The 144,179-nt window shown below is 38.7% G+C and overlaps 3 protein-coding genes across 8 annotated transcripts; 1 reads left to right on the top strand and 2 right to left on the bottom strand.

Annotated features, from left to right (window-relative positions):
• LOC109242817 (transmembrane 9 superfamily member 3) lies at positions 44,393 to 49,054 on the top strand. Its single transcript, XM_019409682.1, has 7 exons — positions 44,393 to 44,614; positions 45,556 to 45,596; positions 45,681 to 46,266; positions 46,376 to 46,513; positions 46,739 to 46,895; positions 47,807 to 48,291; positions 48,498 to 49,054. Exons 1-7 carry the CDS (start codon positions 44,457 to 44,459, stop codon positions 48,715 to 48,717), a joined length of 1,785 nt encoding a protein of 594 aa, XP_019265227.1. The 5' UTR covers positions 44,393 to 44,456; the 3' UTR covers positions 48,718 to 49,054.
• On the bottom strand, positions 51,862 to 59,936 carry LOC109242784 (pre-mRNA-splicing factor 38B). 6 transcript variants are annotated; one of them, XM_019409651.1, is made up of 6 exons: positions 59,808 to 59,924; positions 56,438 to 56,580; positions 55,919 to 56,311; positions 54,798 to 54,878; positions 53,842 to 53,913; positions 51,862 to 53,085 (listed from the first exon to the last, which is right to left on the bottom strand). In XM_019409651.1, the coding sequence occupies exons 3-6, from the start codon at positions 56,207 to 56,209 to the stop codon at positions 52,210 to 52,212; spliced, it is 1,320 nt and encodes a 439-aa protein (XP_019265196.1). In that variant the 5' UTR covers positions 56,210 to 56,311; positions 56,438 to 56,580; positions 59,808 to 59,924; the 3' UTR covers positions 51,862 to 52,209. The 6 variants fall into 6 exon arrangements, with proteins under 6 accessions (XP_019265196.1, XP_019265191.1, XP_019265199.1 ...); XM_019409646.1 differs by lacking the exon at positions 56,438 to 56,580; XM_019409665.1 differs by lacking the exon at positions 56,438 to 56,580 and having other exon boundaries at positions 52,912 to 53,085; positions 53,837 to 53,913; positions 59,808 to 59,932.
• LOC109222500 (protein TPX2) lies at positions 92,820 to 96,509 on the bottom strand. The gene is made up of 7 exons (XM_019386853.1): positions 96,371 to 96,509; positions 96,169 to 96,264; positions 95,154 to 95,195; positions 94,976 to 95,074; positions 93,901 to 93,960; positions 93,699 to 93,793; positions 92,820 to 93,163 (listed from the first exon to the last, which is right to left on the bottom strand). Exons 1-7 carry the CDS (start codon positions 96,401 to 96,403, stop codon positions 93,055 to 93,057), a joined length of 534 nt encoding a protein of 177 aa, XP_019242398.1. The 5' UTR covers positions 96,404 to 96,509; the 3' UTR covers positions 92,820 to 93,054.

Below are 144,179 nucleotides of genomic sequence, written 5' to 3'. Positions count from 1 at the left end.
GGGTGGCAAAGCAAGCTCATAAGCCACCTCCCCAATCCTCCGAAGTACCTCAAAAGGCCCAAAGAACCGCGGACTCAATTTACCCTTCTATCAAAATCTCATAACACCCTTCATAGGTGAAACTTCAACAGAACCTTCTCACCAACCATGTAGGAAAAATCCCGAACCTTCCGGTCCGCATAGCTCTTTTGTCTCGACTGTGATGTACAAAGCCTCTCCTGAATCACCTTCACCTTGTCTAAAGCATCCTGAACCAACTCTGTACCCAATAGCCTAGCCTCGCCCGGCTCAAACCAACCAACTGGAGATCCACACTGCCTTCCATACAAAGCCTCATATGGAGCCATCTGAATACTCGACTGGTAACTATTGTTATAAGAAAACTCTACGAGCGGTAGAAACTGATCCCATGACCCTTCGAAATCAATGACACAAGCGCACAACATGTCCTCCAATATCTGGATAGTGCGCTCGGACTGCCCGTCCGTCTGAGGGTGAAAGGTTGTGCTCAAGTCAACTTGAGTACCCAACTCTCGCAGTACAGACCTCCAAAACTGTGAAGTAAACTGAGTGCCCCGATCTGAAATGATAGAAATTGGGACACCATGCAAACGAACAATCTCCCGGATATATATCTCTACCAACCGCTTTGAAGAGTAAGTAGTACAGATAGGAATGAAGTGCGCGGACTTGGTCAGCCGATCCACAATCACCCAAATAGCATCGAACTTCTTCAAAGTCCGTGGGAGCCCAACTACAAAGTCCATAGTGATCCGCTCCCACTTCCACTCTGGAATATCCATCCGCTGAAGCAAGCCACTCTGATGCTTATATTTCACATGCTGACAATTGAGACACCGAGCTACAAATCCCACAATGTCTTTCTTCATTCTTCTCCCCCAATAATGTCGTCTCAGATCCTGATACATCTTCGCGGCACCCGGATGAATGGAATACCGCAAGCTATGGGCCTCCTCCAGAATCAACTCCCGAAGCCTATCTACATTGGGCACACATATCCGGCCATGCATCCTCAGCACCCCATCATTAGCGATAGTCACATATCTAGCATCATCCTGTTGAACTCTGTCCTTAAGGACAAGAAAATGAGGTTCGTCATACTGGCGCTCTCTGATGCGCTCATATAAGGAAGACCGAGAAATCACACAAGCCAATACCCTACCGGGCTCCAAAATATCCAACCTTACGAACCGATTGGCCAAAGCCTGAACATCAACTGCAAGAGGTCTCTCCTCAACTGGAATATATGCCAAACTCCCCCATAATCACCGCCTTTCAGCTCAAAGCATCGGCTGCCACATTGGCCTTTCTCGGATGATACAAGATAGTAATGTCATAATCCTTAAGAAACTCCAACCACCTCCGCTGCCTCAGATTGAGATTCTTTTGCTTGAACAAGTGCCGAAGGCTACGATGATCAGTATACACCTCACAAGACACACCATACAAATAATGCCTCCAAATCTTCAACGCATGAACAATGGCAGCCAACTCCAAATCGTGAATAGGGTAGTTCTTCTCATGAGGCTTCAACTGACGAAAAACATAAGCAATAACTCCAACCTCCTGCATCAGAACACACCCAATACCAACTCTCGAAGCATCACAATACACGGTATAAGAACCTGAAGCTGATGGTAACACTAACACTGGAGCTGTGTTCAAGGCAGTCTTGAGCTTCTGAAAGCTCTCCTCGCACTCATCAGACCACTAAAATGGGACATCCTTCTGAGTCAAGTTGGTCAAGGGCGATGCAATAAATGAAAATCCCTGAACAAACCGGCAGCAATAACCCGCCAAACCAAGAAAACTGCGAATCTTTGTGGCTGAGGACGGTCTGGGCCAACTTGAACCGCCTCTATCTTCTTCGGGTCAACCTGAATACCCTCGCTGGACACCACGTGCCCCAAGAAAGACACTGAACTGAGCCAATACTCACATTTGGAGAACTTTGCATATAGTTTCTCCTCCCTCAATTTTTGCAACACCACTCTCAAATGCTCCGCGTGCTCCTCCTGACTACGCGAGTATAACCAGAATATCATCAATGAAGACTATGACAAATGAGTCGACATACGGCCGGAACATGCTGTTCATCAAATGCATGAACGTTGTTGGGGCATTAGTCAGCCCGAAAGATATCACCAAGAACTCATAATGACCATATCGGGTCCTGAAAGCTATCTTAAGAATATCTGAGTCCCTGATCATCAACTGATGATAACCTGAGCGGAGATCAATCTTGAAGAACACTCTCGCTCCCTGAAGCTGGTTGAACAAATCATCGATACGAGGAAAAGGATATTTGTTCTTAATTGTTACCTTGTTCAACTGCCTGTAATCAATGCACATTCTCATCGTGCCATCCTTCTTCTTCACAAAAAGAACCGGCGCACCCCAGGGTAACATACTAGGACGAATGAACCCCTTGTCAAGGAGCTCCTGAAGCTGCTCCTTCAACTCTGCTGGTGCCATACGATACGGAGGAACTGAAATGGGGTAAGTGCCCGGCACCAGATCATACCAAAATCAATATCCCTATCCGGTGGCATGCCTGGTAGGTCTGCAGGAAACACATCGGGGAAATCCCTCACAACTGGAACAGAATCAATACTAAGAGTCTCTGCACTGACATCCCTCACAAATGCTAGATATGAAAGACAACCTTTTACCAACCATACGTTGGGCCTTCAAGAAAGAAATTACCCTGCTGGGAACATAATCGGTCGAACCTCGCCACTCAATCTGTGGCACACCTGGCATAGCGAACGTTACTGTCTTGGCATGACAATCCAGAATATCCCGGCATGGAGATAACCAATCCATGCCCAAAATAACATCGAAGTCTACCATACATAACAACAATAGATAGACTCGGGTCTCCAGACCCCCAATAGACACAACGCACGACCGGTACACATGGTCTACCACAACTGTATTGCCCACCGGCGTAGAGACATGAACAGAAAAAATGAGGGACTCACAGGGCATATCCAAATAATGGGCAAAATAAGACGACACATAAGAGAAAGTAGAACCAGGGTCAAATAACATAGAAGCATCCCTGCGGCAGACTGAGATAATACCTGTAATTACCGCATCTGAAGCAATCGCATCAAGCCTAGCTGGCAGTGCATAGAAGCGGGCCTGAACACCACCGGATCGACCTCCCCCTCTGGGGTGACCCCTAGATGACTGTCCTCCACCCCTAGCTGGCTGGGTGGGTGGTAAAGTGGCTGGGGCTGAGGCTGATGGTTGACCCCTCTGCTGAGATGAACCCCCAAGACGACGAGAACACTGCCTCCATATGTGACCCATCTCTCCACACTCATAGCAACTCCCGGGTGCTGGAGACGGGGACTGATGGGAAGCCCTAGCACCGGAATGACTAGCAGACGCACTTGGCGTAGAAGAATCCTGAACTGATGGAGCACGGGACGAACCCTGTGCTGGAAATGCACTGAGTGAGGAATGACCCTGCTGAGAACCGCGAGAACCATGGCCTGATGATGCCTCATGATAACCTGGGCGAGCTGACTAGGCATGCCTGAACTGACGGCCTCTGCCGTGCTGATACTGGCCCCTCGAAGGAGTGCCCCCAAAACTACCATGACCTCGAGGCCTCTTAGCCTCCCTCTCCTCGCGCTCCTGGCGACGAAATGACTCAATCTCACGAGCAATATCCACAACCTCCTCAAACGTAGCACCTGACACTCTCTCCCTAGTCACGAGAACCTGAAGCTGGTAGGTGAGGCCATCAACAAACCTCTTGATCCTCTCTCTCTCCGTAGCAACCAGCCAAATAGCATGTCGAGCTAACTCTGAGAACCTCATCTCGTACTGAGTAACAGTCATATCCCCCTATCTTAACTGCTCGAACTGCCTACGCAGCTCCTCCCTACGGGACTGTGGAACATACTTCTCCAAAAATAGAGCGGAGAACTGCTGCCAAGTAAGAGGTGCCGAACCAACAGGCCTACGCCTCTCATATGCCTCCCACCAAGTGAAGGCAGCTCCGGTAAAATGAAAGTCATGAATGCAACCCCGCTGATCTCCAAAATACCCACGGTACGAAGAATCCTCTGACATCTGTCTAAGAAACTTTGGGCGTCCTCGCCCTCTGCACCACTGAAAGTAGGAGGCTGGAGTCTGCCAAACCTCCCCAATCCACGCTGCTCGTCCTCTGGCATAACTGGAGCTACGTAACCCTGAGCAGCTGTCATCGCCTGGGCTAGTGGTGCCTCCGGTGTCTGCAATCCCTGAACCACCTGATCGGGCGTGCGGGCGGCGGGAGTCTAAGAGCCTCCCCCTGCCTGAGAAGTGGCTGCGGCAGTAGAGACCGCGACCGCCTGAGCAAGACTTGTACATACTGTCAAAATCTAGGCCAAAGTCTCCTGAAGACCCGGAATCACAATGGCACAGCTGGTGCCTGAGCTGGTGCTGCTGGAGGGTCCACAACTGGGACCTGCTCCTAAACTGGGGCGGCCGGTGGATCTGCAGGTGCTGCCCCAGCTGCTGTGTGGGCTGCACCTCTGCCCCTACCACGGACTAGACCGCGTCCTCGGCCTCTAGTGGCTCCAGCTGGTGGTACTGGTGGTCGTCCATCCTAACCGGTCGCTCGTGTCCTCACAATCTGTGAGAGAATAGAATAACATAAGTTTAGTACTCGGTCAACAGATTCGCACAACAAGAATTTCAAGACTATGGAATTTTTCTAAAGGTTCTGCAGCCTCTCGAGGATAAATACAAACGTCTCCGTACCGATCCGCGAGACTCTACTAAACCTGCTCATGACCCATGACACCTATGTAACCTAGGTTTTGATACCAACTTGTCACAACCCTAAACCCAGACCCGGTCGTGATGGCGCCTCTCGTGAAGGCAAGGCCAGCCGACACACTTCCGATTCATTTAAAGCAATTAATATAATAAATAGTAAGTCTTTAACAAAATAAAATCCCCAAAATAAGGTAAACAATACAGTTTGCGGAATAAAAACACAGCCCGACATCGGGATGTCACCAGTCATGAGCATCTAAAATAATACTACAAGTCTGAAATTCTATGCCACTACTACATAACTAAAACAGAAAGAAATAAGATAGAGGGAAAATGCACTAGGCTGCGAATCGTCGGGCAGCTACCTAGTGAATCTCCGAAAATCTGCTGGATAGCTCTCAACCCTCGCTAGCAGGACCTGTAGCGCCCGAACCTACACATAGGGGTGCAGGGGGTAAAGTGAGTACTCCAACTCAGTGAGTAATAACAATAAATGAAGACTGAGCGATATAAAATCATGTTAAACACAACAATAAGCTATAAGAGGGAGGATAAAATCAGTAAAAACAATTAAACAGCGAAATCCCATAAGGCACCTTTTAAGCAATTTAACAAATAAAGGAAATGCAGCTAGAAAAGGTAAACACATAAGAATCGCCCCTCAGGCACAATAACAACAGAATCAGCCCCTCAGGCAATATCACAGAACAATACCAGCCCCTCGGGCTATATCTCATATCACAGTGGGTACCCGCGCTCACTGGGGGTGTATAGACTCCAAGAGGGGCCCCTTACGGCCCAAGCACAATATCAAGCCATCTCGTGGCATAATCAAACAGGCTCTCAGCCTCATATCAATCACAATCCACCTCGTGACGTACAATCTCAGGCCCTCGTCCTTATTATCATAATCAGTATATCACCGCTGCGGCGTGCAGCCCAACCCAAAAGTATCCTCACAACACAGGCCCTTAGCGTTACTCAGTCAGAATCTCATAAGCCCCTCGAGCAACAGTAAACATGATGCTCAGCTCAAATTATCTTTTAAAATATCGTTTAAAGGGTTTAAAACAGAGCAAGCATGGCTGAGTTATGAAAAGAGTAAAATATTGTATGACTGAGTGTAAGTATAAAGTCAAAACAGTCAGGAAAATAGCAGTAACTATTCCCCTAAGGGTCCAAACAATTGGCATGAAGCCCAAATATGGCATTTAGCCCAAATCATAATAATATCAGACAATTGCAATCAAATACGCAGTAAAACAGTCATTCGGGATGGACCAAGTCACAATCCCCAACGGTGCACGAATCCCACGCTCGTCATCTAGCGTGTGTGTCACCTAAGGGTGTTAAACGGGTGGGCCGGGCCGGGCTGGGTTGGGATTTTTTGGACCCGTACGGGTTATGGTCCTGGCCGGTTACGGGTTGGGACTTACCAGGTTAATGGGTTTGGGTTCATCCGGATAAAAATTGAACCATACCGGTTACGGGTTGAGGGGGCCGGGCCGGGCCGGGTTTAGTGTATTTTTAATTTTTTTTTGTATTATGTATAACTATTGTAAGTTATATTGATACAAAGTATTGGCACTTACAATTGCACTACTGCCGCACCGTCTGCCCTTTATTCGTGTTAGTTTGGTATGATAAAAATTATTTTTATAAAAAAAAATTATTTGATTGGTGAATGGAAAGTATGAGAAAAATATATATACTAAAAATGATAATAATATTAACGAAACAGGAGAGTATTTTAATGAATTTTTTTAGTACTACAGGTTAATAAATATATCTGAGTGATAATCTTAATGATTAATACATATAAAGTTAAAAAAATTAGGAGAGCCGTAAGGAAAATTACTTCAGTTCATAAGTGAGAAAAGCATTTTTGTTCTTGAAAATTTTTTGTGGTAACCAAATACTAGAAAAAAGAATAGCATATATAAATCTTTTGTTCCCTAAATCTATTAACTATCATGTTCCCACCAAATTTTGAGGAGGAGAAATGGCGTTAAAGGGCATCCAATTATCTACTTGAACATAAATATATTTGTTGTTTGCTTCAATCTCCTATATACGTCAAGCCGTCAGATCTGGCCCATATAAAAAAAAATTAAAAAGAAATTTTTTTTTACCGTTATACCGGTCCGGCCGGGTTGGTCCGCCCCCCGGGGAGTAGTACTAATGAGACCAGTAATTTTTATCTAGTGGTATTTGGTGAGGCTAGTAAATATGATTATACTGAGTTATATTATCTTTTTAGCTATGTTGTTGATTCAGGTTTTTAATTTTATGGGTTCGAGATGCTATTAAAATCATTAACCATTTGGGTTACTGGTCCGAAATTTAATAATTATATGTATTTAGTAAATTTCTTATCACATATATAGAATTTGAACCAAAGTTGTTGGGTTAATTCGGTTAAAATCATATCGCATAATGTAAATATCGGCCTTTGGTGTTCGGATCGTTCAAAAATGTTGTTGCACTCGTGTTAGGATCCTCTAAAAAATGAATAATATTTGAAGATTGCCATACACCGAATGGCATTTCTAAAGGATCCGAGCAACATAATCTTTTTGAAGTGTTACCAACTGATATATTTTGTGTCTTATTATGTTTTGATGATCTAACAAACTTAATGACACGAACCAGATCGGGAACCCGTTACACATCCTCAAAGTGCTCAAAAAATAACAAGTCTCAAACCGGGCACAAGTTCCAACAATTAAAGTCAAAGAGACGGCGGAGGGAACAGATGGACATCAGTTTCCTTGCTGACCGTACCAGTCAACTCCCCACAGCTGTAAAGTTGCTACAATTGTTCCTCTGCACACACGCAACAAGGCAAACAATGCAACAGTCACTTTATGGGGAATGCCCTTGTACCAAATATGCTTACATCATCCAAGTGACATCACTTGGGTAATATTAACATGAAGCAAAGGAAAAACACGCACTTGCACATTTCTAGAATTGATCAAGTTTTCTCTCAAGTGTGTGGCGATCTTGCATGTGACTTTCAGAGCTTCAAGAACAGAGAATAACATAACAAAGGACCAGTTCCTGCATTGAGTTATTATATGTCCTTAGTTGTGTTGCACCTTTGTTAAAGTGATTTACTTGTAATTCTTACTTAGCTTAGCTAGAAGCATTGCTTAAGAAACCTTTTGTAAAACCATAAACCTTGTGTTTATGTCTTGGCTAGAGTTAGTCGAGTTGTAAACTTTGTAATAGAGTTATTACATGTGAGTAAGGGATTAAGAGTTTAATTCCTAGGTTACAGTAGTTTGTAATCTGAAGTTTGCTCGGTAGTGAAGTTGAAATCCTACGAGTGTAGGTCGTGATTTTTAATCCCGTGAGCTGGGAGTTTTCCACGTAAAACTCCATTGTGTTATTTACTTACCGTTGTCTGTGTGATCTGTGGGAACTAGTAGAAAATCAAGTTCTTTATATAGTTTGGTGGACCCTTAGTTTCTATCACCAGCTCTTTAACTTGTGTTCCAGGAGCTCGGAGAAAGATTTGAAGACATGGACTCCCCCAATTTCATGGTTGAGAGTCGCCGGTTTATCTGTAAGTCGATTGGCTTCTCTATAACAGTGATTGATGTTGAATCCACGCTCTTCAACAAGCTCTTAAATTTTCCTTATATAAATTTTTGATTCTCTATGATGGCTTCCACTCCCTAATTTCACATTTTGTGAGCAGCAAGGAGTCTGTTGATGCTGTGTCGTGATTATCTATGAACAAGGCGGAGGTTGCAAGATCAAATGAAGAAGAGATGGAGACTCCATTGGCTCTTTGTTGTGTCTTTGTTTTGTTGTAGCTTTGGCTTCTTATCTATACTACTTTCTATTTTTCGGTACTCGAAAATTCACATGGTTCGAATTTGATGGATAATGAGCTAGTTCCTCTTTTTTACTTAATTCTCTGCAGGGTTTGAAATCATGATTTATGGATAACCTAGATAATGGACTAGTTTCTCTATTTTACTTCACTTAAATTTTTTGCGGGGTTCGAACTCGTGATTTGTGTCTAACCTATGCACTATTCGCTAATCACCTAGCTTTAGGAACTTTGTCTCACAACTTTCAATTATTCACGCAATCTTTTATCCATTTACACTAAGATATATGTCCTATTATAAATATATGGTGTTAAGTTGATCACCTAGCTTTAGGAGTCTACTATCTCTACGCTCTAAAAATCAAAACAGATAGCAATGAAATTATTAATATATTCATGACTAATGCATAATAACCATTACACGAATATTACTGATGCCCCCCCCCCTCCCCTCACAACCTTACAAAAAAACGGAAGAGGGAAAGAAGGAAAAAATTAGGGAAGAAGAAATAATATCATAGTGCTCGTACTCTTGTTCTTAAATGAAAACAATTGCAGCCAAAACGTTAGGTTAACAATATTATAGGTATGAATTTTGGGTATAAACACATTCAAGATATATTCCCTAACTAAAATTAATGGGCCGAATAAGTTGGATCAATCTATTAAGTCTCACNTAGTAATTTTAAAAGTAGGGAAAGGGTAGTATAGGAATTACAGTGGGTGTAGGACCTTCTAGAATAGACTTTAGTATAGTTTTCAATAAAATAGGTGTTGTTACTTGGATAACAAGTTTAAAAATGAGGGACTGAAAGTTAAAAGGAGAGGGACTAAAGGGAAAAACAAAATCTGAAGAAAGCTTTACATTTTTGCCTATAAAAGGCACACACATTGCCTTGTTTAGCAAGTTTGGAGACCCCTGAGAATTTTCCAAAACCTTCCAGCTCCAGTTTTCCCCGAATATACATTTTCTGCAAGTTTAAGATCTGAAATTCGAACTTCAGATTCAAATACAGCAAAGAAACTTAACAAAAAAAATATACTGTTTTATTGTTTGGGCCTGTTCGAGTTATGTCCAGTTGACTTATTGCTCCCTTTGGTTTTCGAACTACTTCCTGGTTTGATTTCAAGTAGATTTAGCTGCTCAATCAGATTTTGGTTCTGTTTAACTGGTTCCTCATTGCTGGATTTTTAAACTTACTCGCTGTGATACTGCTGACTTGAACTGCTGCTGACCCCTCTTCTCCTTGTTTCATTATAAACTCCAGGTATTTCCCCTAACTCAGGAGATCTGGAAATATAAGTGTATATTGCAAGCTGGAAATTGGGATGAAAATGAAGCATGTTGTATTGATTTTGCTACTACTGATGTTTTAGTGTAGTTCATTGTAATTAATTAAGACCGGACTGTTTGGACTTTTAATTCATAGCGGATTGTTGATATTCATTAATTTGGTATGATTGTATTTGGATGATTAGCTTAACTGTCGATGTTAGCAATGGTATACAGGTAGAAGTCGATTTAGATCTTCGCTTGTAGTTAGTAATTCGACATATGAATGGCTGTGAGCATTTAACTAATGACAGCAGTAGTATGAATTTGGACTTGTTAATTTACTGGTTGAAAACTGAATGTGACAAGATTGCATGCCCAGAAATGTAAAAATCAGATTGAAATTGCGATCAAATATGAGTTTCACGCGTCTAAATTTGAAATCAATTGCTTATTATCCACGCCTAACGTTTAGATGTATAGTCCGGTGTAAATATAGATCGGAATTAAAAGATGTCCATGGAATCGAGCTGTTTGCATATGCTAATCTGAACTCTAGTTTTTGGATAAAATTTGTCACTAAATCTTGCCCTTGTCGCATTGGGCTTCAACAAACAGTCCATGTGAATTTGTATTTCAAACCTGTTGGATTCAATTCAGTTTCGATTTGGGCCCCCGAGCAGGCCCATTTGATCGATCTTCATCCGAGCTCCATTAAGATTCTCTGTTTTGGGACTTGGTTTGAAGACCTTAGTTCATAGCTTAATGGAATATAAATTGGGCTTTCGAGTTAGGTTGCGGTTTTAAATTAAAAGGTTTTTACCCTTTTGTTTGAATCCGGACTTGAACTTGAAAACCCGAATCTCATATTGTAAAGCCCTTTTAGAGACAAAATGTAATAGAAAAATCATAGGTTCCTTAGGATGGCCTTTAAATAAACCTGAGACGAGCCTCGCTGCATAAAACACATAAATTGCGGGGCCCTCATTAAGTACTATGTTAAAATCTTTAGCATTCGGGGCGTGCCATTTACCGAATTTCATGGCCTCCCACAAAGTTAATAATGCGATAGTCGCTTTAGGCGCGAATTTTAATAATTGGACCTTCCTAAACTCGGGTGTGCATTGCATGCAACCCAAATCCGAATCCCAAAACGTTGAATAAGAGGTGTTGAGGATCCGGGTGCATTTCATGTGACGTGATCCAAAAGCACGCTTTTAAATGGCGTTCACTTTTCGTAAAAAATAAATTAAAAGCGGTAAATAATATTAAAATTGCACTATAGGTTTAAACATGTATAAAACCCAGATTTTTAGCCAATTATAATAATTTAAGCAACCGTGCTAGAACCACGGGATCCGGGGGTGCCTAACACCTTCCCTCGGGTCAACAGAATTCCTTACACAGAATTTCTGGTTCGCAGACTCCAATTGGGAAGTCGAAATTTTTCCTCGACTTGGGATTTAAATTAAACCGGTGACTCGGGACACCAAAAGCCCATCCTTTCCCGAGTGGCGACTCTGAAAATAAATAAATAATCCCATTTCGAATAATGTCACTTTAAATGGAAAAACTCCCTTATACATTCTCCTTCGGGGTGGGTGTGTAAAAAAGGAGGTGTGACAGGTGTTTGGCCTCCGATTTGGGAGATTTTTATATGGTTAGACTCGTGAGAGTACGAGGGTTCTGAAAATGTGAAAATTATTCGATTCCGAGATGTTGGCCTGAAGGGCATTTTGGTCATTTTACCTAATTTCACAATGTAGCTTTGAATTAAATAGCAAAGCCAGTTGTTTGCGATGTTATTTACAATGTGTAATTGAATTGAATAGATTTGGGCCATTTGGAGTGGGATACTGGTGGCAAAGCCGTGATTTCTAGTTGATTTTGAGCCGGTTCGAGGTAAGTGGCTTGTCTAACCTTGTGTGGGGGACCTTTCCCCTTAGGATTTGTTATTTGGTATTTGAGTGCCTTGTACGTGAGGTGACGAGCGCGTACTTGAGCCGATTGTTGAAAGTCCTGATTTTACTTAAGACATTGAGATCGAGTTTCTTTCATATTTGCTTTACTCTACCTGCAATTATAACCTGTGCTAGATTAGAGAAGCATGTTTAGTTGATTTAACCTGCCTAATTGCTTATGTTGCCTTGATTGTACTACGTGAAGCATGCTAGGCTAGTACTATCTGTTGCTTGTCTTTTGTACTTCATTCCTTGGTATCTTCTGGCTGTGACTGCGCATTTATATTGGGACTACGGATGGGGATTTCGGTAGCTCCCCCCCTTGTTTGTTTACTTTGGGACTACGGGTTCGATTCCCGGTAGATCCCCTTGCACTCTTACTTTGGGACTGTGGGTTAGATTCCCGATAGATTCCCCTGCACATTGATGGTTGGACTACGGGACGGTATCCCGGGAGATACTTCGATTTGGCACATAAGTTGGACTACAGGACGGTATCCCGGGAGATCCGCTGGACAATTGAGGAAAGGGCTACAGGACGGTATCCTGGGAGACCCTCATTGTTATCCTTGGTATTGAGCTGTAGTCATTTTGTGTTTATTTTGTTCATTGTGTAGTTGTTATTGCCTCGTTGACCTGTCTTATCTCATTGCTGTACTCATTATTTCTGTCAGATTTTCATACTGTTAATTATTATTATATTTTACCTCAGTAGGGCCCTGACCTTCCTCGTCACTACCCAACCGAGGTTAGGCTTGGCACTTACTGAGTACCGTTGTGGTGTACTCATGCCCTTCCTGCGCATGTTTTTCATGTGCAGATCCAGGTACCTCTACTCAGGCGCACTACCCTTGAGGCGAGGAGATACACGGAGACTTTGAGGTATATCTGCCGCGTCCGCAGACCAGGAGTCTATATTCTGTTCCAGCTTTAGTACTTAGTTTATTCCTTTTCTCTCAGATGTTTAGATATTCTGGAGTTAGAGCAGCGTACTATGTTTCCGTTAGCCTGTGGTTCCCATGAGTTTCCGGGTTTGGGGTTGGGATTTTAGACTTCCGCGATTTTTTTTTAAGTTATATATGCCAGGTGGCACTTATATACCGTTTTCTTCTAGTTTTGTTTAATTTAATTAAATGTTTCCGCAAGTTATATTAATTTCCGCATTGTTAGGCTTCCCTAGTCGTAGGAACTAGGTGCCATCACGACATGTTCATGGAGGGTGAACTGGGGTCGTGAGACTAGAGAATAGGGGGCATTTGCAATTAAAGCAGAATGCAAATACAGACATTAATTAATCACCTAAATGTTAGGATCGAAAAAATCAGGTGTTATGCGGAAGCTAGTAATGCAAATCTTGAACGACGATAAATAAGACAACAAAAGAGAAATCTACCAAAAGAGATACAAACATATAACGTGATTCGGCCAACTAACCTACATCCACGGCGGAGATGAGAAATCCACTATATAAAATAGAGTACAAAATATCGAGAGAACAACCTCACGAAGAGGCAAACACAAGTGACACACTAACACTTGTCCGTAAAGTTCTCCCCCTAAACACGAGTCTCAAACCCCATATGGCTACATTGTGGATGCTGCTGAATGAGAAGGAAGGGATCCTCAATTTAGAGAAGTCCAAACCTTTTCCTACAAAAAAAGGACTAGCCAAATATGGGAGATTTATAATTTCCTTCTAAAAGAAGAAAACCCCGATTATGGTAAATATGTTGACTTTCCCTTCAATAGATAGGAAAATCAAATATGGTAAGAAAATCAGGACAACACCTAACAATTCTCCCCCTTGGACTGAATTTTTCTGACAAAATAAACTTGATCCACCTTCTTCATAGCCTTCAACATGTCGCATCTCCGAATCTCCACCACAAAGTTTGTCTCAACGTGAGTAGTACTCCGGTCAAATTTCTCATACAAAAATTACGATTACCGTGAAATAGGTTGCGACTAGAACTAAACCCGCCAAGATGAACCTGTCTTGAACCTCACTCTGATACTACTTGTTAGGATCTAAAAAATCAAGTGTCATGCAGAAGCTAGTAACGCAAACCTTGAACGACGATAAATGAGACAACAATAGAGAAATCTACCAAAAGAGACACAAACATATAACGTGGTTCGGTCAACTGACCTACATCGACGGCGGAGATGAGAAATTCACTATATAAAAGAGATTCCAAAATATCGAGAGAACAACCTCATGAAGAGGCAAACACAAGTGACACACTAATACTTGTCCCGTAAAGTTCTCCCCCTAAAGACAACTCTCAAACCCCATATGGCTACATTGTGGATGCTGCTGAATGAGAAGGCGGGGATCCTCAATTTATAGAAGTCCAAACATTTTCCTACAAACACTAAACATGGTTGAATAAAATGAATTTTCACTATAAATTTTAACTGCTAAATATAATTTTCTTTATTTTAATATAAACACCCAGGTGGGTCAACTTTTACCTGCAAATAATAACCTTTTTTTGGTATTTTTTTAAATTCAGAAGAAATATTGCAGAAATAGCAATGCATTTACAATGGACCTGACCCATTTCTATTGTAATTCAATAGTGCCTTTAAGATTATTTTTAATAGTATGAAGACCGACAATCCCAGCATATAAACCAAAATGCTCTAAATTAGATAATCATCTTAACACCATAAATTTATAAATAGGACATATAGCTCCGTGCAAGCTGATATAAGATTGGGTGAATAACAGAAATTTGGGAGACAAAGTTCCTAAATCTTTCGGTGATTAGCCAATAGTGTGTAGGCTAGACACACCTTATGGGTTCGAACCCTGTAGAATATTTAAGTGATGTAAAGTAGAGGAACTATGCCATTATCTATCGAATTTCGAACCATATGAATTTCTGGATTATTAAAAAAGATACCAAGTAGTATACATAAGAAACAAAAGCTATGTTAACCGAAGCCCAATTCCACAAGATAGTCCAGGCCCAACCGGGCAGCCCACTTCATGACCCAACACAAAGTTTTATTACTTTACACTTTAACCCATGTATTACTTGATGAGTTTCTTGTATATAAATGAGAGGAACTCAATAGAATAATCAGATTGACATTTTTGTACATTGAAATGTTCTGAGAATAAGAAAAGGGTCCGATTCTTCTCTCCTAATTTCTAGGGTTTTTGTTTTCAGTTTCTTCTTGCATAGCTAGATTTCTCAATCCTAACATGGTATCAGAGCCATAGATCGATGAACCTCGATCTGCTCTTTCGATCCATGGTACCCTCATCAAGTTTCATTGAGAATTTCACATCGTCGATCTTCGTTTGTCTCGCGCATAAACCGTCGAGTCTTTGGGTTGTGGAGCTTCTTCAATGGTGTTTATCTTCTATTGAGAGTTGTACGGTGTTTCTCCTAGTATTTTTTATTGTTATCGCCAATGTTTACTCAAACCTGCTGCTTTTGGTTGCTACTTCTTTTGTTTCCAAGGCCTTACCTTCTTTAGGTTGCAAAGAGGGACAGTAATCTTCTTTTCACCAGTTCTCCGAGTTATTAATGTTGGTTGATTATATCAATATCTCTATTTTGGAATTTTGCATACCTAGTGTTATTTCATGGGTAGTCCAGAATCTAGTTCTTCTCCTGTGACAAGTGGTTATGATGATTTCACTATTCCTCCATCTCATCCATTCTATGTTCATCCATTTGACGGTCCTGGTACTCATTTGGTTCTCCCCCTTTCGATGAGTGTGGTTTTGTCATTTGGCGTAAAAATATGCTCACTGCCCTTTCTGCTAAGAATAAATTAGGGCTTATAACTGGTAGAGTTCCTAAACCTGAGTTTAATTCACCCTATTATTCATTTTGGAAAAGATGTAATGACATGGTTATTGCATGGATAAAAAATTCCCTATCCAAAGAGATAGCAAATAGTGTAATGTGTTTTGACATTGCCAAGGATATTTGGGCTGATATAAAATAATAAGAGGTTTGGGAGATCAAATGGTTCAAAGTATATTCAGTTACAAAGGGAAATCAGTGTTGCTTTCCAAGGGTCTTTAGACATTGCCACTTATTTTAAAAAACTCAAGGGACTCTGGGATGAACTTAACACTGCTTATGTAGGACCAGTGTGTACATGTCGGGCTTTACCACAATTTATAGAACGACAGAAAATATACCAATTCCTTTGTGGCCTAAATGAGTCATATTCTACCTGTAAGAGTAACATTCTCATGATGCCAACACTTCTATCATTGAGCAAAGCCTATTCCATGCTCCAACATGATGAAAAGCAGAAGGAATCTTCAGCTCCTATTCCCAGTTTCTCAAATGAGTATGCCTCTTTTAATGCTTATGCCAATGCTGTTCAAAACAACCCTGTGCATCCCCCTGCTAGGAACTTTACTCAAAGATTTCAGTTTGAACAAAAGAGAGGATCTGGTTCCCACTCTCAATTGTCCTGCAAATATTGCAATAAGGATGGCAACACAATTGAGAAATGCTATAAGCTCCATGGGTTTCCTTCTGATTTCAAGTTTTCCAGATCCAAAAGGTCTGCTGCTTGTGCTTAGTCTAAAGGTCACATCCAACACACATCTTATACCAATGGTCATAGCAATGGGCAGTTTTCTGATAATAATGGTCATGGGTTCAGCAAAGAGCAATATGAGCATCTCATGACTTTTTTCCAACAGCTGCATCCTCCTATTATGCAACCTGAATCAACAAATTCAGAGAACATTGGGTTTGCTCATTTTGCAGGTGTGTTTAACAACCCTCAAGTCCATTTTGTTGCATTTCATGCATGTGTAGTGTCACATCTAGGTTCAAACCCTTGGATTCTAGATTCAGGTGCAACCAACCACATGACACCTCACAAACACCTCTTAAACAGCTTAACACCACTTACCACACCTTTTCTAATAACTCTGCCTAATGGATACAAAGTAAAAGTCATATCTACCGGTTCTCTACAACTCAGGACAGATATGATTTTACATAATATTCTGTTAGTTCCTTCATTTCATTTCAATCTAATATCTATTCATAAACTTCTTGTTCAATTCAGATGCATTGCAACTCTTACCATTTCTGCCTGCATTTTACAGGGCCCTTATCTGAGGAGGCCAATGGAAATTGGTAAAGCTGCAAATGGATTATATTTCTTGAATCCAGCTATGACTTCTTCTACCTTGTCTGTTGGTTCAATTGCTAGTTCCATTTCTAGTTCTGTTCAATGTAATGATTCTAGTTCATCTTTTAGTGTTCTACCTGATTCTACTACTCATTATAACACTTGTAACTCCCCTGGTATTAATAAAACTGATTTGTTTTGGCATCAAAGATTGGTTCATATACCATTTATTAGAATGAAGTCAATTCCTTTCTTATCTGGCAAGATATCATCCAAACAAAATTTCTTTTGTGAAGTCTGTCCAATGGCAAGACAGCAAAGATTGTCTTTTCCTGACAGTTCTATTCATTCATCTACTCCTTTTCAACTTGTTCACATTGACATATGGGGTCCTTATAATACCCAGACCTATAATGGGTTCAGGTATTTTTTGACCTTAGTTGATGACTTCACCAGAGTCACTTGGACTCATCTTTTATCATGCAAAAGCAATGCATTTTCTGTACTCAAGGCTTTTATTATAATGGTTAAAGTTCATTTCAACTCTAATGTACAAAGTTTTAGGTCTGATAATGCTTATGAACTGGGCAGCAGTGCTGAAGCACAAATGTTCTTTTCTGCAAATGGTATTTTACACCAAACCACCATTCCTCACACTCCTCAACAAAATGGAGTTGTTGAAAGAAAATACAAACACCTTTTAGAAGTTTCTATGGCCCTCTTATATCAATCTAAACTTCCCCTAAATTATTGGGGGGACTGTGTCCTCACATCCACTTATCTGATTAATAGGCTGCCCTCTACTGTGCTTCAAATATTTCCCCCTTTGAAAAATTACATGGCTGTCCACCTTCTTATAATCACTTAAAGTCTTTTGGTTGCCTATGCTATGGTACCAGCCCTAAGCAAAGTAAAGATAAACTTCAACCTAGAGCCATTCCTTGTGTTTTTCTGGAGTACCCCTGTGGCAAGAAGGGTTACAAACTCCTCAATCTTTCTTCTCATTCTATTCTTTTTTCTAGAGATGTGTTCTTCCATGAACACATATTTCCTTATCATCTCCTATTTTCCTTTACTTTTCCTTCCCCTACATTTGATTACACTGATGCTCCTACTCCTACTTCATCTGTTCATTCTCCTGCACCTGTTTCTCTTTCCCTTACACCTGTTTCTTCACCTCCTGTTGTCTCCTCTTCCCCTCTTTCTACTTCTCCTTCTTCTTCCATTCTTGTTCCTCCTCCTCCTATTTTGAGGAGATCTGGAAGGACTGTCAACCCTCCAACCTACTTAAATGACTATGTTTGCTCTTTTGTTCTTCCTTCTTCATCTGTTTCTCTGAATCCCAAAGTTTCTACCTCTGAATTGCACATGCTTGAGCCTCAATTTTACCAGCAGGCTGCTTCTCATCCTGCTTGGCAAGAGGCCATGCTAAAGGAATTTGAGGAACTTGAGGCTAACCATACTTGGGACATTGTCCCCTTGCCTCCTCATAAGAAGGCTATCCCCCGCAAGTGGGTATACAAGATTAAGCAGACATCTGATGGCTCTATTGAGAGGTATAAGGCTAGACTTGTTATTAGGGGTGACACTCAAAGGGAAGGCATTGACTACACTGAGAACTTCTCACCTGTTGTCAAACTTAATACTGTCAAATGTCTTCTTTCTCTTGCTGTCAAGAGGCATTGGATTGTATTTCAACTTGATGTTAATAATGCCTTCCTTCATGGTGATTTACATGAGGAAGTGTATATGAGGATACCCCCTGGTCTTCAGATTTCTTCTTCTTCTGCCTCTCCTTTGGTTTGTAGACTCAGGAAGTCTTTGTATGGCCTTAAGCAAGCTTCCAGGCAGTGGTTTTCTAAACTGTTTGATGCCTTGCTCTCCAAAGGCTACATTGCTAGCAAAAATGACTACTCCTTGTTTACTAAGTCTTCTGGTGAATCTTTGGTTGTTTTGCTTGTCTATGTTGATGATATTCTCTTAGCTGGTGCTGATATTGCTGAAATGATAGCCTTGAAACAGTTTTTGGATGACCAATTCAAGATCAAAGACTTGGGTCTAGTCCACTACTTTCTGGGTCTTGAGGTCTCTTCTCATCCTGATGGTTATGTTATGCATCAAAACAAATATACTTCAGATTTATTGGATTAATTCAAGTGTTCTCATTTTTCTTCTGTTGCCACTCCTCTAGATCCCTCAATCAAATTTTCTGTTGACTAGGGTGATCTCCTCCCAGATCCTAGAATTTATAGAAGACTAGTTGGCAAATTAAATTTTTTGTAACACACCAGGCCTGGTATTGCCTATTTAGTTCAGCATTTAAGCCAGTTTTTACAGTCTCCCAGGGTCCCTCATATGATGGCTGGTTTACATGTTTTGAGATACTTAATATCTGCCCCAACTCAAGGAATTTTGTTGACTAATTCACCTGATTTGTCTCTCATTGATTTCTCTGATTCTGACTGGGCTACATGTGCTTTTTCTCGGAGGTCAGTTACAGGTTTCTTTATTACTCTTGGTAGTTGTCCAATATCTTGGAAAAGCAAGAAGCTTCCCACTATCTCTCTCTCCTCTGCAGAGGCTGAGTATAGAGCCTTGAGGAAGGTGGTTGTTGAGATATCTTGGTTGGTTCGACTCCTAAGTGATCTTGGTCTTTCCACTACAGCACCTGTCCCAGTATTTTGTGATAGCCAAGCTGCTTTACACATTGCCAAGAACCCGGTCTTTCATGAGTGAAAAAAGCATATAGAGGTGGATTGTCACTATGTTCGCGGTTGCTTATCATCTGGGATGGTGTCCCTCCAGTTTGCGCGCAGCTCTGATCAATTGGCAGATATCATGCCCAAGGCCTTATATGGCCCTCTTCATCACACAATTTTAGGCAATATTGGAGTGTTTTCACCCTTCAGCTTGAAGGGGGTGTTAACCGAAGCCCAATTCCACAAGATAGTCCAGGCCCAATCGGGCAGCCCACTTCGACCCAACACAAAGTTTTATTACTTTACACTTTAACCCATGTATTACTTGATGAGTTGCTTGTATATAAATGAGAGGAACTCTCTAGAATAAACAGATTGACATTTTTGTACATTGAAATGTTCTGAGAATAAGAAAAGGGTCTGATTCTTCTCTCCTGATTTCTAGGGTTTTGTTTTCAGTTTCTTCTTGCATAGCTAGATTTCTCAATCCTAACAAGCTATAGCAAAGGTAAAGGCAAAGGCGAAATGACAAGGATACAACGAAAAAGAGTCAATGGAATCCGCATCTCTTGATCTTTCACCCCCCCCCCCTCCTTGTTAATACTTTATAGATAATCATGGCTCAACAACTTCATGTATAGGAACTCACTACTTTACTAATCTTCCAGGTCAAAATCTTGATAAGGAATTAAAGCCAGACTTGAACTTGATTTTCTTTTTTAAAAAAAAAAACATCGGCATCGTCTGAGAATCAAGAAGAGTTGCATGTTGATAACTTAAAATTAGGCCAAGCGCTTCTAAAAAGTTATTGTTAAGATTAATTATTCATCTTAGCTCAACTTAGTTAGTTATTGGAGTTTTAATGTTAGTAATTAGTTAGTGGAGCAGTTAGTACAGCTAAGCGACAACTGTAGAAGTTAGTTAGCTGATTTCATTTTCCTCATTTTGCTTCTAATTCTCGTTTGTATATAGTAGACACTCAACTTACTTTTCATTCTGAGTGAATTGAAAATCTCCTGAAACTTCTTTTATCTCTCTCTTCATCTCTTTCTTCACTCTGACCTCCCATGGCGTAGAGGTTCAGATCTCATCATCATCGAAGCTCAACTGAGCTTTAAGCTATTGTTTCATTGAGAATTCTTATATGGTATCAGAGCGAGGAGCACAAATCTGGACTCGCCTCTCCGAATCTATTATTCTTAGTTCTGTCAGTCTCGATTTCAACTAGATCGAACACATGCAAGTTCATTTTTCCATCGATTTCAAGCTACAATTATGAAGAGGTTATATTCTATTTCTGAATCTATAATCACTTGGAAATTGTTGTTAGATTTGTAATCGCTAGATTCCAGTCCTTAATTGTTTAGAAATTTCGTATTGAACGAGATGACTATTATCGAAGACGATGATCAATCTACACCATCTATGGCTGAGTCTTCTAATCAGTCAAGTGTTGATATCAGTAGTCCCTTGTACATGCATCCATCTAATAATCCCGGAGTAGCTTTGGTTCCTGTTCCATTTGATGGCTTTGGATATCGATCATGGAGAAGGGGTGTAATGCGAGCCCTGTCAGTAAAAAATAAGCTGGGATTCATCAACGGGGAATGCAAGAGGCCTGATCTAGATTCATCAAAATTCGATTATGGGAAAGATGCGATGACATGGTCACTTCATGGATTCTGAATTCCTTAGTTAAGGAAATGGCAAATAGTGTTGAGTATGTAGCAGATGCAGCTGATTGTGGAGAGAACTTGAAGATTGATATGATCAAACAAATGGAACAAAGTTGTACCAGATCCAAAAGAAAATCAATAATATGTCCCAATGAGCCCTTGATATCACTGGTTACTACACAAAGATGAAGAAGGTATGGGAGGAACTCAACTCTTTGATTGCCAAATCTCATTGCACTTGTAATTGCACATGTGGAGCTAAGGAAAGCATGCACAAAGCTGAGCAGGATAGGAGGTTGATACAATTTCTCGTGGGATTGAATGAGACATACACTGTGGTTCGAGGCAGTATATTGATGATGAATCCTCTTCCTACAATTTCCCAATCCTTTTCTTTATTAATTCAAGAGGAAAGGCAGAGAGAAATCAAGCCAAGTGGTCATTTGGCTCTAGAATCATCAGCCTTGAGTGCTGGCACAAACAGACCTGTCGTTCAAGACAAATTATTCTCCCAGTAACAATCACAACAGTAGGAATAGACCTTTTGTGATTATTGTAAGAGACCGGGGCACACAAAGGAGAAATGCTATAAGCTTCATGGATACCCTCAAAGTTTCAATCAGAATCAGAATCCAAATGTAAATCAAAACCAGACCTCCAATTTCCATCAAAATCCCAGGCAAAATTTCAACTACAATCAGGGTAATAGGTTCAATAGAGGAAATAGAGCAGTGGCTAATACACATGTAGCAACCACTGACAGACTGCACAATTAGTGCCAATATTGCATCAGGCACAGCAAGCTTTGCAGGTATTATAGCTTGTACTTCCTCCATTGATTTTGGTAAACTGTCATGTGAATGTTTCAAAAACAAAGCTGGCTCATGGATTATAGATTCAGAGGCATCAAACAATATGACCTTTAACAAATCCTCATTAACCAACATAATAGCTTTACCCTATCTTTTGTTAGTTGTACTTCCAAATGGTTACAAGGTAAAGGTGACAAAAATTTGTAGTATCATGCTCACTCCTAGGATCACTCTAGAAAAAGTGATGTCTGTTCCCTCCTTTAGATACAATCTGATCTCTGTTCATTCTTTGGCCTCTCATCTCAATTGTCTTGTTGCTTTTGTTAAACATTGTTGCATACTGCTGGCCCCTTCAATGAAGAGGCCTCTGGTGACTGGTAAAGTGAGAGATGGGTTGTACATCCTGTGCCCAAGTTGTTTGAAGAGGAACAGTACAAGCCCTACAGTAAAGACTACTCATGCCCTGTCAACTACTTCTACTTATTGCACTTGCAACACACAGTGTCCCTCTCATTCTATTGTAAATAGGCCATGGCATATCAATAAGTTTGTTTCTTCTTATCCGGTTGTAAATAGTCCATGTGCATATATTGAAGAACATCATTCCTTTGCAAGTCCATCTTCTAAGGTTCCTAGTGTATTCTCTCATTTCTGTGCTAAAGGTAATATAGATGTGTTGTGGCATAATAGACTTGGACATGTACCCTTTGTCAAAATGAAAAACATCACTTCTATCCCTGTCAAGTTCTTTCCCAAACAACCCTTCAACTACAACATTTGTCCAATGGCTAGACAAGAAAGACTACCATTCCCTCAGAAAACCAGTACAACCAATAGAATTTTTGAACTTCTACATGTTGATTTGTGGGGTCCATATCATGTTCCTACACATGATAGATATAAATACTTCATAACTATGGTGGATCATTTTAGTAGATCTACTTGGACTCACCTTTTATCTAGCAAAAGTAATGCCCTTCAAATACTCAAAGAATTCATGAATTTAGTAGAAAACTAGTTTGGTGTAACTATTAAATCCATAAGGTGAGACAATGGATTAGAGTTCACTAACACATAAGCAAGTATGTTGTTTCAATCTAAGGGCATCATCCATCAAAGAACCTGTCCCTACACACCACAGCAGAATGGTGTGGTGGAAAGAAAGCATAAATATCTCCTTGAAACAGCCAGGGCACTTCTCTTCCAATCCAAACTACCTTTAAGATACTGGGTGAATGTGTTCTTTGTGCCACCTACATCATAAACTGACTACCTTCTACTTCTATTAATAATAAAACTCCATATGAACTACTATACAAAAGAAAGCCAAAGTATTCTCACCTAAAGAGCTTTGGTTGCTTGTGTTATCATACTGTACCAATACCACACAGGGACAAGTTTGAACCCAGAACAACACCACATGTGTTTGTTGGTTATCCTTTCAACACAAAGGGGTACAAAGTTCCGAGTCTAGCCACCAGGAAAATTCACATCTCCAGAAATGTGGTCTTTAATAAGTCCATCTTTCCTTTTGCAGTCAATATGAACAAATCTCCTCAGTCATCTATCTCCCATCCAATTCCTTTCATTGAGTCCCTCTGTGAGCAACCTTCTGATGATACAAATAAACAATCAAGGAAATTAGAGTGAAAATAGTCAAGGAAATTGGGGGGGGGGGGATACAATCAAGGTGNCTTCTGCAATGCCCACTTCTTCACTACCTGATTCACCATAAAAATACTACTCTGAACAGACTCATGGAGAACCTGTCCAACTATTAAGACAATCACAAAGAACTCATAAACCACCTACCTATCTAAAGATTATGTACAGTCCCTTCCTCATATCAAAACAAATTATGTTTCCTTAAATGCCTTATTCTCTGTGAATCATCATATTCCTCTGATCTACTAACTACCAATAGTCAGACTCCTATGAGAAATATTTATCATGACAGGGAACCATCATCATATGAGGAGGCAGCCATTGATCCTGCATGGCAAGCAGCAATGACACAGGAATTTGAAGCACTATATTCCAATCACACAGGGACCTAGTAATCTTGCCACCTGGAAAGCAGGCAATAGGTTGCAAATGGGTCTACAAGGTGAAGCACAAAGCAAATGGCAGCATTGAAAGGTTCAAAACCAGATTGGTTGTTAAAGGTTACACTCAATAGGCAGAAATTGATTATACAAAAACTTTCTCACCAGTGGTAAAGATAACAACAGTGAGGACCTTGATAGCTACAACAGTTAAAAAAGGCTGGTCCATATCTCAGTTGGATGTGAACAATGCTTTCCTACATGGAGACCTCAATGAGGAAGTGTACATACAAGTACCACCTGGACTAGTTGTAGATAGACCAGGATTGGTTTGTAAACTGAACAAATCTCTTTATGGCTTGAAACAAGCTAGTCGACAATGGTATGCAAAATTGACTGAAGCATTGTGCTCAAAGGGCTATGTACATTCCATGTATGATTACTCTCTCTTCTACAAAAGAAATGGAGAATCCTCAGTATATGTTGCAGTGTATGTGGATGATGTACTACTTACTGGAACTGACCAACAGGAAATTGCACTACTCAAAGGATTCCTACATGAAAAATTTAAGATCAAGGACCTGGGGCAGCTACACTACTTCTTGGGGTTGGAGATTATAGATAAAGATGACGGAGTAATTATATCTCAAAGGAAGTTTGTACTAGACTTGCTAAAGGAGTACAATTGTTTGGATTACAAGCCTTGCTCTTCACCTTTGGATCCCACTACAAAGTTGAAGGCCAGAGAACGCACAATACTGCAAGACCCTACCTATTACAGAAAGCTAGTAGGGGAACTGTCTAACTAACACCAGATTAGACATTGCATATAGTGTTCAACACTTGAGCCAATTTATGCAGGAGCCCAGAGAACCCCATCTGAAAGCAGCATTTCACCTGCTCAGATATCTGAGGATTGATCCTACTTTAGGAATTTTCATGTCAAAGGATGGAGATCACACAGTTAAAGCTTATTGTGACTCTGATTGGGCAGCATGCCCGGATTCTAGGAGATCCATTACAGGTTATTTAGTACTACTGGGCAACAGTCTTATCAGCTGGAAATCTAAGACACAAGAGACCATATCTCTATCCTCTGCAGAAGCAGAATATAGAGCTTTGAGAAAAGAAGTGGGGGAACCAGTATGGTTGAGAAGATTGTTTGAGGAACTATCCCTTTTTCCTTGCCCATCTCAGTTTTCTGTGACAGTCGGTCTGCACTGCACGTTGCAAAAAATCCAGTGTTTCACAGAAGAACCAAGCATATAGAAGTGGATTGTCATTTTGTGCGTGATCAATTACAAACAGGCTTAATCTCTCTCTACCACATTAGAACAGACAATCAGCTTACGGATGTTTTGACTAAAGCCCTAACTGGGATCAAGCACAGTGCTACATTAGGCAAGTTGGTTGTGTTCACCACACCTCTAACTTGAGGGGGGAGGTGTTAAGATTAATTATTCATCTTATCTCAGCTTAGTTAGCTATTGGAGTGTTAGTGTTAGTGTTAGTTATTAGTTAGTGGAGCAGTTAGTACAGCTAAGCGACAGTTGTAGAAGTTAGTTAGTTGATTTCATTTTCCTCATTTTGCTTCTAATTCTCGTTTGTATATAGTGGACACTCCACTCACTTTTCATTTTGAGTGAATTGAAAATCTCCAGAATCTTCTTCTGTCTCTCTCTTCATCTCTTTCTTCACTCTGACCTGCCATGGCGTAGAGGTTCAGATCTCATCATCATTGAAGCTCAATTGAGCTTTGAGCTACTGTTTCATTGAGAATTCAGATAGTTATGTTGCTTGGGTCCTTAAAATATGCCGTTAGGTGTATGAGCAATATTTCAAAAATTATTTATTTTTGGAGGATCCTTTAAAAATGTCGTCAAGTGTATGAGCAATCTTTCAATAACTATTCATTTTTGGATTATCTTAACACGAGTGCAACATCATTTTTGAACAATTGAAACACAAGGGGTGGATGTAAATTGTGACCTACGAGTTTAACCGAATTAACCGGCCAATAGCTTTGCATAAGTGCTAAAAATATACTAAAGATAATCCAAAAATGAAGAATGAAAGGAGAACTATGAGATTTGAAAACTCACTTGAGCATCATGCGAAGGAGCTGCCTATATTGGGGAAAATTGTATTTATATATATGGTGACGTGTCATGACACGTAGACTATCAAACAGTCAAAGAATTAAAGTTGGTTAACAGATACGAGCAGGAACAGATACGAGTAAGCTAAATAAAGAAGGCACGAGCATTCATACAAGTAATTCAACGCTCGCACCTATTCAAGACATTCAAAGATCAAAGATCGAGAAGAGTCAAAGGAATGAATCTGACAGCAAAAAAGAGCCCAGATACAGCATTTAATGAGTATTAAATGCTAGAAATGTTAGAGAATATGTATTTAATGTATATGATTGCATAACGTAATATTTAAGGTCATTAATTATCCATAATTATCTTATTATGACAAAGGTAAAGTCTGTATTCCCAAAACGGCTATAAAAGGGAAAGTCACAAACAACTGTAGGGGACGGGAAAAAAAACACTACTGGAATATACTTTGATTTACTTGCTTTCTGATTATATTATTCACAAATCTCTTTCTTTATATATTTTTTTCTGATTATCAGTAACTCGAGTTCTTCTAAATTCAAGCTTTGACCTAAAATCTAATTTTTGGTTAAACAAATTGGTTCCGTTACCGGGAATCTGATAATCAATTATATCTCAACCTGATTTTCTTGATTGCATCAATCATGTCGAACAACAATGACAACACTCAAGGAAACCCAGAAATTCAAACAATCCAGAAACTTCAGGGAGACTCTCCACGAGGCTCTCCGCAAGGCTCTCCACGAGGCTCCCCACGCCGGTCTCGTGAAGGCACTCCTGATGGATCTCACACAGATGGACAGGCTCAATTCAAAAATGTTGAAACCATGAATGAGGCTTTGCAAAAACTTATTGCCTCTCAAGTCAATAAAGCTCTTCAGGGTGTTGTTAGCCAATTAACTGCTGCTCCACCCACATCTACTCCAAACAACAATACGTTGGAAAATCCTCGTTCAGGATTGGTTAATTCAGGAAGCGGTGGAACCCCTAGTGAAACACAAGAGGGAGACCCAGGTAATCCAGTTAACTCTGAATTACAAAATCTAGTACTAACCTTGCAGAAACAACTTAAGGAGCAAAATGAACGCATAGAACAAATACCCGGAGTACCGCCCGTGATTAAGGGAGTAGATATAGATAAATATGCCCAACAACCATGGAAGCCAAGTGCTGCCCCCCTCCCAATTCCAAAGAAGTTTAAGATGCCTGACATTCCAAAGTACGATGGAACATCAGATCCACGAGATCACGTTACTACATTCACAACAGGTGTCAAGGGCAATGATTTGACTAAGCAAGAGATTGAATCAGTCTTGGTCAAGAAATTCGGTGAAACACTCACTTAAGGGGCCTTAACATGGTATTCTCTTTTACCTGAAAATTCTATAAATTCGTTTGTTGAGCTTGCAGATTTATTTATTAAAGCACACTCGGGAGCTCAAAAAGTTGAAAAAAGAATGGAAGACATCTTCTAAATCAAGCAAGGAGATTCAGAGTTGCTTAGAGAGTTCGTAGATAGATTTCAACGGGAAAGAATGACGCTGCCACGAGTACTTGACAATTGGGCAGCCATAGCCTTCACTAGTAATTTGAATAAGAAGAGTTCAGAAGCCACGAGGCGACTCAAAGAAAGCCTTCGAGAATTCCCAGGAACAACGTGGAATGACGTCTACAACAGATACAGTACAAAAATTAGGATTGAAGAAGACATTATTTTACGACATAAAATAGAAGAAAAGGTAAGCTCAAGGCGTGCGGAAAGTGACAAGAGATCCGGGAAAAACAGGTACGAGCCTTACATGGGACCTGCGGGAAAGGACTCACGGTCAAGATAAGATAATCAAAGGTACGATCACAAACCTAGGAATAGGGAATCAGACTCCTCATCAAGGTTCGGGAATGATCGAAACACACGCGGGTCACGAGACGATGATGGAAGTCTAAAAGCAAGGTTCGGTGGTTACAACTTCAACGTAAGCACCTCTAAACTCGTGGTTGTTTTAAGGAGCATGGGAGATAAGGTACGATGGCCAAAGGAAATGCGATCAAATCCGAACAGACGAAACCCTGATCATTGGTGCGAATTTCATAACGATCATGGGCATAAAACAGCAGATTGCAGGTTTCTACAANGTCTTAGCAAAGAGATACTCCGGGCTGGTTACTTTTGGATGACTATGGAAACGGACTGCATCCAGTATGTCCGGAAATGCCACCGCTGTCAGATACATGCAGACATGACTAAAGGTACCTCCAAGCGAGCTTAACACAACAAGCTCACCGTGGCCATTCGCCGCCTGGGGAATGGACGTTATTGGACCAATCGAGCCTGCTACTTCCAACGGACACAGGTTTATCATGGTAGCCATCGACTATTTCACCAAATGGGTCGAAGCAGCATCTTACAAAGCAGTAATTAAGAAAGTCATGGAAGACTTTGTCCGCGACCGCATTGTTTGTCGATTCGAAATTCCAGAGTCGATCATTACTTATAATGGCTCCAACCTCAACAACGACTTGATGAACGCTATGTGCGAAACCTTCAAGATCAAACACAAGAATTCCACAGCCTACATAGATTGAATCAGTCTTGGTCAAGAAATTCGGTGAAACACTCACTTAAGGGGCCTTAACATGGTATTCTCTTTTACCTGAAAATTCTATAAATTCGTTTGTTGAGCTTGCAGATTTATTTATTAAAGCACACTCGGGAGCTCAAAAAGTTGAAAAAAGAATGGAAGACATCTTCTAAATCAAGCAAGGAGATTCAGAGTTGCTTAGAGAGTTCGTAGATAGATTTCAACGGGAAAGAATGACGCTGCCACGAGTACTTGACAATTGGGCAGCCATAGCCTTCACTAGTAATTTGAATAAGAAGAGTTCAGAAGCCACGAGGCGACTCAAAGAAAGCCTTCGAGAATTCCCAGGAACAACGTGGAATGACGTCTACAACAGATACAGTACAAAAATTAGGATTGAAGAAGACATTATTTTACGACATAAAATAGAAGAAAAGGTAAGCTCAAGGCGTGCGGAAAGTGACAAGAGATCCGGGAAAAACAGGTACGAGCCTTACATGGGACCTGCGGGAAAGGACTCACGGTCAAGATAAGATAATCAAAGGTACGATCACAAACCTAGGAATAGGGAATCAGGCTCCTCATCAAGGTTCGGGAATGATCGAAACACACGCGGGTCACGAGACGATGATGGAAGGGAATCAGGCTCCTCATCAAGGTTCGGTGGTTACAACTTCAACGTAAGCACCTCTGAACTCGTAGCTGTTTTAAGAGGCATGGGAGATAAGGTACGGTGGCCAAAGGAAATGCGATCGAATCCAAACAGATGAAACCCTGATCATTGGTGCGAATTTCATAACGATCACGAGCATAAAACAGCAGATTGCAGGTTTCTGCAAAGTGAATTTGATCATTTGCTAAAATAGGGGTATCTCACTGAGTTATTCAGTGAAAAAGGTAAACAAGCATACATGAAGAACAGGCAGGAGCCTCCAAAACCACTTTCACCTAAGAGAACTGTCAACGTTATAAGAGGGGTGAAGAGATCAACGACGTATAATATAAAAAGGTTTCAAAAGTAACAATTACCCACGGGAAGCAGCCTCGACATGTACTGGAAGAGGAGAATATTATATTCAACAACACAGATGCCGAGGGACTCTTAACTCTGCATAACGACGCACCGGTAATATCTTTACTTGTACATGACACTAACGTGAAACGAGTTTTGGTTGATCCAGGTAGTTCTGTAAACATTATTTTAATACGAGTATTGCGAGAGATGCAAGCGGGGGATATATTGATTCCAAAAGCACATACTTTGTCGGGATTTGACAACTTTAGTGTTGTAACGAAAGGAGAAGCAATACTTGCTACATTCGCAGAAGGCGTCGTCAAAGATACCAAATTTCAAGTCGTAGATATGGAAATGGCTTACAATATGATTCTTGGGAGGCCATGGATTCATGACATGGAGGTTGTTCCTTCAACCTTACATCAAGTTATTAAATTTCCATCTCCATGGGGAATACGTCAAATCAGAGGCGATCAACAATCATCTAGAAGCATCAATTCCGTTGCAGATTCAACTGATAAAGGTGAAGACAAACAGCAATTACAAAATTCAGGCGAGGGTAACACGGTGTCAACCTCACCTGAACAAAAGCAAATGGATATGGATTCGAGACCTGATACCATTCAAGAACCGGAGGAGAACGAGAACATCAAAACAACGATAGAAGAGCTAGAGGCCGTGGTGTTATTTATACATTGGCTCGAGAGAAAAGTGTACATAGGAGCTAATCTTAGCCCGGAGGTAAAACGTAAATTGATTGAATATTTTGCTTGGTCCCATTCTGACATGACAGGGATACCACCGGAAGTCATGACCCATAAATTGAATGAAGATCCATCATATCCTCCTATCAAGCAAAAGAAAAGAAAGCAAGGAACTTTCAAGAACAAGGTGATTCAAGAAGAAGTTCAAAAATTGTTAAAAACTGGTTCAATTCGTGAGGTAAAATATCCTGACTGATTAGCTAATACTATTGTGGTTCCAAAAGAAGAACGGTAAGTGGCGAGTCTGTGTAGATTACACAGACCTTAATAAAGCCTGTCCAAAAGATTCTTTTCCTTTACCGCACATAGATCAATTAACTGATGCTACTGCAGGGCATGAGCTATTAAGTTTTTTAGATGCATATTCAGGTTATAATCAAATAAAGATGGATCCAGGAGATGAAGAAAAAACCTCTTTTATAACAGACAGGGGGACTTACTGTTATAAGGTAATGCCCTTTGGTCTTAAGAACGCAGGTGCAACGTATCAGAGGTTAGTTACCCAAATGTTTCAAGAACATTTAGGTAAAACCATGGAGGTATATATAGATGATATGCTAGTTAAGACTCAACATTCGGAAGATCATATATTGCATATGTCTGACACGTTTAAGATCTTACGAAAATATAATATGAAGTTGAATCCAGAAAAATGTGCATTTGGTGTAGCATCAAGTAAGTTTTTAGGTTTTCTTGTTTCTAACCGTGGTATTGAAGTGAATCCTGCACAGATTAAAGCCATTGAAGAAATCCTTGATATACTTTCAAACAAAAAGAGGTTCAAAGACAAACAGGGAGAATCGCAGCTTTGGGAAGGTTCATTTCTAAATCATCGGAAAAATATTTCAAATTCTTCTCGGCTCTTAAGAAGCAGGATCATTTTGAATGGGATGAGGAGTGTCAACAAGCACTTAGGGATTTGAAAACATACTTTTCAAATCCACCTTTGCTAGCAAAACCAAAGGCTGGGGAGAAACTTTTCATCTACCTTGCTGTTTCAGAAGTTGCGGTAAGCGCGGTTTTGGTTCGAGAAGAGCAGGGTAAACAATCTCCTATCTATTATGTTAGTAAATCTTTGTTAGATGCAGAGACACGGTATCCACAACTAGAAAAACTAGCACTTGCTCTAATCATGGCATCTAGGAAGTTAAGACCATATTTTCAATGTCATCCCATTGTTGTAGTGACTGCATATCCCCTACGTAATATATTGCATAAACATGAATTGTCAGGGAGGTTAGCTAAACGGGCCATAGAGCTAAGTGAATATGAAATCACGTACCTACCTAGAACAACAATAAAATCCCAGATATTAGCTAATTTCGTGGCTGACTTTAGCCAAGGGATGCAACTAGAAGCAGAAAAAGAAGTACAAGTACTTAATGGGGCTAATCCAGGAACATGGACCTTATTTACTGATGGCTCATCTAACGTAAAAGGTGCAGGATTAGGAATTGTTTTAGTACCACCTACGGGTGAAACTATTAGGCAAGCTATTAAATGTCATTCCGTAACTAACAATGAAGCGGAGTATGAAGCTGTGATTGCAGGTATAGAATTGGCACGAGAACTTGGTATAAATCAAGTAATTGTCAAAAGTGACTCGCAACTCGTGGTTAATCAAATGCTAGGGACTTACACAGCTAGGGAAGCAAGGATGCAACAGTACTTGAAAAAGGTTCGGGAACTGATAAAGCAATTCCAAACTTGGAAGGTCATACAAATATCAAGGGATGAAAATGTTGAAGCAGATGCCTTAGCTAATCTCGCATCCGCAGCTGATGTGGCAAATGATGCAAATGCTTCATTTATACATTTATTTCATTCAGTTCTCGAACCTGATAAGAATGAGGTAAATTTTAATAATTTAACTTGGGATTGGAGAAATGAAATTGTTGCTTTTTTATAGTACGGTACCGTCCCTGATGACAAGAAACAAGCGCATGCACTTCGAAAAAAAGGCTGCTCGTTACTGTTTAAAACAGGGGAATCTTTATCGTAAGATGTTCGGTGGTCCCTTAGCAAGATGCCTCGGACCTTCTCAAACGGAGTATGTAATGAGGGAAATACATGAGGGGCATTGCGGGAATCATGCTGGAGGAAGATCACTGATGAGAACCTTGATTAGAGCAGGGTACTACTGGCCTAAAATAGAAGAAGAAGCGGAAAGTTTCGTAGCTAAATGTGATAAATGTCAAAGGTACAGTAACAACATGCATAGACCTGCGGAATTGTTATATCCGGTCATAGCACCATGGCCATTCATGAAGTGGGGAATGGATATTGTGGGTCCATTACCTCAAGCAAAAGGACATGTAAAGTTTCTTCTTGTACTTACCGATTATTTCACTAAATGGGTAGAGGCAGGAGCACTTAAACAAGTGCGAGAAAAGGAAGTTAAAGATTTTATTTGGCGAAATATCATCTGCCGATTTGGTGTACCAAAGGAAATTGTATGCGATAATGGCCCTCAATTTATCGGAGCTCGAGTGACAGAGTTTTTTGAGAGTTGGCAAATTAAAAGGATCACATCTACACATTATCACCCGGTGGGCAACGGGCAAGCAGAATCAACGAACAAAGTCATAATCAACAATTTGAAGAAACGTTTAGAGGAGTCAAAGGGTAGTTGGCCTGAGGTGTTACCCGGGGTGTTATGGGAATATCGCACGACAACAAAGACGAGCACAGGTGAAACCCCTTTCTCTTTAGTTTATGGAGCTGAAGCATTAATTCCAGTTGAAATAGGAGAACCAAGTACAAGATTCTCACAAGCAACACAAGAGGCTAATGATGAAGAGATGCGGGTCAATTTGGATCTACTGGAAGGTAAGAGAGAAGCTGCATTAATAAGAATGGCAGCACAAAAACAAGTGATCGAACGATATTACAACAGGAAAGCACGGCTGAGGTACTTCAAAATTGGGGACTTCGTGCTTAAAAAGGTTTTTCAATCTACAAAGGCAGCCAACGCGGGTAAACTAAGTCCAACCTGGGAAGGACCCTACAGAGTTCGAGATATTGCAGGAAAAGGAGCATACGAGTTGGAAACAATGGACGGGAAGGTGCTTCCTTCACATTGGAATGCAGTTCATTTGAAGAGATATTACTTCTAAGGAAAAACCCACGGTCAGGTATCACCATGTTAAATTATATTTTTTGAATTGTTAAAATTTTACTAACGATTTTAGATGATAGGCAAAACGCTAACCCGTACTAAATGATGAGTCACGACCTGTAAGGCAAAATGGAATAAACTAAAATTCCTAGCCCAGGGTTACAATTATTCTAATAGAAGTATACACGGGTTAAGCAGTCTTCATCTATAATCGCACCCCCGAGTCCCGTATGTATTTCCTCTTCAGGAAAAGGACCAGGTGAAGGAAACTATCAAGTACTCGAGGCTTCATACTTCAACACTCAAACACTTGGGGGACTACATAGTATATACAGTCACGTGTATGAAAAAGGCAAAGGCAAAGAAGATTTAGAAAATCAAGCCTAGAAGAATCAAGTGCGGAGTGAAAGTTACGAAGTCATGGCATCGTAGTATTCTTTCCCATAAGAACAATGGAGTCATCTCTCAAAACTCTTCCTAATGTTTTGGAGCTAAAGGGACTATGTACTAAAACAGGTTATAAGGAAAAACCCCGTATCTATTGTTCTTCTTTTGTATAAATCTATTACAAGGAAAACAGTTACGAGAAAGTTATAGATGTAATTCAAACACATGTAAAGTATTATTCAAAACTTGTCAAAGTTCAGAAATAAAAATTTGTCGCAGTTATTGCAAAAAACATGTGTGTTCCTATTTCTTTTATCGTATGATCACACCATTATGAAGTTGAGACGTCTTCTTCATTAAGTGTCAAAATATAAAAGGGCCCTCTTTTATAAAACTCATGTTATTTAGTCATGGGATTAACAGAAGCATTTTTCAAAGAACAAAAATGCAGATATCCTTTAAGTCCTTGAAAATAAAAAGGCAAGGATAGAACAGACGGAAGTTCAATGATAATAAAAGCTTCCTAATATTTAAAGCTAAAGACTAAGTCATCGAATTGTTTATACAAAACGCCCCATAACAAGACTTGGGGACTTGTATTTTTTTTTTCAACCCTCAAGTGGTAGCCAAGGGTTTGATTACAAAAACTTTCAAATGAGTCCAAGAACTTTAAACACACTTTTCCAAATAGATACCTGCAAAAAGGGAATTTAAAAAAAAAACATATGTAAATTCATTTGTCACTAAGAGGAAAGGACTGAAGAAGGATCATCAGCGGGCTCAACTGGAACAGCATCGCCAACAGAAGCAGGTTGATTTTCAACCATTGGAGTATCAATAGATGAAGTTTCAACTTGACCAGCAGCAAGAGGCACGGATGAAATTGAGGAAGGTGTGACACTCGTGGCAATCTCAAATCTCAACAGTCACGGGGACTTCAACTGCGGGAGTCTCAGCCAAAAGAGTTTCAATCACAGAAGCTCCAGCCTCGGGAGATGAAAAATCTTGTGGTTGTTGTGCTCGTTCAATAGCCTCGTTCACTTTGGCTAATTCAGACTCCAGGTTGAAATTTTCTTGGCCCATTTCTACCAAGGTGTCACGACGAGACTTTAAAAAGGTCCAACTCACCTCAACATTGGTTGACTCTTCAAGAAGTTCATAATCTCTCTCCCAAGCAGCAACTTCATTCTTAAGTTCTTCGTTTTTAGCTAAGACAGAACTATAAGATGATTGAAGGGTGGTATGAGAACTCTCTAGAGCATGAACCTTATCTACAGAAACTCGCAGTTCTTCTTGTACCCGTGAAAGGTTTTGTGCTAAATCCCCCGCATGCATTTCTTTCTGAGCTAGCAAAGTCTTTAGAGCCCTATTTTCCTCGTTGACCTTGGACAGCTGTTCCGAAAAGGAAGATTCAAGGCGTCTTCTTTCCTTCTCAGTTTGGCTTGAAGTAGCTTTAATCATCGCCAGCTCGGAGGTTAGAGTTTGGACTTGTTTCTCCAAGGTATTTTTCCTCTCTTCCAAGTTCTCCATATCGATTTGTATACTTTCAAACTGGCCCTTCCAGTTGTTTGCCTCCAATTGAGAACCACGGGCAGCTTCTTCTGCATCATGAGCAGTCTTTTCCAAGTCACGAGCCAGTTTTTCCAAAAGAGAGATTCGGGTCATTAGTTCAGTACCGATAAGATTGGCCTACACAAACAAAAAAAGGGGGAGGCAAGGTTAGGCCCGAAGTCAAAAGTCTTAATAAAATAAAAGACTAGAAAATACCTTCAAAGTCGCATGAACTATATCATTCATGAGGGTTATATTACTATGGCTTTCAAGTTTAGACTTCTCAATAGGGCCAATCAGAGGCTCGAGCCAAGTATCAGCTTGCCCGGACTTTCTTAAAAGACTGTTGTTGGCAGGAACCTCAATGATCACACTCCTCATAGCAGAACCCCTACTTGAAGAGCCCACTTCTGTACGGTGGACAATGGGGGGAGGAGTTACTAAAGGAGGAGCAGTGGAAGGAGTAAAAATAATGGAGGAAGGTACGGAAGTAGTAGTTGATGAAGGTAAAGAAGCAATAACAGGAACGGAAGAGGTAAAAGAAGACAAAGGAAGTTCATTTAGAACTGGTCCTAAAGACCCACTATCGAACCACTAATAAAAAGTTGATTTATAGATTCATGAGTGTCAGGAGGAGGAGAAACATCATCATCAGGGATGATCACCGGAGTAATAACAGGTTCAGAAAGAGATAGGTGAGGGGAGACATCAGCCTCATTTTTAGAGACGATACGTCTCCTGACTCTTGGTCTTGACACCAGAGAACCCTCGTCTTCTTCTTCAGAATCATCTTCTTCAGTAGATTTTCTCTTTACAGATCCCAAGAATATATCTTGAACTGAAGATCCCAAGAATATGTCTTGATTTGAAGAGGTGCGAGCACTTAAGGAGTCACGGGACGCCAAGATGGCCTCTGGAGTAACTCCTCGAATGGCAAAACCTGATAGAAAGAAGGTTGAAAGTTAGAATAACAAAAGTACTTAAATAGATAAGGTAAAAATAGAAATTCTTACCATGAGTTTTTACTTCCAACCATAACGGTTGGAAAGAGTTTTCCATGATCTACCCTCCATTGGGGCAATCTTCAGTAACTTTTCTACCCAACCACGGAAGTTGGACACAGATTCCACAACACCCATGGTTGCTGAAAAGAAAAAGAAGCAAGATTAAGAAAAATAAGCAAGCCTAGGAATTAAAAAGGCACAAGAAGAATTTAACACTTACGTGCAAAATTTCACTTCTCAGGGAAGCGAATGTTCTTTTCACCCACTAAGCTAGCAGTGGGAGCGGCAACAAACCGGGCATACCAGCCACGGTCTTTATCATCCTCGGGACTCACTAAGACCCTCTTACTCCTGGCTGCTAAACCAAACACGCCGTTTCGAAAAAGCCTAGGGGAGTAAAGACGAATTAGGTGGGGTAAAGTGAACTCAACGTCTGCCATGTTAGCAAGGTGACTCAAATAGGCGACAGCTCTCCACACAATCGGACCAATTTGACCCAAACATACGTCGAAAAAACGACAAAAATCTAGAATAATCGGGTCAATGGCCGGTTTAAACCCTAGGGTAAAGGGGTATGTGTAAACAAAGGAGAATCCTATTAAGTAAGATGTGATCCTCTGATTTGAGTTGGGTATGATAATTGGGAAATCGTCACTCCAATGACAGTCCTTACGAACTATGGGAGCTAAAACTTCTGTGATTTGAGTAGGAAAGGGATCAGCACGATCTAAAGAAGCAACTTGAGTTCTAAGAGACTCTCTATCATGATGAAAGGAAATTTCAGAGGGGATTATTTCCTCAACCAAAGGTTCACGAAGTGGCTCAGAAGATTCTTTATTACGAGAAGAACTCCTCTGAGAGTGTGAACCCCTAGTCCCAGAAGAGGGACCAGAGCTGGAAGAAGGAGTTGACGTACTACCACGAACAGATCCAAGGCTACGGAGTCTACCCCCTCTTCTGTGTCTAATCGGAGCATTAGGGAAGCTATCCAAAATGTGGGTTCTCTTAGGGTTAGGATTTGATGAAGCCATGACAGAGAAGGTTGAAGTGGAGCAGAAAATAATAAGGAGATTTCAAAAGTTAGAATGTTTGATACGCTTTATGTGAAACAAGACGAGAAGAGAAGTTATATTTATACTAATGGATAGCTGGAAAAGAGGAAAAGCACGACGATGGAAGAACCATAATGATGATAACTGATACTTCGTAAAAAGTGAAGCCAAAAAGAAAGCCTAAAAAAGTGCTGCAAAATAGTACGACCAATAAGAAGATGACACGTGTCTGAAGCATTAAATGAAAGTGATAATTGAAGTGTCAACTCTGTCAGAGCATTAATGGTGACAAAAATTCTCCTTTAATGAATTCCACTTCCCAAATATTCAAACTGATGAATAAATGGAAAGTGGGGGGACTATCTGTATTGGGAAAAATTGTATTTATATATATGGTGACGTGTCATGACATGTAGACTGGTCAAACAGTCAAAGAATTAAAGTTGGTTAACAGATACGAGCAGGAACATATACGAGCAACAACCGATACGAGTAAGTTAAATAAAGAAGGCACGAGCATTCATACAAGTAATTCAACGCTCGTACCTATTCAATACATTCAAAGATCAAAGATCGAGAAGAGTCAAAGGAATGAATCTGACAACAGAAAAGAGCCCAGATACAGCATTTAATGAGTATTAAATGCTAGAAACGTTAGAGAATATGTATTTAATGTATATGATTGCATAACGTAATATTTAAGGTCATTAATTATCCATAATTGTCTTATTATGACAAAGGTAAAGTCTGTATTCCTAAAACGGCTATAAAAGGGAAAGTCACAAACAACTGTAGGGGACGAAAAAAAAACACTACTGGAATATACTTTGATTTACTTGCTTTCTAATTATATTATTCACAAATCTCTTTCTTTATATACTTTTTTCGGATTATCAGTAACCCGAGTTCTTCTAAATTCAAGCTTTGACCTAAAATCTAAATTTTGGTTAAACACTGCCTGATCCTTACTATTAGGCCAAGATGTTGGTGGCCAGAAAAGATCTTAATATTTAAGAAAGGATAAATATAACTTATCTTCCTTTTTTTTATTAAAAAAAAGGAATTTATATAGATTTAGTGCGGAGCATAAATTTATGTAAAAATATAATAAAATTATAATAAATAGTAGATATGAACCGTTAATTTTAAAAATACAATGGGTTCAATATTAAAGTTTTTAAAGTTGAACCTATAAAGTTTAAATCTTGAATTTGTTTCTGCTGCGACTTATTATGTGGAAGACTCTCATTCGTGTCACTATACTTTAAACTTTAGTGGTAAAATCATTGACATTATCTTGGTATACAATTGCACACAATTCTTCACTATTGAACTTGATTTATTAGACTTCTCCTTAACATGGTGAATATAATATTATTAATATTTCATTAGTCACGACACAGAAGAAAAAAGGAAAAAGAAGAAAAAAAGTACACAATGTGAATTGAGTATGAGTGTCTCATGGCTCATCGTTGAATCATTGGATAGCCTGGTGCATAAAGTATTTGTATTCATACAAGGTTCGAGAAAGGGACGTACTCCAAGGGTATGATAATATAGACAATCTAACCTAATCCAAGCATATTAGTAATTGCTTCCACAGTTCGAACCAATAATCTATAGGTCACACGTAGACAACTTCATTATTGAATCATGACCTAGCTTTAACAACTTAGATGTATTGATTCCAACATGGATTCTTTTAGTAATCCTTCTTCCTCCTTAATTGTTCTTGTCTTTAATTTAAGCCGAGCAGACGAGATATAATTACTCAAAAAGGTGATCCCATTTCAGAACTATCTATACCAACTCTTACTATTTTTTAGTCAATCAAGAATGACATGATCATTGTTAGACCGATTCAACCCCTAAATTTATATAAAGAAAGAAGAGAGATTCATTATACAGTCGGATTTCCCTATAATAATATCCTTATATAATAGTCGTTCACTATAAAAATCGAGTTTCTCTCGAAACCGAATATTATATTATGTTATAATATATGTTCTCTGTAACAACACTTCACTATAGCAGCTAAAAATTTCAGAACAAATGAGACTATTATAAAGAGATTTGATTGTACCAGTATTTCAACTTCTAATGATTATTTCAATTACTCAAATGGCTAAGAGGCTTGTTAATTCACGTAAAACCCATATTTGGGGCTTGCTCAATTTTCACTAAACCATCAGTAGGTAAGCTAGGAGATTATGCATGTGATACAAAAGTAACTTAGAAGTAATGTGGAACATCATATTCTTCAACTTATCTGGTTTATTTTGAAACAACTAATTAACTGTGTCCATATATGCCACCAACACAGCTGGCACTAATTAATTACTCCATATGTTTCAATTTATTTTCTTAATTTTACTCAGCACGAAATTTTTTGAAAAAAAACTTTTACAATTGTAACTTTCAATGTGCCGTAATGCATGTTTGTGTAGCTATAAGACTTTTGAAACTTGTAATTTTAAATACGTGATAATATTTTTGTATTTATAAAAACTTCTCATCAAGACGAGAGAAAAGAATTAAATTTAACCTGCTACTTTCAAATATTATTCAAATTTAACCACCGTTATATTTATAATTTTAAATATACCATAACGTTTGTGTAGCTATAAAACCTTATTATTAAGGAAATATAAAAATATATTATTATTTTTGAAATGGTAATTATGAGAAGTGTCAAACTAAGTGAATGGATTACTATTTGTGTAGCTACTAATATATACTCCCCTATGCAACTTCTTACTTTTTACCCCCTTTTACAGTGATACAAAGGGAACTTGTCCCCTATGTCACATAAGAAAAAGAGATAGTAAAAAAAGCAGTACGGTGCACTAAGCTCCTTTTGCGTGCAGGGTTCGGGGAAAGGCCGAACCATAAGGGTTTATTGTACACAGCCTTATCCTACATTTCTGCAAGAAATTGTTTTCATGGCTTGAACTCATGACTTCCTGATCACATGATAGCAACTTTACCAATTACGCCAAAACTCCCCTTCAAAAAGTCCTTTGTCTTTGCACAAGTAGAAAATTCATTGTACTAAGCTCCCGCTACACACCAAGTTCAGAAAAAGGCCAATCTACATATGTATATTTTATGCCTTGTTATCTTACATTTCTACGAGTGTCTATTGTCTTCGTAAAATAATTTGCTTAAAATTTGCTTTCTTACTTTGATCTTCCAACTCAGATGATTGTTTTAGTTCTATGTTGAAGTATATTCGAAAAGTTTGAAAACTAAGGACTTCAAACACTTCAACATAAGAAAGAAATATTTCAAATCTACAGCAACGTATAAAATAGTAATAGTGAGTACTGTTAAATATACACTATGAAATTTGTAACATGTCACTTAATGCAGAAATGAGAAGAAAATATAGATGAATGGAGTAAATTCACTTGAGCTAATTATTCTGATTTTTTAATAAGTCAAATATCAGTATAGTTAAATAGGCCGATTTCAAGTATTCAATCACTTTGTTATTTTCAAGTATATCTTCTCAATTTCAAGGTGAAAGTCCTACTTGAACATAAACATACTTTTTTTTTTAAAAAAAAAAACCCTATTTTATCATTAATTATGATTTTATAAAGATACTAGATAGCAACATCACATGTTAGTAATTGGGTTCTGAATTTAATTTTGTATATATTTAGCAGATTTTTTACTATAAATATAGGGTTTGAACTAAAACTATTGGATTCGGTCGAACTCGTAAGTAACATACTAGCACGTCCTTATTGTATTATATATTTGAAACTATTTGGAGAGTATCAAACCTATATGGAGAGTTTATATGTCTAATTAGAATTTCTAACACAAGTTAAGGTCACAATATAAATAGGATGACAATTTCTTACACTTGTCGATCTTATAGCCTGTTTGGCCAAGTTTCTTTTTGGCCAAAAGTGTTTTTTCTTTGCCAAAAGCACTTTTGGCCAAAAATTGAGGTGTTTGGCCAAGCTTTTGGAAGGAAAAAAAGTGTTTTTTAGGAGAAGCAGAAAAAAGTAGAAGCTACTTTTTTGAGAAGCACTTTTGAGAAAAATACACTTAGAAGCAGTTTTTTAAAGCTTAGCGAAACACTAATTGCTGCTCAGAAGTGCTTTTCAAACTAATTAGCCAAACACAAACCGATTCTCACCAAAAGTACTTTTGAGAAAAGCACTTTTAAAAAAAAACACTTCTCAAAATAAGCTGATTTTTACAGCTTGGCCAAACGAGCTATTAATGTTGAGATATCGAAGCTTACAAGCATATCATCACTTTAAAAGAAAAGACATTTTCTAAAGTAAAAGGGTTTTTGGTGAGTAATTTTAAATGAAAATCCTAGAGAAGTTGACAAATCACTTCAGTAGCAAGGTCCGTATGCAACTGCTAAACGAATTAATATAGGGGTTTTTCAATCCTATACAATATTTGAAACTTATTTATCAAAATTATGTAATTTTGTATATTATTCGTCCTAAATAATTTTTTTTTTTTATAATTTGTATACAATCCATTATTAGTGCCTTAAATTAGGAGATTCTTTGCTTGGAAAAAGCGTAAGTGAAGGAAACGAAGTCCAAATTATCCTTTCATCTAAATAAGACTCCTTCCAGTTATGTGTTACCTATTTTAAGCCATATTTAGCACAACTCTTCTCTCTCTTGGCCATACTTACCTATTTTAAGAAAAGAATGATGTACGGTACAACATGATACAAATTAAAAATAAATTTCATACAAATTTAATACAAAATTTGATATATTTACAACAACATACATACTAAAAACAAATTTCATATAACTAATTATACAGTATAGAACTAATTTATTACTTATTTGCACTTCAATACATCATCTTACCCAGTCAAATACAATTACAACATCATAGAACTTACATACAATTTTCATACAAATTTTATTCAATATGTCTTTTTTGTGTATTTTGTATATGATTTGTATATATTTTGTATGTGGTGTGGTCTGCTTCTTCTTCTTCGAATTTCAATATGAAAATCCAGCCAAATCAAATCTAATCTTCACCAAATACCCTCAAAATCGAGATATAAACTCCATGAAATATCCCTAATCGTTTGCAATAACACCCAATCCAAACGTATAATATTTTTTGAAAAATCCGAATTCGAAATTAAAGCTTCAAAGCTTTTTTAATGGTTGTCAATGGTGGAGAGTCAAACACCTTCTAAATTTATTGATTAATATCCATCTGCTGCTATCCCGCCATCGGAACGCCAACAAGAAAAGGGGAAGCCCAGAAAAGATCGAAACCTCGGCCATGGAAAAATTGAGATCTAAAAAATTAATCCCTTTCTTCGGCATTGTTAGAGAAAATTATGAGCTTTAGAAGGAAAAACCTTACAGAAAGAGGGTTGATTTCAAAGAAAGAAAGAGGAAAAAAAGTACCGTGATTGGGGGATTTACTAAATTAATGAACTACAATCAAGAGAGACTCATTTAAAACTATTTTGTATATAATTGAAAAATTGTATATGACCATGTAATTAAGTTAAAATTTGATTAGAGAGGCATATAGTATAAATAGGTAAAAATCCATTGATATACAATTTTTTTTTTATACATGTACATTTTCATCGACCAACAACAATTAATTAATATAGTGGAGCCTTACTAATTCAGAAGATCGAGAGAGTGAATCTCGAAAAGTAACGTTAAAATTGAAAGGAAGTGTACGTCTGTCCTAATGAGGAAAATTTGGCTTGACGATGAAAGGGTAGTGGACTTAAAACCTCAATTAAGGTAAAATTTATTAAATTACCAACTTAATTAGATATCCACCAAATTATAAGAATATAGCCTAAGTTAAAATTGTCCATTAACAATTTAGAGTTAAAATTGTTCATTAACAATTTTGATTCAGAGTATGCTTTATAAATGTGTGTATATTCATAGAATGAGTCCCGGGTTGATTTTGTTTGTTGAAAGTTTTTTGGAAGAACTTTGAATACATATATATGTTTGATAAAATCCTCTTTAAATTATGAATATTAATTCCAGCAAAGTTTTTCTCTTAAATAAGACTAGTCCAATTTTTTTCTTTCCAAATGTTATAACTTGTAAAAATAGAGAATTCTAACATCATTTTTTCTCACAAAAACTCCAATTTTCTACTGATAAAGAAATAGAGGAAGATAATCTCTATTTTTACAAATAAACCCGAGTAATTGGGATTTATGCCGGATAAAGCTTAAATTTCTTCGTTCTTAAATTCATTCCACCACGTTAATTGGTGAAGAAAAACTCAGAGATTAACTCAAAAAGGCACCGTAATAAAAATAAATAGTAAATAAGAATAATAAATAAAATAAAATAGAAAACTAAAGCTGAGGAGTCACGTTCTCCTTCCTAACTTACGTTCACAAGTCGACGTTGTTTGTTTGCGCTTCACTCTCTATAGAAGCGCGTGAGGCGGAAACCCTGTCCCCCTAATAAGATCCCACTCCATATCTACTTCCTCATTTCGTTTCTCTCAGGGAGATCGAGATCTATCCTCCCTCCCCTCCCTCCACCCCCCCCCCTACAAATTCATCTAGCAAATTTACACACTTGTATTATATAATCACATTGATCTCCAGAAAGTTCGTTAGGAAAATGGAGAAGAAGAAGAGGACGATGGCTTGGTACGTCGTCGTTTTGCTGATTGTCAGTTGTGCATCGCCGGTGAGATCGGACGGTTCAGATCACAAGTACAAAGCCGGAGATCCGGTTCCTCTTTATGCTAACAAGGTCGGTCCTTTCCATAATCCCAGGTAATTAATTAACTAATTTACTCGCCGTTAGATCTCTATCTACAAAGCTGAATTTACATTGTGTTCTATTTTGCGTGATCGAGCTAGACGTTATGTGATTTCTCGGTGAAATTTATAGTGTTGTTTTTGTTGTGCTCGGAAAATTGTCGGTGGGTATAAAAATGAAAGATTTTTAATGGCAGATGTGTTGTTGAGTGTATTGTTGTGCCGATTTTATGAATTTCTAGCTTGATAGAGATTTCTGTTGAGCTAACTAATTTACGTACAATGTAGAAAGAGCTAAGATTTGGTGATATTGGGATCTCGGATTCAGTATACAATGATGACTGGGTTCACCGAATCACAGTCAAATAGATATTTAGTAGATTTCTTAATACATATATACAGGGTATGGTCAAAAGCTACTTAGTTTCCGGGAACCCATAGGTTATACCGGAGGTCCGCCTCTGGCTGAGACTCCATTCTTGCGTCCAGACTAAGAAGTAGTTGGTGTAGATATACTTCAATTAAGTTTTTTTCGGGAGTTCTTTTTTATTCGAATTACATTTTGTATGTTCACAATCGAATAAGGGTGAGATTTTGGGAGAACTGGTAATTTTCCTTGAAAGACAGTTTATTTAGTATTGGAAAGGAATGTACCTGAATAGAGCGAAATGGATATAGAGGATTCATATAGCCAGCCACAGCTAATTTGAGATTGAGGTCTAGTTGGTTGATTTATTTGACTGAAACTTGGATTGCACCTCTGGAGGCCTGCTACCTCTGACAAGGCTGATTGCATTCTCGATACACAAGGCCTAGGAAATTTTATAATCTCCCTCTTATGCTTTAATAAGTGCCATACTCATGTATATGCACTGCATTTATGAAAACGTCTCTATTCTGTTTTCTTTTATCTGGTTCATAGCTGATGGCTTGTTCTGTTTTGGATTTCTTTCTAGTGAAACATACCGGTTCTTCGATCTTCCTTTTTGTGCTCCAGGTATGTAATCATTGTTATGTGGGTTTCCTTTCTTAAGTTACTCGTAGAGTTTAAGTTTCAATTTACTGAGGAATGTTCTTGCAGCCCACGTGATGGAGAAAAAGGAAGCTCTTGGTGAGGTCTTGAATGGTGATCGATTGGTCAGTGCCCCTTACAAGCTCGACTTTATGTACGACAAGGACTCAGAAATAGTTTGCAAGAAGAAGTTGTCGAAGGAAGAAGTTGCTCAATTCCGCAGTGCTGTTGCTAAAGACTACTATTTCCAAATGTATTATGATGACTTGCCCATTTGGGGTTTCTTAGGGAAAGTTGATAAGGAAGGAAAATCTGACCCCAGCGAGTACAAATATTACCTGTTTAAACATCTCCATTTTGAGATCTTTTACAACAATGATCGTGTGATTGAGATCAATGCACGAACTGATCCTAATGCTCTGGTAGATATCACAGAGGATAAGGAGGTTGATGTTGAATTCATGTACTCTGTAAAATGGAAAGAGACAAAAACACCTTTTGATAAGAGGATGGAGAAGTATTCACAGTCTTCATCGTTGCCACATCACCTGGAAATTCATTGGTTCTCAATTATCAATTCCTGCGTGACAGTTCTTCTCTTAACTGGTTTTCTTGCCACAATTCTTATGCGGGTCCTTAAGAATGACTTTGTCAAGTATGTAGTCATTTTGTTAATTTGTTTGGTTTATGTACTTTTGTTGGTCTCTCAAGATAAAGTTTGTCTTAGCCTTTGGCTCAAATACTATTCATCTTTGCTTTTAAAGGTACGCACATGATGAGGAGGCAGCTGATGACCAAGAAGAAACTGGGTGGAAATACATCCATGGTGATGTTTTTAGGTATCCAAATTACAAATCCGTGTTGGCTGCAGCACTTGGTAGTGGTACCCAGCTATTCACACTGTAAGTATTTTCAAGTTTTTTGCTCTGAAAAATAAAGTTCTAAATAGGATATTTAAAAGGTCCTTTTGATGTGTGATTGTGTATTTACTCTTTACTTATATAAGAAAATTATTTTATGAGTTGTTTTATTGGTCAACTAGCTCAATCTGGCAGCTTTCGACTAGGCAATTAGGTAATTTGTTGTCTCAAGCAGCCTTTCTAACACTTTTTCCTTTCAATTCCTAGGACCATCTTTATTTTCCTTCTCTCCCTTGTTGGTGTTTTCTATCCATACAACCGCGGAGCCTTATTCACGGCATTGGTCGTCATATATGCTCTCACATCTGGAATTGCAGGCTATACAGCTTCCGCTTTCTACTGCCAGCTAGAAGGGACAAACTGGGTTTGTTTTCATGTCTCTATTATATTGCTTTTCCATTTGAATGTATTTTGGGAATTTTATCTGGTGCACTAACTTTAAGTTCCAGCTATATGCTTATTATCATCCCAAAACAAGGATAAAAGCTTTGACCTTTTTCAATCGTATTTTGTTGCTTGCCAAGGAATTATTTTTCTCTATCCTTTTCTTAAGAAGACCGAAAAATTGAAGGTTTGTATAGCATGTCAAGTCATTTGTTTGCTGAAAGCGCCTACTCTAATGCCATAACTTTGACCTTCTATATTAAGGGTTAGAGGATTCATCTGTTATCCCATTGCTCTTTTTCTAAGCAAAGGAAGAAACAGAACTTAGTTAATAAAGCATCTTGTTCAAGCAGGTAAAACAAGTTGAACATAGAGTTTTGCATTTGATTTAGGCATGTAATGTTTTGTACGATAGATGTTCCTTCTGGACAGAACATTAAGGAAGCTGAGTTCAGAGAAGCAGTTTATCTTCATTCTATCATGTAATTCACTTCATCTTGTATGGGTTACACTTGGTCACGTCCAAGAGATATTACTACATATTATTAGAGAAGTATCCATATCAGAGACAGTGGCTGGCAAGTCTCACTTCATTCTTTTTTGGTTTGTGTATGCCATCAAAACCGTGTCTCGGTGTTTTGTTTTCACTTTATCTTTTGCGAAAAGTTACACTTGTCATGTCCAAGAGATATTACATGTTATTAGAGAAGTATTCATACCAGATCATGTGTCTGGAAAGTTCTACTTCATTCTTTTTTTGGGTTGGTGTATGCCGTCAAATAACCGTGGCTCTGTGTTTGTTTAGTTAGTTGTTGCCTAGCTAATGAAACAAAGCTGAAAATGGAAGTGAATACGGCAAACTTAATCATTGGATTTCCTTTCATCCTGCAGGTCAGGAATTTGTTATTGACTGGAGGCTTGTTTTGTGGACCCCTGTTTCTCACGTTCTGTTTCCTTAACAGTGTAGCAATTGCATACAGTGCCACTGCTGCACTGCCTTTTGGAACTATTGTGGTCATCTTTCTAATATGGGCTCTTGTAACATCACCTTTGCTTGTACTGGGAGGGATAGCTGGAAAGAACAGCAAGGCTGAATTCCAAGCTCCTTGTCGAACCACCAAATACCCAAGAGAGATCCCACCATTACCTTGGTACCGCGGAACACTACCTCAGATGGCAATGGCTGGATTTTTGCCTTTCAGCGCCATATATATCGAACTTTACTATATATTTGCAAGTGTTTGGGGTCACAGGATCTACACAATATACAGCATCTTATTTATAGTCTTCATTATTCTTATAATTGTCACTGCTTTTATAACTGTGGCATTAACATACTTTCAACTTGCTGCTGAAGATCATGAATGGTGGTGGAGGTATGTTTGTTCATTTACTGCTATTGCTATTCAGTGATCTTTCTTTTCAATAATATATGCATCAACCAATTTGGTTCTTCATCTATGCAAGCAAAGAAAGAGTGTTGAGAATCCTTTTGCAATACGTTACTTTGATGTGCTTAACATCATGATATTTCAGATGAACATTTGAAGAACTAATTTGTATATGTTGTTACTCCAAACAGGGCTTTCCTTTGTGGTGGATCAACTGGACTCTTCATCTACGGCTACTGCTTGTATTACTATTATGCCCGTTCTGATATGTCTGGCTTCATGCAAACCTCATTCTTCTTTGGATACATGGCTTGCATCTGCTACGGTTTCTTTCTCATGCTCGGGACTGTTGGTTTCCGCGCAGCCCTATTTTTTGTCCGTCACATATACCGGTCAATCAAGTGCGAGTAGGAAGCTGGTGGGATGGTCTTCTGTCTCTTACAGCAGAATCCTTTACAGATCTGGTATCTGGTATTCAAGAAGACCATGTAGGATGGTAGGATCTCTTGAGATGAAGCATGTATTATCTTACGCCGGAAATTTTAAGAACTTTTTGTCATTTTTCATTTACAGCTCAACAGTTTATATCGATTAGTAGATTTAGAGTTTCCTCATTCCATATTCTAATCCTTCCACACATTATCCTAGTCTGTCTAGTATTATTTTTACTGCATTGGGAACTTTGATCTATAATTGTACTGGTCCCAAGTTTCAAAAGAATGTATGAAATGAGCCATTCACTCGTTGAGCACAATGTTTTAAAAGGCGGAGGCGTGAAGCGAGGCATTTTACCTCTGACGAGGAGAGGCGTAAGCCTTGAAACATGGGGCGTAAGTCCCACGGATCTATTTTAGGATAGTATAAAATAAAAATTAATTTCAAAAATTGCATTAAAATAACAAAATTATAACAAATAATATATTTAAAATATTTATAAATTATAATTCAACTATGAATAATACGAGAAGTATGACATATATCATAATATGCAAATTAGCAGCAACGTCGTTACAACTCAAACATAAAAGTATTGTATTCGATACAAAATACTCAAACATAAAAGTATTGTATTCGATACAAAATCTTATATTATTATCTTAAGGAGTAATAAATCTTGAAAGAATTTCGATATTATAATTTGATATTTTTCTTAAAATACTCCTTTTATTTAATATACTTTCTATTTGAAAGAGAATTTATATAAACATAATTCACAATTTAAGTATGATTCTCTAGCATCATTTATTTTTAAGTTTCGACAAGTTAATAAAGTGACACATAATTAACCATACAATACCATGATAACTAATTATTTGCAAATAGTTACTAGCTAATACTGAGCTATTAAATTAATTAGTATTGTATCTCGTAAACGTAAAAAAAAATATTTAGAAAACTAATTATTAAAAAAATTACGGATTATTATATAGTAAAGACATAACAAAAGTTAATAAATAAATACTTTTTCAATGAAAGATTTATTTAAAATTCGCTATCATAGTAGTTTTAGTGGATTACGTGCAATAATTTTTATTTTTATTTTGACATAAAATACTCTCAACTTAATGATTTATGATTAAGAAAAAAGTAATTTTATATAGTTAACGATTTATTAAGAAAAGTTGAGGATTTACAAGGTTAGTTACATACAATTGCATAAAGTTCTATTAGGCGAGCACAGTATGCTGGGTGTTGGCGTGTCCGGGGCGTAAATCTCACGGGACTAAGCCCCACACATAAGCCCAAGGGCGTTTTACGAGTGCTCTGCCCTGTGGCGAGTCCCAATTCTGCCTTTTAAAACAGAGGTTGAGCAATGTCCAATTTGTTTGACTCTTGATTCCAACTTCAGTATTTGGCTAAAGAGTTTAACAATATATGGGAAAAGAAAAGACTACTCAAATATGGTATCTTAAACTTTTGTTTTTTTTATTTTTCGGTTTTTGATACTTGAACATTTTTCCTTTATGCTGTGCTATCTGAACTCATCTCGTTATAATAACTTACTACTATAGTAGGCTTATAGTCCGTACTTGCATCTTTGGAACTTAAATCTCTTGCTTTTTGTAATCTTAGCACTTATCCTATGGCTTATTATCTTACTTATAGCTCATCTTTTACTTCAATTTTTACTTTTGTGTTTCCTTTGTGAGTATGCATAGTTGAATTGATCAAAATATGTTCAAATTCTCTTACTTTTCGTCGAGGATTAGATCCTGTAACTGAAGATCTGTGGCTGACTGATATTGGCCATCACCATTATCATAACGACGGTCTGATTCCTTCCCTGTCAGTTAAAGATCTCTGATAAGGCTGCACTATGCCTAGGAGAATATCTCGATAAATTTGTTCATTCATCTCTCAACTTATATTCATGCCCTTGTTTTGTAACTTTATGTACAAGATTCTTATTACTTAAGAACGCATATGTAACACATGCATATTCTCACATGGTATTCTATATCTTTCAATTGGAAAGACACAAGCTTTTACGTAATACATGTTTTTTTTCAAAGTTCAACACGGTAGTAAATTCAAGATTTAACTTGGTAAACTTCTTAATGGAAATCATGTGATGTGATGCAAGTAATTTAAACCCATTTAACAAGTACGGAGGTCATATCATGGAAACACTTCATCTCTGTGTGTGCGTGTGTCTCTCTCTATTTTGAACCCATAGTGAAGCTTACAAAATATAATGATTCCATAATCTTCAAAACATATTGAAACTTAATTTAAGCTTGAACTAAAAGTTAGTTCTGTTTCTTTGGCTTAGTAGTGAGCTCTCTCCCTTTTCTTCCCCAAAATCGACGTTATTCCCAAATACAAGCATATGAGGTTTCTTGACCTATCTCGCGTCCGCTCCTATAGGGTCTTTTAACATATGTATTTAATTTTGTATGTTAATCTGGTCTCTGTGGTGTACCAAAAAAAGGAAACAGCTAATAACAATTTCTTCGACTTTAAAGACGTACGTAATTGACATGCAATATTATCCCTTAACTAGAGGTCTTAGTTCGAGCTATGCAAATGAGAAATTGTGGTAAGAAACATCCTCCCCTTTAATGGGTCTTATGAGATGTGAATCCAGATTTGTCAATACAGGTATCAGAAATCGGTAAGAAATCAAAAAAAAAAAAAACAACCCTATCATTGTAATAAGTACGAGTTTTCGCAAAAATTCTGTACTTCCACCCCCACCCCACAAAAAAAAAAACATTGAGTTGACAAAGAGTACTGCTAAATAGAAGTGAGGTACTTGAAAGGACTTGGTACATTATCTCCTCCTTTTCCTTGTGTGTGCGTGTTTAGATGATGTTTTGGGGAGAGGGGCTAATGAATAGTGGAAACTCAGTAATCAATCCCAAATGAAAGTGAACTGTTCATATTTGCCAAAAAGGGAAGAAAAATGAACCAGAACGGACAAAAATAAAAGAATTGAAGGAAAATACCGAGACTATAATTGCACTCAACCCCGTCAGCAACTTACCACTTCTATTTAATACTTGTCTATCAATGTATCAGTAGCAAGTCAGCAAGAGGAATAAGCAAAGCATAGAACAGAGCAAATCCTGCGATCATCAGTCAGAATAAGTTTTCTGATAGAGTTAATTAGTTGAGTTAGCTGTATCTGTCTAACATAGTAATAATGTTTGAACAACAAAGGGAAATCTGAAATCCATCCAATAATGTAACATACGTTTAAAATAGTAAAGTAAATCCAGCTTACACGCAGCTCTGCTCAACTGCACAATCATGATACAACATGTCCTCTCTGTAGCTACTAGTTTGCATATTCCCCTTTGACAAAAGTCTAGCCGACAACGTGCTCTTTTGTGCAGGTAATAGAGTGAGAGACAGTACTCTCTTCTCGCGATGGGAAAAAGAGTACGTAAATGCGACCAACTACCTCCATGAACCACCAAGTCTGATAACCTCCTCAGTACTTGTATCCCTATTTGGAGCTCTCTCGCCGCCTACGTTCTCCTTTTGATTGCCTAAGTCCCCATATAGATCTTTAAGCTTCGCAAGATTGCTAGATGCAGCCTTCTTTTCCTTGCTTTCATCTCTAGGTGGAGTTCGATGTTGATCAAGACTGGTCCCTAGATCATGCAAACTTCGGCTGTGGCTTCGACTCCTACTCCGGCTCCTGCTCCTCTCATAGTCTCTTCTGCTTCTCTCTCTTGAACTTCGATCATAATCATACCTCCTGTCTCTATCCCTTCCCCGGTCTCTGTCATAATCATACCTCCTGTCTCTATCCCTTTCACGATCTCCCTCATAATCATACCTCTTATCTCTATCCCGATCCCTACCCCTCTCCCTTTCTCTTTCCTGGTCCCGGTCCCTATATCGATCCCTATCCCTATCCCTATCCCTATCACGGTCTCTGTCCCTAGGTCTTTCCTTCTCCCTCTCTCTGTCTCGGCCCCTGTCCCTTTCAGAATTTTCTCGGTCAGATATATCACGACTTTGACTCCGGCGGATGCTGGGGGACCGTCTTGAATCATCTGCACCATCCTTATCATAGGGTGGTGGTGCGATTGTACGTCGGATGGGAGATGAATCTCTAGTTGATGCACGATGAGGCGCACGCTGACCAAAAGACACTGAAAGGGAAGCTTTGACAGAAGGTGGCCGACGGGAGGTTTCCTCAGATCCGCGACTAGAGTCCCCGATCGAACCAGAGGGTTTGGTCGGCAGATTCATTTTTTCGAGATTGGCAACTGCTGTCCGCATAACAGGAACAGGAATGCGGGGTAATAGTGTGTCAAAATAATACTGCAATGAAAAAGAATGTGCAAGTGAATCATGGGAACAGGTGTAAAATACAATAATAGCATTATCCAATAAAGTGTCAGGTAGTTGCACATGAATGGAAATTGAAAACCCTGATCCACCAAAGCATACTTCTTGCCTCCTCCCTCCCAGTTGAGGCTCACATACTAGCAAGTCATGTCCTAATAAGTGAATGGCATAAATGTGAAGCTCCAGAACTCATCTAAACATTAGTGAAGCACCCATACAGGCGCCTACATGCTGTGACAAATGAGATATCTTTCGATGAAGGGTCAGTTCGAACATCTGAGTTACACCCCTCGAGATTCAATAAACATCAAAACTGGAAGATGTAGACTGCAGCAATCCAAGGCCAAAGAAATAATAACATGAACGTCCGACTCAGATGTTTTTTAACAGAAATGTCTTTTTATCAAGTCTAAGCACATAATTGCAGTTATGGAAACAGTCAAGGGCAAAACTATCACAGAATTGTCTTTTCATTCAGCTGTTAAAAGAACACATATTCCGGAGCAGAGTTCAAAGAATTATCCTGTGTCAAGATCCTTTATATCAACTGCTTCACTATTGACTAAGCAACGGCCATGATGTTCTACTTTGCAAACTTAGCAACAAAATCAGAGCAAAATAGAAATGCAAGAGAAGAGCATCCATTAGAAACATCATGAGTATATATCTATTGCACCACTGTGCTAAAACATTCTCCACGAAAGGTCGGGTTTAGAGGTGGCACCTTACCTGTCCGAGAAATAAGTCACGCACATATACGCCCATTGTCGTCATTTGGCCACTGGATCCAGGAGAGAATTCCTGAAATAAATAGTTAATAATCAGAATGAGCCCTAAAAATCAACTCCCATCATGAAGATAAACATCATAGGTGAACAAACTAAAGACATAATCCTGTTTTCTGAGATGCTGCTAACACTACTGAAAAGAATCTCACTGCTTCAAAACCCCAGTTTGCAGAAGAAAAAAAAAAAGGAACAGGAGATGGAATGTAAAAAAGTAGGTAAAATCTCAGAAGTGTACCACCATACAAATATTAAAATCAGTTCACCTGCAAAAAAATTTATGTCCAGGCACCTTCAAGCAAGAGTGGTCCTTGCATCCTAAGGCATAAGGAGTGAGAATCATAGCATAAAGTGCGCACAGATCATGTAATACTTACGACACACAATCAAGATCAATATCTCAGAAGCAGAGCTGAGAATAACATGGTTTTAGGCATACTACAAGAGAGAGAAAGATAGACAGTTCTACACTAAAACTATTGGAAAGAGAGCTCTTGTAATAGAAATAGTTAACTGGTGATTCGAAGGAGACCATTCAGATAAAAAAATGCTGATTGAAAACATATTGATCAGCTAGTTTAAAATGAATGAAAGCAGAGAGGAAAAGCATTATCGGGAGGAGGGGCGGAAATTAACTATAGAGGCAATATTTTGAGCGGATTGACGAAACAAGAGAACAGTAACAAATGATTGCATTTCTCCTTCAAACACTATATTCCATGAAATTGATGAAAATAGTCAAAGTTGCAGACATATCTATAACAAGGAAATGATCAGGATTGATAGACTTGTTGTTTGTATGCAAAATGTCAGAATCTTAATAGAATGCTCAAATGCAGCATTTCAATAGAAAATAACACAATAGAATGATCTACTTCAGGTAGAGCACTTCATTTTTACCTCATCATCTTTGAGATAAGGCTCATACCAAGCCCATAATGTCTTAAAATCAGCAAGATATCTCAGATAAAGGAACCCAACCTGCCAAAAAAAAATTACAAGCATTAAATCCATTGGCAAGAGGCTCAAGAATGTAAGTACAACAAAGTCAGAAAACAAAAGCACATGAATTTGGAGAATCAGGGACATGGTTTAATTGGGGATGCAACTGAATTCTCTATTCATACATGTGCTACTTTCAATAGGTAATGAAAGGAACTACTGTGCATTAGATGGAATTCCGAAAGCCTCATTTTGATTCATCACTTGGTGAAGCAGTGAAGGTGATGGCAAGCAAGTGGAGGATTTGGTTCCAGTTTGCTTAAATTCTAAGCATCAGCAACTACAAAAAGTAATTTTGTTAGCTTTATGCAGCATTATGCAGAGAAAAATATAGAGGGGGAAAAGCACGACATAACCTGGCTGGTAAAGAAAAAAACTCGGTACGCCTCATTCGTCACTAAAGACTACCTCTTCAGGGATAAGTGGATCAATTCTGCCAAGAAACTTTCTTATAACACATAATCTAACTACTGATTGTCTATTAACAATTATTGGAAGAGTGAAATAATGTTCTTTTTCCCTTCTGCTTTTGGAAACACATGACACACTCCACGGATGACTTCCACTCCTTCACTTCCAAATAAAAACCTTTTAATAGAAAATACTATCAGAGGCGGTTAAAGCTGCGGATTAGGGTTCTCATCTTATCCAAATCCATTCATCATTTTTTACTCTACTATGGAACATCCCTTTGAAACAATAGCGGAGCGAATTGGACCGACTTCCAAGCCAACCGACAGCATCGAAAATTCTCAACTTCCTTTAGAGGTTCTAAATTCTTTTCCAATCAAAACTTAAAAAGGAATGAAGGTGTTTAAGGGAAAAAAGTATGCACACTACTAATCTACTAGTAGTAAACAGGCATGATAATCAGCTGAAAACAAAAGAAAACATCTCCTAGATACCTATACAAAAATCTTTAGGGAATCACAGACAGTACATTGCACAAAAGAAAGAATTCACAAATAAGAAAGTAACAAATCTAATAGATAAAGTGTAAGATACAAAATACCACTTACAGCTCTAATGTAAGGAGAATCTGGATGCTTTAACAGGCCATGCATTTGCTTGACAGTAAGTTTCATCGTAAAGAACTTGTAGAGAAGGCAGAAGGCTGTTGAAGGACCACGACAGTTGCCAGTCATCCATGGTTCCACATGGTCAACTTGATTATAAATTTCATCAATCACTTCGTGATAAGTTTTCAGGCGCAATAGGTCTCTGAAATAATCAGAAGAAAGAATGTTCATGCACAGAACCTTCTCCAGCAATTGGTCGATCGGTCTCCCAGAAGTTTTAATCTCAGCCATGCCCTTGGTGATGTAGGCACCAAAGTGTTATCTTTTCCTCCCTTTGCTTGGCCAACAATAAAAAATGATATTGGAAAGATTAAGGTTCAGATACCAAGTTACCTGTCACAGAAAATAGTGAATAAGTTACATAACATAGTGAACTAAAACTTGCAAAAACGTACACTAATATAATCACATTTCAGCTAATACAACCATCCCATGTTTGAAAAAGTAAATGATCATTACTACTTGGCACCAGTGTTGTCAAAGGCACGCTTAAGCCCTCAAGCGAGGCTCAAAACATGTTGAGCATTTCGCCTCGCTTTGTGTGCGCTTTAGTGTCGCATCAAGGCTCTAAGGCATACTTTTCCTTGCCAATGAGTGTAATCCTGAAAAAGGTGACATGAAACAATTGATATTTCACTTACTCTTAAAAAAATTCAATTTCTTTTTCCATATATTTGTTATTCATGCTTATAATTATTAGTCTTCGACTACGTATACATATTTTTACTTTTTCTCCAGTTGCCCATTTTTTCATTAAAGCCCACGCTTTATTTAAGCTTAAAGCCTCAGCGTACCTTAGAGCTTTACGCTTTTCGCCTTTGATAACACTGCTTGGCACATTCACACAATCAATCAACTAAGTGTAGGGGTGTGCATTCGAATCGGTTTATCGATAAATCGAATCGATTATTTGTTATCGGTTTATCGATTTATCGATTTCGAAATTTTCCTTATCGAGTTATCGATTTCGATTTCGATTTTGTCCTCTTCGGTTATCGGTTTATCGACAAACCGATAAGAAATACAAAAGAAAATTAATTTTTTTTTAATTTTTTTTTTACCCTTATTCTATAATACACTTTCCTTTATCCTAAGTCTCTAACCCTATTATTTCATCTACCATATTTCAGGAATGATCATATTTATAGCTCAAGGGAATGAAGTTCAAATTAATGGAAAATAGAATTAGCCGTGATGATGTATTTTTATTTTTTTATACCGTTGGAGTGTTGGTGGCATACATTTGATCCCTTACTTTAGTTTCGTTGCATGTGCTTGTTGACACAATTTTCATGTTATAAACGGTGTTCGTCTTATTTTAGCTTCTTTTGGTCCATATTAGTTAGGCGTGTTTATAGCGATATACTTTCCGTGGAATCCCGCAAATTTTCTTATTGGTGTAATCGATAACCGAATCGATAAGCCCCAAAAATCGATAAATCAAAATAGAAAAAATCGAAAACTTATTGAAACGATAACGATAAGCATATGTACAAATCGATAATCGATAAGTAATTATCGATAAGGGTCAAAATCGAATCGATAAATCGAATGCACACCCCTAACTAAGTGTAGATCCAACTTAATTGTGACCATATGAATCCTTTTATTCATTCGGCTCTATTGAGGTTCATTTCATCTCATAGTAAATACTCTGGCAGCTTTTCCGAAAACATGAAAGGTGATAAATGGACCATATCTAAGACTACTACAAATCTGCTTACTTGCTGGAGTTTCTCTGGAGAATTGAGCAGACAGAAGAAGTGGTGGAAGATTATCCCAGCTTGCATTTGGTGGACTACACGGAGGGAAAGAAACTTGAGGTGTTTTGAAGGAACCAGTAACCTTATTCAGAAGATTAAGATAGAGTTGTTTACTGCTGTTTCACTGTTGGTGTAAGGAAGTATTTTTAGATGATGCAGATTCTTTGATAGATATTATGGAGTCCTTGTAAGAAGAACAAGGATACAATTCTCTGTGTCGGTGTGTGTGTGTGTGTGTGTTTTTGAATGGTAAATACGGCTACTAGCACAGCCTTTGTGCTAAATACTTATAAGTTTGTTTCCTTTATAAGAAAAAAATCATCTATCAAGGCAAATTGTGAGTTCTCAAAGCTAAAAGGCCTCTAAAACAGACACTTGCAAACATACAACACACAAGTCTCTTACCAAAATAAAAACACTCTTGACAAACATCAGACTTAATGCAAGTATACCAGTGCTTCTCACCACATCGATAAAATTATTACTTTATTGCTGTTTGGGATCCACTACTTCTTCATCCCGAGGGAGACTAGCCTTATTTTTTTTATAAGGTCCCGAAGGAAACTAGCCTTATAACTTCCCATTGGGTGAGATTTGCACCTAATCCACCCATCCACTCAAATACGACATTCAACTAACTTGCACTAGTAGACTCCTATTGTATTGGAATTAAGCACCATCTTTTCACTGTTGTCAACAGTTTTCTTCCTAGTTCAATTTTTCTATATTAAAACATTTCTTTTCGTAAGCGTCAAAAAGACCCTTCTTCAAACCATCTCTGATGCCATTGAGGGGCAAGAGAAGGCTACGAAAATCACAGACCAATGATAAAACATATTCCTCATTAAATCATTTCTCTGTCATTTCTGATGCAAAAACAGAAGGGGGGGGGGGGGGGGGAACAAGTGTCAAAAAGTAACCTATCTTTACATCTAACTACACTCTTATTCCTAATTCATCGGACCAAAATACACCCTCCATCTCATAGAAACCATATAAATGAAAACACCACCTAAAATACAACTAGCTCGAGAAAATCAAACAAAAAGTAAGCATCAAAACACTGAACTGAACCAAACAAATCCACCACCAAACTTTTCAGGTAGTTTTCCCCATCAATAAGACTCAAATTACGGATTCAAATGATATACTTGAATTCAAAGTAAAACAGGAAAAATATTTCTTCTTTACTGCAAACTTCACAGATTTTTCTTTTTTTTTTTAAAAAAAACTAATCTTTCAAACTCCACTTCTTCCTCCTAATTCACAAGACCAAAATACACCCTCCAGCTCATAGAAACTATACAAAAGAAATTACCAACAAAAACACCACTAGGTCGAGAAAAAAAAATAAAAAAGGGATTTCATTTCAGTTATATACACTAAGAGTGCAAAAAAAAATGCACCATCAGTCTAATTTAACATGTTACGACAAGTTAATTACCATTTTATGCTAGTTTATCAATCGATGCTTATTAATAGAATTACCTACAATAACCTTTTAACTGAGATGATTGGGAAGATATTTTTTACCATCAGTGGACAAAACTTAAACTCAAAAAGGGATTCAAGTTATATACACTAACAATGTAAAGAAATTTTTACGCTATCAATATAAATTAACATGTTATAACAAGTTACTTACAGTTTATGCTCAGTTTATCAACCACTACTTATTAACAAAATTACCTGCAATTACTTTTTGACATAGGTAAATATATTTTACACCGTGAGTGCATAAAACTCAAACTCACTAAAGCTTAAATTACGCATTCAAAACGATACTTAAATTCAAAAAATAAGTTAATAAAAGTGGGGAAATGATAACTTTATGCAAATGAAACGAAAGGAAAGAAATTTCTTCCTTACTTAAAATTGTACAATTACTACTGTCAAATAAAGCTTAAATTTACAAGTTAGAAACACTAGAAAGCAGCTAAATAGACCTAACTCTACAACGAATGTTCAGAAACCCTAGATTTCGATTGAAAGTTAAATCGAGAAGATTTTAATGCTTTTAAGCTGAAAATATCAATTAACATACTGGAAAATTGAATAACCTTTACCTTTTTTGCGTTGTTGAGCAGAGAAATCGATGCAGAGCAATAATGGAAAATTGACGAGGTATAGAGAAGATGAGAAAAGAAGCGGGGGGGTCGAGGGGTATACGAACTATTGATAAACTCCGAAATGGGCTTTTGAGAGGTCCAATTGACAGAGTTTTGGACTGAGTAGTTAATGGGCTCCCTATCAATGTTTTAAGAGATTTTTTCCTTCCTATACCATGTATGAAACCTTATTATAAAAAATGTGTATAGTTTCATATTTACCCGCCATGTTCATAGTTTTTCTATAATTATTATATCATTTATTAAATACTAATTATTAGGAGCTGATTCCTTCCTAATTAGGCGCGCTACAAATCAGGAACAGAATATTCTAATTGATTTAGCGACCTTCAGATCAAATTTGAAACGCAATCCTATATCTTCATTTTAAAATCAAATTACATAGACTCTTTTCTGCAAAAACTCTGTTCTTCGATATTTTTCCTTAAACCACAAATCAAAAAAAGACAAAATCGTCAACAAACTCGAATCAAATTGTAGAAATCAGTTCTGCAAAAGCTCAGTTCGTCGACATTCTCTCTACATCTCTCTCTATTTCTCAATCGCAAATTTCAGTAATACAAAGCAAATGAAAAGAGAGCAGCAATTACACCATTGACAGCCATTAAAACGCTTGAAAGCTTTGAATTCAAATTTGGGTTTTCAAAAATCATTATTTGTTTGGATTGGGTGTTGTTGAAAATAATCGAGAATATGGTTTGGAGTTTATATCTCAATTTTGAGGCGTTTTGGTGAAGATTAGACTTGGTTTTGACTGAATTTCAGATTGAAACTCGAAGAAGAAGACATATTGCAGAAATTGTAGATAAATTGTAGATTGTTTGTATTCTGATTGTAGATGCTTTATTTTCTGTCTTCACAAATAAAAAACGGCTAAAACTTCTACAAATCTTCTGAAAAAATGCAATTATGTCAAAAATCCCAATTATGCTACAATTGAATGGGAATTGGGATATAAAAATTCAATGTACACAGTTTGTAGATATTTTGTAGATAAATTGTAGAATATTTGTATTCTAATTGTAGATGCTTTGTTTTCTATTTTCACAAATCGAAAACGACTAAAACTTCTCCAAATCTTCTGCAAAAAATGCAATTATGTCGAAAATCCCAATTAAACTACAATCGAATGGGAATTGGGATATTAAAATTCAATATACCTAGTTTGTAGATATTTTGCAGATGAATTATAGATTATTTGTATTCTGATTGTAGATGCATTGTTTTCTGTTTTCACAAATCCAAAACGACTAAAACTTCTACAAAATCTTCTGCAAAAAATATAATTATGTCGAAAATACCAATTAAGCTACAATTGAATGGGAATTGGGATATTAAAATTCAATATACCCAGTTTGTAGATATTTTGTAGATAAATTGTAGATTATTTGTATTCTGATTGTAGATGCTTTGTTTTCTGTTTTCACAAATCAAAAACGACTAAAACTTTTACAAAATCTTCTGCAAAAAATGTAATTATGTCAAAAATTCCATGTATGAGATTGGACGAATCTTTATGATTTAAGAAGAATAAATATTGAAATAACACATGGAGCTAAGTTAACTTGTGACAACTTGTACATATAATGTGCAAAAATCTCCAACGCAAAAGAAGAGTGTCAGTGTTAATATGTTATCCTTCAGTTGTTTATCAGTGAGTTTGTCATCGTCATTTCCTTCTGTTGCATGCTTCTTTACCAGGGATTGCAAGAAATCTTGTTTTAAGCTTTTCCCACTTCTCCGTTGGTCAATTATCGAGTCTAACATAGCATACATTCGATCACGAGCCTGTAGTTTACAAACAGTCATCTCATTAGTTTGTCCATCAATCCTAATCTGCATATACTGTTGAAAATTTGTTACCCGAATGCCACGATAAAATGTAGTTCCCGGGACCTTAAAGGCTAAAGAAGAAAAAGAGGAAGAAATACGGTAAAACGTAGGTGAGGGTGAGGGTTTGGGAGAGAGAAACGTGGGAGGAGTGGGATATACAGTACCTTGAATTAAGGAGGGATATACGTTGCATTAATTATACCCTTAAAATACACTATGGTATAGAATTGGTAATTTGGTATACTAAAGTAATTATATCAAACCTTAAACATTGAAGGTAATAAGGTTTCTTACATGGTATAGGAATGTAAAAATTCCATGTTTTAAAAGGTAGGGGCGAGGCGTTTTACTCTGACAAGGCGAGGCGTAAGTCCTGAGGCGTAAGTCCCACGGATCTTTAAATTTTATTAATTTTAAGAATTTTAAGATAATATAAAATAAAAATAATTATAAAAATTATATTAAAATTATAACAAATAATCTATTTAAAATATTCATAAATTATAATTCAACTATGAATAATACAAAAGGTATGACATACATCGTAATATGCAAATTAGCTGCAACACTGTTATAACTCAAACATCAAAAGACGTATTCGATGCGAAACCTTATATGTATCTCTTAAGAAGTAATGAATCTTGAAAGAATTTCCATATTATAATTTGATATTTTTTAAAAATACTCCTTTTATTTATTATGCTTTCTAATTGAAAGAGAATTTATATAAAAATATAATTCAAATTTTAAATATGATTCTCTAGTATCATTTATTTTTATGTTTCAACAAGTTAATAAAGTGACACATAATTCACCATACTATATCAATATAACTAATTATTTGTAAACAGTTACTAGCTAATACTGAGTTATTAATTTAATAAGTATTGTATCACGTAAACGTGAAAAAAATAATATTTAGGAAAATAATTATACAAAAATTATGGACTAACATAATAAAGACATAACAAAAGCTAATAAATAAATACTTTTGAATGAAAGCTTTATTTAAAATTTACTATCATAGCAATCTTAGTGGATAACGTACAATAAATTTTATTTTAATTATGACATAAAATACTCTCAACTTAATGATTTATTATTAAGAAAAAAGTAATTTTGAATAGTTAACGATTTATTAAGAATATTTGAGGATTTACAAGGTTAGTTACATACAACTACATAAAGTTCTATTAGGTGAGCCTAGTACGTAAAGCGTTGGGCGTGTCCGGGGCGTAAGCCCCGATGGCCGAGGCGTAAGTCTCACCGAACTAAGCCCCACATATAAGCCCAGGGGCGTTTTACGAGTGCCCCGCTCCAGGGCGAGTTCCAATACTGCCTTTTAAAACAGAGCTCCCTATTCAGCAAAGCCCAGTTCTCCCCGAAAAAATTTGGGTCGTTCAATTATGTTATCGGTTATTATTTTTTGGAGCAGGTAAAAATATAAATACCTATCAGAAAATTTTACATATTCCTTCGTAGAAAAAGATCATTTAGGAATTAAGAGATAGAATTCCCGATTATTTATGTGATATATTATGTATGTTTATATTTTCTAGGCCAAGAAGTTATGCTGGAATAAGTAACGTAGAATCAACAGAATATAAATGTTGCATTAATAGGCAGAGTTTTATATTTGATATTAAGGGTGTGTTTGGTATGAAGGAAAATATTTTCCGAAAAATATTTTTCAATTTTTCCATGTTTGGTTGGCTTAAATATTATGGAAAATATTTTCCTTATGATCTCATTTTCCTTATCAAAAGAAAGAAAAACATTTTCCAAAACTCATTCTCAACCTTCCCCACCCTATTCTTCACCCTCACCAATCCACCCCACACTCACTCCACCCATACCCACCCCACCCCCTCTCTCCAAAAAGGCTTTTTTTTTTCAAATTTTATTTTTTTTCGTCACCACCCACCCTGCTACCCCCTCCCCCCTCCCCTCCCCCTCCCGCAAAAAAAAAGGTTTTTTTTTTTACAATTTCAAATTTTTGTTTTTTCGTTTTTTTGCACCACTACCATCCCCCCCCCCCTTCCCGCCCCGCACAAGAAAATATTTTAATTTTTTTTTGTACTTTTCAAATTTATGTTTTTTCAAATTTTTGCACCCCTCTCCCCCCACCCCCACCCCGCAGATTTTTTTTTTACTTATTTTTGTAATTTCAAATTTTTATTTTTTTATTTTTCTGCACACCCCCACCTCCCCCCCCCCCCGAAAAAAATAATATTTTTTTTATATATTTTCAATTTTAGTTTTTTCATCTTTCGTTAACAGGTTCGAAATTTTACAAGTTCCAAAGTTATGAGTTCGGATGTTTATGTGTTTAGAAATTATAAAGTTTACGAGTTCGAAAGTTCGCAGTTTCGAAAGTTTAGCGTTCGAAAGTATATGAAATTTGTGGGTTCGGAAGGTTGTTGGTTCGAAAGTTTATGACTTCATATTTGTTGTATCTAAATTATTTACGAATACTCTTGAGAAGTTATTTTCCTTAATTTGCATACCAAACACCGGAAAATCAATAAGAGTACTGCTTATTTTCCAAGAAAATATTTTCCGTTATACCAACACACCCTAAACAATGAATATTTATGCAGAATTACATGTTACAATACATATATGTTAAATTTTAGGAATTTTTACCTCCTATAGCAAATGTTAACACCTTATTTATTTTAAATAAATACCATTTAAAAAAAATTATATTCTATAGATACCTTTTAATGTTTATAGCAAAATATCTAATTTTGATTACCTCATACTCCTAAGCCACTAAATACGCTATTTAGTTACAATATTTTCTTTCTATCTCTACTTTGATACAACTTTTACCTCAGATTTCTCATAAAGAGCTCTCCAGTTACTTCGCCCACCATCGCCATTCTTCTTCCTCCATATGGAATATTAAACCCTAAACCCTTCAGTTGCAAAGCTGAAAGCCGATGGTTCTCCAGAAAGCCTTTCACTCGAGGGATAGAAAGCTGAAACGGGGAGCTAATGTCTTGGTATTCCTGCAAAGACAGTCTTTGATTTCCTGTGTGTAGTCATAAGAATCTTGGATTTCATACATCCAAACTCAAACTCACAAACAAAATCTCAATTACTAAAAGCCATGTCTTTTATGTGCCAAAGGAAGCTAAAGAACGGATTAAGCTATGCCTCCGATCGACGGCGGCGTGTGAACAGTGAGATTCAGGGGTTTTGCTCGACGGCGGATTCGCCGGAAATTAGGGTTTGTTCTTGAACAAAGACGACGGAGTTTGGGGCTGAGCAACTTAATTTTCTGTTAATATATTTTAATGTTTTTTCAATGTATCACGCTGTATTTTCATGTATTTCATTGTATTCATTGTCTTTTTTTTCATTGTAATCCAATGTATCTCGTTGTATTCTATGTATTTCATTGTATTCATTGTTTTTTTTCCTCATTGTATTTCAATGTATCCCGCTGTATTCTATGTATTTCATTGTATTCACTGTCTCGCTATACGCCATGAATGTATTCATATGTTTTTTTTTAATTAATATAATTTATGTATTCGGATGTATTATATAATCTCTGAAGATTGCTATGTTTTTGGGGTATTTTTCGGTTGAGAATCTTTTTTATAAATGAAAATACAAAATTTATGTGTATAATTGAGTTTGTTGAGTTATATTAGGAGTCTATTATGTTAATTGATTCACTTTCCGTTTTAAAAATAGTGTAATCCCCTATTTCACGCCGTGAATACAATCGAATACAATAATCTGTCCAGCTGTAATCCCATGTTTCACTCCATGAATACAGTTGAATACACTCGAATACAACAACTGATTAGCTGGACTTCCCTGATTCACGCCTATTTTTGCTACTGTATTCATCAATACAATAGCTTAAATACATCAAATACATCTTATAACCACAAAAAAAGTATCTATAATCCGTGATATAGCAAATGGTATCTATAGATGGCTAATTACTACTAAAAGATAGTGCTTTATGAAAATTTCTCTAAATTTTATGCAACATTATTTTTCCTTATGAGGCCAACAATGAGTCTCTAAGGCCTCATTTGTTTGCACTTATTGGAGGTTTGAATCTTAATCATTCAGATCTCGGACATTAAGTGCGTTTGTTTTCAGAGCCTGAATCTTAATTATTCAGATCTTAATCATTAAGTGTGTTTGTTTTTTTTACTTCACAACCACTTAATGTGTCTTAATTGGTCTGTATGATTAAGATCTATAACAGAGACTTAATTTCATTAAGATGCTATCACATATTCATTATTAACTGCCACCACCGCCACCGCCTACCATTATCAACTACCACCGTGCCGCCACCACCACCACCAGCACCTCACCACCACCACGCCACCATAATCCTCAATCATAGCCGCCAGCATTATCGACCATCACCATCCACTATCCCCACCACTCTGACCACCATACAACATTCTCACCCACAATCAAAACTCTTTCACCTCAACTACCACAACTGACCACTCCATCGCCACCAACAACCACATCCGCAACTACCCATCATTATAACCTACCACCACCCATCCACCACCTTCCTCAGTCACAACTTGTCACGACCCAATTCCCATACCCGGTCGTGATGGCGCCTCTCGTGAAGACAAGTCCAGCCAACTAACCCAAATAATTTCACTAACAATTATTAAACATAAATGAATAGAAGATACAACTTAATGGCATTAGAAATTGTTAATTACTACCCGACCGGGGTGTCACAAGTCACGAGCATCTAAGGAAAACCTTAACACAACTACAGGCCAATAAATATATACAAGTAAACTTTCTGGAAAACAAAAGACAACATCCGGTGCCGCAAACGCTGGCGGTCACCTTGCTCAACTACAATAACAATACCTTCAATCCGCTAATAACCCGCTACCGGGTGAACGATACCTGCAACTGCACGCGAGGTGCAGGGAGTAAAGTGAGTACTTCCAACTCAGTGAGTAATAAACATATATAATGACTGAAAGTAAGAAATTCCAAAATATTACAATATAAAGCTATAATCAGCGATTCAGCATATAAAACGGTGGAACAACAACAATACCAGGACAAGTAAGACAAATAGGTATAAATGCATGAATGCAATGCAATGCACATGACCGCTGTGGCGCGCAGCCCGATCCATTTGGGTACCCGCGCTCACTGTGGGGGTTCAGACTCCGGAGGGGCTCCTACAGCCCAAGCGCAATATCATTGTAGCATTCGCTGCGGCGTGCAGCCTGATCCACACTCAGTCCAGATATATATATGCATGCAAGCCACTCGGGCACAGTCAAATTGTTCATTTTTAGTTTCAATTATTAGGAATTATAGAGCTAAGTGTTTAAACCTTTATTTATTTACTAAACATTTCGAGGCAGTGTCTAACTCAGGACTGATACCATGAAATATGCTAGGCATCATGGAAGCAGTGATAAGGATCCCTGAAGGATGCAAATGATAGGCATAAAGCCCCAAACATATTCATAAAATCCAAGTAGGATGATTACCAAACAATTTCTAGTCAAGAACACAGTACGAACGTCAATCGGAACGGACTAGATCACAATCCCCAGTCACAATCGACCCTGCACTCGTCATAGAGTACGTGTCTCGCCTCAATATAGCGTCACAATATGATATACCGGGGTTTCAAACCCTCAGGTCATCATCTACATCTATTACTCACCTCTAGCCGGCCGAAGACTAGCTCGCAATGCCCTTTCCTCTCGAATCGACCTCCTCGCGCGTTGAATCTGGCCAAAACCACAACGAATACGTTACAATGTGCCAAAGAAACATAACCCAATCGAAAAGACTCGAAAAATATCGAAAATCGCGAAATTAGCAAAACCCGAGCCCCGAGCCCACTTCTCGAAATCCAGAAAACTTTACACCAAAACGATCCTTATCTCACCACGAGTCTATACATATTAAACTCACAAGAATCGGAGTCCATTTGACCCCTCAAATCATCAATTTAAGCTCTCTTAAGTTTCAAGCCCTAACCTCCATTTTTAGCATTTAATCCCTTAAATTTCAGTGTTCAATCCATGATTTATACTATATAAACATAATCCGAGTCCAATGCTTCATACCTGATGAAGCCCCTTCGAATTCTCTTCAAAATCGCCCAAGAAACCGCCTAAGCCAAAGTCCAAAATATTTTTCTTCTCTTTCCAATTCGTGAACCACTGTTCACTTAAACCCAGACCGTTTTTCCACTTCTGCGGTTAATATGCCGCACCTGCGGTCACCGCGTATACGACCAAACGATCGCTTCTGCGATCTCACTTAAATTCCCCCGGACCGCTTATGCGGTCTAGAACCGCTTCTGCGGTCGCCGCATTTGCGGATCCACGTCTGCTTCTGCGGAAAACCCTGGTCCCTCAAGGACCGCTTCTGCGACCAATACGCCGCATCTGCGGAACCGCTTATGCGGTCCCTTTTCCGCAGATGCGGAAATGACAGAACCAGCAAACTTCAAACATGCAACAAACTCCGAATTCTCCGTTTAACCACCCGAATTCACCCCGAGGCCCCCGGGACCTCAATCAAAAGCACATACATGATCTATTACCTTATTCAAACTCGCTCGAACCATCAAAACACTATCGTTAACATCAAAATCCTCAATTATCCTCAAATCAAAGCCTAAGTTTCTTAAAAACTTCCGAATTGCATATTCGATCAAAAACCCGACCTAACCACCTCCGAATGGCCTGAAACTTTGCACACATATCCAAAATCACCTAACGGAGCTACTGCAACTCTCGGAACTCCATTCCGACCCTCGGATCAAAATCTCACCCATCCACCGGAATTCGCCAAAATACTAACCTCGCCCATTCAAGCATAATTCTACACCGGGCCTCCAAAATCAATTCCGATCGCACTCCCAAGTCACAAATCATCCCCCGAAGCTAACCGAATCACCGAAAATCACATCCGAGCCTTCTAACTCATAAGTCAACGTCCGGTTGACCTTTCCAACTTAAGCCTTCCTTAAAGAGACTAAGTGTCTCATTTCCTATCCAAACCAACTCAATTCAACTATAGCTCACTCGTTGCTGATAATGAAACATGAAGAAGCAGTAAATAGGGAAAACGGGGCTGTAATACATGAGACGACGGGTCGGGTCGTCACACAACTACTACCACCACCCACCATTATTAACTATCATCATCCACCACCACCATCCGCAATCATAATTGCCACCACTACCAATCACTACTAGCTACTAGCACGAACCACCATCATCAACAAAAACTACCACAAACCACCGCCTCTAGTCGACATTCACCCGTTAGCCATCACCACAAAAAATTATCATATTTTAAAAAATTATATATTTTATTGATAGAATATTGGATTAGTTAGTATTTCATTTGAATTTTATATTTATTAATTTTCAAATAAAGATAAATTTTATACATTCAGATGTTAAAAATCAAACAGTCTTATTTATTTCTATTCAGATCTTAATACATATCTTAATATATTCAGATGTGTATTATTCAGATGTTTTAATCTTAATACACATCTTGATAATCAGATGTGTATGCATATTCAGACGTCTTAATCTTAATAAAAACAAATGAGGCCTAAGTTCCTTAGAAACTTTTGAGTCGTCCAAAATAATACTCTCTCCTAAAATAATATCGTGATTTGAAAAATGAGGATTTATGCATCTCATTTTTTGTGTAAACTCAGTCATCAATCTACCCTTTTTCGAAATTAGCACAAAGATATTATATAATTCTTTTTTTTTTGGTAATTAAACTTTTATATATACCAAAGAAAAATATTTACAATCAAGACATAACCCTTACAAAGTTTACTATACTTCCCTTCCTCTCCTATACACTCTTTCTACTATCCTTCTACTATTTCTAACTATTACTTTGGATAGTAGTCCAATCTACTTAGTATTTTTTTTATTTTCCTGTTGCTTCGACAATGCACTTCTTGTACAATTAGTTTGCTAAGTATCTCACAGTTCCTCGATTTGGCTTGTGTAGACATGTAATTTTTGACCCTCCCCGAGAAAATTACAAAAATATTTTCTTTTATTTAGGTAATTAATATCTTATCTTGTTACTTTTAGTTTATCTACCTTTCATAAAATTAAATTTGAAAACACAAAAAAATAGTTGCACTTTATTTTTTACTTCATTACATATCTTTTTCAAGAATATTAGTATTTTTGGTAGTAATGTCATCTTAATTTTGCGATGAACTTTAATCTAATCTATTTAGTATGATATTTGAAAAATACCAAAGATAATTTTGTTTTATGATATACTTTATTTAAATATTTTGGCTTGATATTGGTTAGGAATTAATTATTATTTTGATTTGTAGTATCTTTACTATGTTTTAAAGAAAGAAAAGAATATTTGGTTTAGGCCAAGTTTCCTTAAAGGAATTTTTACATTCCTATGCCATATAGAAAACTATATTACCTTCAATGTTTAAGGTTTGATATAATTACATTTAGTATACCTAATTACCAATTATATACCATTAGTGGTTTTTAAGGGTATTAATTATACTCCTAATTTAATGGTACCGTATATTTCTTCTAATACCACTCCCCCCACGTTTCTCTCTCCAATTCCTACACCTTCACCCACGTTTCCCTCCCACACCCACAATTTCTGTATCAAAATCCCATTATTTCTTCCATAGCCAAGGCTTTGAATTCGAATTTGGGTTTTCAAAAGACATTGTTTGTTTGGATTGGATGTTTTTGCAAAGATTTGAGAATTCTCTTTACGTCTCTCTCTATCTCGCAATACCAAATTTCAGTAATATAAGAGGAAAGGAAAAGAGAGCAGCAATTCCACCATTGACAGCCATTAAAAAGCTTTGAAGCTTTGAATTCTAATTTGGGTTTTCAAAAATTATTGTTTGGATTGGGTGTTGTTGTAAATAATTGGGAATATGGTTTGGAGTTTATATCTCAATTTTGAGGAGTTTTGGTGAAGATTAGACTTGGTTTTGGCTGAATTTGTAACGACCCGGATTTCCCACCCTCGGGAGTCTTGATGGCGCCTACTCGTAGAAGCTAGGCAAGCCACGGTCTTAGAAATCATTACTCTTTTTGTTTTTAATTCCTTTTTAAACAATTAAATTAACCGGAAATAAACAATTAAATAACAGCGGAATAAGAAATTTAGCGGAAGTCTTAAATAAGATATAAAACCAAAATATCCTGAAGACCAACACATGCCTCTAACCAGAACCTGGTGTCACATATCCACGGACTGTCTAGGATTACTACAAATAAGTGTTTGAAAGAAAGGAACATAGTCTGTCTCGAGTACAAATGACAACAGAACATTAAAACCGATAGAAGAGACGTTGGGCCTGCGAACGCCAGCAGGGCTACCTCGGAGTCTCGGACTGAAGGATAGCTCCCAATCTACTGCCGATGACCAAATGCTACTCCGGGGCCTGGATCTGTGCAAAAGAGCACAGAGTGTAGTATCAGCACAACCGACCCCATGTGCTGGTAAGTGCCTAGCCTAACCTCGGCGAAGTAGTGAGGAGGCTAGGACCAGACCACCAAATAAACCTGTGTAGTTGTATAATATACAGCGGAAAGTAAAGCAGGAATAAATAAATAAAGATGGGAGGGGGAAACATGCTTCGGGAAATAACAGATAAAGCAGAATCTCAAGAGAATTATCAGGAAACCGAAATTCCACTTTTAACAAGGATAAGGAAAAACAAAGGCAGATTTCACTCTCGATTCACAACTCGTTGCAGGCGTGCAACCCGATCCCATTTCTCATATCTCGTGGTAGGCGTACCACCCGCTCCCATTTCATTAAATCTCGTGGTAGGCGTACCATTCGCTCCCATTTGATTATATTAACAGTTCTTCCAAATGAAGTTTACTCTAACAAACGCAACATTTAACAAGAATTCATAAGACAACAAGTACACAACAATTACGATTCACTGAGGAAAACAAATAATGACAAGTAGCAATAAATTATGGACTTTAAGGAGCAATTAGGCAATTTAATGCTAAGCATGCTAAAGGTCAAGTAGCAATTAAGTCACATAAACATGTAGCAATTATAGCATAAATTCAAGGCATAGCAAGGATACCTTGATCCAATAATAACAAGTAGCACAATAAGGAAAAATGTCAACATAAAGAATCACAGAAATAGTGGAATAAGACAATTAATGCACTTGAACTGATAACAACAAGAAATCATAACAAACGACAAATAAGTGCACGACATCACCCTTCGTGCTTTAACACTCTCTCACCAAAATAATGCACGGCATCACCCTTTGTGCCTTACAATCTTCCTCACCCAAGCAACAATTACAAAGCAATTAGGGCAGGGGAATCAATGACATCACCATAAAGTCAAGTAACAATAGAAAATTTGTAAAATAAACGTAAAGAACAACACAACTCAATTATCAGCAAGAATCAGGAAAATCAAAGACAAGTGCACGGCATCACCCTTCGTGCTTTTACTCTCGTCCTCACCATAAGAATAAATATAAATTGCACGGCATCACCCTTCGTGCTTTTACTCTCATCCTCACCATAAAATCAATATAATAGGCACGGAATGGTACATCGTGCGGCACGGCATCACCCTTCGTGCTTTACACTCTTTCCTCACAAAAAAAATAATGCACAGCATCACCCTTCGTGCTTTAACACTCTTGCTCACCCAAACAACAATCACAAACAAGGGGCAAGGGAATAAACAAAATAACGATAGAAATCCCGGCAAGGGAACACAATTAAATAATTAAATTCCAGCAAGGGTACAACATCAATAATCTCAACATCCCGACAAAGGAGATAATCAACAAGTAACAATATCCCGGCAAGGGAACAATTTAAATATTCCTTCTCTTCCTTTCACTTTTATTTCATATCTCACTTTACCTCCTGAGCCAATGCTCCAAAGGGTTCAATCATTTCACATGCTTTCACAATTGTAATATAACTTGAGCCAATGCTCCTCGATATTCATAGGTCACAATTTCCTTTCACAAGCTTTTCACAACAAATAGGAATCATCACCAAGGCAAGAGAAATACAACAAAATCAAGATATTCACAATTTAAAGACTCACGGTCATGCTAGACACCAACGTATAGATACTCGTCACCATGCCTATACGTCGTACTCGACAATTATCACATAGCAAATAGGACTCAACTCCTAATCCCTCAAGCTAAGGTTAGACCAAACACTTACCTCGATGCCTTGAACACAACTCAAGTCTCAATTATAGCTTTACCCCTTGATTCCACCGCCAATTCGCTCGTATCTAATCACAAATTACTTAATTACATCAATAAGTGCTAAATAAATCAACCCCAATGCATGAAAATGAGTTTTCCAAAGTTTTACCCAAAAAGTCAAAAATCGCCCCCGGGCCCACGTGGTCAAAACCCGAGGTTCGAACCAAAACCCGTTTACCCATTCCCTCACGAACTCAAATATATAATTTGTTAGGTTCTACCCAAAACACCCAAATTCCCCCATGAAAATCTTTGCTTGTAAGTTGAAATCATGTTAAAAGATGTTAAGGAGTGAAGAAAATAAGTTAGAAATCACTTACCAACGTTTTGGAGAAGAAGGGTTGTTTGAAAAATCGCCTCTTATGTTTTTAGGGTTTTGAAAAATGAAAAATGAATGAAAATCCCGTTTATTTATACCCCTCTGAGACCCCCTGTGCGGACCGCATTAAATGGACCGCGATCGCACAGGCTTACCTGAAGACCTGCAGTTCAGCACCCTGTGCGGACCGCACAAAGCCGACTGCAGCCGCACAGCCTCCACCGCGCCCCGCACAAAGGCGACCGCGGCCGCGCTGGCCCCTCTGCGGTCGCACGAGATTTCTCGTGGACCGCATTAGAGGGTTCAGAGACCTGCACTCCTGAACCTGCAACATCTGATTTTCTAAGCCTAAGGCATCCCGGAACCTACTCGAACCTCACCCGAGCCCTCGGAACTCCGACCCAAGTATACACACAACCTCAAAAATATTCTACGGACTTATTCGTGCGATCAAATCGCCAAAATAACATCATAAACATCGAATTAAACCTCAAAATCCATGAATTCTTTCAAACTTCATAAAACATCAAATTTTCCAATTTCGGTCTGAATCACGTCAAACGACGTCCGTTTTCAACCAAATTTCAGAGGAATGACTTAAACCATATATAAGACCTGTACCGGGCACCGGAACCAAAATACGGGCCCAATACCAACACGTTCTAATCAATTTTCACTTCAAATTTCCTTAAACAATTTCAGGAAATAATTTTACTAAAAAATTCATTTTCTCGGGTTTGGGACCTCGGAATTCGATTTCGGGTATACGCCCAAGTCCCATATTTTCCTACGGACCTTCCAGGGCCGTCAAATCACGGGTCCGTGTCCGTTTACCCAAAACGTTGACCAAGGTCAAATTAATTCATTTTAACATCAAAACTTAGTATTTTTCACAGAATTTCATATTTAAGCTTTCTGGCTATGCGCCCGGACTGTGCATGCAAATCGAGGTGACTCTAAATGAGGTTTTCAAGGCCTCGGAAACACAAATTTTAATTTAAAGCAATTGCAACTCGAAGAAGAAGAAGAAGACATGACATACATTATATTGCAGAAATTGTAGATAAATTATAGAAAAATTGTAGACTGTTGTTTATTTATTTTTTAGCTTTGTGTTTTTGTGTTAAAAGTTTTGATGGGAGCTTGTTATTCCACTTCGTCTGTTTTGGAGCTAACTTGTGCAGAGGAGAAGATGTTTTTAAAGTTATATATATTGCTATACCTTTAAATTCAAGAAATATGGTTGTATTGTATTTAAAGAGGCGTGAATTTGTAGAATAGGTTGAATGAGAGAAATGAGTCAAATAAGACTCACAATGGCTTGTTTTCTACATTTAATCTACAACAAAACTACATATCATTTGAAAAATTGATATGAAAATACATAATTTCAATATTTCTACAAATTATCTACAAAATATCTACAAACTGGGTACATTGAATTTTAATATCCCAATTCCCATTCAATTGTAGCATAATTGGGATTTTCAACATAATTGCGTTTCTTGCAGAAGATTTGTAGAAGTTTTGGTCATTTTTTATTTGTGAAAACAGAAAACAAAGCATCTACAATCAGAATACAAATAATCTACAATTTATCTACAAACTGGGTACATTGAATTTTAGTATCCCAATCCCCATTCAATTGTAGCATAATTGGGATTTTTGACATAATTGCATTTTTTCAGAAGATTTGTAGAAGTTCTAGTCGTTTTTTATTTGTGAAAACAGAAAATAAAGCATCTACAATTAGAATATAAATAATCTACAATTTATCTACAAAATATCTGCAAACTGGCTACATATTTGGACTCGACATGCTTCCCCTGAAATGTATGTTTCACATTTTTGATACATATTTTTGTCCAAAACAGTACTAAATCATCCACTTAAATATAATTTTTATACAATATTGTTCAACTTTCATACAATAGGTAATGAATAAAAGAAAAATAAATAAACAACAGTCTACAATTTTTTTATAATTTATCTACAATTTTTCTACAATTTCTGCAATATAATGTATGTCATGTCTTCTTCTTCTTCTTCTTCGAGTTTCAATCCGAAATTCAGCCAAAACCAAGTCTAATCTTCACCAAAACCCCTCAAAATTGAGATATAAACTCCAAACCATATTCCCAATTTGCAACAACACCCAATCCAAACAAATAATGATTTTTGAAAATCCAAATTTCAATTCAAAGCTTCAAAGCTTTTTAATGGCTGTCAATGGTGGAATTGTTACTCTCTTTTCCTTTGCTTTGTATTACTGAAATTTGGACATAATTGTGTTTGATGTAGAAAAATTGTAGAAGATTTAGTCGTTTTTTATTTGTGAAATCAGAAAAAAGGTTTGAAACACAGTGTATCGAAAAAGCAGAGACGCTAAATTTGAAACGAAACTGACGAAGAAGATTAATGTGCGTGATTTGCGTTGGAAGATCTGGAAGAATATTTAATTCCCCTTTTTTACCGTGCCTAAATAAGGAATCATAAAGCTATAGTGATTCCTTATTTAATGCATTGTATATATTATGTAGAAATACTATTAGCATGAATGGTAATATGCAAACTATGAACATATTTGATAATATAGTTTCATATATGGTATATATACGAAAATTTTCCTTTCTTAAACTATTTGCTTAAATCTTGGATCCAAGAGAGAAGCCCAAATTTGAACCATCACAGGCCCAAATTTTTGGCAAGCCCAATCTTCCCAACCCTTAACCCAAAACCCACTGACCCGGATCGACCCATGACCCGCCCCAACAGTCCCATTTAATCCTAGCCACCCATTAATTCTAATCCAATGGTCATATTTCACCCCCTCCCACATATAAAAACCAAATATTTCTCTAACCCTAAACCTAAACACCCCTAACCAAATGGCGCCCCCCATCTCCCACCTCTGGCCGCCGCTACAACACCCCAGACCCACCGGAAAATTCCCTTCATGGTCCCCTACTCCTCTTCTCTTTCCTCCACATGGCCTGACAAGTAACGAACCCGAATATTCTCTCATTCTCACCTCTCTTCTAACGTGTTTGAAGCCTCTAGAAGGCATATGCTGAATGAATGGGGAGCGTGGGATCGATTTCAATTGATCCCGGCCCTTCATTCGTCAGGTCTTTGCCTGATATATGGAGAAATTTTCGAAGAAGAAAGGGGGGAGGGGGGGTCGAGAGAAAAATCCAGAGGCAGAAGTTCTAGGGTTAAGAGATAGCTTTCCTTTTTCTCTGATTTTTGAATTGAAGTCATCTGTCCGTTTATAAAATTAGAAAAAGAGAACAAGATTTTTGGTTTTTCTTCTTTGATTTTGAGTTTTCCAGAAAAAGAAAAATATACAAAAATGTTTCTATTCCCTTTTTCTAGCTTCGACTTTGATTTTTAACTATGGAGATCATTTGACTTTTGCAATTGAATGGAGGTCGCTCTGAGTCGTCGATTGCTTGCCAGCTGTGGTCTAGTTCCGGTTGTTGTTCCCGTCGAAGCTCAGATTCCAGTAGTTGTCTTCTTTTCTTTCAAGCAAGTTAATCAAAGCTATAATTCAGGTTCATTTCGGAATCCCTTCCATTTTCTATTTTTGTGTCAATTGGAATATGGTAAGAGTCGGGGACGTTGGGTTCGGTATCTATAGTCGATGTGACTTCATAGGATCTTAAAAGTCAGTGCTTAACAAATTTGTGCTTGAATATCTGTTCTAGAGTTGGTTCTGCATTTGATGGGAGTATTGGTGTTCTGTTCTTACTGTTTGAGTAGAGAAATCGTCGCTTAAATCATATCTGTCTCTGATTCAGTTTTCCTACAACTTTGATTCACATGTCTTCGCTAGTTATTGTTTTACTCCTTGTGTGAGTTGGCAATTAGTGGTGAATTTAACTAAGAGTTTATCATGAGATTTGAAATTATTTGTTTGCCTATTGATGCTCAGGTGAATCTGATTCTCTGCCTCTCTGATGAAAATACACAAAACTTGTACTTTGTTTCCTCTATTGGCAATTGGTTAAACACTTGGTTAAAAGTTTAAGATGATTAATTCATAGGTTTCAATGTTATAACCTTGACCAGCTTTCTTTCATTTCGAACATGAGACAAGTTTTGAAATATTCTCTGATGTTTTTTCATTGTAGAGTGTCCTATCAGTTTAAAAATGTTTAATTGAGTTTGGATATGTTTGGATAAGTTATAGCTAAAATTGGACTGTCGCGGGATTGCGGAATGAATAGCACAACCGCAATACGTTTACTTGCCTTCTCATGACCACTTTGATTTGCTTTCATTAAACTTTAGCTTGGAATGATTTTCTTGACCTCCCTATGATGTTTTTGGTCTACTGTTAGTTTTATTTGATGGGATTATCTCCTTGAAGCATGATTCACTTGTTGTTAAAATCAGTTTTCCTCTATGGAAAGGCAGTGGTGAGTTTGAAGGTTTCAAGTGATTTTGGCCTTGTATATTTCATCATGTCTTCCTTTTTCGCTAGTTCATGACAATCTGATGCGGATATGCATACTGTTTATGCTTAATTGCATCCAGTTAATATATGACTTTTGGTCCATGGTCTCTCTGATAAAGTGATTTTAATCCATTTAGGTTGTCTATACTTGTCGATTGCCTTAATAATGTTTGATTAGATCCTTTGATAGGAGGAAGGTGGCATGTTCAAATGAGTCAAAAGTTTTTTATGAAAGTGAATTGTTTACTCTAGTGCAACCTGAGTGTCGTTTTCCTCCAATAGTTGAACGACTGAAAGGCATAGAATGGGGTTATCAGGACGTTATTGGCTCTTACCATATTTCAAATGCACAAATCTTTCTTACCCTTTCTTAATTTGCTGTTTCACAGTATGTTTGCCTATATTTTTTGGTTTTGCTGGATTTATTTGGATTAATGACTTGGGCCATGGGAGGTAGGAAAGACAAGCGCATTAGAGGTTGAATTTGCTTATATGCTTTAGGATTGGGCTCAGTCGAACAAGTGAAATTAATCGATAAAAATAAGCATGGTTTAGAATTTTCTTTTATTTTATCTCATTTAGTTTTCTATTATTGGTTTATGTTATTGCTTAATCGCTAGGAGATTGTTTAGGCCGACCACACTCGGGTAGGCAAACTTTAGGTTTTCTTTTTCTCTTTTATCTAAGGTAAGAGGCTGTCCCTTTAGTTCGTATTCAGGGGAATGCCCCCATAAACTCTGTAAATATTTTATCAGGGGAATGCCTTGAAGTGAATGTAAAAGAAGACTGTGGCATCATCATTGGAGGCGTAGTATATGATAGTTAGATTTATCCTATTTTTGTTTTCTTTTATTTATTAGGTGGAGACGGCCTCGAGCCTCTTTTGTGTTTATTTTCCTTTTATGTGTTTATTTTACCTCAATTTGAACATTTTAAAACCCAACTTGATTGGGTACGCAACCGTACTAGTTACGGGACTCGGAGAATGCCTAACACCTTCTCCCCGAGTCAAATGAACCCCCTTATCCTGATTCTTTGGTGCAGACTTAGTTTTGGAGTCCAAAGTGTTTTAAAAGAAAAAATTATTTCTAAAAACGGTGACATGAAACACCAAAATCAAATGTCAGGTGGCGACTCTGAAAGATCTTTTAAAAACACAATATTTTGTCACTTCCATAATTGAAAACCCTTTTGAGCTTTACAAAATCTTTTTATATTTTTAAGAGGGTTAGTGAGGTTTAAAAAAAGAGGTGTGACAGCTAGTCTTGCATTCCTTTCAGCCACACAAAATATACATAGCCTGCCACACAAAATATACACAGCCTGATATTATATAGTTCACTCTTTTTATAGTTAAAACATTTTCAAAAGAAAATAAAAGTTATTCTTCTTGTACAAAGTATTGAAGCCAACAAAAAAAATTGAACAAGTTTGCACCTTGTCGTAGGCAGGGGTGTCATAGGTCGGGTTGGTTCGAATTTTTCAATTACCAAATCAAACCAATAGTGTCGGGTTATTAAATCTAAAGAACAAACCAAAACAATAAAATTCGGGTTTTTTCATCTTGATTTTTCTCGGTTTTTTTCAGTTTTTTTTAATAAAGTCTTCATAGTACAAAACATTGAATTTGTGCCCCAAATATATCTTTAATCCTAGTAAGATAAAATTATATAAAGTATTTATTAATAAAATAACCTAAATTGAGATGAGTCATGGCATTGTACTAAAATATTCAACAACAAAGATAACAAAATCGCATAAAATAAATATTATTAATAAGCCATAATATAATTTAAAATTACTAAGTTGCTAAAATAAGTACGACTAATAAGTACTATTATTTACATGTCTAAACACTAAAAGAAAAATAAGTTATGCATTTTATCTAAACCATGAGAAAACTAAAAAATAGATATCCAATACTATTTTCATTCATAGTACTATTGAATTGAATGTCTTTTATTAGCATTCGTATTGATTTGATTTTGGTTTAGTATTTATTTGAGTTACTACCATTTATGGACTACAAAACTTATTGGAGCATCCAAAAATTATAAGTCCAAGCTTGAAATAATACGCTAAAAGATAAAACTATGAAAAAATTTAAGAAATATTTATAAACTACACTACAATAAATATTTTTATGTGTTAAATATGTTTAAAACTTTTATACATATAATGTCGGGTTGGTTTGGTTTCCATTTGACTTTTTTAGTTAAAACCAAACCAAACCAAACCAATTATGGTCGAATTTTTTCTTCCAACAACAAAACAAACCAAACCTTAATTAGATTTTTGTTTTCAATTTAACTCGAATTAGTGGGTTGGTGCTGTTTGTCGGCTTCATATGTACAGCCCTAGTCGTAGGTTTGCAGCTTCTAAACCAATCCCTTTTGTTGCTATTGAACTAATTAACTGACTTGTATTTATTTAGGCGGAGATTTACTTTTTACGTAGGAAAAAACTACTTCACTAGTTAAAATGACAACATAAATAAATATTAATGTCATTTTTTTTTCAACGGAGATATAATTTTGTCAAGAAAAATTATGGATTAACTAGTACACAATTACACATAAAGCAACAACAATAGGCCAGTGTAATACCACAAGTGAGGTCTAGGGAGGGTAGGGTGTACGTAGCCTTACACCTTTCGATAGACCCTCGGCTAAAGAAAAGATGGAAGAAGCACTGATAGCAAGTAATAGCAATACAAGATATTTAAAAAACTAAATCCAAGATAAAGAGAATATGAAAAAAGTACTGATAGCAAGTAATAATGGTACAAGATATGTGGCGATAGCAAACTAAGGGAGTACTGATGGCAAGTAATAACAATACAAGATATGTGGTTATATCAAGCTAAGGATAAAAGGGATACCATACTAACACTAATACTATTGAACTAAGGAAGACAAAGGGAAACGCTCGACTACCTACTAACCTCCTGCCCTAATTCTCAACCTCTACACCTTACTATTAAGGGTCATGTCCTCGGTTAGCTCGAGTTGTGCCATGTCCCACCTGATCACCTCTCCCCAAGAGCTCTTTGGCCTACCTCTACTCTTGCTCTTACCCCCCAAGCCAACCTTTCACACCTCCTGAATGGGGCATCTGTGCTTCTCCTTTTAACATGCTCGAACCATCTTAGCCTCGCCTCTCGCATCATTTCCTCCACAGGAACCACTCTCACCTTGTCCGGAATAACTTCATTCCTAATTTTATCTAACGTAGTATATGCCCACACATCTACCTCAACATTCTTATTTCAGCTACTTTCATCTGCTAGACATGGGAGTTCTTGGCTGGCCACCACTCTGCCCCATACAACATAATCGGTCTAACCACTACTTTGTAGAACTTACCTTCAAGTCTCAATGGCATATTCTTATCGCACAAGAAACCGGAAGAGAGCCTCCACTTCATCCACCCTGCTCCAATATGATGTGTGATATCCTAATCAATCTCCCCATCATTGTGAATTAATGACTCAAAGTACTTGAAACTCTCTCTCCTGGGAATGACTTGTGTATCAAGCCTCACATCCCCGTCCGCTTCCTGGGTAGCACCGCTGAACTTGAACTCCAAGTATTCTGTTTTGGTCCTGATCAACTTGAAACCTTTAGACTCAAGGCTATATTTCCACACCTCCAGCCTCTCGTTAACACCACCTCGCGTCTCATTAATCAGGACTATGTCATCTGCAAATAACATGTACCAAGGCACCTCTCCTTGAATGTGTCGCATCAATGCGTCCATTGCCAAGGAAAACAAAAACGGGCTAAGTGCTGATCCCTGATGCAAGCCCATCTCAACCGGGAAGTATTCAGAGTCTCCTCCTGCCGTCCTTACTCGTGTCTTAGCTCCATCATATTTGTCCTGGATCACTCCAATATACGCTACAAGCACTCCTTTAGCCTCCAAACATCTCCATAGAACCTCTCTTGGGATTTTGTCATAAGCTTTCTCTAGATCAATGAACACCATATGCAAGTGCTTCTTCATCGCCCTATACTACTCCACTAATCTCCTCAGAGGGTGAATGGCTTCAGTAGTCGACCGTCCTTGCATGAAACTAAACTAGTTCTCGGAAATGAACACACTCCTCCACATCCTCCCTTTTATCACCCTCTCCCAAACTTTCATGTATAGCTTAATAACTTGATACCCCTATAGTTGTTGCAGTTTTAGATATCCCCCTTGTTCTTGTACAATAGAATCATCGTACTCCACCTCCACTCTTGTAATGACCTGACTGGTCGTTTTGCTTTCTAGAATCCCGTTCCTCTAAATAAGACTTCCCGTACATGCTTTAACTGATTTATGACTTGCGGGGATGGTTGGTTCGGGATTTGGAAGAGTTTGGGTTGAAATTGGAACACTTGGTTCCTTAAGGTTGGCTTAAAAAGGCCAAGTTTGACTTCGGTCAATATTTCTAGTAAACGGACCCGAATCATGTTTTGACGGTCCCGGAGGGTCCGTAGTAAAATATGGTACTTCGGCATATGCCCGGAATCGAATTCCGAGGTCCTTAGCCCGAGTAATAAATTTTTTGTTAAAAATTGTTAAGCTAAAAATCTAAGGATTTAAAGAAATTGAATAATGTTTGATCATGTTGGTATCGGGCCTGTATGTTGGTTCCGGAGCCCGGTACAGGTCCAATATAACATTTAAGTCATGTATGTGAAATTTGGTGAGAAACGGGACTAATCTGACGTGATTCGAACGTCTGGTTGTAAAAATAGGAATTTTAAATGTTCTTAAGGATTTCATGCGTTTTGGTGTTAAATCCGTAGTTTTAGATGTTATTTAGGCGATTTGATTGCTCAAGCAAGTTTGTACGATGTTGTTGGACTTGTGTGAGTATTCGGAGTGAAGCCCCGAGGGCTCGGGTGAGTTTCGGACGTGGGTTGGGAGTCAAAACCACCCCAAATTTTTGGTGTTTCTGGGCAGAGTTGCAGGTCTCGCAAATGCAAGGAAATGTTTGCATTTGCGATCCTCGCATTTGCGAGGAAGGCTTCGCATTTGCGATGAAGCCTGGGTTGGGCAGTGGTCGCATTTGCGACATTTTGTTCGCATTTGCGAACCCAATAGGGTCCGCATTTACGACCCTACCTTCGCATTTGCGATCATTGCAAGGGTCGACCAGGTTCACAAATGCGATGGTTTTGTCGCAATTGCGACCTTCGCATTTGCGAACCTGATGTCGAAAATGCGACATCAGAGACCTGGACATAACTTTTAAAAACGGGACTTAGGCCATTTATTTCATTTCACTTCTATACTTGGGCGATTTGGGAGCTTCCAAAGAGGGGATTTCAACCTAGCATTGTGAGGTAAGTTATTTCTACTTAATGTGAGTTTAATACTTGGGTTTTGGGTATATTAACACATGAAAATTAGTAAAAATTATGGGATTAGAGTAAAACCTAGGGTTTTGATAAAAACAAGATTTAACCACGAAAATTTGTTATGGAATGGAGTGAAAATCATATATTCTTGGTCCTTAGGTTATGGGTAATAACTTTCTTCAAAAATATCCGGAATCAGGGCACGTGGGCCTGGCGGTGAAATTGAGGAATCTTGTAATTTGGATTTGGGAATCACTCTAATGGTTGGGATATGAACTTTTAAGCCTATATCGATTAGTTTTTATGCCATTTGAATAGTTTTGGTGTGTTTGGCGCCAAATTGAGGATTTGGCCACAAGCTTAGACTGGAAAGTAGACCGTGAAGCAAGGTAAGTCTCTTTTATAACCTTGTAAGAGGGAAATCTCCCCATAGGTAAACTTAATTAAGATGTGATTTGAATGTGAGGGGCTACGTACGCACAGAGTTACGAGAGTCCGTACGTGGCTACTATTCCTTTTATGTCTGGGTAGTTCTAGGCTTACACATGCTTTGTGGGTGTTGTTATATGATTATAAATTGTAGAATGACATTGATTGAAACCTCGTTGAGAATGTTATTTTGAAAAGAATTAAAGAAACATTTAAGTTGTATTTATACTTAACCGCGTCGCAAATGTATTCCGCGAGCGGGGTGATTATTTCCACTACTCTCATGGGAGCGGGCCATTCGCCTTGACAGTTTGGTAATTGTAAATATATGGTTCGGGCCTTTCACCCTCGACAGTGCATAATTTTCTTTTATGTTGGATCGGGCCGAACGTCCTCGGAGGAAATTTCGTGCTAATGGAACCGGAACCTCTTATAATCCGTATGATTTATTGTTTTAAAGACCACTTGTTTGAAAGAAGGAAAAGCTTAGATTTATTAATTGATGAGGGGATTTTCAGTATTATTTCTTATTTACACTTGTTTCTATCTATGTACTTTGTGAATTGGAATATTGAATTTCATATTATCACATTATTGACCCTAGTGAGTGTCAAGTCGATCCCTCGTCACTACTTCTTCGAGGTTAGACTAGATACTTACTCGGTACATATTGGTTATGTACTCATGCTACGCTTCTGTACTTAATTGTGCAGGGTCTGAGGTAGGTGCATCTGGCAACCCGTCTGGTGTGCATTCTTGATAGTTGGCCGAGATTCCATGGTAAGCTACTCCTTTCCGATGCCGTTCAGCAGCATGATCTTTTGTTTTTGACTGTCTATTCTATTTCAGGCAATAGGATAGATGTATATTTTTTGTATATTCTACTAGATGCCCATATACTTGTGACACCAGGTCTTGGAACACACATTAGTAGACTATTCTTTTGGAAAGTAATCACTTAATTTTGACATCATTTGGTCACTTCTGTTTCAAATTGCCTAAACTATTCATTATTATTGAATGTTTTAAATTCAATCTAAGTAGATGTTGGAAATGTTTTGGTAACATAAATGGAACCCATTAGTTGGTTTTGGCTTGCCTAACCTCGGTGTTGGGCGCCATCGCGACCTAGATTGGAAATTGGATCGTAACAACATGGTATCAAAGCACTAGGTTCACGTAGGTCTCACAAGTCATGGGCAAACCTAATAGAGTCTTGCGGATTGGTACGGAGACGTCTGTATCTATCTTCGAGAGGTTATAGGGTGTTAGAAAAACTACTCTTTATTCATCTCCTATCATGCAGTTGATGGTATACTAAATTCCCTTCTCCTATTCTCTCACAGATGGTGAGGACGCGCATGACAGATGTTCTAGACCCGGGAGGAGCTGCTCCCCCCGTTGCTAGAGGCCGTGGCAGAGGCCGCAGGAGGGCACCGGCCCGAGGCAGGGGACGACGGCGTCCCAAAGCTACCCCAGTTGCACCACCAGCAGATCCTGCGGGGGATCCTATCATAGAGGAGTAGGGCGAGGTGCCCGCAGTTGAGCCTACCCCGGAGGACTTCATGACAGCATCGGGTTTCCAAGAGGTCATGGGCCGAATGTTGCGGTTCATGGACACCATGACTCAGGTTGGTTTATTTCCAGCGGGCCCAGCCACATCTCAGGTGGGAGGGGAGCACAGACCCCTACCGCCCAGGCTCCCGGTTATGCAGCGGTAGTGTATCAGACTCCAGGTGCACTACCAGCGGATGGGGCTCAACCAGTTACTGCAGTGGTACCCGAGCCCAGACCGGCTGCGAACGGCGATCCACAAAAGTTACTGGACAGATGGACTAGGCTACACCCTCCCATCTTCGGAGGTAAGTGTCATGTGGATGCTTATGATTTCATTGATAGGTGTAAGGACAGACTGCACAACATGAGATATTAGAGTCTCATGGGGTTGACTTCGCTACATTCCAGCTGGAGGGCAGGGTTCGTAGATGGTGGCAATCTTATGTTCTGGGCAGGCCAGTGGGTTCTCCTCCCATTACTCGGGGTCAGTTCACACAGCTTTTCCTAGGCAGGTATATCCACCCTCTCAGAGGGAAGAGTAACGGTGCCAGTTCGAGCAGCTCGAGCAGGGTCAGATGTCTTCGACCGACTATGAGGCGAGATTCCCTGAGTTGTCTCTCCAAGAACTCATGATACTCCCTACGGCCGCAGAGAGAGTGCGGAGATTTGTTGCGGGGTTACACCCCGATATTCGAGCTAGCATGGCCCGAGAGGTTGAGATGGGGACTGAGTATCAGCTAGTGGTGGAGATTGCTCGGAGGATTGAGGGTTACCAGCAGAGGGGTAGAGAGCAGTTGCAACAGGATAAGAGGACCTGATTCTCTGAGAGTTTAGAGGTACCCCAGCTAGGGGAAAAGGTCACTTTGGGAGGGGTCAGCCCAGCAGGCCCCCATATTCAGCACCACCACCACCTCCTCGAGGTGCTCCAGTGAGGCCTTATTTTAGTGTGATGCCGGAGAGTTCTTACCGCTCACCAGCTATTCAGGGTTCCTCCGGTGGGTATTCTGGTCATCCGATGCTTACTTCAGTGCTATGCCACAGAGTTCATATCGTCCAGCAGCCGTTCAGCGTTATTCTAGAGGGTGTACAGGCCAGTAGGCTCAGGATTCAGGACAACAGTCTATGGCACCGCAGGGTTGTTATGAGTGTGGGGATCCAGGTCACATGAAGAGATTTTGTCCAAGACTTTGGGGCAAGGCAGTACAACAGGGTTATCAGCCTATGATTACAGCACCAGCCATCCGACCGCCCAGAGGTGGAGGACAGGCTGGCAGGGGCCGTCCTAGAGGTGGAAGCCAAACAGGGGGAGGTCAGTCAACTATTGCTCAGCCCGGCAGAGGCCAGCCAGCCAGCGCTCCAGCCAGATTCTATGCTTTTTCGGCCAGACTAGATGCAGTGGCCTCAGATGCCGTGATCACATGTACTATTTCTGTTTGCGGTATGGATGGTTCGGTATTGTTTGATCCAGGTCTACATATTCATATGTGTCATCTCTGTTTGCTCATTTCTTGGATATTCCTTGTGAGTCCTTGGGTACTCCTGTCTATGTGTCCACTCCTGTGGGCGATTCTGTGGTTGTGGATCGGATCTACCGGTCCTGTGTGGTTACCTTCTGTGGTTACGATACTAGAGCGGATCTCCTGTTACTTGACATGATCGACTTTGAGGTCATCTTGGGCATGGATTGGTTATCTCCATATCACGCCATCCTTGACTGTCATGCCAAGACTGTTACTTTAGCGATGCCAGAGTTCCCGAGATTGGAGTGGAAGGGTTCCTCCGTTAGTTCATCTAGTCGGGTCATCTCTTTCTTGAAGGCTCGACATCTGGTCGAGAAGGGTTATTTGGTGTATCTAGCATATGTTTGGGACACCACTGTAGATACTTCGACGATTGATTCAGTACCAGTAGTTCGGGAGTTCGCCGATGTGTTTCCTTCTAACCTTCCAAGCATGCCACCAGATCGTGACATTGATTTCTGCGTTGATTTGGCTCCAGGCACCCAGCCTATACCTATCCCACCATACTGTATGGCTCCGAAAGAGTTGAAAGAGTTAAAGGAGCAGCTTGAGGAGTTGTTAGCAAAGGGGTTTGTTAGACCGAGTGTGTCACCTTGTGGTGCATCGGTGTTATTTGTGTAGAAGAAGGATGGGACCATGTGTATGTGCATTGATTACCGCTAGTTGAACAAGGCTACCATCAAGAACAAGTACCCGTTGCCGCGCATTGATGATCTGTTCGACCAGTTGTAGGGTGCTAGGGTGTTCTCTAAGATTGACTTGAGATCAGGGTATCATCAGTTGAAGATTTGGGACTCAGATGTTCCGAAGACTGCTTTCCGTACGAGATATGTCCATTATGAGTTTCTGGTGATGTCCTTTGGCTTGAGTAATGCCCCAGCGGCGTTTATGGACTTGATGAACCGGGTGTTCAGGCCTTATATTGATTCCTTTGTTATTGTCTTCAATGACGACATCTTGATATACTCACGTAGCCTGGAGGAGCACGAGCAGCATTTGATGGTAGTGCTTCAGACCTTGAGAGAGCAGAAGCTATATGCTAAGTTCTCCAAGTGTGAGTTTTGGCTAGAGTTAGTAGCATTCTCGGGGCATATTCTATCAGGAGAGGGTGTTAAGGTGGATCCAAGAAGATTGAGGCAGTTCAGAGTTAGCCACGCCCTACCTCAATGACTGAGATCAGGAGCTTCCTGGGTTTAGCAGGTTATTATCGCCGATTTGTACAGGGCTTTTCATCTGTTGCATCACCTTTGACTAGATTGACCCAGAAGGGTGCTCCTTTCCATTGGTCCGATGATTGTGAGGCGAGCTTTCAGAAGCTCAAGACAACTTTGATACGACACCGGTTCTAGTGTTTCCTTCCAGTTCGGGGATGTATACAATATATTACGACGCTTCCCGCGTTGGCTTGGGATGTGTATTGATGCAGGGGGGAAGAGTTATTGCATATGCTTCACGTCAGTTGAAGATTCATGAGAAGAATTACCCTGTGTACGACCTAGAGTTAGCAGCGATTGTTCATGCTCTTAAGATATGGAGGCATTATCTGTATGGGGTGTCGTGTGAGGTTTATACTGATCATCGCAGCTTACAACATTTGTTTAAGCAGAGGGATCTCAATTCGAGGCAGGGTAGATGGCTGGAGTTACTAAAGGATTATGACATCACCATTCTTTATCATCCAGGCAAGGCAAATGTGGTCGTGAATGCCTTGAGTAGGAAGGCAGAGAGTATGGGTAGCTTGGCATTCATTTCAGCGGAGGAGAGGCCATTAGCTTTGGACATTCAGTCCTTGGCTAACAGACTTGTGAGGTTGGACATTTCAGAGCCCGACCAAGTCCTTGCGTGTGTTGTTGCTCAGTCTTCATTATTGGGGTAGATCAAGGCTCAGTAGTTCGATGATCCGCATTTGGCAGTTCTTAGAGAGACGGTGCAATAGGGTAGTGCCAAGGAGGTTTCTATTGGCGAGGATGGTGTTCTGCGACTCCAGGGTCGCCTATGTGTTCCTAATGTCGATGTCTTGAGAGAGAGGATTGTGGAGGAGGCACACAGTTCGCGATATTCTATTCATCCAGGTGCCACGAAGATGTATCGTGACTTGAGGCAACATTATTGGTGGCGGCGGATGAAGAAAGACATAGTTGAGTATGTGGCTAGGTGTTTGAATTGCCAGCAGGTTAAGTATGAGCACCAGAGGCCAGGTGGCAATCTTCAGCAGATGCCCGTACCTGAGTGGAAATGGGAGTGCATCACTATGGACTTCGTAGTTGGGTTACCGCGGACGTTGCGGAAGTTTGATGCAGTTTGGGTTATTGTCGACAGATTGACCAAGTCGGCACACTTCATTCCAATAGTGACTACTTATACTTCAGAGAGGTTGGCTCAGATCTACATTCGGGAGATAGTTCGATTGCACGGTGTGCCTGTTTCCATCATATCAGATAGAGGTCCTCAGTTCACTTCCCATTTCTGGAGAGCTGTTCAGAGTGAGTTGGGGACCCGTGTGGAGCTCAGCACAATATTCCATCCTCAGACCGACGGATAGTCGGAGCGGATAGTTCAGATTTTGGAGGACATGCTTAGGGCATGTGTGATTGACTTTGGAGGACAGTGGGACCAGTTCTTGCCTTTGGCCGAGTTTGCTTACAACAATAGTTATCAGTACAACATCGAGATGGCCACATTTGAGGCTTTATATGGTCGGCGATGTCGTTCTCCTATCGGGTGGTTTGAGCCCGGTGAGGCTAAGTTATATGGTACAAATTTGGTGAAAGATGCCTTAGAGAAGGTAAAGTTGATTCAGGAAAGACTTCGCACAGTACAGTCCAGATAGAAAAGTTACGCGGATCAGAAGGCGCGTGATGTATCATTCATGGTCGGTGAGAAGGTCCTCTTGAAAGTTTCATCGATGAAGGGTATTATGAGATTCGGGAAGAAGGGAAAGTTGAGCCCAAGGTTTATTGGCCCATTTGAGGTGTTGAGGCGAGTTGGGGAGGTTGCTTATGAGCCTGCCTTACCTCCCAGCCTATCAGGAGTTGATCTAGTTTTTCACGTATCTATGCTTCGGAAGTATCACGCCGACTTGTCCCATGTGTTAGACTTCAGCACTATCTAGCTAGATGAGAGTTTGGGTTATGAGGAGGAGCTAGTTGCCATTATTGATAGGTAGGATCGCCAGTTGAGATCCAAGAGGATTTCCGCGGTAAAGGTCCAGTGGAGGGGCTAACCAGTCGAGGAGGCGACCTGGGAGTTCGAGGAGGACATGCGGAGCAGATATCCCCATCTTTTCCCTAGCTCAGGTACTTTTCTATGTGCGTTCGAGGACAAACGTTGGTTTAAGAGGTGGAGAATGTAATGACCCGATTGATCGTTTTGCTTTCTAGAACCCCGTTCCCCTAATTAAAACTTCCGGTACTTGCTTTAACTGATTTATGACTTGCGGGGATGGTTGGTTCGGGATTTGGAAGAGTTTGGGTTGAAATCGGAACACTTGGTTCCTTAAGGTTGGATTAAAAAGGCCAAGTTTGACTTCGGTCAACATTTCTAGTAAACAGACCCGGACTCGTGTTTTGACGGTCCCGGAGGATCCGTAGTAAAATATGGGACTTGGGCGTATGCCCAGAATCGAATTCCGAGGTCCTTAACTCGAGTAATGAATTTTTAGTTAAAAATTGTTAAGCTGAAAATCTAAGGATTTAAAGAAATTGAATAATGTTTGATCATGTTGGTATCAGGCCCGTATGTTGGTTCCAGAGGCCGGTACAGGACCAATATAATATTTAAGCCATGTTTGTGAAATCTGGTGAGAAACGGGACTGATCTGACGTGATTCGGACGTCCGGTTGTAAAAATAGGAATTTTTAATGTTCTTAAGGATTTCATGCGTTTTGGTGTTAAATCCGTAGTTTTAGATGTTATTTAGGCGATTTGATCGCTCGAGCAAGTTTGTACGATGTTGTTGGACTTGTGTGAGTATTCAGAGTGGAGCCCCGAGGGCTCGGGTGAGTTTCAGACGCGGGTTACAATTTTCTGGTGTTTCTTGGCAGAGTTGCAGGTCTCGCAAATGCAAGGAAATGTTCGCATTTGCGATCCTCGCATTTGCGAGGAAGGCTTCCCATTTGCGATGAAGCCTGGGTTGGGGCAGTGGTCGCATTTGCGACATGTTGTTCGCATTTGCGATCATTGCAAGGGTCAACCAGGTTTGCAACTGTGATGGTTTTTTCGCAATTACGGCCTTCGCATTTGCAAACCTGATGTCGCAAATGCGACATCAGAGACCTGGACACAACTTTTAAAAAACAGGACTTAGGCCATTTATTTTATTTCACTCTTACACTTGGGCGATTTGGGAGCTTCCAAAGAGGGGATTTTAACCTAGCATTGTGAGGCAAGTTATTTCTACTTAATGTGAGTTTAATACTTGGGTTTTGGGTAGATTAACACATGTAAATTAGTAAAAATTATGGGATTAGAGTAAAACCTAGGGTTTTGATAAAAACAAGATTTAACCACGAAATTTGTTATGGAATGGAGTAAAAATCATATATTCTTGATCCTTAGGTTATGGGTAATAACTTTCTTCAAAAAATTTCGGAATCAGGACACGTGGGCCCGGGGTGTGAAATTGAGGAATCTTGTAATTTGGATTTGGGAATCACTCTAATGGTTGGGATATGAACTTTTAAGCATATATTGATTAGTTATTATGCCATTTGAATAGTTTTTGAGTGTTTGGCGCCAAATTGAGGATTTGGGCATAAGCTTAGACCGGAAAGTAGACCGTGAAGCAAGGTAAGTCTCTTTTCTAACCTTGTAAGAAGGAAATCTCCCCATAGGTAAACTTAATTAATATGTGATTTTATTGTGGGGGGCTACGTACGCACGAAGTGACGAGAGTCCATACGTGGCTACTATTCCTGTTATGTCCGGATAGTTCTAGGCTTACACTATGCTTTGTGGGTGTTGTGTTATGATTATAAATTGTTGAATGGCATTGATTGAAACCTCGTCGAGAATGTTATGATTCCAAGGATTTCAAGTAAATAATTATTTTGAAAAGAATTAAAGAAACATTTAAGTTGTATTTATACTTAACCGCGTCGCAAATATATTCCGCAAGCGGGGTGATTATTTTCACTACTCTCATGGGAGAGGGCCGTTCGTCTCGGCAGGTTGGTAATTGTAAATATATGGTTCGGGCCGTTCGACCCTCGGCAGTGCACAATTTACTTTTATGTTGGATCGGGCCGAACGTCCTCGGTGGAAATTTTGTGATAGTGGAATCGGAACCTCTTATAATCCGTATGATTTATTGTTTGAAAGACCACTTGTTTTAAAAGAAGGAAATGCTTAGATTTATTAATTGATGAGGGGATTTTCAGTATTATTTCTTATTTGGACTTGTTTCTATCTATGTACTTTGTGAATTGGAATATTGAACTTCATATTATCACATTATTGACCCTAGTGAGTGTCAAGTCGACCCTTCGTCACTACTTCTTCGAGGTTAGACTAGACACTTACTGGGTACATATTGTTTATGTACTCATGCTACGCTTCTGTACTTAATTGTACAGGGTCTGAGGCAGGTGCATCTGGCTACCCATCTGGTGCGCATTCTTGATAGTTGGCCGAGATTGCACGGTGAGCTGCTCCTTTTCGATGCCGTTCAACAGCATGATGGAGTCTCTCTTTTGTTTTTGACTGTCTATTCTATTTCAAGCAGTAGGATAGATATATTCTTTTGTATATTCTACTAGATGCCCATATACTTGTGACACCAGGTCTTGGCACACACATTAGTAGACTATTCGTTTGGAATGTAATCACTTAATTTTGACATCATTTGGTCACTTCAGTTTCAAATTGCCTAAACTATTCATTATTATTGAATGTTTTAAATTCAATCTAAGTAGATGTTGGAAATGTTTTGGTAACATAAATGGAACCCACTAGTTGGTTAAGTTTGGCTTGCCTAACCTCGGTGTTGGGCGCCATCACAATCTAGATTGGAAATTGGGTCGTGACAACTCTTCAGGCATCTTCTTCGTCCTAAAATTGACGTTAAACAACCTAGAGTCATTCCAAGCTCGCCTTACTCACGCTCTTCCAGAATTCCTCAGGATCTCGTCTGGCCGATCGACAATTTCACATAAATCAAATAGAAAAAATAACATAAGAAGTTAACATGAATTATATTTCTTTATTCAACAATGGGAAAGATTTACACCACACCCAAGTAGATCCTAACCACCTAGCTGGAATCTACATTAACCTATCAAAATTACAACAACAAAAAAAAAAAGAAAAAAGAAGATATCACAAAAGAAACTCTTTTTATTCAAAAATGAAAAGAAATGGTCAAGAAAAAGAAAAAAACTAGTTGTACAGAGCATATATCTACATTAGACTTCTATGTCACTTGACTTGCTTCATTGTGCTGAAAATTGGGAAGTTCATGCAGCTAGAACAGTTGCCGTCCAACATAAAACTTGGTTCTCTTGGAATTGTCAAAGGCCTTGTTGATCTGAGGTACAAGAACATAAGTTAGCTAGATTTAATTGAACTCATCATATTTGACATAGACATACATATGTGTAAAAAGGGTAGCTCGGTGAATAAAGTATCCCGCATTCACACAGGTCTGGAAAAAGGTCGCACCCTCAGGGGTGTGACGTAAATAGCCTAACCTAATGCAAGCGTTAGTGATTGCTTCCACGGGTCGAACCCGTGTGAAACCTCCAAAAATTAGTGTGAAATGTTAGGTAACTGATATTTTCAGAAAAACTCAGAATCTTTAACTCATAAGGTTTAACTTCTCGAACTGTTGTTGATAAATCAGTTTGTTGTTCAATCATACCTCTCTAATCACTATCCTTCATATAATAAACGCTTGTTTTTTACGATTATATTTTATAAGAAGTTAAGTCTTTAGAATAGTTTCATTTGTTTCTAATAGAAATATATTCATATAAATTTGATCAACTTTCTACTTAATTAGTTGAAAGAGGAAAATAATGTAGTACAGAACTAACTTTTTGTCTTTTACTTAACTATCATACCTTTGGGGAGAGAAGGGCTTATCAAAAAAAGGCATCAATTGAGCTCTTGGTATCATTTCCTTTCTTAGCATACGAACTTCTTCCTCCTCTATCATCTGTCACGTATTAAAATTGTGTTTTGTTAAGCATAAGAAATAATTCTGGTATATATAATAAAGAGAATGTGAAATGTCAACTTATTACTTTTTAAAGAGATTCATACCTTTTGTACCTTCTCTATTGTTTTCTTCTGTTGCTCTATGAAGTAAAACTTGGTTGCCACCTGTGTTTCTTTTGTTAGAATAGTATTCTATAACAGTATTCAAGGTTTTCATTTTCTTGTAAGTAAAATTAGAGCAATGAATAAGGGGATTTTTTTTAAAAAAAAAGAAAAAAAGAAATACTAACAGAATATTCAGGACGACTTGAGTAATCACTACAACATATTAAGTCTTTAACCACACTCGAAAAGTGGATTGGTTAAGACTATCAAAAAGTGTTAATTTTGATCAAAGGTCATGACTTTTTTATCTAAGGCAATGCGCTTCAGAGGTGGCTTAAATAGGCGTAACCTTTTTCGTATAAAATAATGCTTTCCATGAGGCAAAGTATACATTTACACTTTTGAAGTGCGGCATTTGTATGTTAATAACTTAAAGGCCACACTTTTCACGCGTGGTTCCTAAAGCAACCAACGGGGAAACCCATAACCGCTATCCTTCGGGAGAGCATAAGATTAACCCCACTCCTTTTAACAGTCCATAAACCACATAGGAGGGTAAATCGTCTAGGCAAACGTCATCAGACTAGCTCGACCGAGGAGGTATACAAGTGGGTTTCGAACCCTATATCTCCCATTTCACTACAAAATAAATAAAATTAGCTATGATCTTTGTCGCTAGTCCGTCGCTAAATCGTTTGTGGCTAATAATATTTTTTTGATAATATGTCGCTAATCCGTCGCTAAATAGGATAGCGACAGATTTTTTGGTTCAGCTACAAATTTATCTATCGTTAATTCCCGTTTGTTAGTTTGAAAAGTTCCCTGCTCAACCAACTCGGCCATCCCGAAGGGTAAATACTGGCCTTTGTTACTATGCTTTCCCAGTTTCCAGTACCCCAAGGCCATACTTTTGTGAATAATTTTTTTTTTTTTTTTTTTTTTTTTTTTACATATATCTTGTAGTCACATAACATTTATTATCAAATAATGAATAGTAGGCCAAATGTTTTGAAATTCTTGCTAAGGTGAAATTAGTCACTTCTTATTATATTAATAAACATCAATTAATACTTACCGAGTAATTAAACAAAGCACGCCTCCTTGCTCTTTGTTGAGTATGAAGTTTGATCTCCACTGGTCTGGTATTATCCTTTGCTAATGGCTTTTGTTGAGCCTATACATAATTAAATGGAATTTAATTAATAGCTCTTTGATTTCGAATGAAACTTAATTCATCTGACTCAATATTTTACCTTGTTTTTGTCAACCGAACGCTCTTTTGGCTCATCTCTTAACTGTAAGGACAGTTTAAAGTTAAGTATATGTAGCAGCATCTTAAAATGAGACATAACATTTTACAAATATTTCTCGTCTTAGAACATAATGTCAAGATTTATCAAAACATTACTCTTTTCATAAAAGTACAATTAAATAAGAAATGATTCCTATGTTTTTTTATAACTGTCTATAGTAAATGTACGGGTCGATAATTTGAAAAAAAACAAAGAAAAAGAAGAAGAAATTAAGTACTAGCTTATTTCAGCTAAAGATATAGTGATAATGTAAAAATTCTTCTCCACTAGTGGTACATAAATAAAGCATCTACGATTAATTCATATTCATTACAATTTCAGTCAATTAAAGATTAAGAAGTATTTTAAGACATAGAAAATTTTCTTTTTTCCTGGTCAGGTCAATAAAGTAGTGAAATTCTTCGGTTTTTATTATTTGAAATCAATAGATGATTTTCTTGTAGTCTTTCTAGAATGTGGTCTTATATCAGGAGGTCTAGGAGTGATATTACTTTTCAATTCAATTTATTCCGCCTTTTCATTGGGATTGGTTCTTGTTTACACTTTGTTATTCTATATTCTACTTAACTTCTACTTCGTAGCTGATGTGCAAATAGTTATTTACGTAGGAGCTATAAATAAATGTGTATTTCTATATTTATGTACTTGTATTTGTATGATTACATCTAATAGTTTGATCTTTACCAACGTGTGATTGACTAATAATGTAAAAAAGGCAGCCGGCCTGATGCATAAAGTATTCCGCATTTACGCAGGGTTCAGGGAAGGACCACACCTTAAGGGGTGTGATGTAGGCAGCATATAGCATCAATGGCTTATTCCACTGCTCAAACCCGTGACCTATAAGTTTACGGAGATAACTTTATTGTTGCTCCAAGGCTTCCTTCGTAATTGACTAATAATGTGTGAAACACTAAACGAAAAATAAGACTTGAAGTATATAATTGTGTCGTACCACATTACTGTTCTTCATCAATTGAAGTTGAGGAGAACTACATCTCATTGATCTTCCAGGAGATTGAATTGCGGATTGTGAACTGCTCTTTACAAGCTGAAATATAAAGAAGCAAAAATTAAAAGTTGCTATATAATTAGAGCAAATAGTAAATAAATGTGTTAAAAAGAAAACACAAGTAGCTAGAAATCATAATTCTCACCTTTTGAGTAGATTTAGTGTTTGAACTCTCCATGTGATTAGCTGAAGGGATATGATTGATTCTAACTAAAACTTAGATTTATATAATTATATACAAACACACCATGTGGGATTAATTAAAGGAGTTTGGAGATTTGCATTTGTTTATGGGATCAGAATCACTTGTTGTTGTTCCATCACCAGCATTATGTTCAGAAATTTTATGATCTCTCTTCTACCAAACTTTCAGATTAAATTTCCCTCTCATGTATCAGTAATTTAAACTTTGTAATTGCATATATTTAATTAAATGCTCATGCTTATAAATTCTTCATACGATGAGTCACTTTGATTCATGCATACATATCTTATATCTTAAGATAAATGATAAGTCCCTTTAGCATTAATGAATAGATTACATTCTTCAAGATCTAGTAAGCAGAATTAACTAAAAATGATTACAAGTAACTTCCTTTTTAAAATGCAAAAAACAACTATAGTAATTAGCATATCAAAAAATTCCTAAATGGAGAACCAAACGATCATAAAGGAATATTTTGTGGCTCAAGATAATGAAAAGGGGAAATTCATGAGGTTATAAGCAATTATGTAAGCGTTAGTTTTTTTTATCTTTTTTGTCTCCCACTCGGTGTCCAGTATGGGATAAATTCAAAAATAGTCAGATTTACAAGTGGTCGTTCAAAAATAGCCCAGTTTCAAAAGTAATCGAAATATAGCCACTTTTCATGTAAAGATAAATCTGAGCGAAAACACTGTTCAAAACCCGAAAAACACGCCAGTATATTATGTTGGAGTTCCAGCATAAGTATACTTGAACTCTAGCATATTAGACTGGAGTTCCAGGATAAGTATGCTGGAACTCCAGCATAATATGATGGAGTTCCAGCATAAGTACACTAGAACTCCAGCATAATATACTGGAGTTCCAGCAAAGTATACCGGTCCAGTATAATATGCTGTAAGTTCATACACAAGTGCTCGAATCTCCAGTATATTATGCTGGAACTTTCCGTGTATTGGAGTTCCAGCATAATATGCTGGAAATTCATACACAGGTGCACCGAACTCCAGTATATTATGCTGGACCGTTCTCTGTTGCAGCAAAATAGTGACTATTTTTCATTGATTTGGTAAACGCTGGCTATTTTTGAATGACCAGTCCGAAAACTGGCTAGTCCGTGCTATTTTAACGTCCAGTACTCGTATTGGACCCTGACTAATTTGAATCCGCGCCACATAAGACAAGGCCCATTAAAGGGGAAACGCTCCATTTATACAGGGATCTTTTTCATCCCATAGCTCAAAGCCGAGACATATGGTTAAGCGTGGAAGGATCCTATATATGGCCACGACATGATCCATTAGTAGTGTATGCCTTATTTTTTCAACATTTCCTCAATTCCATTTATATACATTCTATCTTTAGATACTTTTTCTAATTATTTTCCTGCTCCTCGTGTTGAAGATATTCAAAATAAAATAAAAAAAATCCCACACTCGTAAATATAAGAATTGTGTACAAGAATAAAGAAAAAAGAAGTGAAAATCCATGTTCTAAAACATACTAATAACTGTTTAACAAACTTGATGGAGTTGTGAGTTAATGTCATAGTAATGAAAAGGGTTCAACGTAAAGATTAAGATTTTGTTTAAGACTAATTGCAGTCAATTATTCAATTAGAAAAACAGTTAAGAAACAAAGATGGAAGGTAGCCTTTCCTTTCTTGGGCAGTTTGTTGGTATCTTGTCAAAGGGGATAAAATTGGGCATGTCATACAGTTAGGTCATGAATTTGAAAATTTAACAACTAATTGAAATGCTTATGTTTCAAGTTTTGTTGTACTTATTGCAACTTTATTCACTGATAACACGGTGTTTGGAAAAATAGACTACAAACAATTGAAGGCGCCACGTTCCACATGTTCTAGGAACCTCAGTGCGGGTACTTGGAACCTTAGCACGAGCACTCGCCACCAGGGGTGTACCCAAGTGGTGAGAAGTGTAAGGAAAATCAGTAGATAATATTGACTAAGAACAATAAGGAAAGAAGGCTACAACTTATCAAAAATACTGTATCGTGGCAAGCCATTGCCTTGAAAGCGATTTCGGCCCGACTGGGTGCAAATCGTTAAGGCCGGTCGCTCCTCAAGGTTCCACAGCACCTCCAGACATATGCACTCGTGGCTGGAAGTTTAGAATTTGCACAAAACAGTTGCCCAGGAAGAAGAGAAGATGAAGGTATTTTATGTGTTGGATAATTCACAAAGAAAACTAGGAAAAAATGAATGATTAGCTAGATGTATTCTTGGTTAAGAATTGAGTGATTATGATGGCTAATTCATAACCTATTTATAGGAAATTAAGGAAGTTGCATGTATGACAAGTGTCGAGAGACTTTTGACACTTGTCCCATTATGTTAGTCCACTTGGCTCCAATATTGACAAGTGTATCTTGTCTTCCATGCATGAAGACATATGGTAGATTTGCATAGCCATTTGTCAAAGTCATTCAACACTTGGCTTTAAGGCTTCACGAGAGACGCCACTTGGAAATAGATAGGACATTTGAAAAATAAAAAACTCATGGCTATTGGTTGTAAATAGAATTTCAAAAAGAAGTTTTTGATTTTGCATTATGAATATTTCCAACAATTCCCCCCTAATGCAAAGACAAAAATAGAACAATTCTGGGCAAAAGAAGGAACATGTACTTAAGTGTCAATGTGAGCACGTGATTTTTGCCGCGCTTAAATTACTCCTATAGAATTCATTAAAATTAGAATTTTTCTTTTAGTATTTGAATTTTTAGGAATTAACTGCATGATTTTGTATTTTTGTGTGCATTTTTAGTTGTCATAAAAAATGAAAAGAAAAATTACAAAATAGCATACTTGCATTTAGAACCCAATTTTAGATTTTTAGATTAATTAATATCATTGAAAATAGGAGAAAATAATTAAAAATAGCCCTTTATATTGTTTTACTTTCAAATTTTTGATTTTTCCTTAAACTAGGATTTGTTTAATTTTTGAGAAATTAATTAATCTCATTTTAGAATTAAATCAGATTTTGGCTATATTTTAATTTTTGTACTTAGTAAAAACCAAAATTTAAATAAATAAAAAGAGAAGAGGAAGTAAAACAAATAAAAAGAATGGAATTAATTGAATTAATAAATTTGAAAGCCTCTTTAAGATTAAAACATTTGGGCCAGTTAGTTCAGCCCAAAACGAAGCCCCTGAGTGACCCAAACCCGTAGCCCAGTCTGGTCTATCTGCCCCGTCCCCTAAACGACCCCGTTTCGATATGTTTTGATCCTGGCCGTCGAGGATCTTTGATCCTACGGTCGGGAACTGAGGGTATCTAGGTATAAAACGATCGGATAAGCCCTACCCCCCCAAGTCGTCTCTACCACTCCCATTATCAGAAAACGTAACGCCACTGGTTCCGCCCCAAAACCGCCGCTGGAAATCGCCTCACGGCGGCGGCCGGTCTCCAAACTCGTCCAAAACCTCCTTCTCCCCTTTCCAAATCCATGACTAGTTTTCCCCAAATCCTAGCCGATCCCCTCGAATCTTGAATCAAAGATTCCGGCCAAAATCCTAATTCACCCAATTCCGTTCAAATTAACACCTTAGAACCGCCTTCCTCTCCTCTTTCCAAACCCCCAAACCCCGTCCCTCGAATCCCCGCCGAACTCCTCGACTATCAAATCAAAGTTCCGGCCAAAATCCTAAATTCCCCAAACCTCACCAAATTGATACCATATGACCTCCTCACTTCCCTCGTGCTGAATCTATCATCAGTGGCCTTCGAATCTCGCCGGAGTTGCTCGAATTTTAAATCTGAGAAAACGGCAGGACTCTAGAAGTTACACCGGTGAGTTTTTAAATTTCTTTTGGTTTTTGTTGTTTATTTATAGGAATTAATTTCGCTCCCATGATGGTTTTGCTTCATGATTTAATTGATTTGAGTTTTTTTTATCTGTTTGGAGCCATAATCCTCATCTGCTTTTATTTGTTCGTGTCATCTTGTTTGAGTGCTAATAATCTATGACATGATTTGGTTCATTTAGTTTTGTCATTAGGGCATAGTTCTTGTTTTTGTTCAGTGCTTTAGGATTAGTTTAAGTTTCTGTTAAGTCAGTAAGCTTCTTCTCTCATCTGATTAAATTTTCTTCATGATTAATTGATTCTGATTTGTTTTAGTCGTTACTTTTGGTTTGATTCTGTTCTGTTTTGATTTTTATATTTGGTTCCAATTAATTGATCCATAGATGTTCTTGTTAAATTGATCTTAGCCCTGTTAGTTCATTGATTACCTTAGGTTTTAATTAGAATTAATTAGTTTAGGATGATCTTATCGGATTTGTTTGGATTTAGCTGGATTTTCCATTTCTTTTGAATAATTGACCACAGTCACTAACTAAGGTAAATGGGCTAGGTTCAGGCTGGTAATTTCAAATTAAATAAAAGGGTAATTCAATGGAAGAAAATATTGCAAATAATTCATTTGGAAAGTCCTAGAATATTCTAGATGGGGTGCCAATTGTAATTTTAGAAACTTAGAGCAGTAACTTGAGAAACAAGTTAGAAAATGAAGGACTAATGAATAAAAAACTGGGAATAAAAAGGGGGGAAAAGGGGTAAGTGAAATCGGGAAGCTTCCCCTTTATTTCTGCCTATAAAAGGCAGTTCCCCTGTCTTCTTTAACAAGTTTTTGAGCCCCCTAAAAATCCCCCCCAAAAGCTTCCACAAGCTTTGAACCTCTGAAAATTTGAAATTAAAAAAAAACCAAAATCCAAAAACTGTAGTTCAAGCAATCTGAAAAGTTCTTCCCTTAGTTTAGATCCTAGTTCTTCAAAAAATCCAAAAACAATACAAAATTCCAAAAAATTCTATTCTATTGAAGTTCCTTAGTTTGATTTCGAGTTCCAGCTGCTGATTCAAGTTTTTTAGCTTAGATAAGGATAGAAATGGTTTGAAAATTCCTGGTGTTTGATTGCTGAAATTCCAGAGGTTTACTGGATTTAGTTTTGAGTCAATTTAGGTTCAAACAAGTGTGTTTTGGTTATTTTGTTGCTGTTACTCTCCTGTCATTCCTTCCTGGGTATTATGGCTTGGTTTGGGGTTTAAAATTGGCCTTGTTTTCTGCTGGTGTGAGCTGCTGATTGCTGCTTGTCCCTGCTGACTATTTCTCCTTTTATTTTGCTTCAAACCTCCAGGTACTCCTCTAGCTTCAAGTATTATGTGAAGAATCAAATCAACCTGTACAAATGCCTTTGAAGTTCAATAATGAACAAGCTGTTATACGAATGTGTTGCTGTGTTTCATTTTAATTCCTGATGTTTAGTATAGTAATTCCTTGGACATCATTCTAATCGTATCAATATGACCTTAGATTGGTTGTAATTGGACTCTATGGACTATTTTCAAATGCGTATGACTGTTATGTTAGCTTAGTATAATTTAGTTATCATATTAATTTTGAGGATCAAGTCTGGACTTAGATATAGATTGGGAAACAAATGTATAAAAATCAGTGTATATACCTTCATATCGTTCGGTAACTCCTGTAATTTAATATAGCTAGTTAGTTAGTTTGTGTATTATGCCTATGTTGAAAATGAACTCCAGAATAATCAGGCTATCACTTAATGGTCAGCATTTACATTGTATTCTATGCTAATTGATGACTTAGAATTTGCTTAAACTGTTTCAATTTTTCAGATCTAGAAGGATAGACATTAATAAGTAATTAAACGGGAACTGTGCAGTTTGCTTACACTCTAAAATCAACATGTTTTTTATATGAGTTAATTGTACACTTACCTTGAGAACTTGTTAACAGGCCTAGAGCCATAATTGGTATCAGATTTGGGCTCATTGTGAGCCCAAGCAGTATAACTCTCTAGTTTAAATGGGAACTGGGCCTAGTGGTGTAACGGTAGGCCCAATATATCATCAGCCTGCTGAATCAGTTAGCCTTCCAAGGTTAATAGCCTTTTGAGGTTTGAACCTGAACATCAGCCTCTACTCACCCTCGAATTGGGCCTGGTCTAGGGCCTGGAATTTAGATAGCCTTGCAAAATAGTGTTACAACTGAAATTAAAACCATGGGTCAGCTCTTGAGGCCTAACACGCTGAAGCTTATCGTAGCTGTTTAGACTAAAATTTTTAAAAAAAATTTGAATCATATTTCGGGCCTTCCGAGTTAAGTAGCGAATTTGAATTAAGAGGCTTTCCTCTTGTTTAAATTTGGACTTGAACCAGAGGCCTTAATATTATTAATTAGGCTTTTAGAGACAACACTTAATAGAAAATAATAGTTCTTTTAGGATGGCCTTTAAAATAAAATGAGGTGCGCCGCGCCAAACAAAATTTACAAATTGCGTGGCCCTCTTTAATTACTTCATTAAAATATTTAGAACTCGGGACGTGCCATTTAGCGAATTTTCATGGCCTCCCGCAAAGTTAATAACACGTTAGCCACTTTACGCATGTTCTTTAATAATTTTACCTTCCTAAGTTCGGGTGTGCATTTCATGTGACCCAAATCCAAATCCCAAAATGTTGAATAAAATGTGTCGAGGATCCGGGTGCATTTCATGTGACGTGATCCAAAAATATGTTTTAAACGACATTCAATTTCCTAAAAAATAAATAAAAGCGGTAAATAATTTTAAACTTGCACTATAGGGTGACATGTATTAAAATCAGATTTTAGCCAATTATAATAGTTTAAGCGACCATGCTAGAACCACGGGATCCGGGGGTGCCTAACACCTTCCCTCAGGTCAACAGAATTCCTTACTTAGAATTTCTGGTTCGCAGACTCCAATTGGGAAGTCAAAAATTTTCCTCGATTTGGGATTCAAGTTAAACCGGTGACTTGGGACACCAAAAGCCAAACCTATCCCAAGTGGCGACTCTGAAACGAATAAATAATCCCATTTCGAATAATGTCACTTTAAATGAAAAAACACCCTTATACACTATCCTTCGGGGTAGGTGTGATAGCTCTGGCGACTCTGCTGGGGACACGAACCCAGAATTTCGGTTCAGGGTTCAAGAATTCGAGCTTAGATAAATTGTTATACTTGACTTTATCTGATTTTCCTACATGTTTAATGCTAAACGTGCTAAATGCTTTACCGCTTTGATATTTGGTGAATTATACATATAAACTGTTACGAAACCCTTCTCTTTTTATCTTCGGGGATGTGCTCCCTGGTCGAGACTCCCTATTCTGTTAGTGTCATACCTTGAAATAAGAAAGAGGCTCGGATAAGTTACTAAGCCGGATGATCTTTCGGGTCCCCGGTACGTAGCCCCCTCCTCGACTCGAGTTGTCCGCTCGAGTACACAGTCTAGAACAAATACCTAGGTTTTTAAACCTAGTATAACAAAGCCTCATGCCGGATCCTAGTAGGAACGTTTGTTTGCATCACGTGCATTTGACTTAGGGAACTCAACACAGGGGTTGGGTCCGTCTAGGACAGGTGACCTGAAATGAAAAGACCATCCTGATGCATCTTACGTGCTACTTGTGCATTTATTTGTTTCGTCTTGCATGTTGACCGGCTTCTAGAATAGGGAAAGAAAAATCAAAAAAGAAAAAAAAAAAGAAGAGAAAATCAAAAAAAGTGAGATGTAGGTATTTAGAAAATTCTGAAACTCTACCGGAATTCTGAAAAAGGAAAGGTCATTCAAAATGGGTTAAAGTTTTCAAGTCATGTTTCTCTTGTCCCGTCAATTCGGACGGAACTACGCGGGTCTGATTCTCACCGGATGTGAGATACGTAGGCAAACCTCATCGGTTCCTACCCCAATTTTCAAAAAATCCAAAAAAATATTATCTTTTAGTTCCTTCATTAAAAGTCTTTCTTTAGAAAATTCAAAAAAAAGAGAAAATAGTTTTTAAACTCAAAAAAAAAATGGTTTCATTCTTTCTAATGTTTTTCATGAAATAAAAAGAAAAATCAATAAAAATCAAAATCCAAAAATACAGGTTTCCTTCATTTTGAAGTATTTTTCCAAAAATCCAAAAAAAAATCAGAAACAAAATCCAAAAATACTCTTTTCTTCTTTAGAAGTCTTTTTTTGTAAATGTCAATAAAAATTTTGAAAAAATTGAAGTCCAAAAATATTTTTGCTTTTCTTTAGAAGTACTTTTGTAAATAATTAAAAGCTCAGAAATTCAAAACATTTTTCTTAAAAGTCCCTCTTTCGAAAATTAAGAGGTTACATCCAAAATCCAAAAATATTTTCTTTTTTCCTTAGAAAAAGAGATAACAAATGAAAAACTCAAACAAAAATATTTTCTTTTTACTTTCAAAATTCCCGAAGTTCAAATAAAAAAAAAAAATTTTTAGAAGTCTTTCTTTCAAAAATAAAATCAAAATCAAAGTCAAAAATCATAAAAAAAATTCCCTTTCTTCTTTTAATGCATTTTTTTTCCAAAAGAAAAACAAATCAGAGAAAAAATCAAAAATATTTTTCTTTTGCCTTAAACTTCATGGTCTGAGTTTTATAAAAAGAAAAAGAGTTAGTTTACTCAATTCCCAATCTGCCCGAACTACGCCGGTTTGATTCTTACCGGATGTGAGATACGTAGGCAACCCCCATCGAGTCCAACCTTCCCTTTTTCAAAAATAGCCCAAAAATTTTAATTTTGCCACAAATAAGTCGGGTGATGCCATTCTTGTTTTAAAATAAGCCGAATGTCCCCAAAAGGACGCCAGAAGGCTGTTTTTGCAAGAACAACCACCTTGAGTCATTTTTAAACGTTTATGCAGGCACAACCTTAAAATCTCCCTCTCGGAAGTGCTGAAAGGCCGTATCTGCAAAACCGAGTCTTTGTTTTCTTAAATAAATTTTTTGACAAATAGCCACTTTTTCTTTTAAGTCAAAATGAGTCATTAAATCTCTATAAATAGCCATTTTTTCCTTTTAGGTTAAAATAAATTATTAAATCACTTTAAATAAAATGTGCAGGATGAGTACAACTAATAGTGAAACCTTCTCAGTCCTGAGTGAGATCCCTTTGAAGCTTCACATGTGGTGGAATGACCTAGGAAAGGGTAGCAGAGAAACGGTGGTAAAAGTTCTGGGCGGTCTCGTCAGGTTATTGAACATTAAGCTAAGGCTGGATATTATTGAAGCATTGATACCTTTTTGGGACCCAACTCGCAACGTGTTCCGGTTCTCGGACTTCGAGCTTACACCTACCTTAGAGGAAATGGCGGGATATGCGGGTCTGAACGGAAACCTCAAGGGTCGATATCCATTGGCACCGAGACCGGTAACCCTCCACAGATTTCTGGACTTATTGAGTATTAGCCGAGATATTCAGGATAAGAATCTATCAGAAGGATATTGCACCCTTCACTTCTTGTACCACCGATATGGCAACCCGCAAGGTTTCGAGGAGCCTAACACCGGTTTGACACACGCCGGAAACAAAGATAAATGGGAGGCCCGGCGGGGATTGGCTTTCATGGTAGCTTTTATGGGGGTCGTGATCTGTCCAGGAAAAGACGGCCACATAGATATTGGCCTTGTAGGAATGTTGGATGTTGCCATAAAGAAGTCTAACAGCACGGTGGTTCCCCTGATTGTGGCTGAAATGTATCGAGCTTTGACCAAATGCCGAGAGGGTGTAAAATTCTTTCAGGGTTGTAATCTATTGCTACAGCTATGGATGCAGGAGCACCTTTGTCATCGCACGGGGTACATGAACTATGGTTTAACCGGGACGAGTTGTATTGAGGAGTTTGGAACCAGGGTAACAGGTATTGAGTTCCCCGAGGGCACCAAGGCTTGGCTATCCTGCTTGAGATCTCTGACTGCAGATAAAGTTGAATGGGCTTTCGGATGGCTTCCCACTACTGAGGCAGTATACATATCAGCTGAAGTACCCTATATTCTCTTGATGGGCATTCGGAGTATCCAACCCTATGCTCCTTACCGAGTCTTGAGGCAATTGGGAAGATTCCAAACCGTCCACGGTGATGAAGACCTGAGCAAACAAGTCATCGAACTAGGCCCGAAAGCTGCATTTCCGGAAGGAAAAATCCGCCAGATATGGAATGAATGTAGGTATCTTGAGCCTAAAACCATAGTGCGGGATCAGGCTAAAGGCGAAGTGAACCCCAAATATTTGGTCTGGTTTGGCAAAAGATTTCAAATTCCTGAGAGACCCGCCAAAAGGCCACATGTACAACAATTTACTGACGGGACCCAGGTACAATGGGATTGGCTAGCCAAAGAGAATGAATACAAGGCCCGAATAGGAGCATTGGAAAAACAGGTTCAGGAAAGGAGTCGGTCCGATGAGAGGTTGATAAAAGGGCTGAAGAAGCAAGTCTTAGAGTGCCAGGAAGAGTTGGAGAAATCTGAAGGGAATATGGCAAAAATCCGGGCACAGTGGGCAAAGAAGACAGAGGAAAGAGCCCAATTTGTGCAATAAATGAAAAGAAATTACGAGGGAACCATTGCCAATTTGAAAAGAAAAATGAACACCTTTGAAGATAAGGCAGCCCGACAGGACAAAGAATTTCAGGCTGAGAAGAAACAGTGCTATAGGCTAATAGCCAAGATGGAGAAAGAAATAAAGCTGTTTCAAGACCATCACTTCCACGACTCCCGGGTGCTAGAGGCCCGCAATCAGCAGACAAGTCGACTACTTCAAGAAAAAGGCCGGATCAGAGAAAGAATTAGAGCCATTGCGAATTATATTGTCATGAAATGTCAAGCCGGCGAAAGAATGGGTCGTACCACTTTCTTTGCTACAGTGATGATATTTGTTCGTCAGGTTATGAATGATTTGGAGCAGTTACAAAGGGGTCTCGCACGTAGGCCCGCAGCGATGCCGAATGATGCCCCGCGGGCCCCAGGATTTGAAGCTTTAATGTACTCTTGATCTAGTTTTTAATCATCGAGTCTGTATTTTGGTTATTTTGAGTCTGTTTTTGTAATTTTCCTTTTCAAGAAAACATATAGTTTAGTATCTTTGTAATCGGAGTTTTATTAATGAAAATTGAAAATCCCAAAAAAAATTGTTTCCTTATTTTGCATTTATTTGCAAGAACTACGCTTGGTCTGATTCATGCCGGGTCATGATACGTAGGCAATCTCCATAAGATTCGACCGTAACCCTAGGAAAAAAAAAGAAAGAGAAAAATATACGAGGGAAGGAAATAAAAGAAAAACAAGAGAGGAAAAGAAACACAAAAAGAGAAAATAAGGAATCGAGAGACAAACCATGGCAAAGGAAAAAGGAAAAGCAGAAAATGAAAAATAGAGGGAAATGAAAGATGAGAGAAAAATTGAAAGAGAAAGAAAAGCAAGAAAAACAAAGAGTAGAAATCAAAAGAAGAGAAACTAGGAAAAGAAAAGCCGGGATGACGCATGCAACCAGTGCAAACATGTAGACATCCGTTTAACTGTATAGGTGCATTACACCCCAATGTGCGATTACCTATCTGTTACTTGTCTCAAACTAACCGTGTGTTGCTGTCAATTCCAGCCTAGCTTTTAGAAACGGTGGTTGGTTGTGGTAAGCTGGCATCGCATCAATACTTTACCAGATCAAAAGGAAGTGTGGAAATGTCTACAGAAATGACTTTGCCCGCAGTTCCCATCTCTGAGGACAGCCCCATCTCGGGGATCCCGGCATCTGAGTTTGTCACAGCTGAAGAGAATCGGATACTACATCTCCGACTCATGGAGATGTGGGATGCCTGGACCAATGGAAGGGAGCCTCCAAGCGCCATCCCTGGATTTCCTGAACTATTCCCTAGATCTGGGGGTACTTCCAATATCCCCATCAGTCACCCTCATACTCCATTGGGACAACCTACCGTGACCGCTCACTTCGTCGGAACACCTTCTGAGGTCCGCCCCCAGGTGTTCCCAGCAGGAGCAGCTCCTAACATCTTCACTGCTTCACCATGCTCTGCTACAACATAACCCTCACTGCCAAGGCCCGCCTTTGATTCCTCAGCGTTCACCTTCCAAAACCCTGTCTTTCCAGTGGATCCTCCTCAATATCCCACATATAATTACTCTCAGCCACCACCATTTGAGCTTACGCCAGGACAAGATCAAACTCCCAAAGCTTCTGAACAAGATGAGATGGCAAAAAGAATGAGGAGCCTTGAACAGAGTTTAAAGAATATGCAAGGCTTAAGCGGGCAAAAAAGTGTTTCTTATACAGATTTGTGCATGTTCCCTCACGTGCACTTGCCCTCGGGGTTTAAAACGCCAAAGTTCGAAAAGTATGACGGGCATGGAGAGCCTATTGCCCACCTCAAAAAATATTGCAACCAGCTGCGTGGGGCTGGCGGAAAAGAAGAGTTGTTAATGGCGTACTTCGGAGAAAGCTTAGTAGGCATTGCCTCAGAGTGGTATATGGACCAAGACGTCTCGCGATGGCATATTTGGGACGATCTTGCCAGAGATTTTGTAAGGCAGTCTCAATACAACATCGACATCGCACCGGACAGGAACTCCTTGGCGAATCTAAAGAAGAAACCCTCAGAAAGTTTTCGAGAATATGCAATTAAGTGGCGTGAACAGGCATCGAGGGTGAAACCGCCCATGGATGAAGTAGAAATGGTCACTGTTTTCCTCCAGGCCCAGGAAGCAGATTACTTTCAGAATATGATGTCAGCCATGGGCAAACCTTTTGCAGAGGCGATTAAGATTGGGGAAATGGTAGAAAATGGTCTGAAAACGAGCAGGATTTTGAGTCAGTCGGCCATCAGAGCAACCTCCCAAGCCATCCAAGGCGGGTCTGGAGGAATGGCCAAAGGTAAAAAGAAAGAGAAAACGGTTATGGCAACATTAGGGGCAAGAAGATATCGGGCTCCTAGACCTGTGTTTTCCGAAAGAACCCCTCAACACTATTACCCTCATCCTGATATGGCTTATGGTCCCCCACCTTATGCGGTCATGAGCGCTCAACCCTTTGCCTGACCGCAGCCACAGGCCAACAGAAATCAACCCGAGTTTCCTAGAAATCAACCTCCTCACCAAAACCACTATAATCCTTGACCTCCGCAAAATAACTTCCGTCCTCGGGAACCACCCAGAAGACCCAACTTTACACCAATCGGTGAACCCTACTCCAGTCTATTCCCGAAACTTGTTCAAATGAATTTGCTGCAACCCATACCTCCAAACAGGCAAAACCCGGAATCACCATCCTATTAGCGGGGCGTCCGATGTGCTTATCACTCAGGAGCTGAGGGGCATGGTACAGATAACTGTTGGACATTGAAAAAAGCTGTGGAAGACTTGATAGAACAGGGAAAGATAGTGCTGAGGGACGAGGACGTCCCAAATGTGACCAACAATCCGTTGCCCACTCACAACAACTGGCCGGTAATCGGGATGATTTATGAACACATGGAGTTTGATCCAGCCCTAAAAGCTATAATTGCTATCGCTGATACAGAAAGGAAGCCCAAGGTAGCCCCGAAGCAAGAGAAAGGGGAAAAGAAGAATAAAATCGTCAAGACTGAACCTGAGAAGAAGGCTGAAACAAAAACAGAGACGGTGCCTCCTAAAAATGGAATTATCTATGTTTCGCGAGGTCGCCCAGAAGAGCCAATGGTTGTGAGCGCTCCAAAGAAGGTTGAAGTGAAAAAGGGAACACAAATGTATGTACCAAAAGGAGCTTATGTGGTACGGGGGACAATTAAACTGCCTCGGCTGAATGAGCCAGTGGTTATTGGACGCGTACCACAAAAGCCAATGACAGACCCTTCTGCGGTGCCATGGAACTATCAGCAGACAGTGGTTACATACAAGGGCAAAGAGATCTCGGGGAAATTTCCAGAAAAGATCTCTATTGAGAAATATTCAAATATACAGGAGGTAAACAATGCCACGCGAAAGCGCTTTCCATCCAAGAAGCCCGTGAGTACTGAGGAAGCAGAGGCTTTCTTCCAGAAAATGAAGATGCCTGACTATGAGGTGGTCGATCAATTGCGAAAGCATCCTGAACAACTGTCGTTGCTGTCATTACTGATGATATCCTCTGAGCATCAAAAGGCTTTAATGAAAACTCTGAATGAAGCCTACGTGCCAGTTGAAATTTCGGTAGAACAACTTGAAAGAATGGCGGAAAGGTTCTTTGCTGTCAATCAAATCTCATTCAGTAAAAATGACTTGCCTCCAGAAGAAGATGCTCATAACAAGGCCTTGCACTTAACCGTCAAATGTGAGGGATATTATGTAAAGAGAGTCATGGTAGATGGAGGTTCGGGAGTAGACATTTGCCCACTCTCTACACTACAGCATATGGAAATCGGGACTGGAAGGATTCGTCCCAACAATGTCTGCGTGAGAGCCTTTGACGGTATCAAAAGAGACACCATTGGAGAAATTGACCTAATCGTGACCATTGGCCTGGTGGACTTCGAGGTGACTTTCCAAGTGCTAGACATGGACACGTCCTACAATTTTCTTCTAGGAAGGCCTTTGATCCATGCTGCAGGAGCTGTACCCTCTACCCTCCATCAAATGGTGAAATTTGAACACGAGGATCAGGAGATCGTGGTTCATGGAGAGGATGAACAGTCAATTTATCGGGACCCATCTGTCCCATGCCTAGAAGCGAGGGAAGGCAGTGAACACATAGTTTACCAAGCATTCGAAATTATGGTGGCGGACCAGCATGAAGAAGGAAACCCGTGTCCCCAACCCTTCCTAGCTAATGCCTCGATTATGGTGGCCAAAGAAATGATCAGACATGGTTTCAAGCCAGGGAAGGGACTTGGAAAAGCTCTGCAAGGAATATCCGAACCGGTGATCATGCCAACAACTGAAAAATTCTTCGGGATAGGTTTTCACCCCACCCCAGATGATGTAGAGTGGGCGGCTGAGAGAAAGAAAGAGGGATGGGTCTTGCCACAGCCACTGCCACATCTGTACGAGACCTTTGTTAAGCCAAAATACAATGAAGAAGAAGAGGATGAGGCCTTCACGGCCGAAGAGATTGAAGAGATATGTGGGGAAATGAGAAAGATGTTATACGAAACCCACATGGTTCAGCCGGGAGAGGGCTCCAGCACCGTGATAACTGTGATTTTAACACGTTTTATGCCCATACTTGCCTATGCTTTATGTATGAATTGTCATAAAATAAACCCAGAATGCTTACGAAGTGCGCTTGATTGCAGGTTTGAGTGACAAGATGACGAAAGCCAAAAATCAGCTCGAAACGGTGTGAAACCTACTCAAGTGTCAAAAATCATTAAAGTAGGGACAAGAGGACCTAGCACGGACCGCACTGATTTGCTGCGCGGCCGCGCTAGGAGATTCAGAGAGCATCCATTTCAGGGGTTTTCATGCGCGGTCAGCGCTCTTTTCTACGCGGTCAGTGCTGGTGTCCACGCGGTCGCGCTTCATTGTTGTGCGGTCCGCGCCCATTAGCCTGCGCGGCCGCTACCTCTTTGTGCGGCCCGCGTCCCCAACTTCAGTAGTGAATAATCGAAGGCCAAGACCCGTACGCGGCCGCGCTGCATTTCTGCGCGGTCCGCGCCAGCCCCGCAGGGGTATTTTTGTCCGGTTTTTCTAGCATAGAATAAATAGAATATTTTATTATTTCTAGGTTAAGTTTTAGATATCAGACAGCAGCAGCACTCGTAAAACTCAAGTTTTGGCCTATTTTGGGCATTTTCATCTTGCTTTATCGTGGATTCTTGTAGATTAACATTCTAGGTAATTAATATGTACCAGCCATAATAGAAGCCACTAACACTGCACGAGGAATAGGAACTGTGTGATCATGAGTGGAAGGGTCAAGCCTACTACACACGAAGGTCAACCAACCCTTCACTTCAAAACTGAACGTGTTTCTCAGAATCTTCTCTCCTGCTTTCAACCAAACTGGGACAGTGCCCGGGGCTGCCAAGTGCTGGGCCAACCACGGGCGAACCTCTTCTTTCATTGCCAGCTTTTCTAAGTATTGGGTTTCGTCCTCTTCGTTGAACCCCAAAAATTCGTTCAGAGACTTCCCATCAAACATCACCACTTTGTCCCTCACTTGTGTCGCCTTTGAGTCTTTCACTACATGATAAACATTACAGTAAAATTCTTTCACCATATGTTCATTTGCGACTATGCAACGTTCCTTGAAGAACCCCCAACCCTCTCTAGTACGGAATTGTGCTTGCACATGTGGGTTTAGAGGAAGAAGATCAGAATCAATAAATTGCTCTCTGGAATCAATTTTCTTTTGGGCCACCACTCTCGAAATCTGTGGAAGGCTATTTCACTTACAAATCTATCAGCCCATGCTTCCGGTTTTCTTGTTCTCTCAACACCACCAACTTGGGGCTCACCCCCCTCGCCATATCCTGCACTCTCCCCAGATAATGAAGCTGTGGGGGAGGTGGAGTATTGTGCCTCACTTCTATCTTCAGACTCATCAGATGAGTCCAAAACTACATTCACCGGTTTCTTGAGGCTTTTATCAGTTGGTCCCTTGGAGGTAGGTGAAGCTGAGGGAGAGTCATGCAATTGGAGCAAGAGAGACATGTGAGTTGGAGCAGATTCAGAAGTAATACTCCGGGATGGGGCATACTCACTCCCCGAAGAGTGGGAGGTAGCTCTATCAGCTTCCCGTATTATCTTGCGGGTCTTTTTTATATTCTCCCGAGTCTAGGGAGTGAGTTTAACAACCCTCTTTCCTTTTCCCCCTCGGGAGGAGCCACCCCTCCCGGGTTGTTGTTCTTTTCCTCCTCATTGCTTTACCATGATCTGCAAAGAAAAGTCTAACATTGTTAGTTGAAGCATATGCAGTGAATTGGATGATACAGTTGAAAGCATGGGTTAAAAATAGGGGTGCAGAAAAGAAGGGGCGCGGACCGCGCAAAAGAGCCACGCGGACGCGCTGGGTAGCGCGGACCGCGTAAAAGAGGAGCGCGGACCGCGCTTAAGATGTTCCAAAGACACCCCTCTCTGAATCTCACAGACGCGGTCCGCACTATTTTGGACCGTGGCCGCGCTGGAATAGCGCGGACCACGCAGAAAGGACACGCGGTCGCGTAGGGCAACAAATGAACTGAGGACGGGGATTTTTCATTTAAGTCCAATTTATTTGTTCAAATTATGGGTCCTAATTGTCCCTACTCAGTTACTAATCAAGAAATCATGCCCATTGTTTCACATAAACACACAAAATCTACCCTAACAGGTAAAACTAAGAGAGAAAGAAGAAAATACGAAGTTATACTATCAGGAAATAACATAAAATAAAATAAACTAAACTATGAATGAAATTAGTGAGCAATGTTACCAGGGATTGTGAAAGTTTTAACTACTTGAAGCAAATTGTTGTTTTGATGCACAGTAAAAATTTGAGAGCTCAGGTAGAAAATTGGCGAAAAGGTTAAAATGAAGCCTAGGGTCTCTATTTATAGAAAACAGTATGGGACCCATTACTTACCCACCAGCGCGGCCGCGCAGAAAGGGCCGCGGACCGGGCTGGATTTCCAGCACTCTTAATTGCCTGAACAACCCACGCGGACAGCACTATTTTGGTGCGCGGCCGCGTGGGAAACTTCAGAGAGCATGCATTTTGGGCTTCTCACGCGCGGACCGCACAAAAATGTCACGCGGACCGCGCAGAAAACTTCAGAGACTCAGCTTCCATTTCACCAGCCTACGCGGACCGCACTGTTTTGGTGCGCGACCGCGTAGGCAAACTTTAGAGACCTTAAGATTTCTGCTACTTTTGCCCTGTACTGGTCCAACATCAGCCCTGCAACATCTCACAAACCATGAGTTGAAGAATCCTAATCTACAACGGAAAAATAAAAAAATAAAAAGAAAGAAAAAAGTGAATAAGAACCGGAAAAGGGGATTCAAAGAAAACAAAGTGAAAAAGGTTGTCTAAAAGTAGAAAAAGGAGAAAGGTTTGAATTGCAAAAGAAAGAGTGACAATGTGTCTCTCTAACCCCTTGGAAGAATTGAAAGAAGTGAAATACTCAAATGAGTTAAAAAGTATGCCATAATGAATCAAAAGAAGTGCTAAAGGGAAGATTGAACCTAAATGAACAAAAACATGTCCTACCTTCACCCAAAAGCCTTCACAATGACTCCTCAAAAGCCCTATATGATCTTGAGTTGAGGGAAGCCTACATTAGTGGATACTTACATAAGGGGCAAGCATATGGTACCTAAAGCTGGACTTATGACCTTCTTTGTGAGAGAAATGAGTGAACAATCCATCAACCTCGGGTTGTGTGTCATTACTCTAAAAAGTGAGGTTCGCTTAGGGAGAGTTGATGATGTGTGAGTTTGGGTTCCACAAAGACCAAGGTATTTGAGAAAAGCGCCTTGATGAAATGAGTCAACCCTTGATGCTCTCGTGTCACATTCGATCCATAGTTTTTAAAAGACTAAAAATGTGTTAATGATGCATTCGTATTGAGGGCAATTGTTAGTCCCAATTGATGCGTGATGAGGCTTCCTTAGGATAAGCTGGAATTACTTGGATGTTTCCTTTTTAGGGGTGGGTCTTCTTTTATTTGCTTGAGGACAAGCAAAGGTTTAAGTTTGGGGGAGTTGATAACTGTGATTTTAACACGTTTTATGCCCATACTTGCCTATGCTTTATGTATGAATTGTCATAAAATAGACCCAGAATGCTTACAAAGTGCGCTTGATTGCAGGTTTGAGCGACAAGATGACGAAAGTCAAAAATCAGCTCGAAACGGAGTGAAACCTGCTCAAGTGTCAAAAATCATTGAAGTAGGGACAAGAGGACCTAGCGCGGACCGCACTGATTTGCTGCGCGGCTGCGCTAGGAGATTCAGAGAGCATCCATTTCAGGGGTTTTCATGCGCGGTCAGCGCTCTTTTCTACGCGGTTAGCGCTGGTGTCCACGCGGTCGCGCTTCATTGTTGTGCGGTCCGTGCCCATTAGCCTGCGCGGCCGCGCTACCTCTTTGTGCGGCCCACGTCCCCAGCTTCAGTAGTGAATAATCGAAGGCCAAGACCCCTACGCGGCCGCGCTGCATTTCTGCGCGGTCCGCGCCAGCCCCGCAGGGGTATTTTTGTCCGGTTTTTCTAGCATAGTATAAATAGAAAATTTTATTATTTCTAGGTTAAGTTTTAGATATCAGATAGCAGCAGCACTCGTGAGACTCAAGTTTTGGCCTATTTTGGGCATCTTCATCTTGCTTTATCGTGGATTCTTGTAGATTAACATTCTAGTTAATTAATATGTTGAATTTATCTACTACTTCTTCAATTTCTGTTGCTATTATGGCTAGCTAAACCCATTAGCTAGGGTTGTGGCTCAACCCTAGAGTGGGTAATTAATGGGTGTGATTGTTTAATGCTTGAATGATGTTGGGTGTTTGATATTTGGGTTAATTTTATGTTTTAACTAGGATTTGGTGGTTGCAAACACTAAGTCTAGCTTAGTGGGTCTTGACTCTTCTTGAGAAAGAGTGTCTATGACTCCAAAATTAACCCAACAAGGAATTGGGATGGACCCATGAGAATGGTAGTTCCAATTAACGGGTAAAACCTCGAGAGAGTAATTACCCAACTTGAACCCTAAGTTGCTTGGCTTGTTAGCCTACCCAATTGGTCTCGAGAGAGTCAATTGGGCAAAATCACTCTTTCTACCGAGAAGTGTGAGAGTGAGTGCAATCGTGCAACGGTTATAGCATAAGCCCCATAATCATCATTCTTGTATTAGGAATCTCTACCTGTTAGTTGACCACCTAGGTAAATGCCACGACCCTAGTGCCTTTCTCTATCTTGCATACAACCTAGAATTAATATCTTAGCATAATTTAGTTATAATTAGTAGTTGTTAAATTGTAGTTGATAATCATAAAAACCCAAAAATGATAGAAGATCAATTAGAAGCAAACACGCATTTCTAGGCTAAGCAAATATCCAACTCCCTTTCTAGCTCCCTGTGGAAATTGACCCCGATACCACTATTGGGTAAAAGTATTAGCACCCACTCTTCCTAAGGTTGAGTCCGCTGCGCGATTATCACACCGCTGAGGTGCTGTATATGGGACCAAACGCCAAGCTGCAGAATTGGAAGACTACGCCATTCCCAATCAGGCGGGAGTCCCAGTAGACCCGTCCTGCTACTTTTTCTGTATCCCGAGTTGTTCCAGGGTGTAACTCGGATGTTTCCTGTAGTTTCTTGTCTTTAAATTCCGGAATGTGAACCCTGTTATCCTCAAAATTCCAAGAAATGAAATCAATATTCCATCGTTCATTTTTCTTTATTCTTTTTGATTTTGCTATTTTTTCTCCTTCATTTCTTCTCTTTAGCTCTAATAATGCAGCTTTAAATAACATGACATGCTTGCGGACTTCATGCCTAGATCCCAAAACGCTGTCAGATTTCGAAATAATGAATCAAGAGTCGAAATGCAAAGAAGGTAACCTTGAGGAAATAAAACAAAGAATTGGAAAAATTGAAGGAAAATTGGTTTGCGGGTTGGAAAGGTCCATATATTACAACAAAAGAGTGTGATGTACTCAGGGCACATCCGGGCAGTTGTACCAACAAAGAATGGCCCGCGCCTACAACAAGAAGGTACGTCCCAGGAATTTTTAAGTGGGACAACTCGTGTTAAGACGCATTCTCCCTCATCATCAGGAAGCAAAAGGAAAATTTGCTCCTAACTGGAAGGGTCCTTACATCATCAGAAAGATATTGCCAAGAGGAGTATTGTATGTGGGAGACATCGAAGGCAGTGATCCCGAAGCAGCTGTGAATGCAGATGCAGTAAAAAGGTACCATGTCTAGACCTTCTACGATGATGACCTTGCGCAGTTGAGATGACAAAGGCTTTCCTTCCCGCTATCTAAACATTATCAACCCTTCGCAAACCCATTTGAGCCGGTTACTCTTCTTTGGCTACCCTCTTTGGAACCCGAAAGTATTATTAAAAAAAAATGATGAATGAATGAAAAAAAAACGAAAAAACAAAGAAAAAAAATGATGATGAAAAAATGAAAAGAAGAAGAAAGAAAAAAAACAAAACAAAACAAAATAGAAAAACAAAAACAAAAACAAAACAAAAACAAAAAAACAACAAAACAGATGTCTTCCTGAACTACGTTTGACTTGATTCCGAAAGGATACGTAGGCAGCCTCTCTCTGGGGTTCAGTCACACCAAAACAAAAATCCCAATTCCCCCAAAAGTTGAAACTGGGGCAGATGATATAATGGTTCGACCGTGAGTCCACCAAAATGGTTCCAAAGTTGTACTTTCGTCCAAAATTCTTTTTACCCAAAACCTTGTCCAAGTCCTTCTGATCAATTGGCAAAGGCATGGGAATTGAAAACAACATTGTTTGAATCTGATATAGTCCAAATTGAGAGAAATAAAATGAGAGAGTTTTATCGGTGAAAACCTTCGGGCACCATAAGGCGACGGTGAGTAGAGAATTTGAAAATGAGAGAGTCCGTTTGGTAAAAACTCGTAAAGAGCACTATCGGGCGATGGTGAGAAGAGAAATGAGAGAGGCCGATTAGCGAAAACCCGCAAAGGGCGTGGTCGGCCGAAAAGAAGATATCTCACCACTAAAAGAGTCCTGGCAAGGTTCCTTGATTTTGAAATACAGATCAATGGGTTCACGAGAAGCTAGAAAGTTTGTGCGGGCTGGGCATCCAGTCCAAGAAGCATGTCATGTTTATTTGAAGCTTGCATGCACCCCCAGATAAGTCCTTCTCTTCCCTCCCGAAAGGGACGTTTCTCTTTAAATTCATCTTCTTGCTTACTTTTTCCTTGAATCCCTTTCGGTCTAACGCTGATTCCGAAACTATTACAAAGAAAAGGTGGCAGGATTGGTTTACAGGGCTTCCCCTAACAAAGCTAAAGAAAAGTACCCAGCCTCAGCGGGTGCATCAAGTCAATCCCGACTGGCCATGTTGGCAGATGCTTTGAAATCAAGCTATTGAAAGAGAAAAACAAAAAAAAGGTCAAGGACAAAGGTCTTAAAAGCAGAATAAAATGAAAGGATGGAGCCCCACGCGGGCGTGTTGTCATGAAATCCTGCAAGATGAGCCATCCGGTTTGAAAGAGAGAAGGATCTTCAAAACCAGCAAGAAGCAGAGGTTCTCAACAGAAGCTAGGCCGGGATTAAGCAATCAAGGCCACAAAACCAACCGCCGTTTCAAACTAACAATTATTCTTTGTTTGAAAATTGAAACATGTGCAATCCAGGCAACCGCGCAAAAGCAGGTGCAGCCAAAAGAAAAGAAACGCGCAAGTGCTGAAATAGCTTTGCAGCAAATAATCAATGCAAAAGGGAAGTTTCCTCCATGTTCTTTCCTGCATCTTATCAAAAATGAAAAAAAAGAGATAACAAAAGAATCCCAAAAAGGATAGTTTAGAATTCCCAATATCAACCTGTTACTTAGTTTAGCCGACATTAGGGCTCCAACCCCTGAGTTGAGCGTTTTCCCTTTAGCCAACATTAGGGCTCCAACCCCTGAGTTGAGCGTTTTTCCTTTTAGCCAACATTAGGGCTCCAACCCCTGAGTTGAGCGTTTTCCCTTTAGCCAACATTAGGGCTCCAACCCCTGAGTTGAGCGTTTTTCCTTTTAGCCAACATTAGGGCTCCAACCCCTGAGTTGAGCGTTTTCCTTTAGCCAACATTAGGGCTCCAACCCCTGAGTTGAGCGTTTTTCCTTTTAGCCAACATTAGGGCTCCAACCCCTGAGTTGAGCGTTTTCCCTTTAGCCAACATTAGGGCTCCAACCCCTGAGTTGAGCGTTTTTCCTTTAGCCAACATTAGGGCTCCAACCCCTGAGTTGAGCGTTTTTCCTTTTAGCCAACATTAGGGCTCCAACCCCTGAGTTGAGCGTTTTTCCTTTTAGACAACATTAGGGCTCCAATCCCTAAGTTGAGCGTTTTCTTTTAGCGAACATTAAGGCTCCTACCCCTGAGTTGAGCTTTTTTACCTTTTGCCAACATTAGGGCTCCAATCCCTGAGTTGCGCCTTGTAGAAACAGGTTTCCATTCCCTAATCCGTTTCATCATAGATAAATACAATTCTTGAAAATGAAAAAAAAACAAGAGAATGAATTCAGACATGTGTCACAACTAACTCACGAAATTTTCTTAGTGAAAACTGGGGCAGAAAATTTCGTTCGTTTGTTTGTTTTGGTGTCTTAAGCAGGTTTTACCTTGAGGCACAGGATGCGAGACGACCGATGGAATGAGTCTCAATCCAGAATAAAGAAAAGCAGAAAAGAACAAAAGAAATGAACTCAAATGTTGAAGCAAACAAAGGTGCGGATTGCTCAAAATTTGATTGAAGGCATAAGCCCCGCCGACCCCGCCTTGACCCAATACTACAGAAAGAAAAAATACCTACAACTTGCGAGCATCAAGATTTAGATCGGAGTCCACAGCAAAATCAGCTAAGACTCAAGATCAAGCTTCAAGAGATTTATAGATAGGAATCTTGTAACTCATAGTGGATAGGCATAGCTAGCTTAGCTTTGAATTTCCTTTTTGGTGTAATAAGGAGGTCAGCAAGCAGTAGCAGCAGCAACAACAGTGAAATCACAGCTCCTGGTAGTCCCAGCTACCAAACCTTCCAGAACTACACTGACCTGATTCCTTTATAGCCAAGGATATGTAGGCAACCTTTGAAGCAGGGTTCGGTCAGACGGTTTTCAAAATGCTTCTCCTGGAGTTCCGAGCGGGCAAAAATCCCTCATGTTGCTCATTTATCTTTGCCCGAAAACCCTTTGTGTCTCTGAGCAAAGAGGGACAGCTGTGAGCACGTGATTTTTGCCGCGCTTAAATTACTCCTATAGAGTTCATTAAAATTAGAATTTTTCTTTTAGTATTTGAAATTTTAGGAATTAACTGCATGATTTTGTATTTTTGTGTGCATTTTTAGTTGTCATAAAAAGTGAAAAGAAAAATTACAAAATAGCATACTTACATTTAGAACCCAATTTTAGATTTTTTTAGATTAATTAACATCATTGAAAATAGGAGAAAATAATTAAAAATAGCCCTTTATATTGTTTTGCTTTCAAATTTTTGATTTTTCCTTAAACTAGGATTTGTTTAATTTTTGAGAAATTAATTAGTCTCATTTTAGAATTAAATCAGATTTTGGCTATATTTTAATTTTTGTACTTAGTAAAATCCAAAATTTAAATAAAAAAAAGAGAAGAGGAAGTAAAACAAATAAAAAGAATGGAATTAATTGAATTAATAAATTTGAAAGCCTCTTTAAGATTAAAACATTTGGGCCAGTTAGTTCAGCCCAAAATGAAGCCCCTGAGTGACCCAAACCCGTAGCCCAGTCTGGTCTATTTGCCCCGTCCCCTAAACGACCCCGTTTCGATATGTTTTGATCCTGGCCGTCGAGGATCTTTGATCCTACGGTCAGGAACTGAGGGTATCTAGGTATAAAACGGTCGGATAAGCCCTACCCCCCAAGTCGTCTCTACCACTCCCATTATCAGAAAACGTAACGCCACCGGTTCCGCCCCAAATCGCCGCCGGAAATGGCCTCACGGCGGCGGCCGGTCTCCAAACTCGTCCAAAAATACACACCTGAACCACCCCCTTCTCCCCTCTCCAAATCCATGACTAGGTATCCCCAAATCCTAGCCGATCCCCTCGAATCTTGAATCAAAGATTCCGGCCAAAATCCTAATTCACCCAATCCCGTTCAAATTAACAACTTAGAACCGCCTTCCGCTCCTCTTTCCAAATCCCCAAACCTCGTCCCTCGAATCCCCGCCAAACTTCTCGAATATCAAATCAAAGTTTCGGCCAAAACCCTAAATTCCCCAAACATCACCAAATTGATACCATATGACCTTCTCACTTCCCTCGTGCTGAATCTATCATCATTGACCTTCGAATCTCGCCGGAGTTGCTCGAATTTTAAATCTGAGAAAACGGCAGGACTCTAGAAGTTACACCAGTGTGTTATTAAATTTCTTTTGGCTTTTGTTGTTTATTTATAGGAATTAATTTCGCTCCCATGATGGTTTTGCTTCATGATTTAATTGATTTGAGTTTTTTTATCCGTTTGGAGTCATAATCCTCATCTGCTTTTATTTGTTCGTGTCATCTTGTTTGAGTGCTAATAATCTATGACATGATTTGGTTCATTTAGTTTTGTCATTAGGGCATAGTTCTTGTTTTGTTTAGTGCTTTAGGATTAGTTTAAGTTTCTGTTAAGTCAGTAAGCTTTTTCTCTCATCTGATTAAATTTTCTTCATGATTAATTGATTCTGATTTGTTTTAGTCGTTACTTTTGGTTTGATTCTGTTCTGTTTTGATTTTTGTATTTGGTTCCAATTAATTGATCCATGGATGTTCTTGTTAAATTGATCTTAGCCCTGTTAGTTCATTGATTACCCTAGGTTGTAATTAGAATTAATTAGTTTAGGATGATCTTATCGGATTTGTTTGGATTTAGCTGAATTTTCCATTTCTTTTGAATAATTGACCACAGTCACTAACTAAGGTAAAGGGGCTAGGTTCAGGCTGGTAATTTCAAATTAAATAAAGGGTAATTCAATGGAAGAAAATACTGTAAATAATCATTTGGAAAGTCCTAGAATATTCTAGATGGGGTGCCAATTATAATTTTAGAAACTTAGAGCAGTAACTTGAGAAACAAGTTAGAAAATGAAGGACTAATGAATAAAAAACTGGGAATAAAAAGGGGGAAAAAGGGGTAAGTGAAATCGGAAACCTTCCCCTTCATTTCTGCCTATAAAAGGCAGTTCCCCTGCCTTCTTTAACAAGTTTTTGAGCCCCCTAAAAATTCCCTAAAGGTTTTAGCATCTGAAAATTCCCACCAAAAGCTTCCACAAGCTTTGAACCTCTGAAAATTTGAAATTAAAAAAAAACCAAAATCCAAAAACTGTAGTTCAAGCAATCTGAAAAGTTCTTCCCTTAGTTTAGATCCTAGTTCTTCATAAAACCCAAAAACAATACAAAATTCCAAAAAAATTCTATTCTATTGAAGTTCCTTAGTTTAATTTCGAGTTCCAGCTGCTGATTCAAGTTTTCTAGCTTAGATAAGGATAGAAATGGTTTGAAAATTCCTGGTGTTTGATTGCTGAAATTCCAAAGGTTTACTGGATTTAGTTTTGAGTCAATTTGGGTTCAAACAAGTGTGTTTTGGTTATTTTGTTGCTGTTACTCTCCTGTCATTCCTTCCTGGGTATTATGGCTTGGTTTGGGGTTTAATATTGGCCTTGTTTTCTGCTGGTGTGAGCTGCTGATTGCTGCTTGTCCCTGCTGACTATTTCTCCTTTTATTTTGCTTCAAACCTCCAGGTACTCCTCTAGCTTCAAGTATTATGTGAAGAATCAAATCAACCTGTACAAATGCCTTTGAAGTTCAATAATGAACAAGCTGTTATACGAATGTGTTGCTGTGTTTCATTTTAATTCCTGATGTTTAGTATAGTAATCCCTTGGACAACATTCTAATCGTATCAATAGGACCTTAGATTGGTTGTAATTGGACTCTATGGACTATTTTCAAATGCGTATGACTGTGATGTTAGCTTAGTATAATTTAGCTATCATATTAATTTTAGGATCAAGTTTGGACTTAGATATAGATTGGGAAACAAATGTATAAAAATCAGTGTATATACCTTCATATCGTTCGGTAACTCCTGTAATTTAATATAGCTAGTACGTTAGTTTGTGTATTATGCCTATGTTGAAAATGAACTCCAGAATAATCAGGCTATCACTTAATGGTCAGCATTTACATTGTATTCTATGCTAATTGATGACTTAGGATTTGCTTAAACTGTTTCAATTTTTCAGATCTAGAAGGATAGACATTAATAAGTAAATAAACGGGAACTGTGCAGTTTGCTTACACTCTAAAATCAACATGTTTTTGATATGAGTTAATTGTACACTTACCTTGCAAACTTGTTAACAGGCCTAGAGCCATAATTGGTATCAAATTTGGGCTCATTGTGAGCCCAAGCAGTATAACTCTCTAGTTTAAATGGGAACTGGGCCTAGTGGTGTAACGGCATGCCCAATATATCATCAGCCTGCTGAATCAGTTAGCCTTCCAAGGTTAATAGCCTTTTGAGGTTTGAACCTGAACATCAGCCTCTACTCACCCTCGAATTGGGCCTGGTCTAGGGCCTGGAATTTAGATAGCCTTGCAAAATAGTGTTACAACTGAAATTAAAACCATGGGTCAGCTCTTGAGGCCTAACACGCTGAAGCTTATCGTAGCTGTTTAGACGAAAATTTTTAAAAAAAATTTGAATCATATTTCGGGCCTTCCAGTTAAGTAGCGAATTTGAATTAAGAGGCTTTCCTCTTGTTTAAATTTGGACTTGAACTAGAGGCCTGAATATTATTAATTAGGCTTTTAGAGACAACACTTAATAGAAAATAATAGTTCTTTTAGGATGGCCTTTAAAATAAAATGAGGTGCGCCGCGCCAAACAAAATTTACAAATTGCGTGGCCCTCTTTAATTACTTCATTAAAATATTTAGAACTCGGGACGTGCCATTTAGCGAATTTTCATGGCCTCCCGCAAAGTTAATAACACGTTAGCCACTTTAGGCACGTTCTTTAATAATTTTACCTTCCTAAGTTCGGGTGTGCATTTCATGTGACCCAAATCCAAATCCCAAAACGTTGAATAAAATGTGTCGAGGATCCGGGTGCATTTCATGTGACGTGATCCAAAAACATGTTTTAAACGACATTCAATTTCCTAAAAAATAAATAAAAGCGGTAAATAATTTTAAACTTGCACTATAGGGTGACATGTATTAAAATCAGATTTTAGCCAATTATAATAGTTTAAGCGACCGTGTTAGAACCACGGGATCCGGTGGTGCCTAACACCTTCCCTTGGGTCAACAGAATTCCTTACTTAGAATTTCTGGTTCGTAGACTCCAATTGGGAAGTCGAAAATTTTCCTCGATTTGGGATTCAAGTTAAACCGGTGACTTAGGACGCCAAAAGCCAAACCTATCCCAAGTGGCGACTCTGAAACGAATAAATAATCCCATTTCGAATAATGTCACTTTAAATGGAAAAACTTCCTTATACACTATCCTTAGGGGTAGGTGTGAAAAAAGGAGGTGTGACAGTCAATATCTTTCGATTTGAATTGACACGTAGTGAAATGAGGCAACAACTAACATCCACAAAGTGAAGTATTCTTGAACTGAATGGACATTAGCTGAGACCCCCACAACACATACTATATCCTTAATTTTATGCAAATTCTGCGATACTAACAAAGTGCTTTTTTGGTCATGCACATACCTTGGGTCTCATGAGTGCTCTAGAAAGGCATCCCAAGTCTTTCATAAAAGGCGACCACACCTTTACACTCACGTAGGTGATTCCATCAAGTCTATCTACACATAGACTACCTTAAGGCTATGAAATCATTAAGAGCACAATAAGCTCAACCTTATAAAGCACTACCACACGCCATATGGATAGGAAATGTAGTGCATATTGAGGTCTCATATGGCTTCGTTTGACCACAACGGGTATCCACCATACTTCCTCAATCCATGGGCTTTAGCCCCATCCCCCTTGACGTTTCAAGGATAACTCTCCTTGCCAAACCCTTGGTTAAAGGATCCGCCAAATTTCTTTCGGATCTTACATATTCCAAGGAAATAACACCATATTTCAACAACTATTTTATCGCACCATACCTAATGAGGATATGTCTTCTTTTTCCATTGTACACACTATTTTTGGCAATTCCAATTGCTGCCTGTGAGTCACAGTGTAGAGAAACTAGTGAAGCTTGTCTTCCCCACAAAGGCACGTCTGCCAATAAGTTTCTCAACCACTCGGCTTCTTGCCCTACCAACTCAAGAGCAATGAATTCAGACTCCATAGTAGATCGTGCTATACAAGTGTGTTTTGAAGACTTCCATGAAATAGCACCTGCACCCAAAGTGAACACATAGCCACTAGTGGATCTAACTTCATAATTGTCAGTAACCCAGTTTGCATCACAAAATCTTTCTAAAACAGCAGGAAATTTATTAAAATGCAAACACCAATCCATAGTATCTCTCAAATATCTTAGCAAAAACGATGAAGAGCATTCCAGTGTTCACTACTAGGGTTGTGAGTATATCTACTCAATCTACTAACAGCATAAGCAATCAGGTCGTGTATAATTCATGAGAAACATTACACTACCAATTATCTTAGCATACTCAGTTTGAGAAATACTAGATTCCTTATTCTTTTTCAAGTGTATGTTAGGATCATAAGGAGTTCTCACAGGTGCTACATCAAAACAATTAAACTTTTTCAACATTTTCTCAATATAATGAGACTGAGACAATGAACAACCATTAGAAGTCCTTTTGAATTTAACCCCTAAAATCACATCTGCTTTTCCAGGATCTTTCATTTCAAATTTAGAAGACAATAAATTCTTAGTCTCATTAACAACATTCACATTAGGGCCAAAGATTAACATGTCATCCATATACAAACATATAATAACACAATCTGATCCTATCATCTTGGGATAAACACAAGTATCAGATGCATTAACAACAAAACCATTATCTACTAATGTGCTATTAAACTTTTCATACCATTGCTTAGGTGCCTGCTTTAGATCATACAAAGACTTTCTCAATTCGCATACTTTATTCTCCTGTCCTTGGATCATAAATCCCTCAGGTTGAGACATATAGATCTCTTCCTCTAAATCACCATTTAGAAAAGTTGTTTTAACATCCATTTTATGTATTACCAAATTATGAATAGCGGCTACAACAACAAGAGTTCTAATAGTCGCTATCTTAGTCACAGGAGAATAAGTGTCAAAGTAATCAATGCCTTTCTTTTGATTAAAACCCCTAATAACAAGTCTAGCCTTATATTTCTCAATTGTACCGTCAGGTCTCAACTTCTTCTTAAATATTCACTTGTTACTTATGGGTTTACAACCTTTAGGCAAATCAGACAAGTCCCAAGTATGATTAGAAACTATAGAGTCTAATTCACTTTTAATGGCCTCTTTCCAAAAACTAGCATCTATTGACCTCATTGCTTCACTAGATGTCTTAGGGTCTTCTTATATTAAATAGATTGATACTAATTCATCACTCAAAACATCAAGATCAATATTTTTTGTCAAGAAAGTAGTAATAAAGTCAGGACCAAAGCTAGCTTCAACTACGCCTCTTGCTTCTTCTAAAGTTATTTTCATGCTCATCAGCAGTAGCACTAGAAGAAGGCACAATATGAGAATTAACATGCATAAGTGTAGAAGCATTATTAGTCACATTATTTTCAGTGGAAAAACATGCTCAAAAAATTCTGCATCTCTAGATTTGCAAATAAAACTATCATTCAAAGACATAAATCTCTATGCAGCACTATTTTGAGCATAACCAATGAAAATAGAATTAAAAGTCTTGGGTCCAACAGTTACTTGTTTAAAATCAGGTAGACCAACCTTAGCCAAACACCCCCACACTTTCAAAAATTTTAAGTTAGGGGCAAACCCTTTCCATAACTCATATGGAGTTTTATCTAACTTCTTATGAGGGACTTTATTAAGAACATAGCATGTAGATAAAACAGCTTCCCCCCACATATTATTAGATAAACCCGAACTCAAAAGCATAGAATTCATAATTTCCTTAAGGGTTCTATTTTTCCGTTCGGCTACACCATTTTGTTGGGGGAGTATAGGGATCACTAATCTCATGTATAATACCATTTTCCTCACAAAAGGCTTCTAGAGTATTAGTACTATATTCACCACCCCTGTCAGACCTAAGTCTCTTGATTTTTCTATCTAATTGATTCTCTACTTCTGTCTTGTATTTTAAAAACATGCTTTCAGCTTCATCTTTTGACTTAAGAAGATATACCTTAGTGTATCTAGAAAAGTCATCTACAAAGGTGATATAGTATTTCTTTCCACCTTTACTAACAGTGTTTTTGAAATCTGCTAAGTCTGAATGTACTAGTTCAAGCAATTCTATTTTTCTACTAGTTACATTCTTAAAAGGCCTTTTGGTATGTTTTGCTTCTACACAAACAGGACACTTAGAAAAATTATCAACATTAACTGCAGGAATTAATTCCATTTTTCTATGTCTTTTAATAGAAGCAATATTAACATGCCCTAGTCTACCATGCCACAAATCAATAGATTCAGCAATATAAGCTGAATTGAAAGTACTAGCATTATTAGTAATCTCTTGAGCGATGTTTAGTACAAATAAACCCCCACTAAGGTAACCTTTCCCAACAAAGTCTCCCCCACGAGAAATAATAACTTTATCAGATTCAAAAATAAGTTTAAGATCTGCTTTGTTGAGAAGCGCACTAGAAACTAAGTTTCTACGAAGGGAGGGTACATACAGAACATTGTTCAAGGCTAAAGTTTTTTCAGAAGTTAGCTTAAGGAGAATTTTTCCTTTACCCATAACTCCAGTTGTAGTGGAGTTACCCATGTAGACACACTCACCATCAGCAGATTCCTCAAAGTCGTGAAACAACTCTTTGTTGGTGCAAAGATGCCTTGAAGCGCCTGTGTCCAGTATCCAGTCAGTTGTTTTAGCCACCATGTTTGCCTCAACAACTACAACAGCAATGACATCACCACCCTCAATAAGGTTGGCTTGGACTGGAGCTTTTCCTCCATTCTTTGAGCTTTGTCCTTGTCTCTGGTTGCACTGAAAAGCCTTGTGACCAATTTTGCCGTAGACATAGCAAGGTCCTTTCGACTTTTGAATATGGCCCTCCGGCTTATTGAAGTAATTCTGCTTCTTCACATTTCCTTTCTTCTGGCCTTTGTTCTGTTTTCCTTTAAACCTGTCTTTCACAAAAGTACTAGAAGATTCCACAAGGTTAACTTTAGAAGAATTAAGAGATAGAGATTTCATCTTATCCTTAAGTCGTTCAGACTCCTCATCTTTGAGATGGTTTGCTTCCTCAGTCCTCATATGACTGATTAGTTCTTGAAGAGTTAAGTTTTTCTTCTTGTGTTTTAGTTGATTCCTATAATCACTCCAGGAAGGTGGAAACTTTTTAAGCAAAACATTAGCCTGAACAATCTCACACATCTCCATGCCTTCGTTCAAAACATCGGCAGTTAAGTTCTCATACTCGTGAACCTGTTCCATGATTGGCTTATCATCAACCATCTGAAACTTGATCCACTTTCCAATGACATACTTCTTTTTTCCTGCATCATCAGCAACATATTTCTTCTCCAAACTGTCCCATATAACTTTAGCAGATTTATAATTTATAAACAAATCAAAGAGAGGGTTAGTCATATGGTTAAGCAGATGCCCTCTTACTGTTTTATTATCCTTTTCAAATTTCTTCTTAGCAGCATCATCAGTAACATCAATATTAGCAACATTAGAACTATTAGCAACAATATCAGCAGGAGGATCGTTAAACAAAACATAATCAACTTCTAATTGTTCAAAGAAAATTAAAAGTTTCTGGGACCAACACTTATAATTATTTCCATCTAATGGCTCAAGCTTTGAGAGATCAGGAAGTGTTTTGTTCAAAGTGGTGGCCATTAGTCAATATTATATCTAAAATTGCTTTCAAATTTTAAGGAAAATCAGTAGATAATATTGACTAAGAACAACAAGGAAAGAAGACTACAACATATCAAAAATACTGTGTCGTGGCAAGCCACTGCCTTGAAAGCGATTTCAGCGCGACTGGGTGCAAATCGTTAAGGCCGGTCGCTCCCCAAGGTTCCACAGCACCTCCAGACACGTGCACTCGTGGCTGGAAGTTTAGAATTTGCACAAAACAGTTGCCCAGGAAGAAGAGAAGATGAAGGTATTTTATGTGTTGGATAATTCACAAATAAGACTAGGAAGAAAGGAATGATTAGCTAGGTGTATTCTTGGTTAAGAATTGAGTGATTATGATGTCTAATTCATAACCTATTTATAGGAAATTAAGGAGGTTGCATGTATGACAAGTGTCGAGAGACTTTTGACACTTGTCCCATTATGTTATTCCACTTGGCTCCAATATTGACAAGTGTATCTTGTCTTCCATGCATGAAGACATATGGTAGATTTGCATAGCCATTTGTCAAAGCCATTCAATACTTGGCTTTAAGGCTTCATGCAAGAGGCCACTTGAAAATAGATAGGACTATTTGAAAAATAAAAAAACTCATGGCTATTGGTTGTAAATAGAATTTCAAAAAGAAATTTTTGATTTTGCATTATAAATAATTCCAACAAGAAGTGGGTTCAACCGAACCCGCTTCGTCAAAAAAGAATACTGTGTATATGTATAAATTATGGCTAAAGAAATGTAAATTTTGTATAAAAATTATTTTTGAACCCGCTTATACAGCTTATACCGCTTATGTTAGTTATGGACTTCTTCGACTGAACCCGCTTGCACAAAATCCTGGGTCCGCCACTGCTCGCCACCTGGTATCTACCTGTGCTCAGTACGGATACCTGATACCTTAGTAGAGGTTCCCGATACCTACTCGTGCTCAGCACAGGTACTTGTAATCTCAGCACAGGTTCTTGAAACCTCATCATGGTACGTGATACCTACATGTGCTAATTAGTACCCGTGAGACTAGAATTTATGGACTATAACTATTTTTATTACAAAATGTTATCAGATGGGCAATATTTGGTTGTGTTGTTTAATTATTCACAAATTCTTTCGGACAGGCAAAACTTGGTATTATTTTCAATATTTATATTTTACCTAACCTATATTGTCCACAAGTTATGCCTGATTGGCAAAACTTGTATATATTATTCAACTTTTCACAAAATTTTTTGGATCGACTTTGGTATTATCTTCACTCTACCTATCATTTTAAAGTGTTTACAAGTTTTTGGGTTTACAATATCTTAGTTTTATGTTTTGATGATCTAACAAACTTATTTTCAAAGAACTAGATAAGGAACATGATACACTTGGTACACAACTCAAATCAACGGACTCAAGGTCATGTGAGTTGCTATGACTTCAGAAGACAAAGAATCAAAACAGGGACCTGACCCTCTCGAGTTCCCCTGACAGCAGTACGAAGTCAACTGTCTATAGCTGGAAAGTGAACTTCCTGCACTGTACACGCAAACATCGCAGCACAGTACAACAGTCACTTCTCATTGACTAACCAAGTGTTTACATCATTCAAGTGATGTCATCTATGTTGTATTAACAATAAACATTACAACAAAATATCACTTGAACACTTGAGAATTATTCAAGCACTCCAAGCGTCTGATAATCAAGCATTCAATTCTCAAGTGCATCAAGATCAAAGTACAATACTATTACGGACCAGTTCCTGCAACAAGTCTCTTGTATGTCCTTAGTTGAGTTGTAACTTTGTAATTGTTCTTCATTGTAATTCCTACTCTGCTTATCTAGAAGCTTTAATTAGGAACCCCTTGTAAACCATAAACCTTCAGTGTTTGTGTCGTGACTAGAGTTAGTCATGAGTTGAAGTCTTTGTAATAGGTATATTGCAAAGTGGCTTGTAATAGGTGTATTACAAGTTAGTGAGGGAATAAGAGTTTAATTCCTAGATTGCATAGGTTTTAATCTAAAGTTTGCTCATAGTGAAGTTGAAATCCTACCAGTGCAGGTCGTGGTTTTTTTGTCCCCTTGAGCAGGGATTTTTTCACGTAAAAGTTTCCTGTTTCATTTACTTACTGTTGCATTAGCGTTATCTGTGGAAACCTATATAGGGCCCGGTCTCTATATAGATTGGTAGACTCATATATTCTATTAATTGGTATCAGAGCGGGTTCTTTCTATCCGATTAACACCTAGAAAGGATCCTCATGGCTGCTCCACCAAATTTCGAAGAGGGTCAGTCTACTTACAGACCACCCAGGTTCAATAGTCAATACTACGGGTGGTGGAAGACAAGAATGCATGACTTTATCACGACAGAAGATTCTGAGTTGTGGGATGTTATTTGTGATGGCCCTTATGTCCCAACAAAGAAGGTCGGAGACCTTGCTGAGACAGTGCCTAAGACAGATATGAAAGTTGTGGAGAAAAACTTTCGTGCCAAGAAAATTTTGGTGTGTGGCATAAGACCTGATGAATACAACAGGATCTCCGCCTATCAATCCGCCAAGGAGATACGAGAAGCCTTACAAACGACACACGGAACCACTCAAGTAAAGCAGTCTAAGATTGATATGCTCACCACTGACTATTAACTCTTTAGAATGAAGGATGATGAATCCATTCAAGATATGCACACTCAATTCACTTCCATCATAAATGAGTTACATTCGGTTGGTGAAATCATTCTAAGGAATAAGCTTATGAGGAATATTGTTAGTGTTCTGCCCATCTCCTGGGAGAGTAAAGTGAACGCCATTACTGAAGCAAAGGATTTGCAGGCGCTGACCATAGATGAGCTAGCTAGAAATCTGAAAACCTACGAAATGAAGAAGAAGAAGGACAGTGGAAGAAGAGAACCAAAGAAGGAAAAGAACCTGGTACTCAAGGCTGAAAGCAATGACTCTAGTGAGGAGGAGAGTGACATGTCTTACTTAACCAGAAGGTTTCAGAAAATGGTTTGAAGAAATGGAGGCATACCAAAAAGAGGTAGTTCCAGCAAACCAGAGAATTATAACCTCTGTCATAAATGTGGAAAGCCAGGGCATTTCATCAAGGATTGCCCACTCCTGAAGCAAGAAATTTCAAGCACAACTCTGATAAAGCAGCCAAGAAGAACCCGATTCCCGACAAGCGCTTCAAAAGAAAGAACGCCGCTGATAATGTTGTGAATCAAGCTCTTGCAGCATGGGGAGATTCCTCCAATAAGTCTAAAGAAGAAAATGATGCAGGTGATAGTTCTAAGATGGTAGTTGAAAGTGAAGCCAATGAATATGATTCAATATTTTCTTTGATGGCTAGTCAGACAATGATGAAGATGATGACAATGATGAGGTAAATTTTAGGGATGTTCAGAGAAATCTAAAATCCTACTCTCCTAAGAAACTCATGTCATTAGCAAATTTGTTAATTGGTGCCTATCATAGCCTTGTAGATGATAAGGATGCCTTAACCATAGAGTTAGGAGTGCTGAACAAACTAAAGATGACTTGGTAGTTTGTGTGGTTGATTTGAAGGAAACCATAGGTAATCTGGAAAATGAAAAGGAGGTTCTAACTGAGAAAATTGCTAGTATAGAACATGAAAGAGACGATTTGATGGTAGTAGTTGTTGACTTAAAGAAACCATCGAAAATTTCAGTAATGAAAAGAATGACTTAGTGGAGAAAGTTGATTCCTTAGAGCAAGAAAGAGATGACCTCTTAGTTGTGATTATAGACTTGGAGGAAACAATAGAGGAACTCAAAGCAGAATGTAGGCCTGGAAATTCTGAGAAAGGAAAAGAAGTTGCTAGTGAAGCACATATTAAGCTTGAAAACGAGTTAAATGCTGTAAAAACTAGTTTATGTGCTGAACTTGAGAAAAATAGACAACTTCAAGCAGAATTGGAAAGAGTAAAAAATGATCTTGAGAAGTCTCTTAAGTGGACCTGGTCCTCGGATGCTATTACTGCCATGTATATTAACAATTGTGGAAATAGGCAGGGAATAGGGTTTTAAAGGGAGAGAACTCCTTATAACCCTCATAGCAAGTATGTTACTGTACCTGATAATTGGCTGTGTACCCACTGCGGGAACAATGTGCATTTCAAAGAAAATTGCCAAGACACGGTTTAGTCTCTTCAGAAAAACAAAGTTTTTGCTCAAAGAGTAACTGCTAAAAGAGGACCAGGTGTCACCCATAAAAAGCGCATGTTACCTGCATGGACTAGAAAAACAGTTATTCACCCTCTTGTTTATTATAAGGGACTCAAAATTGCTTGGGTTCCTAAATCCAACCCTTGATTTCTTTGGTCAGAGAACAGTGAAAGGAAGCAGCCAACAATGGTTTAAGGACAGTGGATTCTCAAAGCACATGACTGGGAATACCATGGACTTTCTTTCACTAAAAGCCCTGCAAGTAGGGAGTGTATCCTTTGGAAATGGGAAAAAGGGGTACATTCTTGCTGTTGGAAAAATTAAAAAATCACTCACTCACTCAATTGAGAATGTGTACTATTTTAATGGTCTCAAGTACAGTCTCTTAAGTGTCTCTCAGATATGTGATTAAGGAAACAAGGTAGAATTCTTGTCCAAAATATGCACAGTTACAAATCTAGTAACTGGTGAAGTGGTACTTGTGGCCAAAAGATACAAGAATATCTACGTTGCTGATTTTGAGTCCCTACAAAGTGGTGATCTAAGCTGCTTGAAAGAAGTTGATGATGAGGCTGAACTGTGGCACAGAAGGCTGGGCCATGCAAGCTTCTCTCTACTGAATAAACTGGTTCAGAAGGACCTGGTTTTGGTCTTCCCAATTCAAAGTTCAAAGAGCACAAGGTTTGTGATGCTTGCGCTAGAGGAAAGCATGTGAAATCTTCATTCAAGCCAAAGAAGGATGTCAGCACCTCAAAACCACTTGATCTCCTTTATATGGATCTATGTGGTCCTATGAGAGTGCAAAGCAGGGGAGGAAAAAGATACATTTTTGTGATAGTGGATGATTATTCCAGATTCACTTGGACTCTATTCCTTAGAACAATATGAGACCTTTGAAGTTTTTGTAGCCTTTGTGAAGTAAATTCAAGTGATGGAGTGAAAAGTAGCATGCATTAGATAAGATCATGGAACAAAATTTGACAATGCTAAGTTTGACAAATTTTGCAACGATAATGGCATTACCCATAACTTCTCAGCCCCAAAAACTCCACAACAAAATGGTGTTGTGGAAAGGAAGAACAGAACCCTCGAAGAAATGGCAAGAACAATGCTGATCGATAGTGCGATTGCTAAGAACTTCTAGGCTGAAGCTGTCAACACTGCCTGCTACTTGGTGAAAAGGTGCATGATCAGGTCTCTCTTGAACAAAACTCCTTATGAGTTGCTGAATGGAAGGAAGCCCAAGCTGACTCACTTAAGAACATTTGGGTGCAAATGTTACGTTCTCAACAATGGAAATGATCAGCTTGGAAAATTTGATGCCAAGAGTGATGAAGGAATCTTTTTGGGATATTCTCCTTAAAGTAAAGCCTATAAGGTATACAACAAGCGGACTCAATGTGCTGAAGAAAGTGTACACGTAACCTTTGACGAGTCCTATCTCTCCTGTGAGAAAAGCAACAAGGATGATCAAGATGGAGAGCCTCTAATGGTTCCAGGTGAGGTCATTGATATGGCAAATGGAAAGGCAGATATAATGAGTCAAGTGAAGGAGACAAGTGAATATAATGCAGTCTCTTCCCCATCAGCCGAGGAGGAACCGGGTACCACAATTACAACCACTGAAGCTGAAGAAAGAGTGGTTGATGTAGTTCAAAGTACTCCACAGGTAGCTGAAAGAAGGATACAAGGGAACCGGTCTGGATTACCCAGTGTCGTGCCCCTTTTTCCTCGCGGAGTCCGGGTCTCGACATTTTGGGACAACTCATTTCCTTTTGGGAAAGGGGGCATGGAATTGGAAGAGTTGCCACCTAACAGATTTAAGGTGCATTAGGGCACCTAAAGCGAATAACTCATAAATCGGTTCACATTACCAGAGATTGGGTAAGGGCTCGAAATAACCTCGAGGGGAAGGTGTTAGGCACCCCTTGAGGTCCACAACGGTGGGTCCCGACCAAACTCGAATTAGGTGAATTAGTCTTATAAGCAAATAAAACAATTTAGAAAAATAGAGATTATTTCTAAAACAAGGAGTAAAGGGGGTCCTAGGTTTTTTAGCCTATTGGATCACTTCTGTGCAATACTTGGTAATCGTCCCCAAGTTGGGGTGCTACACATAGCATTAGCGCACAGGTCATCATTCCCTTTTACTACCCTATTACCCTTCCCCTTTTGTTTATTACCTAAGCTTTCTAATAACATCCGATGCGTGCCCTATGCGTGCATTACCCGTCCCTTGCCTGTGGCCCTGGTGGTGTTTAGGACCTCTATTTAAGGCGGTTCTAGACTCCTCTATGGTGTTAAAAGGGAGAAAACTAGGCGACAAACAAAACAAGTAGGACTGTCACATAAAAGATCACTTAAGGGCTCATATTTACCTCCACAAACAGACACAAAACAAGTGCACGTCACTCAGACAAGTAGTTTTATAAATTTAGGAGTCCTATAGGCAGGATATCCAAATGAGCACAAAATATGAAGCAGTTTTATTAAGGCGAGACAGTAAATACCTAATCAGTTTGCCTACTGAATTTATTTCTTCCGGAATCTGAGCAGGTTTTAAGCAGCCGAAAAATAGCAATTTTAAACCCAGACTCCAATTAGCCTACAAGATTGCCTAAGTGATGGTCGGACAGAATTTTATAAACCGGGTATCTGAGCTGTAAATCGTTACTGGTTTTAGCAGAATGATTTTATCTTTTAGACCCTACGGGCATGATATCTAAGTGTAGAAGAACTGATCTTAAGACCTTATTGGCATGGTATCTAAATGCAAGAATGATTCTGAAGTTTCCTATTGACATGGTATCTAAATGCAAAAGTGATTTAAAACTTTATAGGCATGATTTTAAAAATGCAGAACTGAATTTGAAACTTGGTGGGCATGATTCAAATGCAGTAGTGAATCATGACGGGATATTCATAACTATTTTGATCCTATAGGCATGTTATCTACCGCACATAGCAACAGAATGTATTGAAACAAATACCTATTGGCATGTTATCTTCTGCATGCAGTAACATAATATAACTGAACAAGTAAATGACCTATAGGACGGATAACTAACATATAGTAGTGAAAAATATTTGAAAGAAACAGGCACCTAAAGCAGGTTTTCTACCCCATTCTCATGCAAACATCAAACTAGGCCCAATTTTCCCCAATTCACTATTGCCCCATCTTTATTACAAATTGTCACGACCCAGAATCCCCACCCTCGGGAGTCGTGATGGCACCTACTCATGGAAGCTAGGCAATCCAAGAACAGTCGCAAACATCATCCTAACTCATTTTACCCATGATTAAACAATTTAAATTATAGATGCATAAGCAATTTAAAATACTGCAATTAATAAAAGATAGCGGAAGTCTGAACTGAAAATATAGCAAGAACGTCTAAACATCAATACAAGCCTCTACCCAGCACCTGGTGTCACAATATTTCACGGACCATCTAATAATGCTAAATACAAAGTCTAAAATAAAATGATAAAACTCTATCTCGGTACAAGGGAAACAGGGCAGAAAGGGGATAAAAGAGATGCCGGGCCTGCGGACGCCTGCAGGACTACCTCGGGATCTCGTGGACTGAAGGACTGCTCCCTGGCCTACTGCTGCGCACCGTAAACTGCTCCGACACCTGGATCTATGCAAAAGAGCACAGAGTGTAGCATCAGCACAACCGACCCCATGTGCTGGTAAGTGCCTGGCCTAACCCCGGCGAGGTAGTGACGAGGCTAGGACCAGACTCCAGAAAAACCTGTGCAGGTATATATATACACAATACAATGAAGAGGCAAATAGAAATAAACCACTAAAACTGGGGGAGGGAACATGCTTCAGGGGTAACAGTTATAAATAGAATATCAGGAATAATAGAGGAGAAATCTACAGTCTAGCTTCTAACACGGAAATAAGAAATAAAGACAATTTTCATGTTCAGCTCATCTTGTTGCAGGCGTGCAACCCGATCCCATTTCATCAACTCGTGGTAGGCGTACCACCTGATCCCATTTCATACAATCTTGTGGTAGGCGTACCACCCGCTCCCATTTCATCGATCACTTGTGGTAGGCGTACCACCCGCTCCCATTTCATAAATCTTGTGGTAGGCGTACCACCCTCTCTCATTTCAATCCAACACAACAAAAAAAAATAATCCCGGCTAGGGGACAACAATATAATAACTTCCCGGCAAGGGAAAAATAATATAATATCTTCCCGGCAAGGGAACAACAATATAATAACTTCCCGGCAAGGGAACAAAATATCAAATCAAATGTCCCGGCAAGGGGGAGTCAGCTATAACCAATCTTATGCACTTCTACTTGACCCAACTAATACCAATACTCAATCATAACTAAAGTCCACGGAAATAAACTAAATCCTTGCTTAGTATCGAGAATCATCAATCAAGCTTACATAGAATCCATTAAGAATACAAGAATTATCAATTTAAGACCCACGGTCATGCTAGACACCAACGTATAGATACTCGTCACCATGCCTATACGTCGTACTCGACACAAAACAAGTAGCAAATAAGACTCAACTCCTAATCCCTCAAGCTAAGGTTAGACCGAATACTTACCTCAAACTTCCACGGCCAATTCAATCCTCAATAACCGCCTTTCCCCTTGAATTTGGCTCCAAATCAATCGTATCTATACAATAATGACTTCAATAAATCAATAAATGCTAAACAACACGAACCCAATACCTAATTATAGCTTTTTTATCATTTTCCCCCAAAAGGTCAAAAATGCCTCCGGCCCACATGGTCAAAACCCGAGGTTCGAACCAAAACCCGTTTACCCATTCCCCCACGAACTCAATGTATAAATTATTTTGAAATCGGACCTCAAATTGAGGTCCAAATCCCCAATTTTAGAAAAAACCTAGGTTCTACTCAAAATTCCCAAATTTCCCCATTAAAATCTTTGTTTTGAAGTTGAAATTATGTTAAAAGATGATAAGGAGTGAAGAAAATGAGTTAGAAATCACTTACCAATCGTTTTGAAGAAGAAGAATTGTTTGGAAAATCGCCTCTTATGTTTTGGGTTTTTGAAAAGTGAAAAATAACTGAAATTCCCGTCTATATATACCCCTATGAAGTCCCAGCGCGGACCACGCAAAAAGGGACCACGGCCGCGCTGGCCTGGCCTAACTGAAGACCTGCGGATCTTGGCCCTACGCGGACCGCGCAAAGCCGATCGCGGCCGCACAGCACCCACCGCGGACCGCGCAAAGGCGACCGCGACCGTGCTGGCCCCTCCGCGGCCGCACGCGATTTCTCGCGAACCGCGCTAGAGGGTTCAGAGGCCTGCAATATTTCCTGAACCTACAACAGCTGATATTTTAAGTCTAAGGCATCCCAGAACCTACTCAAAACTCACCCGAGCCCTTGGGGCTCCAAACCAAACATACACACCACCTCAAAACCATCCTACGGACTTATCCGTGCGATCAAATCGCCAAAATAACATCATGAACATCAAATTAGGCCTCAAAACCCATGATTTCTTCCAAATTTCATAAAACATCAAATTATCCATTTCAAGTCCGGAACGCGTCAAACGACGTCCGTTTTAAAACAAACTTTACAGAAAGTGCTTAAATCATATATAAGACTTGTATTGGGCGCCGGAACCAAAATACGGGCCCGATACCATAGTCTCCTAATCAAATTTCATTTCCAGTTTCCTTAATTAACTCTAGAAAAAAAATAATTTCACACAAAAATTCATTTCTCGGGCTTGGGACCTCGGAATTCGATTCCGGGTATACGCCTAAGTCCCATATTTTCCTACGGACCCTCCGGGACCGTCAAATCATGGGTTCGGGTCCGTTTACCCAAAATATTGACCAAAGTCAAATTTATTCAATTTAATATCAAAATTTAGCATTTTCCCACAGAATTCATATTTAGGCTTTCCGGCTACGCGCCTGAACTACGCACGCAAATCGAGGCAACCCTAAATGAGATTTTCAAGGCCTCGGAAGCACGGAATGATTAAGGAAACAAGTGATGACCCTTTGGGTCGTCACACAAATAATTATTACAGACCATAAGCAAATGAGTAGATTACAAAGTATATAACAATAGGAGGCCTGCAGCAGGCCCAATGCATCCAGATAACCCAGGCCTTCAAACCATAACAGCTCCAAAGCTCAGAGATACACAGTAACCATTGGCAAAGCACCAAGAATCCAAACCTCTAGTGTGTCAGAGTTCCCAAGGGCTTCGAGAACCCATGGCAGTGCTCACACTAGAGAACACATGTTCAGAAGCAGTTCATAAAGGATTGGAAACCAGCCCCAATGTGTCAGAGTTCAGAGGAGTCTCATAGACCCTAAGCAGTGCTCACATCGGGGGTAGCTAGACCTTAGTTAACTAAGAGTAGGAGTTAAAAATAGTGTATAAAAGTAGGAGATTGTTTTAGGAAAAAAATAGTTTAGATTTCTGAAGTGCATAGAATCAGATCACAAGATCAATATTTGCAACAGAACCATATTTACCAGATTGAGCTCAGATATCAATCAACAACATAGCAGAACAGAGTCACAGCTAGTTCAATCAAAGTTCCATATTGCTTAGGGATTGACTTAGTTCATTAGTTATCACTAGGTTATCCTATGGACATGTATTAAGGAATAGCATGATGGGATTAGGGTCCCAATCAAACAGTCATACAGAAGGGTATCAAAAGTTGGAAGCATAGAAAATCATGAGTTAATCTGGAGTTTGTTAAGGGTGAACACTTAAAACAGGGCAAAAATCATGCTAGTTGAGAGACAAATAGACATAGGTTTAACAGACATGCTGAAAAACAAGAAGCACCTAGGTGTAATTTCATGGAAGTAGGCATGCTGATTAAGAGTAATAAACATGAAGCACATAGGTCTAATTACATAGAAGTAGACATGCTGATTAAGATCAATAGACATGAAGCACATAGGTCTAATTACATAGAAGTAGACATGCTGATTAAGATCAATAGGCATGAAGCACATAGGTCTAATTACATAGCATATTGAATGATGGCAGAAGTGGAGACACACCAGTTAAGAAATAGCAAACAGGAAGTTGAGAACAAGTAGAGTCCAATAGTCTAGCCTTGGTTTTCAGCCGGCTAGACTGTGCGGCAAACACAAGCAACAAAAAAGATCACAATGGAGTGTGTGTGTGTGAGTAAGAGTAAGAATCTATGTGTAGGTGTAACTTTCTGAGTGTGTTCGTGTAAGTATCTGAGTCTGTCCCTTGAAAATCAGAACAAGAAGGGTTTTTATTGCATGCAATAGGGTAGGTCACATAAGGTAATGAATCAATCACACATACATAAGGTATGAAAAATCAATTAGCAATCAGTCAGGAATCAGAGGACAAAATCAAATAAGTACCACTTAATTTAAGGAAAAATCTCACAAAGAATCAATCCGTAATTAAGAGCAAGGTTAATAAGGTACGAAATAGTTTGCGGAATCAATTAGGAATCAAGACACACAATCAAGACAATAATATGCATACATAAATAGGGTAAGAACAAGTAAAACTTAATTAAGGAAATATGGATACTAAATTCAAACCCTAATATAGGTAAGTAAATCAATTAACAACTTAATTGACAAAGTTAAAGGTAACGGGCAAAAGACAATAGGATAAATAGTTAGACAGTCGAAACCCTAGGATATTTCAAAGACATAGAGATGAAACTTAAAAAGGATTAGTCGAAATAGTAAAAAAGAAAACCATAATTGAAAGCATTTAAACGTCTGAGCATTTTTACAGAAAACTCGTTAGAAATCAAAACCCTAGGGTAAAACAAAATCGGTTGACAATAATAGTAAAAGTAGAAAAATCTTAAGGAAGATACCAAACAAACTCAAAAATGTTTTAGATCTAAAGAGATCTAAACGAATTTAACAGAAATAGCTAGGTTTATGAACAGAGGTAGAAAATCTGGTTCAAACCAGAGATTTAAAGCCACGAAAATACAAAAATGATGGTACTCACAAACATAGAGTTGAATATAGGCGGATTAATCGAAAAGATGAGAGATTTGAACCAAATCTCGCTCGAATCCCTTGAGATCCCATTAAGTAACATGAAAGTCGAACAACTAGTAGAGGTAGGAGGTCGGATAAGACGGTAAATGCGCAAATAATTCCATATTCGGTTGGGAATCAAAGGGATTTAGAGGGAGTTTTTGAGTGACGATGCTCTAGGGTTTGAGGGCGTGAGAGAGAAGATAGGAGAAGAGGGCGGCGGTGTCTGAGAGAAATGGGTAGGGTTTTGGGGTTTGTTGGATTTAAAAGGTAAGAAATAACGTGGACCGTTGATCTTAAAGATCAATGGCCACGATAGAGGGTGTTCTGGGTCGGGTTGGATGGGTATTTGGGTTGGGTTGAACGCGTATTTAGGTTGGGTCAGGTTAGGGAATTTAGTTAAGAAAAAGGGGCTACGTTTTAAATACCCATTTAACTCAATAAAAATAATTTTATAAAATAAATTATAAATGATAAATGATACGATTTATGCATGAAAATAATTTAAAATAATTACTTAACATTATAAAAATATAAAAATTCATTTTTTGTGTAGATAAGGATAATTATGCATATATATGGGCTATTATTGCAAAATATGCAATTATAGTCTTAAAAAAATTGCAAATGTAATTATAGAATGCATTTAAAATATTTGAACACTTATGTGAGCATAAATGATGAATTTAGATGGTTAAATCATCACAAAGCAATATGAGGGATAATTATTGAATATTTATATAATTAAAACTGCAGAAATAAATTGATTTAAGGCCATTAAAAATTATAGAAAAATTGTAAAAATACTTGTGCATGTTTGTAAATGCACGTGCAATATTTTGAAAGTATATATGCATATTTAAAAATATATGAGGGAAAAATTGGGTATCAAGTGCTGCCCCTCTTTACCCGGGGAGGATGAAAGAGTTTTTGGGTAAAGAAATGATGACCGATTTTGACCGAATGGGATGTTTTGAAAAATATAGGCCACACCCCGGTCTTCGAGCTGCCTACATATCCCTGATTTTACAGGAATCAGGCCATGTGTAGTTCTGGACCCAATGGCGAATGAAGCTGATGGAGTTGTTATAGGAATGGTAGCAAGTTCCGAAAAGACTCCTTCTTTGGGAAGGATAATATCATATGGGTTTTATGCTAAGTCATGAATATGAGCCTGAAGTGTAACGGATGTATCATAGGGAAGATATCGGAAGGGTCATAGAGTAAAGGTGGGTAACTGATGGGGTCGATTGCGTTTGAAATAATGGTAAGGCATAAGTGGAAACTAGAAGAGTATAAATGGAAATCGGAGTGAATGTTGCTCCTGTTTGAAGAAGGGTTACTTCCTGAATTATCTGCAAAACTTAAAACACAACGCGTGCGAGTATATAGAGTACTGCGAGAATTTAAACATGATGCAAATTCCCTTTGGATCATGAAGATTGTCTTTGGACGGGGAGGATGACGTCCTTAGACCATGACGTCCTGGGCCATGAATCATGAGATAAGGGATTCGCAGGCCATGAAATGATGTCCTGGGGCTATGAGAATGATGCCTCTTAACCATGACGCCTTTGAATAATGATGTGCAATATGAGAGATCCTAAGGCCATGACATGGTGTCTGCAGGCTATGAGGATGATGCCTTCGGACTATGATGCCTTTGGACAAGTTGGCTATACATCAGCCCATGAAGTGTAGAGATATGTTACCAAAGGTAATAACAAGGCAATGCTTAGACTCGTGTAGAGTTCATGGGTAGAGCTTAGCCCCAAGAGAAGAAGATAATGCAAAATTAAAATAGAGCAACACTTATGCAAGGGAGGACAATGCCTGGTCTCATGAGAAGGCAGTGCTTAGCCTAATACAAATAGGGAGGCAGGGCTTAGCCTCATGCAAGAATCGAGACAGAGCTTAGTCTCATGCAAAGAGAAGGCACTGCTCAGCCTTATGCAAATAGGGAGGCAGGGCTTAGCCTCATGCAAGAATCGAGACAGGGCTTAGTCTCATGCAAAAAGAAGACAGTGCTTAGCCTTATGCAAATAGGGAGGCAGGGTTTAGCCTCATGCAAGATTTGAGACAGGGCTTAGTCTCATGTAAGGAGAAGGCGGTGCTTAGCCTTATGCAAATAGGGAGGCAGGGCTTAGCCTCATGCAAGATTTGAGACAGGGCTTAGTCTCATGCAAGGATCGAGACAGGGCTTAGTCTCATGCAAAGCAAGGCAGTGCTTAGCCTTATGCAAATATGGAGGTAGGGCTTAGGCTCATGCAAATGTGAAGGCAGTGCTTAGCCTTATGCAAGGCAGGGCTTAGCCTCATGCAAGATTTGAGACAAGGCTTAGTCTCATGCAAAGAGAAGGCAATGCTGCATGTGGAGGCAGGGCTTAGCCTCATGCAGAGAGAAGGCAGCTTAGCCTTATGCAGTGAACAAGTAGCAAAATAGGAGTAGAATATTTCTTAGCTGGAGAGACATTCGCGTTTGGTGGACTGACTGGTAGTGATTTTGATGTGTGTACATTTGTGAATGCTCCTGTTATGTTTACTATGCCTGCATCCAAAGAAAAATTGTGAGTTTTTTTAGGGGGGGGGGGAGGTTGGTTCGTGCCTTCGTCTGCTGGCTTTGCTTTGTTCTGCTTTGGGAACCCTGTTCGAGCTACCTCGGGTAACACCTGGCTGCTATAGAAATAAAGTTTTCGAAAATATGCACATATTGGTGAAATAGAGTTATTTTATTTTATAAAACATAGTGATATGTAATATCAAGTAAATTAGGTGAACTAATGACTGTAACACTTTTAAAGACATTGCAGCTTCCTTGCGATAGAATTTTGAGGGTTCTCCTCAAAATTCTGCCCCACTTTGATCTTTGGTCATTCTGCGTGCAACAAGGTTTGTTGAATCTGCTTCGGAATTTTGAGAATCCTTCTCAAAATTCTGCCCCAGTTACTTAACCGTTTTCTGACTTTCTGGCATATGATGGCGT

This window comes from Nicotiana attenuata, chromosome 2 (genome assembly GCF_001879085.1).
Source record: "Nicotiana attenuata strain UT chromosome 2, NIATTr2, whole genome shotgun sequence".
Taxonomy (NCBI): Eukaryota; Viridiplantae; Streptophyta; class Magnoliopsida; order Solanales; family Solanaceae; genus Nicotiana; species Nicotiana attenuata.
The sequence above is the reverse complement of the archived record's forward strand: the minus strand, read 5'-3'. Positions and strand labels throughout refer to the sequence as shown.

Coding starts and splice junctions, on each gene's coding strand:
- LOC109242784 (XM_019409651.1), bottom strand. CDS start 56,209: ATGGCTGAGATTAAAACTTCTGGGAGACCGATCGACCAATTGCTGGAG. Junction 54,879..55,918: donor ATTCTCCTTACATTAGAGCT/GTAAGTGGTATT, acceptor TTTTTTTGGCAG/GTTGGGTTCCTTTATCTGAG. Junction 53,914..54,797: donor CTTATCTCAAAGATGATGAG/GTAAAAATGAAG, acceptor TATTTATTTCAG/GAATTCTCTCCTGGATCCAG.
- LOC109222500 (XM_019386853.1), bottom strand. CDS start 96,403: ATGGAGAGTTCAAACACTAAATCTACTCAAAAG. Junction 95,196..96,168: donor TGATGAAGAACAGTAATGTG/GTACGACACAAT, acceptor CTGTCCTTACAG/TTAAGAGATGAGCCAAAAGA. Junction 93,164..93,698: donor AAGCCCTTCTCTCCCCAAAG/GTATGATAGTTA, acceptor CTTGTACCTCAG/ATCAACAAGGCCTTTGACAA.
- LOC109242817 (XM_019409682.1), top strand. CDS start 44,457: ATGGAGAAGAAGAAGAGGACGATGGCTTGGTACGTCGTCGTTTTGCTG. Junction 46,267..46,375: donor CTTAAGAATGACTTTGTCAA/GTATGTAGTCAT, acceptor TTGCTTTTAAAG/GTACGCACATGATGAGGAGG. Junction 48,292..48,497: donor GATCATGAATGGTGGTGGAG/GTATGTTTGTTC, acceptor TACTCCAAACAG/GGCTTTCCTTTGTGGTGGAT.